This window comes from Malania oleifera, chromosome 9, assembly GCF_029873635.1.
Source record: "Malania oleifera isolate guangnan ecotype guangnan chromosome 9, ASM2987363v1, whole genome shotgun sequence".
Taxonomy (NCBI): domain Eukaryota; kingdom Viridiplantae; phylum Streptophyta; class Magnoliopsida; order Santalales; family Ximeniaceae; genus Malania; species Malania oleifera.
Window position 1 is genome coordinate 93947290 of NC_080425.1, and position 144179 is coordinate 94091468.

General features: G+C 34.2%; 3 protein-coding genes and 1 pseudogene across 7 annotated transcripts; 3 read left to right on the forward strand and 1 right to left on the reverse strand.

Annotated features, from left to right (window-relative positions):
- Window positions 1–7924: 7924 nt before the first annotated feature.
- Window positions 7925–60844, forward strand: LOC131163587 (uncharacterized; annotated as a pseudogene).
- Window positions 60845–82979: 22135 nt separating this feature from the next.
- On the forward strand, window positions 82980–132610 carry LOC131164383 (F-box/WD-40 repeat-containing protein At3g52030). The gene is made up of 9 exons (XM_058121525.1): window positions 82980–83355; window positions 89840–90040; window positions 91116–91170; window positions 93781–93879; window positions 99905–100008; window positions 111101–111190; window positions 130644–130783; window positions 131488–131572; window positions 132024–132610. The coding sequence occupies exons 1-9, from the start codon at window positions 83192–83194 to the stop codon at window positions 132424–132426; spliced, it is 1341 nt and encodes a 446-aa protein (XP_057977508.1). The 5' UTR covers window positions 82980–83191; the 3' UTR covers window positions 132427–132610.
- Window positions 120744–123469, reverse strand: LOC131164385 (uncharacterized). Of its 5 annotated transcripts, none has more exons than XR_009139257.1 (4): window positions 122962–123261; window positions 122175–122300; window positions 122033–122095; window positions 120744–120965 (listed from the first exon to the last, which is right to left on the reverse strand). XR_009139257.1 is itself a non-coding variant. In XM_058121527.1 (4 exons), the coding sequence occupies exons 1-4, from the start codon at window positions 123167–123169 to the stop codon at window positions 120936–120938; spliced, it is 456 nt and encodes a 151-aa protein (XP_057977510.1). In that variant the 5' UTR covers window positions 123170–123226; the 3' UTR covers window positions 120744–120935. The 5 variants fall into 5 exon arrangements, 1 of the variants encoding a protein (XP_057977510.1); XM_058121527.1 differs by having other exon boundaries at window positions 122933–123226; XR_009139259.1 differs by lacking the exon at window positions 122962–123261 and having other exon boundaries at window positions 120744–121433; window positions 122175–122439.
- Window positions 132611–134291: 1681 nt separating the features above from the next.
- LOC131164384 (N-terminal acetyltransferase A complex catalytic subunit NAA10) lies at window positions 134292–135213 on the forward strand. Its single transcript, XM_058121526.1, has one exon. The coding sequence runs from the start codon at window positions 134342–134344 to the stop codon at window positions 134987–134989; it is 648 nt and encodes a 215-aa protein (XP_057977509.1). The 5' UTR covers window positions 134292–134341; the 3' UTR covers window positions 134990–135213.
- The last annotated feature ends 8966 nt before the right edge of the window (window positions 135214–144179 follow it).

Consider the following 144179-nt stretch of genomic DNA (forward strand, 5'->3'; position numbering starts at 1 on the left):
GACCCTCATAAAGTTTTTGAGTGCCCTCACAAAGCAACATTTAATGCCTTACAGGCTTCTACTGCGAAGCAAATAGTGGAAAGCGATGGGGAAGAGGATGATACCCCGAGCATGGGTACAATGCGGCAAGTGAACGCATTGGAAAAGTTGGCAAAAGCACTGAAAGTTACACGAGCAAAAGGGCTGATGTTTGTGGACTTGAGAATCAATGGGAAGAGTACCCACGCTATGGTGGATACTAGGGTTACTCATAATTTTGTTTCACAGCCAAAATCATAGAGACTCAACTTATCCTTGGAGAAGGATACAAGATGCATGAAAGTAGTTAATTTTATAGCCCAGCCTACTCTAGGAGTAACGAAGAAAGTGACTATGAAGTTTGGAAAGTAGGAAGGTCATGCGAATTTTACAACGGTGCCATTGGATGAATTTCTAGTCATTTTGGGAATTAAATTTTTTAGGGGGACGAAGGCAGTGTTGATGCCTTCTTTTGGTTCCCTGTGTCTGATGGGAGATCACCCTTGTTTGGTGCAAGTCTTTGCAATGAAAGGAGATGATGGGAAGTTCCTTTCTGTCATGCAACTCAAGAAGGGATTAAGAAAGGGTGAGCAGAAATATCTAGCCACGGTAGTGGTAGATGAAGAAGTAGGCCAAGAGTTGGTTCCTACGACCATCCAAGCGATGTTGGTTGAGTACAAAAGGAGGTGATGCTGGATAAGCTGCCTCATAGATTGCCTCCATGACTGGGTGTGGAGCATAAGATTGAGTTGTTGCCAGGAGTGAAACCACCTGCTAAGGGACCATATCGGATGGTGCCTCTAGAGCTAACAGAGTTGAGGAAACAACTTGATGAATTGTTGGAAGCGGGATATATATGTTCGCCCTTCCAAAGCACCGTTCAGAGCACTGGTGTTGTTTCAAAAGAAGCATGATGGGAGCATGCGGATGTGTGTAGACTATCGCGCGCTCAACAAGGTGACAGTGCGCAACAAGTATCCTATTCCGTTAATTGTTGATTTGTTGGATCACTTGAGTCATGCCAAGTACTTCACTAAACTTGACTTGAGGTCAAGTTACTATCAGGTAAGGATTGCTAATGGGGATGAGCCGAAGACTACTTGTGTGACGCAATATGGGGCGTATGAATTCTTAGTGATGCCATTCGGATTGACGAATGTGCCAATAACATTATGTACCTTGATGAACCAAGTATTTCGTGGTGTAACTTGACAAGTTTGCACCTACGACATTTTGAAGAATATTCCATCCTATAACATTATCGTTTTTACCCTTGATTGTTATAGGGTTAATGCTCAAGCAGATTTCTTCTTTTTTAAAAGTTGTCACTTTGCAATGTTAGAATTGGTAGAATAGCTGGAGCAGTGGGATAATAGTACAATTTTCAAGAGTTAGGATTATTATTAAAGATTTATGCTTATTATGTTTTCTTTTTTTCTTTTTGAAAACTATAGATCCATTAATGGCGTCAGCTGTAAAATGGAATTTATGTTTGCATATTTGCATTTTGGGCACCCATGTGATGACCCAAAAATATATATATATGATTAAAGTACAATAATAATAAAATAATAAAAATAGTCATTAAGTTAATATCAATACAGAAGTGTTTTTCTGTAGGATCCTTGATTCCATGTTTGATGCCTAAGAAAGACCTTGTCTTAGCGAGTGCTCAAAGACCATTGCGGCTCAGTCGCTCACTGGAGGTCGGCCTGGTCAAAATGGAATTTCATAGGATAAACAGGATAGACACTATTTGTACACGTAAATAAGTATATATACATAAAATAGTGTTTTGACAGACATAATTTGTCGAAATACATAATAAGATAATAATAATATAGGTATCATATGTGGGGCCCACAAGACTATGTGGGGTCCACATGAGTCCCGGAGCCACAAGACACTGTTTATGTACGTAAATAAGTACATAAAATAATGTTTTAACTGATATAATTTGTAGAAATATATGATAAAATAATAATAATATAGGTATCCTATGCGGGGCCCACAAGACTGTGTGGGGCCCACATGAGTCCCGAAGCCGTATGGAGGTTTTCACAAGTCTCAAAGCTATGTAGGATGCATAAAATCGTATAAGAGTTATTCGAGTTACGTAGGATCCATTCGGGTCTCGAAGTTGTGTGGGGCCCAAATGAGTTTTTAAAATTTAAATTTAATTCTTATTCAAAAATAAATAATAAAATAAATAAATACTAAAAGTAGTTTAAAATTAATAACAATGATAATAATAATGATAATAATGATTAGAAAAAAATAATAATAAAATAATAGAATAATTAATTAAGTTATTGATTAATTAATTAGGTAAGTAATTAATTAAAAAAAAATTATTTAGTGGGAATGGTGGCAAGCACTCCCACATGGCCTCCATCCCTATCCCATACTCAACCCATACCTTGCCCATCCCTTGTCCATTCTTTAATTTTTAAAAATTATAATTTCACCCATCTCCCCACACTTTTATAAATTCCATTTCTTCCCCAAAATTTTCCTATAAATAGGGAGCTCTCAACCTTCATTTTTCACAACAATTTTCTAAGGAAAAGAAGGATTAGTGAGTGAAAGAATTTGTGGTGGAGTGAGAATTTTGAGTAAGTTCTCACCCACCCACTCTTTCCGATCTCATATCTTAAAGATAGTTATTGTGTTCGTAGCACACAGTAAAAGAAGAAGGTAAGTAAATTTTGATTATATTAGTTTCTTTTTATTTTAAATTCATACCCGAGCTTATTTTGTACGTAAATTTTAATTATGTTACTTAGTTCCACAAAATTTCCATGAGTTTATTTTTACGCATATTTAATTATACCAGTTCTATCTTTAATATACTTGCATCTATTTTTGGGTTAAGAAATGTTTCAATCCCTTCGGGTAAATTTTCAGCATTTCTTTCTATTCAAAAATAAAATTATATATATTTTTAATATAAAAATTGTGTGGCATGAGTTTATTTCTACGTTACATTTTAAAGATGAGATTTTCACGATATTATTTTAAATTGCATAAATTATAATAAGATGATTTTCAAACCCCTTATGGCAACGAAAGTTCAAAGTTACAGATGCTCGGTACCGCAGCTTAAAGTTTATACGGATCAGAGTGCACCCACACTGTTTACAGAGTGGTTATTTATGTTAGTGGATTTCTCCTGAGTGCACACCTGGTTCCGGACCAGGACTTAATAAGGAAAATCTCACTTAAAGTTTACGTACGTTGATTTAGTTTGGTCGGTCAGCCAGCTAAGTCCAGTCTTCGGACCGCACAACCCAGTCATGGGGGTAAACATGACTTACGGCAAACAGGCCTAAGGGTGGTTTTTACAATATATGTTTATACATATTTAATTACGTGTACAAAGTTACTGATAATTTGAAGGAAAAGTGTAAGTTTACGTGAAAAGGATCATTTTGGTGCTTATATGACGATCTAAGGAAAACGTATAAGGAAAAGTATATGTATGTTTATCATTAAATATTTTTACAGTTTTAAAGTTAAAAGTTTAATTTAGCAGTTATAGTATATGATTTAAAAATTTACTATTGAAATTGATGACAAAAGTTTTATGCAGAAATTGTTAAATTTATGTTTATTCTAAAAGCAATCTTGAAGTTATAGTATTCATTATTGTTTTACGAAATTCTTTAAAAACTCATTTTTGGCCACACACTAATAATAATCTTATTTACTTACTGAGCATCATCTCACCCCAATCATATTTTATTTCAGATAACTCTGAAGGACATGTCGGGAATCAGGCTTAGCAAGCATGCGGGTGGGGATTAGGAAAATAAAGATTGATTAGAAATATTAGTATGGTTTCAGATATTTATATTTGTGTAATTTTCCTTCTTTTGAAATAAATGATTGTAATATGGATAATTAGCGCTCTGGTTTAATAAAAATTGAGTTTATTTGCTTCCGCTGTAAATCAGTAATAAAAAGTTAATATCCCAGGCCCCTCGGGGTCGGGGTGTTACAACCCACATAATAATTAATTTTGCACCAGAGTAACCTAGCTCTAGTAACTATTTTTGCAGAAGTTGGATCATAGACTTTGGGTCTTTTATAACTCTAATCTTGGATTGATAATGCTACTGTACATGTTTATTGAAAGATGTTCAGTTGCTACTCAAAATGGGTAAGTATTTTGATAATGTTTGGCATGATATCATACCCAACAACATTGGCCATCTGTGCGTTAGTTATCTTGAGTTTGATATTTTGAATGCCACTCAGGGTCATGAGAAAACCTATATCTTTCACTATAATGGGAACAAAACTATTTTGAATTGATACATTCAAGAGAAAAAATCTGCAATATTGATCATGTCAAAGTCCTCAATTTGAAGATTGTATAAGCAAGCATGTTACAATCTCACATCGTATATATATTATAGGGAGACTTATAAGAAGAACTTGGGCTCCAACTAAGTGAAGCGCCTTTTATAAGATAAATTTGGGAGGCTAGTGGGCCAAAATGAACAATATCTCATAAGAGTTTGGGCCGAGACCATTACACAAAGGTATGCATATGTCATGGTTTTAAATAAAGGCCGCGACCGTTACGTAATGCTGTTGCGTAACGTCATTTTTTGGGTTACCGATAACTTTACACATTTCGAAATCGGTGGGAAGAAAAATCATGGTTGTAGCGACCGTTACGGACCGCAACCATTGCGTAAAGGCCGCTACATCTGTTACGTAACAACTGTAGAACTGTTACACCAAAAAATTATTTTATTTTTACTTTTTCTTCTCACTTTTTCCCTCTCTTTCATATATCAATATACCAAGTGGCAAGAGGAGGAAAAGATTACAAAGAGGATGACAATGATACAAAATTTCCTATTTCTTTAAATACTCACAATAGATGCATTAACTGACAATTTGAAAATACTAACTTGTTAGGAAAATATTTTATTTTGATAATATTAGTAATGTGATCTTTATGTTCTCTATTTTTAAACTTCAATCTTCTTTCTTTTCTAACAATTTTATATTTATGTTATTCAAATGTTTTATGTGTCTAATAGATTAATGAAGTGTATAATGTATTTTGTTTTATTAATTAAGTTAGCACACATAAGAATTTATCACAAATAAGAACAATGAGAAGTATAAATACGCGCACACATCTATCAGTGGTGGTTTAAAACAAATGTAAACTTGTTACCCTCACCAAATAACTTAGTTACTCGAACTAAATCATCCAGAATACATTAGAACTCTTTCTAATAAGGGCTAAAAGCTTAAAACATGCAAGTGCGCTAATATGGACAAGGTTGTGTGTTTCAAAAAAATTCACAGTCGTTACACCCCCTTCTCGTTATGTAACATCCGCTACTCCCGCATCCCATTACCGTTACGTTACGTTACGCTGTCTGCTACCGCAATTTAAAACCATGACATATGCACTAAGACACCCAAAGTGTCAAGAATATTCTTATTATTAATTTTGTGATTCCTATTGTTTCTTTTTCTTTCTTATTTTATTTTTCGTTTGGTTTATTCTATATTTTCTTAAGGAGATGTCTTATTCTCCTTTCATATATTTTCTAATCTATTGAAGAAATTTCTTCTTTTGTTATAAAAAAGATGGACCCTTATTGGAGGCTGATTTAAAAGAATTTAATGAAGGAATTGTCGGAGTATGATCCATAAGACTTGTTTTTGTTGTTACTGTAATTAGGATTATATTTTATGTACGAGTTTGTTTTTAATTAATGTGTCTTTGGCGTTCTTAATTGATCATTAAGAAATTTGCAAAAATGTCACCTTATTTTTTATTTTTCTAACTTTTGTATAGATAGCAAAAGTGAAAAAAAAAAAACAAAAAAACAATTTTTATTGTTTCAATCTTTTTCATACAATCTCAAAAATTTAAGAAACATGTGACACTTAGCGTATATGAATTTTTGGAAAAGGAAAACATAAAATAATATTTTTTATGAGTGTTATGATTTTAGAGAATGAGGGAAGTTTGTAAAATTAATTAACATAAATATTTTTAGAAAAAAATATCTGTTATTAATAAGAATTGGAATAAGCTTTCCATCAACCTTTTCTTCCTTATTTTTTATAAGTCGTGATATTTCAAATTTTCATAATTCAAAATTGATAAATTATCAATCAACCTTTTTTATTTACCCAATGTATAGGTTGAAGACTAGCCCCTGGACCTCAATACTTTGTTGTTTATTTTTTTCAATTAGTTTCTAAATAAAAAAAATATAATAGTCTAGCAGTCTAAAAATAGTTTGATATTCTATAAGCTGTGTGATTGTGCTTTGAGAGAAACAAACAAGGAATAGCAAGTAGATAATGAATGCCTCTACAAAAGTTGAACTCTAGACCTCCTAGCATCCATTGCTTTAGTTCCATGTTGAACCTCAGCTGGACCTTAAGGTTTAAGCTCGTAGGTTGTGTGATTTAGAATAAGCTTAGGAGGAGGTCATCCTAGGGTGATGGTATTGATCGATACTTCTTTTTTTTAAAAAAGAAAAATAAATTTTGATAGTGTTTGAGAGTATGAATTTCGAACCTTGAATTCAAATTTAGGAGAATTTGAACAAATTTCAATAGAATTTTATACTACATCATATCCAAATCTAATATAACTCCAAATCTAATGTCTCTCAAAACATAGGATTTATGTAATTTAAATTTTGGACTAGCCTATATAGGCCTTCCCCGAAGCCCCCCCACCCTAGTTGAAATTTGCGATCGACTAGTCCCCCGCTTTCCAAGCCTTAGATTGGGCCGAAACTTTACAATGAATAACTTACGCAAATTGGTCAGGAGGGACAAAAGAGAGATTCCCCCCCCCCCCCCCACCCCCCTCCCATGCTCCCATGGTTCGCTTATAGAGGAATAAAAAGGATATGTTATTGTTTCTTTTTATTTATGCATTTATTTACTCAATATAGACGAAATCAGCATTGAAGACTAGTCCCATAGACCTCAATACTTTGTTTATTTTTTCCAATTAGTTCCTAAATTGAACATGTACACATATAATAAATAATAACTAAATAAATAAATAAAAGTCTAGCAGTCTAAAAATACTTCTCAAGGACTGAGCGTGTAGTGCGCCTTAAATCTAGCTATTTGGAATGCTAAACTTAGGTATTTGAAGTCTATGAATTGGAAAAATAAGATATAAAATTATTTTGCTAAAATCGATAGGCATGACCACAATTTTTCAACAATAAGCATGTGCAAAGTAATTGTTTTCTTTTAAATTGAATGCAAGTTTGATTTTCTATTGTGTTGTGGCTTTTTAGGTAATTAAGCTTTTAAATCTTTATAATGTTATATGTCGAACAAATGGGACCTTGTAGCCAACTATTTGGCTTTGGTCAAATTCTGAACAAGACATTTAGGCAATGTTTGATAACATCAAATTTAAACTTTGGATTTGAATTTGTGTGAATTCAAATAAATTTCAACACAATATCATATTAATTGTTTCCAAATACTTAATTTTATAATGAAGAAACATATTATAAAAATGTGTTTGTTTATGTGCCAATTTTTTGTTCCTATTTATAGTCTTCACTTGTTTGCAAAATAATTGAAAATTAGATTTTGTAGTTTTCAATTGTTTTCGCAACATATTAAGAAAATATTTTAATATCCAAAATTAATTTTTTTGATTAAATCATTCATTTTTTTCATATTTTTTAATTGAAATTAAATATAACATTTTTTTTTCATACTCCATGTGCAATTGTCTGTACCAATAGTCTTAATGTTCCTTCTATTAAACAATAATTCTTCTACCCATTTATAAAGCAAATAGCTGAGTGCTTGAGTTGCTTCATTCTCATATCATCATCTTTCTCCTCCTTTTGCCACAACCTAAAGAGAAAGGAAGAAAACCATGAAAAACTTGGCTACTTGTTTAAGTTTTATCTTTTTTCTTTTTGTCTCATGCTCTCTGCCTCAAAGCTATAGCATGAGGCAAGGCGAAGTACTTGGCTATCTTCATAAGGTCAAGTTGCTTAAGAATTCTAGTATCAATACTAGTGATTTTAAGCCAATTAAACGTATCATAAAGAATGTTGAAGATCCTATGCAATTTGAGTTAAAGACAAGTGATAGAATTTTACAGTTGCCCGGACAACCCTCGGTGAATTTTTCTCAATATGGCGGTTATGTTACAGTTAATGCAACGGGCGAGAGCGCACTTTTTTATTATTTTGTTGAAGCAAAGTATTCTAAGAACTCTTCGCCTCTACTTTTGTGGCTCAATGGAGGTAGTTAATTTACTATGAGTTTGATTTTTTTCAATCATAGTTTTTTGTGCATGAGGTATATGTATGTAGAATATAGATCGATGTGAACTCTAATGATTTTGATTAAGGATTTAATATCCTTGAATTTATTAAAAGAAATGGTCCATGATTGCAAAAATTGGCGCATAAGAATTCATATAGCCGACCCCACCTAGTGCGACTAAGGCTTCGTTTTGTTTGTTTGTTTAGTAGTAGACAATGCTCCTCAAATGAGTTGATGTCAATTACAATGAAAATCTCACACTAATCTCTCAAAGTAATAAATCACAACAAAGATTAGAAAGCAAGAGAGATAATGAGCACATAAGATGATGAACTAAAATGCAAAGTGCTTGTAAATAATATTCACTAGATGTAAATACTCAAAATCATGCTAGAACAAGTTAGAAGCCTTGTATTTATAGGCCACCTTGAGTTCTAGCCATTTTATGGCCGTTGAATAAGTTTAACAATTTAATATTTTGAAAACTAGTTGTTTTATATCCGTTGGATTTTGAATCTTGACGCAAACTGTTGACGGTTTCCCCCAAACCGTGGATGATTTGCTTTTGGCTATTTTCCCAATTTTGCTTCTACCTAAAACCATCGATGCACCTATGTCAAATCGGCGACGGTTTGCCCTGTTACTTCAAAAACCTAATGTTCTTGTATCTTTAGATGCACAAGAATGGTTTTAACCCAACTAAGAGCAATTATACTAAGATGTACGATATTTAAACCGTTTAACTTTTGTCCCATATTAAACAAAGTTGAGTATAGGATATTTTCATAAAACTCATTGTTTTGTATTTAAAAAGTCTTGAGTAAAAAACTTATTTTTCATTTGAACAATTAAGTGATATCCTACTTACTCTATGAACTAATATGCGTATGCATTTGTTCAACTCTTGCTCAACAAACTTGCGTGAATTAACACTGCAAGAGTTACAATAGTCCTACTTCAAACACTCCCCATTACATATGGTTTTACATTTTCTCCATCGGATGTGTTTGAGATCTCCCGAGTGTCCACTTTGATATTTTCCTATTGAGTGTCCACTCAATTTTCGTGTCTAAACCTGAATCTGTATGATTTCGCTACTTGTACCTGTCATAGCTTGATATGCAAAGATTAGTTTAACTTAGAACCACTTATGGGTTGTTATCATCAAAATACGATAATTAGGATCAAATTGCCACTAAGGCTAACACATGATTTTTGACTCAGTTAACAAACTCTCCCTTGCTCATAGATATTCAATTTCTACTAACCAAAAAAAAAAAAACATGCAAGATCTTAGCTAGACATAGGCATATAACCAAATTTGCATCACTCATGCAAGTACTATTTTAGCTAATCATGCATTTCAATATTTTAAAATCCATTCTTCTTTGTCAATGCCCAATAAAATCAATACAAACCATTGTAATAATTTCAAGACTATAACTACGCCTCAGCCTGACATTGAACACCACATTCTAATCGCACATTTTTTAAGCTCTTTAGGAACAAGAAATTCGTAAACAACTCAATTTCTACCAAACCCCTTACTTTTAGATCCCATTTTACCATTCACTCGCAACTTTTAAAATGACAAGTTGCATGTGTGTATATGCATAGAGAATTTGCATTCAGGGTATCAACTACATTTTCATATCACAAAGGTTGAAACACTCAGATTACTTGATTTAACCATGTAAAAGACCAACGTAGCCAAAAACTTCACTTGATTCATACCATGTATCGTAAGTCCTAAGAAAAAAAATTAAAATATCCACATCATTAATGCAACTCTATAAGGACAAAAATAATTTTCTATAGAATTCATGAGTAGGCTAGGAGTGACCCCAAAAGTATTAGTGATGAAAGCAAGAGTTTCCCATGTTAAAGTTAATCTAGCTACAATAATCAAGAACCCCAAGATCTCTAAGTAGTCTTAACAATGTGATAAGTAGTCCTCACTTTCTCCCATTGGGGAAAGAAATGAGTAGGCTAGGAGTAGCCCTAAAAGTATCAGTGATGAGAGCAAGAGTTTCTCGTCTTAAAGTTAATCTGAATGCAATAAGTGAGGACCCAAAAGATCTCAAGTAGCCTCAACACTCAAATGACTAGTCCTCATTTACTCCCGTTGGGCAAAGGATTAATTAGGAGAATTGATGATAGTTAAGGGTCTCCCTTTCTCTTAAAAATAAAATCTCTCTTTCAAGAATCCTCTCTTAGGTGGTTGTCTCTGCTCTGTATAAGGGCTTGCCTCCTTTTCTAGGCAAACCTCCTCAAGTCGTTAAAGAATTTGCATTAATCTTCTTTTTCCATTATTGTTATGCTACCAAGTGTCTAGAGAGATGTTATAGGTTATATGCCTACCCTTGTAGGTGAAATTGGATTTGGAAAAATTTAAACCACACATGGAGTGGAATATTGTTGAGCATATGAGGCATTAGATATGAGCTATGAAATTTTGCAAGTGAAGATGGAAAAAAGATGGGCTCTAGAGAGACATGGCTGTTTTTATGGATGAGGGCCTCATTGGGCTTGGTTTTTTTAAAAAAAAAAAAAAACCTCATTAGGGTCAATTTGGGCCTCAATTTGAAAACAAGGGAAAATTAGCCAAATTTTTAGAACATATCCAAATTGGGCCTCAATTTCGCAAACATGGCCCAATCGCGCATTAATTTTGAAAACATGGCCCAATTAGGCACTATTTTGAGATTCATGGTCCAATTGGGCCTCAATTTGAAAATTGTGCACATGTGAAGATGGAAAAAAGATGAAATTGCACCAAAGCTAGATATGTGTCTAAGTTGTGCTTTTGTTATTTCCTTGCTATTTTGAATGTTTGCATGCTTGTTTTGGAGGATGCAATGCGCATGCATAGAGTGAGGTAAAAACAAGAACATAATGGGACGCCTTTCTATTTTGTGGTGCTTGAGAGCCTAGTATGATAGGAGGATGGGGGGACACAAGAGCCCCAAAAGGAGGACCCACACAAGGTCTCTCACCATGCACTAGGAGAAGATCTTAGATGGAAGAATCCCATTAAATAGCCCAAAAAAGAAAATTTTGCCAACCCCTAGTACACTATTTTGAAGATTTTTTTAAAAAAAATCTTAAGACATCTTAAAGTTAGTTTGATTTTGGAAAAAAACTTGAAAACTAAAATGGGTGGCCAAGAACATCAAGTTCTTGCGATGCCCTGTTTATTGTTAGACATCTATGTTAATTGATGAGTGCCTGTATATGCCATTTATCACTATTATATTTTTACAAGAAAATGTCAAATTGAAGTATTGTTAGACATCTAGAATTATATAATGCAATTGTTATTTCCCAGTGGCATTATTTCTTTACGTTTTTACAGGCCCCGGTTGTTCTTCTCTAGGCAATGGAGCTATGATGGAGCTTGGACCATTTCGAGTTCAAAGCAATGGCAATCTTAAATTAAATAAATTTTCTTGGAATAAAGGTTCACACTTTTTTTTTGAAGTAATCGAGAATCCTGTTCTTTAACAAATATGTATTTTTTTAACTATCACAAACCTATTTTTTCAATATATTCTTTGTATTCTCAGCTGCTAATGTCTTGTTTTTGGAGACTCCTGCTGGAGTGGGATTTTCATACTCTAACAAATCATCTGAGTTTGAGGTGGGTGGAGATAGAAAAACAGCAAAAGAAAATTACAGCTTTTTGATAAATTGGCTTGAGAGGTTTCCTGAATACAAGGGTAGAGATTTCTATATCTCTGGTGAGAGTTATGCTGGTCATTTCGTGCCACAATTAGCACAAACAATTATCTACCAAAACAAGATTAGAAAGGCCAATAAAATCATTATTAACCTCAAAGGAATCATTGTAAGTAGAGACTCTCTCTCTTTCTCTCTCTCTCTCTCTCTCTCTCTCTCTCTCTCTCTCTCTCTCTCTCTCTCATATATATATATATATATATATATACTATTTTGGAATTTTAAGATTGCATGATAATAAGCATAATCCACCTTTGTTTCATCTCCCATATTTGAACTTAGGCTCAAGTATAAAACATAGTTCCATTTGTTTTTGTTTTTTTTTAAAAAAAAAAACTATATAAAATCACTAATAGACCTCGAAGGTCAATTAAGCTTTTTTAGTTTTTTGAGATTTAATGCTATTATATATAGTCCACACTCATATAATTAATCAAATGAGATATTTATGGAAAATGATATATAAATTTTTATTTCTCATTCGAAACCCAAAATGTCTTGATAATTAAACAACTATGTAAACTGATATATAAATGTGGATAAATATTCTTCATGATTTGATGACACTTGTCTACTAGAACTATTTTCATTTTCCATTTAAACAACCACTTAGGCCTTTATAGTTTTATCTACTTAGGTATGTAAAAAATTTTGATGGTCTATCTCAATAATGTGATTTGAAATTAGAATCTTTAATTTTATTTTGTTGTCTCATGACCCCTTTATTTTATATTCCATGACTATTTTTTTTTATATGAATGTTGCTGAAACACATGATAATCAGAAAGCTCTAAAAGTAGAATATTAGTTATTATTATTCTTATTATTTTTTTTGTTAGCTCATGATTTTTAAATTTTACCTTACTTCTAGTAGGATAGCATTATTCTAATGATAATAGTGTATGCGTGGTAGACACATACAATTTATTATTTGCATGGAATTAATGGTATATATTTTACATGATGATATGAGTGCAGATTGGAAATGCAGTAATCAATGATGAAACTGACGAGAGAGGACTATTTGAATATTTAGCGACTCATGCTATGATTTCTGATGAAACTAATGATGAAATCCAAACACAATGTGACTTCTCTCCAAATGAGACCCCTCTGTCTCATAGGTGCGAGGCTGCAGTGATTGAAGCGGAGAAGGATTTGGCTGACATTAATATTTACAATATTTATGCCCCGATATGTTTCTCTTCCCATAATGGCACTACCAAACCCAGTAGTAATAATGATTGCGTAAGTGTATACACATAGAATTATAAAAAGTAAATAATTGTCTCTAAATTTACAAAATAAATTTAAGCAACTTTAAGCCCCATCTGATACTACTTATAAATAAGTATTTATATACTTTAATTTAAAATACTTGTATTAAATTAGTAGTGTTTTGCTTGTTATAGTAAAAGTATTTTAACTCAGTATATGAAACTCCAATGCAGCCACGTGCCTATCATTAGAATATATATATATATATATATACATCAATGCCTTAGTATAATAATACAATAATGTCTTAACATATATTATAATATTATCACCTTACTATGGGTTGTTAGGTGATGGACCAATATTTCTTTTTCTTTTTCTTTTTCTTTTTCTTTTTTGGTTTTTTTTTTTAAGAATGTAAGAAGGATATAGGATAGAAAGCCTAAAACAAAAGGAGATCTACGAAAGCCAAAGTTCTGGTTAGCAACCTTTCATGTATTGTACCTTGGAGAAATTATACTGAAAGAACATGTGGTTTCTACATTTAGGGGCTTCCACACATATGGGGCAAAGGTTAAATTCTACCCTTTTCCAAAGATTAAGTCTTATGATCAAGAGTCAAGAGTCCATGCGAATCATAATCAATGTAGTTGAGTACTATCGAATCCGGTCCAACCTTATAAATTGTTGCCACCAAAATGTTAAATTTACATGATACTATATATAAAAAATTCTCAACAATAAAAAATGTGTCTTCTTCTTTTCTTTTTATTTTTATTTTTAAAAAATCTCAATTTATGACTTACTACATTCAAAATATCTATAATTAAGTTTTTAAACATGTGTACATGTACACTTTATTGTGTAATTTAATTTTGTAACATGTATATATGTGTGGTTTATTTTTTAATTTTTTAATATGTTTGCATGGATAATATGAAATTTTATTTTTTTTTTTTTGCTTTAAAAAAAATTATATTAATAGTATTAATATTTTCATCTCATGTGTTTGTGAGTCATGCTTCTACTTTATGATACTATTACTTTTATTTTTCTTGAACTTCATAAACATTTTTTTAATAATTCAAACCTTAATTTATCCAAAATATATTTCTAAATACAATTACATCTACCTTTGGGTTGAATTAAGTTTTTTATTAATAAAAAAAAAACAACAACAACAACAACAATGTCCTGCTTTCTAAATATAAGGGTGCTTCTCCACAAAAATATTGATTTATACTACTTGTGTTTTTGTAAAAATATATATTATTTTTTAAACTAAATGAACTTTATATTTATAATTTTTCTTAATTTTAATTGAATTTATTTTTTTAAAATGCTTTATCTTACTGATAAAGATATTTTCATGTATAAATAATCTTACACATAAAAGTAATAAGTAATAATGTTTTTAAGCTTTCCGTTCTTTGTTTTTCTAAAATGGTCCTAACTCAAATTTGGGCATATTATTATTATTATTATTATTATTATTATTATTATTATTATTATTATTATTTTGCAAACCAAGATTCAAACACTACTAGTACTACTTAATTTGTGACATTATGTTGTACATAGGTGCAATTTGATCCATGCAGCAACAATTATGTGTATGCATATCTAAATAGGCGTGACGTTCAGAAAGCATTCCATGCTAATATTACCAATATGAAATACAATTGGCAAAGTTGCAGGTACATATACCCTCTTCATTAGTTTGTTTTCTTTTAATTGTATAGTTTAAAATTTTAACTAATTGATTCTTCAAAATCAAACATTACAGCGACGTCATAAAAGAATGGACTGATAGCCCATCAACAATTCTTCCCATTATAAAAGAGTTAATAGAAAATACACTTCGAGTGTGGATATATAGGTAATTATAGTACAATCTTGTACTGATCTTGCACTTGGAATCATAGAGTCTAGACATTTACTTTCTTAATATTTCAAAAAATAAACTCAATTACTATGGTTTAATGTTAGATTCTATAATTTTTGTAATGACAAGATTGAAAAGTTTTTAGTACTCTTCGTATATAATACTACCAAATTTGCTAAGTCAATCAATATCTAGTCCAAGGCAGAGATACACAATTCTAATTCCCATATTAAAAACTCAACCCAACAATACTGCTAGAATATAATATGTAGAAAATACGGAACGCACAAGAAAAAACCTTTGCAACCTTTAGCATCCTTGTTGATTGCAATGTGGTGGATATGAGGGAAATTTTGTTTAAAGGGTTATTGAGAGACCCATCAATCACCCCAAATTTTGGTGTTAGTGTATATACTAATTCTAGTCCTAGCGACTTCCTAGAAAGCTTCCAGCATACATTAAATGTCTTTCCATAATGCTTTTCCAAGGGGGAGTGTTGGGTACACAAGATACCAATGAGATTTAGCCATAGACCATTTTTATCAATTTTGAATCACCAAAACTATTTTCCTAAAAGGGCCAAATCCATTATGAACTACCTCTAGAGAAATTGAAGCCAAAGAACAAGTTTTGTTGCACAACCCTTTCTAGCATTAAGCCCAGAGCTTTAACTATTAATGTGAATAAGAATGGGAAAAAAGGACACCCCTAGGGTGTGGTTCAGGTGGTAGTGCGGGCTGCGCAAGTACCTCTCACGAGGTCAGGAGTTCAAACCCTCTTGGGCACGTTTCCGCCCCTAGACTCCTGAATTTACCCCCCCCTTTGGAGTTGTGGGGTCAACTTCAAGGGGCACAGGATTAGTCATGTGGACCGTAAAACGGATATGTGGATATTCAATGCATAATCCCAAAAAAAAAAAAAAAATGGGGAAAAGGGATCCTCCTAATGTAGGCCTCTTATTCTAGGGAAGAAACCCAGTTCACCATTTATCATGATAAAAAAAAAAATGTCTAAATGAAAGACCAAATCCACTTTCTCCATTTGATTCAAAAGCTCATATCTTTCATAATTGCTTAATATTGTTCTAGTTTACATGGTCAAACGACTTCTCTACATCAATATTGCATATAAAGCCTTTTTCCTTCCTCCTCGATAAAGCATCTATGCATTCATTTGTTATTATGGCAACAACCAAATTTTGTCCTTTTCGATTGAGGACATAAAAAAAAATTTCCCTTTGGTTCTCATAAATGATTGAGAACAAAGCAGTACTTAACTCATACTTAACTCAGATACCTCATACACCAACTGTAAATATAAAAAAAAAATAAAAAATAAAAAAAATGTACGATTTATTAAAGGATTGGGGAGGACAAATTCTATACAATCTCATCTTCATACTTTAAGAGACTATATTTGTCATTTGAACTTATCACCTTCAATGTAGGATACAACCATCTAACTCGACCTAATTTGGAGTTGTCAATAGAAATCATAAAGTATATTGGATATGATGTATGCTCGAAATGTGGTGTTATATGTTGCACATAAGATTTGAGAATATTGTAGAACTTAGTCTAGTTAAGGTCTTTTAACCGTCAAAATCATTAGTGTTATGTTTGGTTTGTAAAATGTTTATTTATAGAGGGGAATAAGGTGGGAATGGAATAAAAATTGTATACGGATATAATATTTTGGACAAAAAGAAGTCAGTTCTTCTAAAAATTTGTGTTATGCCATCCAATTTCTAGAATACTATAGGAATAAACAGTATTATATATATATATATATATATATATATATATATATATATATAAGCATCCCGGTTGTTAAAGCTCTAGATTTATATAATGGATGTATTGGGATCAAACTTTAGAAGTGGTGGGAAGGACTAAGGGTTACCTCCTATTTTGTGACCTTTGCTAAATCTATGATAGGAGTGGACATGCACAAATAAAATTAAAGAATAGTTATTTCTCATCTATTTCATGTCATAACTATATGATAAAAAATCATTCATGATTATTTGCTCTACAATGACTACATATCCTTTTTCACAAACTATCAATTTCTTATATTATCAACATTTTGTTTCTAAGAACAAACATTTAATATGAAATATTTTGACGTTAGACCCCCTTTTTTTTTCATACACGAAGTGATAAAAAACAATAGAAAAAAAAAAAAGAATAAATTGAGAGTGGAGGGCATTGATTGTCAAATTGGTACAAGATTACTAGCATAATATTTTCAAGTATTGTTAAATGAAACTTTAAAATCTTTTGTAAATTTGAGAGAATGTGTTTGATGAAATGCAGTGGCGATGTAGATGGAAGGGTACCGGTTACTTCAACTAAAAACTCTATTAAAAAAATGAATCTGACTGTGGAGAATGCATGGAGCCCTTGGTATTACAATAAAGAAGTAACTTCTCTACTATCTTATATTTACATCTTATAGTTGGCTATTATTTATTTATATTTTTGGTGTAGTGTATTGGCCAGACACTTATTCCACTTGATATATTTATAAGTACCCATTTCATTTACGCCAAAAGATAAAAAGGTCAATAATACATTAACTTTATTGTCTTACAGGTTGCTGGGTATGTGGTAAAATACGTTGGACTAACATTTGTCACAGTGAGAGAGGCCGGGCATCTAGTGCCTTCCTACCAGCCTGACAGATCTCTTTCCCTAATCACACACTTCCTTGAGGGCACACCCCTCTCCAATAGTTCAAAATATGACTAATTTACTCAAATCACTTATTCTATCTACTCTTATCATGTTATAAGTTTTCATGTACTTCACAACTTCACAATAAATAATAATTATCAAGTTTCTTTGAATAACAATCAATTGCAAGAATTTGATTTCAAGTTGATTAATCTAACTAATTTTTATTTAATATTTAATAATGATACAATACCTCTTTTTATTGTTTAAATATTAATATAAAGAAATTACATGCTTCTTAGGCAAATAAGACGGACACATTACTAAAATCCTATTGACGGGTGCTTTAGGCTTAAGCCCATAACCTAAATATAGTAATCCCTTGCCATAAACCCATTAGTTTTATACTCTTAAAATTTTCAACATTCATTTAATCTAAATTTTTATAAAATCAATTGTAAAAGCCCACAAAAATTCATACCTCATATACAAATATAGGTAAATAAGTTTTTATACGCGTGTGTGTGTGTAAAATAAATAAAATAAAATTGATTTGTCACAAGTTGTGCCATGAATTGCCGCCCACGTGAGCCCGGGGAAACACTCGGGGGAGGAGATTCGACGATGCGTTCCACAGCAGCCGGCGACGGTAGCAGAGCACAAGGAGGAGGAACAATGAGAGAAGAGCGAGCAGAATCCACGTCCGCGACCACGACATCCTCTGCGTGGTCTTTGCACTCCTCGACCTCTTCGAACTCGTACGCTGCTCGGCCGTCTGCAAATCCTGGTACTTGCCCTCTGGGATTATTTTTTATTTTTTGTTATTTGTTTGGTTTTAAGAACGGGGGAAAAAATGTAATGAACAGCTATAGAAGGCCTTTTTCCATGATAAAAATTTTCCTGTATTTTCTCGCCGCCAATCGAAGTCAAAATGATAGGGCATCTTAGCATGTTTCAAACTATTTTTTTGAATTTCTAACTTATTTTATGTGTGGATTGAAATTAGGGTTGGAAACTTCGTAAGTTGTAAATTTTGTAGAAATTGAGATTGAACGTTACTTGACTTATGAAATCATAACTCTATCACTTATAATAGTGTAACAAATCTGAGCTTGTACCTGTGTTTGTGGTCTGTAATAATAGGGATTTATGACAAATGATGGAATGAAGTAGAAAAGAAATGAAAGGAATGATAGAATTGTGGAATGATTGTGATGAATTTATGCCAAAAGATTGAAACTACAGGAACTGAGAAAGAAAATAATCACAGGGGAAAGGAACCAAGCTCTTTGGAGGGAGCATCCTCCAGACCCAGATTTAGCTTAGCCACTTCTGAATGTCCAGCGAGTTGGTTCAATTCCCTTGATAAAGGGAATAACTTTCTCTCTTCTCTAACTGCTGCAAACACGAAGATTCGTTCTACGTAACTACTAAATGAAATATGGAATATGCATGGGCTAAATTAGGCCAAGGGTTCCAGGTCTGCTTAAAGCATGACCGGCCCAACTGGTCTTTAACAGAGGCCCAAAACAGAAACAAACTAACATGCCTACTTGTGACAATACCCTCCCCTTCAAAACACCTTGCCCACAAGGCAATCACATTCTCATCATTCTCATCATGCTGAACACATAAGAATTAAAGAAAATCATATTTATCTTGCTATTCATTTAAAAACTAAATGTGTCATTAAAACACTAACATTAGTTGATTGATGATGGTGGGGTGGTACAAGCAAGTAATATTCCTGCCTGCAAATATACTCGATAAGGAATTGGGTATCAAATCCATGGTTATTCATACAGAATCATGAGGATCATGAATCCAAACTAACATTTAAAGTTTCAAACATTCACGCATCCATAAAATTAGTTGACAAGACTATGGGTTGCTACTATAAATTGGCAGAAAATGATTCATAGTGCAGTGTTTGATAGTTTGCGGACCATATTGGTCGAAAAGAATGCAAGAACCTTCAATGATTGCATAACCTCCCTGGTTTTGTTATGGGATAGAGCAGTCTTTTTGGCCTTTCTATGGGTCTATTCTTTTGGGTTCTTTAGGGGCTTGCTGCCGCCCGATCTTGTTAGGCATTGGCAGGCTGTGCTTATGTGATTATTTTTGGCTGTATTTCATTTTTTTCCTTGGGAGGACATCTTGTTTGCCCCTCTTGTTGTTAATATAATTCTTTTCTCATGTCAGAAAAAAAATAAAAAATAAAGAAAATGAAGACAAAACTAAATTTAGGTCTTAATACCCAATATTCCAATCTACATCTCATAGGTACCCATCAATCCTCTACATAAGCTTCTCCTAATACTTGATAAGGAAAAATAATTTGGGAAATAATTGCAAATCGATGATAAATGAAACATAATTGCAATTTTCAAATCTTTAAATACTGAAATTTACATCATTAATCCAGTTATCTTAAATTATACCTATATGTATGAGGAATGCAAAGATCTCTGAGTGCCCTAATCTTGCCCATACCTTGATATTCCCCATCATTCTCCCCTAGCTGGGAAAAAAATGACCTTGAATTAGAAACATTTATAGGGTGGCAAGCCAATGAATCACACAAAATTGGAAATGAATGTTATATCCACATATTTAAAAAATAAGTACAAATGCAAGTGGGCAAAGTCACCAAAGACAAATCTATTGGGAATGATAAATTCCACATATGTAGTCTCTCTCATGTCTTCGGCATTGAACTTAACAGACTTACCCTCAATGGATGGCTTAACTTTTGCAATTTCCACCACCTCAAGTTCCTTTGTGGATTCTTTGGGCTTATATGTCAATTTTATAACATCCTTCATGCCTTCAATTTTGTAACATCCTTCATTCCCACTATATCATTTATGAGGCAACTACTTTTTGTTTGAATTTACAAAATCTTTTTGAAGGTTTATTGACTTCTATAAAGATTTCATCTGATTGATAATTTTGATTTTCCAGTTAAATCTGAATTGATACATTTAATAGTGTAAATACTTGGATATTTTCTTTTGTTGTATCATTTAATCAAATGTATTGTTTTTCCACCTATAACTATTTAGATCCTGAAGCTGTTGTTGGATGTGAGGATGGGACAGCTTGTGTGTTTGACATGTACAGCCGGAAATGTTCTTGAATCATAAGGTGTGTACTGCAAGATTTTGTAGTTATTATATTATTATTGTAGACAAATACTTTAAAGATAATGTAGTAGATGTTAAAATAATAGAGGATAAAATCATTAAAATCAAGATAGCTCGAAGCCTGGAAATAGTGAACCTAATTAGTGCATATGCTTGCTCCCCAAATAGGCTTAGCAAAAAATCTTCAAAGACAATTTTGGAAAGATACGGTTAGTAATTTACAAAGGATACCAATGCCTAAAAAGGCATTCATAGGAGCTGATTTGAATGGGCACATTGGAAAGGATAATATAGACTATGAGAGGATACATGGAGGCCATGGATATGGAGATAAAAATGAGGCTGGTGATACAATTTTAGATTTTTCCATATCTTATAATTTGGTTATATTGAATACTTGCTTTATAAAAAGAGAAGAACACCTAATAACTTTCAAGAGTGGGCATAATAAAAGCTAAAGAGGTTTCTTCTTAACTAGGGACGGGGATTGTCTATCTTATAAGGATTATAAAGTTATCCCTAGGTGAAAGTATTGCTATACAACATAGAATCCTAGTATTAGGTATGCATATTAAAAAATGAAGAAAAAGAGTAAAATAAATCAACACAAAAGGATTTGATGTCGGAGCTTGAAAGGAGATAATATAGTAAAATTCAAAGATAAAATGATTAAAGAGTGTGATTGGACTGTAGGGGATAAGGTAGGTACAAATAATGTTTGAAATAAAATTACTAATTCTATCGTAGGGATAACAAAAGATATTTTAGGTGAGTCCAAAAGAAGATACTCGGGTTTTAAAGAAAGTTAGTGGTGGGATCAAGAAGTCCAAAAGGCCATTAATACAAAAAGAATTTGGTATAAAAAATGACAAAATTGTAGAAATATAGAAAATCGTGAAAAAAATATAGAGGTGAAAAAAAAATTGAAAAAAAAATGCAAAAAAAAACTTCTACTGAAGGTAAACATAGAGCTTATGATACTTTATATGCTAGACTAGATACAAAAGAAGGAGAAAAAGACATTTATAGACTTGTTAGAGTTAGAGAAAGAAAATGCAAAAAGTTAGATGATGTAAAATGTATAATGGGCGGGAATGATAATGTCTTAACTAGAGAAGACATGAAAGAGAGGTGGCAAAGATACTTTGACAAGTCGTTTAATGAAAACCATAATGAAAGTTGAACTTGGAAGTGACAAATGAGAAGACTAAAAATAGGCGATTTATTTGCAAAATTAGAGTTCTTGAAGTTAAGTTGACATTAGAAAAGATGAAAAATAGGAAATGTATAGGACCAAATAAAATGCCAATTTAAGTTTGGAAATGTTTAGGGGATAAAGGAAATATTTGGTTAACTAATATGTTCAACATTATTATAAAAATCATGAAAATGCTAGAAGAATGGAGGAAAAATACGTTAGTACCTTTATACAAAAACAAAGGCGATATTCAAAAACTGTAATAATTATTGTGGAATTAAGATTATGAATCATATAATGAAATTATGGGAAAGGGTAATTGAACATAAAATAAGACTAGAAACAAGAATTTCATAAAATCAATTTGGTTTTATGCTTGGGAGATCAACAAGAGAAGCTATTTATTTTTTAAGAAGCTTAATGGAAAAGTTTATGGAAAAGAAAAGGGAGTTGCATATGGTTTTTATTGACCTAGAGGAAACTTATGATAGATTAACTAGGGAAGTTCTTTGGTGGGTCTTAAAAAAGAAGGGGTTTTGCAGTAGATATACTGAGGTCATTAAGAATATGTATGATAGAGTAGTAACCAACTTTTGGACTATAAGAGGGGAATCTAGAGGTTTTTCAATCACAATAGATGTACATCAAGGTTGTATTTTGAGTCCTTATCTTTTTATTATGATTAATGAACTTACTAGGAATATTCAAAATGAGATCCCTTAGTGTATGTTGTTTGCAGATGATATCACATTGATTGATGATAGTAGGGGTGGAGTGGAATCTAAGCTAGAAATTTGGAGAGTCATATTTGAGTCTGAAGGGTTTAAGATAAGTAGGAATAAGACAAAATATATGAAATGTAATTTTATTAATGTAAAGGGTAGTAGTGGAGAGAAGATTAAACTTGATAATCAAGAGATTAATAACACTAATAGATTTAGATATCTTGGGTTCTATTATGCAAGCCGAAGGAGAAATTGAAGAAGATGTAGTACATAGAATTAAAAACAAGTTTGGTAAAATGGAGGAGTGCATTTGGTGTGTTGTGTGGTCGTAGAATACTCTTAAAATTAAAAGAAAAGTTCTATTAGATGGCTATAAGGCCGACTATGCTTTATGGTTCAGAATGTTGAGCAAAAGTAAAAGTTAGTGAATTGCAAATGTTAACGTGGACGAGTGGTATAACATTAAAATATAAAGTAAAAATGAGCATATACGCAATAATTTAGGCATAGTTCCAATCGAAGACAAGATAAGGGAGGGGCAGCCTATGAATGGTTTGAGCATTTGCAACGCAGGCCTAGTAGAGCACCTGTGAGAAGGAGTGAGTTATTGTTTCTGGCATGAAAAGAGGTCGGGATATGCCTAAAATAACTTGGAATGAGGTAGCAAGGAGGATTTAATAGCTCTTAATCTAATGTAGGAAAATGCTCTCGATTGGGTGAATTGGCAAAAAATGATTCATGTAGCTAACCCCACTTAGTGGGACTAAAGGCTGCTTCTTGTTATTGTTGTATATTATTTCCCAATGTGGTTGGATTAACACTGAATTGAGTTGAGTAGTTTTGTTGTTTTAACCTGCCAATGTTGTATTGAAATATCATAGTGAGTAAAGACTATTACCAAAGAATCCAATTGTAGAGGCACATAAGATAGTTTTATGTTTTTGTTTTGATGTACATGCAAGCATTCGCTGACAAAAATTAGTATTGGTAAAATCTTCGAGGGAAGGCAAGCATACGAAGGCATATTTTGCAATGATCATAATTATGGATACATCGTCAAAATAACTTAAGAAATTTATGTTTTACTGTTTGCAGCTTGTTTAAATGGATTTGATGTTCTTTAGATGTATGATTGGACCTACATTTGTGAGTGAAACATTTTTTTGATTGAAAGAGGATAATGATATCAATAAAGAGAGAACGTGTAAGGCTGCAGAATAAGAAATCGGCCTAAAAAAACAAAAGAACAAATTTTAAAATAAACACACGCACACACACATATGCACAATGAGACTGAAGCATAGAATTTTTAGATCAGATTTTGTTTATGCTTGATGGGTGGGGGTTTTTACTTTTTATTTTCATAAATTTCAATTTTAATTAGAAGAACGGGAGCAATGAAGTTTGAGCTCGTGACCTTTTTTCTGATACCATTTCAGAGAAACAATTAACCTAAAATTTTTATTGGAGTTGTTCTTTATTCCTGTTTTGGGAATGTGAAGGTCTGGAATTTGGATGCTTTTGGTGTTTTCTCTTGTAATTCTCTATCCTCATATGACCCTTTTTTTCATGCTTTTTCTCTTGTTAGTTGTTTGTATAGAACTAAGATGCCCTTAAAGTAAAGGCTTTTGTGTGGATTTCCATCCTTAATAAAATTAACACAGACAATTAGAAGACCTTGCAAGGCTCTGTCTCTGGCTGGTGCCGCATGTTGGCGTGAATGAGACATTGTGTACGCTAGTGCTAAGGCTCACACTCATCTTTTTCTTCCTTGTTTTGCAGCTTGGACTTTGTGGAACAAGATTTTGGTTTATTTGGAGAATGTTGAGTGTACCATAGTTTTTTCAAGGCTTTTCTGCTGTTGAATATGCAAGGGGGTGGAAATTATTTGTCGTCTTTCGGATGCTTTTTCTTGAGAGAATTGTCATTTCCTTGAGATTGCACTTTGTCTATTTATTTTCTTTTTTTTTTCTTCATTGTGGCTTTTTCCAGCAGTTGCTTGGCCAGTGTTGTTTCACTGATATTCTGCAAGATTGAATGGCTTTGATAGCTTAGCTATGTTTTCTTTTCCTTGTTATCTGTTCTGTTTAGGAGGATTTCTTATCCTCGCTGCAGATTCCTTCTTCTCTTAAATAATGTTTCTTTTCCTTTAAATTTTTTTTCTCATAAATGTAAAGTATTATAGCCATTGCTTATGGAAAAAGTGAATGTTACACACACACACACACACGGGGTGGGGAGCAAGAGAGAGAGAGAGAGAGAGAGAGAGAGAGAGAGATTAATATACATTGTTTAAAACCAGTTCAAAATAACAAAAGAGAGAGAACTATCTTATGCTCCAAATAAATAATTTTAATATAGTAAGACGGGCATAGTTAGATCACATGATTAACTAAAAGGATCTACTTAGATTTTTGGTAATGCCAAATGCTTCCCTATCATCATAGCTTCATGAAGTTTGGTGACCTTTTTGTAGGGCATGTGAGACCACAAAAAACAAATAATAAATAAATATAAATAAAAAGTGAAAAAATCTCAACTGTTGGACTGAAGTTCATCTCACGAGTCATGCTGAGCTAATTGACCACATTGGCCAAGTCCATTAATTATATAGGATCCAAATTCGATCAGAAATTTAAGAGTAAGATTGAAATATTAGTCATGATCTAAATTATTTTTGGTAGTCTCATATATGGGTCCTACAGGGTAGAAAAAAGGTCTCGCTACACCATTTAGGTGGTAGTGGAGCATGGTTATTTATCGTCAAATTTTGATGTGGGTGGGGACACGGATGTGAAGCCGGAAACAGGTCATTCAATGGATATATCCTCCTTGGAGGCTAATTCCAGAAAACTGGCTCACAGATTTGTTGGCTCTTGAACACATGTTTAATTAATTTGTTAGGCTTATGTCCATGTGGTCATGAATTTTTAAATATGTGTCTTAGTGGAAAAATGACATGGGTGACCTTGCAAGGCTACCCCCTGCACCAATGAACGTAACATCACCTGCTCCTGCACACGATAGTGATTAGCTTGCTTCTCCAGCTGTGTAATTTAGGGATTGCGAGGTAGATTTTGGCTGTGAGGAGCCAAACTGCGTGCACGTGCTATCACGAGCCGAGCCCAATGAGTTTCCATCATGTAAATATTAGTGTAGGTTTATTTTCTAATAGTAGTTTCTTTGTATTCCAAATACGGCAGTATGATTCCTTGATCACTTTGATGTTTTCTAGTATTAAGATGAGATTTGCATATAAAGCTCTTTAGGGAAGGGTGAGTGTTCATCAATCTTGTAAAACTAACTAGCTATTGTCAACGTGTTTAACCTACTTGTCTCCTTCGCCAAACACACAATGTTAACGGAGATGTTGTTAGTGAATTACGTTGCTTCAATGTTTACTGCTTGCTTGCCATTGCTTTCATAATTGTTTACTGCTTCTGTTGATATTTGATTGAATGATAATGAAAGTATTTCTTGGATGAATTGTGGTAAATGATAGGATGACTAGTTAAGTAAGAGTTTTTTAATTAGCACTACACGGTCCTTTCACAAAGGTGTGAAAATAGTCGGCTTGTGACACCTGATATCGAGGCTCGGTGAATTGTTACGTGAATTCAGTTACCTTCGTTGTGAGATTGGGAAGCTTTGGTAAATGACCATGGCACTAACCAATGCTGAGAGAATCAATGTGCTGGAAGCACAGGCTGAGACAACGGCCAACAATGTAGCCACAGAGATGGCCCAATTGAGGTACTTGTTGATGAAGTGATGGAATCACAAAAACATCAACTATAGAAACTTTGCAATCTCGGATAGCTGATCTAGATGCACAGATGAATATGATGGTTCTTGCTATAGAAAACTCTAAAGCTCCGGGGTTTAGCAAGACCAAGATACCAGAACCTAGGACGTATGGGGGTGCCTATGATGACAAGGAGTCGGAGAACTTCTTGTTTAATATGGAGCAGACTTTCGCGTTGTGAGGATGGCCTTAGAACAAGTGAAAGTGGATAAAAGTGGATACTGCGACCATGTACATGGTTGGTGACGCCAAATTGTGGTGTTATTGTTGGATATCAAGGACATGTCGGAAAAGGATAAACTATTTTATTTTCTTGAGGGGTTGAAACCATAGGCAAGAACAGAACTTCATAGGAAAAGAGTTCAAGACTTGTCCACTGCACGAGCTACCACAGAATGCTTGACTGACTATGCTGGTGATAATACTGCTTCGTTCAAAGAATTTGGCGGAGGGGGAAATAATGGAAAGTCTTTCAAGAAGAGCAAACCCAAGAGTGGGGAAGCTGATTATAAGGAATCAACCTCAAAGGAAGCTTCATCGTCTCGAGGGTTCAATACACCCAATGAAAAGGGTAAAATTTCATGCTACTTGTATTGAGACCCTCATAAAGTTTTTGAATGCCCTCACAAAGCAACACTTAATGCCTTACAGGCTTCCACTGCGGAGTAGGTAGTGGAAAGCGATGGGGAAGAGGATGATACCCTGAGGATGGGTGCAATGCGGCAAGTGAACGCATTGGAAAAGTAGGCAAAAGCACTGAAAGTTACATGAGCAAAAGGACTGCTGTTTGTGGACTTTTGGATCAATGGGAAGAGTACCCGCGCTATGGTGGATACCAGGGTTACTCATAATTTTGTTTCGCTGCCAAAAGCATGGAGACTCAACTTATCCTTGGAGAAAGATACAGGACGCATGAAAACAATTAATTCTATAGCCCAGCCTACTCTGGGAGTAACCAAGCAAGTGACTATGAAACTTGGACAGTAGGAAGGTCATGCGAATTTCACAGCGGTGCCATTGGATGAATTTTCAGTCATTTTGGGAATGAAATTCTCAAGGGGAACGAAGGCAATGCTGATGCCTTCTGCTGCTTCCCTGTATCTGATGGAACATCACCCTTACATGGTGCAAGTCGTTGCAACGAAAGGAGAGGATGGTAAGTTCCTTTCAGCCATGCAACTCAAGAAGGGATTAAGAAAGAGTGAGTAGAAATATCTAGCCAGGGTAGTGGTAGATGAAGAAGTAAATTAAGAGCTGGTGCCTACGACCATCCAAGCGATGTTGGATGAGTACAAGGAGGTGATGTTGGATAAGCTGCCTCACAGATTGCCTCCACGACGGGTTGTGGAGCATAAGATCGAGTTGTTGCCAGGAGTGAAACCACCTACTAAGGGACCATATCGGATGGCGCCTCTGGAGCTAGAAGAGTTGAGGAAACAACTTGATGAATTGTTGGAAGCAGGATGTGTTCGCCCTTCCAAAGCACCGTTCGGAGCACTGGTGTTGTTTCAGAAGAAGCATGATGGGAGCATGCGGATGTGTGTAGACTACCACGCGCTCAACAAGGTGATAGTGCGCAACAAGCATCCTATTCCGTCAATTGCTAATTTGTTGGATCACTTGAGTCATGCCAAGTACTTCACTAAACTCGACTTGAGATCAAGCAACTATCAGGTAAGGATTGCTGATGGGAATGAGCCGAAGACTACTTGTGTGACGTGGTATGGGGCATATGAATTATTGGTGATGCCATTCGGGTTGACAAATGCGCCTGCATCATCATGTACCTTGATGAACCAATTATTTCATGGTGTAACTCGATAAGTTTGTGCCTGTGACATTTTGAAGAATATTCCATTGCTAGATATTGATTTTGATTTTGGTGAAAGCAAAGTAGGATGACGATGACAATAAATTCTTAATCTTTAACTTTATTACAGCCTCATTTTTTCCTGCATTCCATTATAAGGTTCAACATATATAAAATTATGTCTCAATTATTAGTGCCCACATTATTCGTGTGTTTATGTAATGATTTGATTTTCATTATATGTTATTGTACCTGTGTTTGTACACTTACTTCCAATCAAATAGCATATCCTTAGTTTCTTCTATTCTTGAGCTTGTTGGAACTCAGTATTGATAGTTGTTCCTTGGGTTAATGATCAGTATACAGTGTTCTGAGATTATTGATAGCTGTTCCTTAGGGTGGAATTATTGGTGGATGTGGATTTAATTTAACATGTCGAAAAAATGATTGATCTTTCTAGAAATTCAGGCCAAACTGTTTATATCGGTACAAACAGTTTATATTTTCTAGACTAGCCATTTTCATTTTGGACATCCCTAGTTCTATTTAAAGATTTTCCTATGTATTGTAGTCTGGCCGTGCTCGTTTTTACCCTTGATTGTTATAGGGTTAATGCTCAAGCAGATTTCTTCTTTTTTAAAAGTTGTGTCACTTTGCAATGTTAGAATTGGTAGAATAGCTGGAGCAGTGGGATAATAGTACAATTTTCAAGAGTTAGGATTATTATAGGTCCATTAATGGCGTATCAGCTGTAAAATAAAATTTATGTCTGCATAATTGCATTCTGGGCACCCACATAATACCGCCTAACCTAGAAATCCACCAGAGTAACCTAGCTCCAGTGAGTAACTATTTTTGCAGAAGTTGGATCATAGACTTTGGGTCTTTTATACATCTAATCTTGGATTGATAATGCTACTGCACATGTTTAATGAAAGATGTTCGGTTGCTACTCAAAATGGATAAGTACTTTGATAATGTTTGGCGTGATATCATACCAAGAACATTGGCATTTGTGCCTTTGTTATCTTGAGTTTCATATTTTGAATGCCACTCGGGGCCATGAGAAAGCCTATATTTTTCACTATAATGGGAACAAAACTATTTTGAATTGATACAACCAAGCAAAAAGAATCTGCAAATATTGATCATGTCAAAGTTCTCAATTTGAAGATTGTATAAGCAAGCATGCTACAGTCTTACATAAGATATATGCGAGGGAGATCTTGAACTTAAAAGAACTTAGGCTCCAACTAAGTGAAGCGCCTTTTATAAGATAAACTTGTGAGATTAGTGGACCAAAGCGAACAATATCTCATAAGAATCGAGGCCAAGACCATTACACAAAGGCATGCATATGTCATGATTTTAAATAAAGGCCGCGACCGTTACGTAATGCTGTTACGTAACGTCGTTTTTTGGGTTATCGATACCATTACATCGCGAAATCAATGGGAAGAAAAATCACAGCTGTAGTGACCGTTACGGACCGCGACGATTTCGCAAAGGCCGCTACAGTCGTTATGTAACCGTCACAGGACTGTTACACTAAAAAAAATTTTTATTTTTTACTTTTTCTTCTCACTTTTTCCCTCTCTTTCATATATTATTATCAATATACCAAGTGGCAAGAGGGGGAAAAGATTACAAAGAGGAAGACAATGATACAAAATTTACTATTTCTTTAAATACTAACAATAGATACATCAATTAATAATTTGAAAATACTAACCTGTTAGGACAACATTTTATTTTGATAATATTAGTAGTGTGATATTTACGTTTTATATTTTTCAACTTCAATCTTCTTTCTTTTCTAACTATTTTATATTCGTATTATTCGAATGTTTTATGTGTCTAATAGATTAATGGAGTGTATAATATATTTTGTTTTATTAATTAAGTTAGTACATATAAGAATTTATTACAAATAAGAACAACGAGAAGTATAAATACACACACACACACACGTAATATTTCTATAAATGGTGGTTTAAAACAAATGTAAACTTGTTGCCCTCACCAAATAACTTAGTTACTCGAACTAAAATATCCAAAATACACTACTAATAAGAGCTAAAAGCTTAAAACATGCAAGTGCGCTAATATGCCCCAGATTGTGTGTTTCAAAAAAATTCAGTCGTTACACCCGCTTCTTGTTATGTAACATCTGCTACTCTTGCTTCCCGTTACGGTTACGTTACGCTGTTTGCTACCTCAATTTAAAACCATGGCATATGCCCTAAGACACCCAAAGTGTCAAGAATATTCTTATTGTTAATTTTGTGATTCCTCTTGTTTCTTTTTCTTTTTTTTCTAATTTTATTTTTCATTTGGTTTGTTCTATATTTTCTCTAAGGAGATGTCTTATTCTCCTTTTCATATATTTTCAAATCTATTGAATAAATTTATTCTTTTGTTATCAAAAGGATGGAGCCTTATTGGAGGCTGATTTAAAAGAATTTAATAAAGGAATTGTTGGGTCCTAAGCCCAGCAGATTTAGGAGTATGATCCTCCTAATGAGACTTAAGACTTGTTTTTGTTGTTATTGTAATTAGGATTTTATTTTATGTACAAGTTTGTTTTTAATTAATGTGTCTTTGGCGTTCTTAATTGATCATTAAAAATTTACAAAAATGGCACCTTATTTTTTTATTTTTCTAACATTTGTATAGAAAGCAAAAGTTAAAAAAAGAAAAAAAAAACCAATTTTTATTGTTTCAATATTTTTCATACAATCTCAAAAATTTAAGAAACATGTGACACTTCGCGTATATGAATTTTTGGAAAAGGAAAACATAAAATAATATTTTTTATGAGTGTTATGATTATAGAGAATGAGGGAAGTTTGTAAAATTAATTAACATGATTTTTTTAGAAAAAAAATATCTATTATTAATAAGAATTGGAATAAGCTTTCAATCAACCTTTTCTCCCATATTTTTTAAAAGTCGTGATATTTCAAATTTTCATAATTCAAAATTAATAAATTATCAATCAACCTTTTTTATTTATGCATTTATTTACCTAGGTGAAATTTGCAGTTGACTATTTCCTCGCTCAGTGCTGCAGATGCAACTCAAAGCCCTAGATTTGGCCAAAACTCTAAAATGAATAACTTGCGCAAATTGGTCAGGAGAGACAAAAGAGAGAGATTTTCTATTAGTCAAAAGCAGATACCGCCCCCCATGCCCCCACGGTCTGCTTATCGAGAAATAAAAAAGGTCTATTATTATTTCTTTTTATTTATGCATTTATTTACTCAATATAGAAAAAATCAACATTGAAGACTAGTCCCGTATACCTCAATACCTTGTTTATTTTTTAATTAGTTCCTAAATTGAACATGTACACATATAATAAATAATAAATAAATAAATAAAAGTCTAGCAGTCTAAAACCACTTCTCAAGTGAGACTGAGCGCGTAGTGCGCCTTAAATTAGGCTATTTGGAATGCTAAATTTAGGTATTTGAAGTCTATGAATTGAAAAAATAAGATATAAAATTATTTTGCTAAAATCGATAGGCATGACCACAAATTTTCAACAATAAGCATGTGTGAAGTAATTTTTCAACAATAAGCATGTGCAAAACAATTGTTTTCTTTTAAATTGGATGCAAGTTTGATTTTCTATTGTGTTGTGCTTTTTTAGGTAATTAAGCTTTAAAATCTTTATAATGTTATATGTCGAACTCATGGGACCTTGAAGCCAACTATTTGGCTATGGTCAAATTCTGAACAAGACATTTAGGCAATGTTTGATAACATCGAATTTAAACTTTGGATTTGAATTTGTGTGAATTCAAATAAATTTCAACACAATATTATATTAATTGTTTCCAAATACTTAATTTTATTGTCCAAAATAGAGGTATGCAATCATATGTGTTGCATCAACTATACTGGTGGCTAATAACAATAATGAATAAACATATTATGAAAATGTGTTTGTTTATGTGCCAATTTTTTTGTTTCTATTAATAGTCTTCACTTGTTTGCAAAATAATTGAAAACTAGATTTTGTAGTTTTCAATTGTTTTCGCAACATATTAAGAAAATATTTTAATATCCAAAATTAACTTTTTCGATTAAATCATTCATTATTTTTTTTCATACTTTTTAATTGAAAGTAAATATAATATTTTTTTTTTTCATACTCCATGTGCAATTGTCTGTACCGATATTCTTAATGTTCCTTCTATTAAACAATAATTCTTCTACCCATTTATAAAGCAACTAGCGGAGTGCTTGAGTTGCTTCATTCTCATATCATCACCCTTCTCCTCCTTTTGCCACAACCTAAATAGAAAGGAAGAAAACCATGAAAAACTTGGCTACTTGTTTAAGTTTTATCTTTTTTCTTTTTGTCTCATGCTCTCTGCCTCAAAGCTATAGCATGAGGCAAGGCGAAGTACTTGGCTATCTTCATAAGGTCAAGTTGCTTAAGAATTCTAGTATCAATACTAGTGATTTTAAGCCAATTAAACATATCATAAAGAATGTTGAAGATCCTATGCAATTTGAATTAAAGACAAGTGATAGGATTTTACACTTGCCTGGACAACCCTTGGTGAAGTTTTCTCAATATGGCGGTTATGTTACAGTTAATGCAACGGGCGAGAGCGCGCTTTTTTATTATTTTGTTGAAGCAGAGTGTTCTAAGAACTCTTCGTCTCTACTTTTGTGGCTCAATGGAGGTAGTTAATTTACTATGAGTTTGATTTTTTTCGATCTTAGTTTTTGTGCATGAGGTATATGTATGTAGAATATAGATCGACGTGAACTCTAATGATTTTGAATTTTTAACAGTTTTCTTATATTATATGGGGAATATATATATATATATATATTAAAATCACAAGATTAATTTTGTTTGATCACATGATTCCTTGTACTATCAACCTCTCTCAATTGGTAGATGCCTCTTTGAATTGGGATGAAGTAATATGTCTTTCAAAAGAAAGAGCTAAGAAGTCGAGGGGTAGAAAAGAAAGAAAAAGGGAAAAAAAAAAAAAATGAATAAAATGAACTAGTTTTTTTTCCTTATATACTAATTTTTGCATGATATATATTATATCTATACTACAATATTAGACAATATTAACATTCCCTAACAGGACTCCAAAATCAAAATATAATTTTCTTTTTTTTTTTTAATTTCTTAAATACTTTACTACTTTCTAATTGGTTAGTGTTTAAAATCTTAAAGTGCTATTAGCTTAAATAATTTCAAAATTTTCATTTTACTAAAAATAAAACAAAAATTTGATCGGTTGAAATTAATTGTCCTTAAATACTATTTACTAATAAGTTTATAATGCGTAAATGAGTTTGCCACTAGCAACAAAGTCTCCCCTGCTATCGTTGTTGTCCGACAAGGTTTGAACGTTGTGGAACCCTATAATCATGCAGTTTCCTCAGGCTCCTTCCATACTCCATCTTCCCCTTCACAATTGAGCCTTTCTCCAACTTTATGTCAGCACTGGGTAACTTATCTCCAACACCCCGATCTTATGGAAATTGTGGAGGATCTCAAGTTTTTTTTTTTTTTTTTTGCCTTTTTGCATAAATTAAATCTTGTTCTTTAGAAAAAATAATTGCATAGATGTGATGTTGAGCGATTTTAGGGGGTGGTGAAGCCATTGGTAATGAAGAAGGGGCGGTAAAAGAGGTAGTGGTAGACTTAAAAATAACTTGAAATGAGATAGTGGTTAAGGATTTAATAACCCTGAATTTGTTAGAGAAAATTGTACATGATCGTCAAAATTGGCATAAATGGATTCATGTAATTGATCCCACCTAATAGGACTTAAGGCGTAGTTTGTTGTTGTACGTTGTATAGTTAAACTAAATATAATCTAAGATTTTTATTTGATATTAATATAGCAATATTTTTACTTTGATATTGTCTTGGTTAAGGACGAAGTCATTAAAGAAAGACGACGAAGTTACTTTAGTAAGTTGTTTAATGAAATCAAATAGAAGGATTAAACTTAGAATTGTCAAATGAGGAAAATACTAAAAATATGAGATTTATGCACAAAATTAGAGTTAACAAAGTTAAATTTCCACTAAAAAAGATGAAAAATTGGAAAGCTATGGAACTAGATAACATCCCCATTTAAGTTTCGAAATGCTTAGGTGAAAATGGAATTATATGATTAAATAATTTATTTAATACAATTGTAAAAACTAAGAAAATGTTAGATGAATGGAGGAAAAGCATTTTAATACCTATATACAAAAATAAAGGAGATATTCAAAATTATAATAACTATTGTGGAATTAAACTTATGAGTCATACGATGAAACTATGGGAAATGGTAGTTGAACAAAGATTAAGGTTAGAAACGAAGGTCTCAGAAAATTAATTTGGTTTTATGCCTGGGAGATCTACCACATAAGCTATTTATCTTTTAAAAAGATTAATGGAAAAGTTTAGGGAAAAGAATAGGGACTTGCATATGATATTTATTGACTTTGAGAAAGCATATGATAGGATACCTAGAGAAGTTCTATGACTGGTTTTAGAAAAAAAGGGTGCATGTAGTAGGTAGACCGATGTCATTAAAGATATGTACGATGGAGTAATGACTAGTGTAAGGACTATAAATAGAGAAACTAGAGAATTTCCAGTCACCATAGTTGTACATCAAGGATCTGTTTTGAGTTCTTATCTTTTTGCTTTAGTGATGGATCAATTGACTTAGAGTATTCAAAAAGAGGTCCAATGGTATATGTTGTTTGCAGATGATATTATATTAATTGACGAAACTAGGGATGGAGTAGAGGCTAAGTTAGAATTATGGAGAGAAGTTTTGGAATCTAAAGGCTTTAGAATAAGTAGAAATAAGACAGAATATATAAAATGTAATTTTAGTAATGATAGGTAGAATATTGGAGACAAAGTTAAACTTGATGATAAATAAATAAATAACACTTGTAGATTTCGATACCTTGAATCTATTATGCAAGCTGAAGGAGAAATCGAAGATGATGTAATGCATAAAGTTAAAGCAGGTTAGGTAAAATGGAGAAGTGCTTCATGTGTGCTCTGTGATTGTAGAATACCCTCAAAATTGAAAGGGAATTTTTATAGGATAGCTATAAGACCAGCTATGTTATATGGATAGGAATGTTGGACAATGAAGAAACATAATATCCAAAAAGTAAAAGTTGCCGAGATGAGAATGCTTAGATAGATGAGTGGTATAACATTGAAAGATAAATTAAGAAATGAACATATTCGTGGTAAGCTAGGTGTAGCTCTTATAGAAGATAAGATAAGGGAATAACGACTAAGATGACATGGACACTTGCAACGTCGGTCACATAGTGCACCTGTGAGGAAGAGTGACTTAGTTATTGTGGGGGGTAGTAGAAGGGGTAGGGTAGACCTAAAATAACTTGGGAAAAATAGTAAGAATTTAATATCCTTGAATCTATCAAAAGAAATGGTTCATGATCACATAAATTGATGGAACTGATTAATATAGCCGACCCCACCTAGTGGGACTAAGGCTTGGTTTTGTTGTTGTTGTTGTTGTAATATTTTTATTTTGATACTAAATGATGAAATGAACATAAATTTTTTGATTTCGTAATGTCCCTACGTTACAATTAAATTTATTGAACGCTTCAATATGAAAGGAGTGATAAATTTTTGCAGTTTATGCTTAATTAACTTCATTGTTGAATTTTGTATTTCTTTGAAAGTTCATGTTGCTTTTGAAATATATAATTAATCTTCTCCTATTATTGAAAAATTACGGTTTATCCAAATTTAGATAGTCTATACTCAGTTGCATGACTTCAACTTCGTAGTTCAACTATAGAAGTACTTTAAATAGCATCAGTCAACTTATGAAAATATTTTAAAATGTTAATTATTAAATTTTGTATTTCATAAATTAATTCAATAACAATTAGTAGACACAAAAATTATTGATTCAATTATTATTAAGGATTACAAATATTAGTTCTAGAACTATTTATAGTTACAAATTTTAAACTTTAAACTTATGAAGAGGTTTCAAATACTAATCATTTTATTGATGAATAGTTTTCAAAATGTTAATCATTTTATTTATTGTCTCATAAATTAATCCATGTACTACCAACAACTGTAAAAATTATTAAAAAAATATTGTTAAATTATTAAATTAATATTAAAAGTAATTAAAAAATTAAATTACAAAAGTAGTTCAATGATTAATGATTACCAAAATTATTAATTCAGTTATTAAAGGAAATTATGAAAAATATTAATTCAATTATAATATTACCAATTTAAGAAACAGATTAAACAATTATAAGGAGCTTTTATAGGATGGTTTTACTAAAGAAGCATAGAGGAGGGTCGTTAAACTAAACCTATTGCATGAAAAACATTTGACTACAATATAAGGATACTCTAACTTTGATGCTAAATTATTTTATGAATTTCATGAAAATTATAAGTTTGTGATATCCCTATATTACAATCAAATTTTGTGATTGAATGCTTGAGATACGAAACAAATGATGTTGAATTTTTGTAGAGAATTTCTAGACAATTTTATTGATGAACTTAGTGTTATTTTGAAAGTTCATGTTGTTTTTTTATGAATTATGTGATTGATGTTAATTCTTATAGCATAAAAAATTATTGAATGTCTCTTAGCAAAATTTTGATAGTCTATACTTAATTACATGTTGGTGTCCATATACTGTGTCAAATATGCAAGGTTTTTGCATCATTCTAGACGTGGGTGGGTAAAGAAATTAGTTCAAGAGACTAAGATTATATTAGCAACTTGGAATATAGGGACACTTACGGGTAAAAGTATGATTAAAAAAAATTATCTAATGTTCTTTTCAATAAACGAATTCGATGAGGGAGAAAGCTAGAGAAATTAAAATATGAGGATTTAAACTTTTGTATACTGGAAAAGAAAAACATAAGAATGAGATAGAAATTATTAATTTAGAAAAAAAAAACTTACAAGATTGTTAGAGGAAAGGGGATAGTCAAAACACAAACACAACACATACAATCACACAGAACACAAACAGATTACGTGGTTTGGCCAAACTCGGCCTACGTCCCCGTGAGAGAGGGAGTCTCACTATATGATCAATGAGAAAATTTACAATAGAGGAGGAGAACACACTCTCACTCAACTCGAGCTCAAACCTCTCTCTGCCTCTCGCACACAGCTCACTGATTCTGCACTTGTAAATTTTCTCACACACTTTCCTTTACAAAGCAGTGTATTTATTTACCAGAGAGGAGCATTGAGATAAAGCAACAATAAAGAAATACGCATGCTCGAGGTTGCGCATGCTCCACGAGGTTGCACCTTCCCAAGCAAAAATAAATGCACCCACATGAGTGGGCTACTAAATCACCCCCTCCAAACATGTGGGGGCAACCAAGTGTCCGTTGCTCTAGTGTGCAACACTGTGTCCTTGCCCTAGTCTTTAGGCGTCCACACCCCCTCGCGAGAGTGTCTGCACCCCCTTGCTGAGGTGTTTATGCAATGATCATCTTCTGGATGATTTCATAGATCTAGGAGACCCACTAAATCTGAACATAGCTCCAATTTCTCTTTAGTCACTGTCTTTGTCAACATGTCTGCTGGGTTTTGGCTACCAAGTATCTTCTCAACTGCTAATACCCCTTCGTCTAGAAGAGATATGATGAAGTGATAGCGGAGTCCAATGTGCTTGGTCTTTAAGTAGAATGCTGAATTCTTCGCCAAATGTGTGGTGCTCTGATTGTCACTATGCAGAACACTCTTCACCTGCTTGAAACCCAACTCTGTCAACAAACCCTGTAACTAAATCATATCTTTGCTAGCTTCTATCATGGCTACATACTATGCCTCTATAGTGGATAGTGCAACAGTTTTCTGTATCTGTGATACCCAATTAACGGCAGTAGCACCTACTGTGAATACATATTCAGTAGTGTTTCTTCTATGATCGATATCTCTAGCAAATTCTACATCTACGTATCCCTGCAATGTCATATCACTTTTGCCTTATTAATTGTACCTTGGAGATATCGTATTATCCATTTTACCGTTTCCCAATGGATTTTTCCTAGATTCGACATGAATCTGCTGACGGTTCCCACTGCATGACTGAGATCTGGTCTCGTGCAAACATGGTGTACATTAAGCTTCCTACAACTGAAGCATATGAGATTTTTTCCATTTCTGTCTTCTTTTCCTCTAACTCCAGAGATTGAGTCTTTGATAACTTGAAATAACCGGCTAATGGTGTGCTTATTGTCTTAGCACCACTCATGTTGAACCTTCTGAGAATCCGCCTAATGTACTCGGCTTGAGACAACTGCAAGGTTCCCTCCTTCTATCTCTAGTGATTCTCATCCCAAGCATTTGTTTTGTTGGACCTAAGTCTTTCATTTCAAATTCAGTGGACAACTGCCTTTTCAATTTTCTAATCTCGTCCATGTCTGATCCTGTAGTTAGCATGTCATTAATATAAAGCAAAAGAATTATGTAACTTGATTTATACCTATTGAAATAGCAACAATGATCAGCATTGCATTTGCAGTAGTCATTCTTTTGTATGAAGCCGTCAAATTTCTTATACCACTGCCTTGGAGCCTGTTTCAAACTATACAAACTCTTATTCAACATGCAAACAAGGTTTTTTTTTTTTGCCTTTCTCTGCAAAACCTTCAGATTGGTGCATGTATATCTCCTCCTCTAGATCACCATAGAGGAAAGCAGTTTTTACATCTAACTGCTTGAGGTGTAAATTCTTTGCTGCAACAATGCTCAAAACTGACCGAATGGTCGTGTGTTTTACAATTGATGAGAAGATTTCTGAGTAGTCAATACCTTCTATTTGTTGGAAGCCTTTGACCACGAGTCTTGTTATGTTTCTTCTCGAACCATCATGCTCTTCTTTTATGCGGTACACCCATTTGTTTTGAAGAGCTTCTTTCCCTTTGGGTAATCTAGCTAGCTCTCAAATCCTGTTCCCATTTGCTAGCCTCATCCACCTGATATGCTTCATCATAGCACTCTGGTTCACCTGCATCAGTTAGTAACAAGTAATCCAAATATCTCATATTTGGTATATGCGGTCGGGAAGACCTCCTTAATACCGGAGTTGGAGTTTGTGATGCTTCAATGCACTCTATGATAGATTCCTCTATCTAGGAATTATTAATAGTATGTTGTGCCACATTTCTGTTAGTGTAATCATCCAACTCTATAATATCGGGGTTATTTAGTATGGGATTACTTGATAATGTTGCGTCTTTGTACATAACCTTTTCACTGAAAACAACATCTCAACTCCTGATTATTTTCTTGTTTTGGTCATCCCAGATGTGGTAACCAAACTCATCTTCACCATATCCAAGGAGTGTGCATTTTTTAGATTTTGGATCAATCTTACACCTAGCCTGATCACTAATATGTACACAAGCAACGCAACAAAAAACTTTTAAATGTGAAAGTTTTACCTCCTTTTTGCTTCATACCTCCTCTGGTAATTGGAACTGCAATGGTACTGATAGACTTCAGCTGATTAGATAAGCAGCTATATTGATTGCTTCTACCAAAAACTACTTTGTTAAACCTGCTTGTTATCGCATACTTCTAGCTCTCTTAGTCAAGGTTTTGTTCATTCATTCTGCTACGCCGTTGTGTTGGGGTGTACCTGGTACAGTTCTTTCAAGTTTGATCCCATGCTCGTAGAAAAACATTTTGAATTATCTATCTTAATATTCACCACCATTGTCTGATCTCAGTTTTTTGATTTTGAAGTCTGTTTCATTTTCCACCATGGCCTTCCATTTCCTAAAAATATCATACACGTCGGATTTTTGTCTTAAGAAATAAACTCATACCTTCCTCGAATGGTCATCAATAAAGGTGACGAAATAGGATTTCTCGCCAATGGATGAAATTGGGCTCGGTCCCCAAACATTGGTGTGCACTGGCTCCAATTTTTCTTTCTTTGGAGTTCTGCCGAATGTCTGAAAGTTGACTCCTTTCTATTTGCCGAGGATGCAACTCTCGCATTGGTCAATATTAGCAGACTAGAGACCTGGTATCTTTCCCTTTGAGTTCATGATTTTCAAACCTTTTTTCACTCATGTGACTAAGTCTCTAGTGCCATAGGTTTGAATCTTCATTCCCTGCAAAAACTAAAATAGACATGCAAGCATTTATGGTCATATAAAGAGTATCAGTTTTCTTACCGCACAAGTATGTCATTGCACCTTTGGAAATTTTCCAACTATCGCCACAAAAGGTTGTAGTGTAACATTCACTTGCAAGCTGTCCAACAGATATTAAATTTTTCTTAAGATGAGGGATGAATCTGACATCAGTCAAACTCTAGGTGGTACCTATCAAATTTATTTTTGCTTCTCCTTTTCCTGCAATTTCACAAGGTTTGTCATCACCAAGATAAACATTGCTAAGATTTTCGGGTATATACCTGTTAAGCATTTCTTTGTTGCCTGTTGCGTGAAACGAGGCTCCAGAGTCTAATGCCCAAGACTCTCCATTCCTTTCCAAAGAGCATAGCAGTGCATCTCCTTCTCTTGAAGAAGAGGCAATATTTGCTTTGGTCTTATTTTCTGGCTCCTTCTTCTGGGATTAACATTGATTTTTGCTTGAGCATCGACCTGGGAAAAATAAAATTTAGGCTTATTGATAATCCATGATCAACTTCCTTTCGTAGTACAATACCCCCAGGGGAAGTTGAAGCCCCGCTGCCTCCTTGAAAGAGAGATGTTTGGCCAATCTTGCCACAATTCCAACACTCGATCTACTTTTTGTTCTTAGTGTTGTTGGAATTTCCTAGAGCTTTTGATTTGGACTGCCTGCTTCTCAATCTTTCACGATTTTGATTTCTACCCTTGGTATGTTTCTCACCTTGTGTGACCAAGGCACGCCCTTGGAGGTTAACGGTTGGCTTTCTCATGGTGTCAGTATCCTGTAGTGATGCCATCACTTCTTCCCAATTCAAGGTTTCCTTACCAACAAGCAATGTTGTGACAAGACTATCATAAGAAGGTGGTAAAGATGCTAGGAGAAGAAGCGATTTATCTTCTTCTTCTTCAACTTTTACACCAAGACTCATTAACTCAGTCATGATCTTGTTGTAATCATTTATGTGGTAAAAAATATTTACCCCTTCCTCCATTTTTAGCTGATAGAGTTTCGTCTTCAGAAATAACTTGTTAGTTAGAGATTTTGACATGTATCTCTATTCTAATTTTTCCCATAGCTCAACAGGTGATGATTCATCTAACACAGAATATTTAACTTCATTTGACAAGCATAAATAAATGGTACTAACCATTTTCATTTCCATCTCTACCCAATCATCATCTTTGATATTATCTAGATTCTTCCCATTTAGTGGCTTGATCAAGTCACCTTGAATCAAGATATCCTTGACTGTACTCTACCATAAACTGAAATTGTTTCGGCCTTCAAATTTCTCCATGCCAAACTTGAATAAATTATCATTCATTATAAAATAACAACTTAGAGGCCGATTTTAGCAAAATCGAGCACACCAATGCATCCAAAACGGCCAAAATAGCTAGGATTGGATTTGAACCGATATGTGGGTCCACTGATGATGTGGTAAGTGGGCCCCACTGGTGACGTGGCAGATAGGCCCACTAGTGATGTGGACAAATAGGATCTCTGGATGTGGCGTGTCAGCAAGCACTTCCTCCTGCACACTTCTCCCACTTGTAATTATTTGTGCAGGTGGATCCCCTCCTTTCTTTTTTTCTTTTTTTTTTTTTGGATATCGTCCGGGTATCCCCAGCCGGCATCTACCAGATTACCCTGTGATGCATCACAGCCGAGACTAATCCCCACGCCCCACAAAACCCACCCCAAGACTCTGTAGGAAGGTAAATCGAGATTTGCTCAAGGCAGCAAGAATCGATCCCGAGCAGCTAACCTAGGTCACAGCCTCAGCCAGGTCGCCCTTGCCACCCGAGCCAGCGCCCAGGGGTAATCCCCTCCTTTTTTTGTTTAATAAAGGAGTGGTAAGAAGTGATGTGTGCTTTTGATTTCTTTTTATTTAATAAAAAACCATGATGTGACCCATTAAATGTGAATGGTGTGGGAAGACTCAATTGTCTTCTTCCTTCACCTTATGCTTTGTCTCATCTTCACAAGACCTCACCAGACACTACAATAACTCGCGATGGAGAGCTCCGACACCATCAACACGATCAGTAGTTGTGCATAATCTTCGTGTGAAAGCAACGAGGAGCTGGTAGAGCATCGCATGAAGATGTCGTTCACGCCTCTGCGACGTGGTTCGCTGTCCCAACTTTGTCTCATCGTCGCTGACCCGATGGTAAGATTAAATTTTCAATCACGCTCCTCACCCTCTCCAAGTGCTCTGATACCAGTTGTTAGGGAAAAAAGGATAGTCAAAATACAATCACAACACATACAATCACATAGAACACAAACGCATTACGTGGTTTGGCCAAACTCGGTCTACGTCCACGAGAAAGAGGGAGTCTCACTATATGATCAATGAGAAAAATTACAATAGAGGAGGAGTACACACTCTCACTCAACTCAAGCTCAAACCTCTCTGCCTCTCCCACACAGCTCACTGATTCTGCACTTGTAAATTTTCTCACACACTTTCCTTTACACAGCAGTGTATTTATTTACCAAAGAGGAGCATTAAAATAGAGCAGCAATAAAGAAATAGGCATGCTTGAGGCTACGCATGCACCAGGAGGTTGCACCTTCCCAAGCAGAAATAAATGCACCCACATGAATGGGCTAACAAAGATAACATTGTAGGTGTCAAAAGAGTAGAGGATAAAATTATAAAAATCAAGATAGTCTTAGACCAAGAGATAATAAATGTCATTAGTATTTATGTTGTTCAAGTAGACTTAGTAGAAAATATTAAGAGACAATTTTGGGAAGATATGGATAATATTATACAAGACATACCAAAGACTGCAAAAATTATTCGTAAGAGTTCATTTCAATGGACACGTTGAAAATGATAGTAAAAGTTATGAGTAGATAAAGGGAGGGTGTGGATATGGAGATAAAAATGAGTTTAGGGAGATGATCTTAGATTTCGTCATGTCATATGATTTTATTACAATTAATACTTATTTTAAGAAAAGAGAAGAACGCTCAATAACCTTAAAAAATGGATAAAATAAAAGTCTAATAGATTTTTTCTTAACTAAGAGATTAGATTGTTTATCATATAAGGATTGTAAAGTTATCCCAAACGAAAGTTTAACAACATAACATAAAATTTAACAACATAACATAAAATTTTAGTATTAGATATATGTATTAAGAAATAGAAGAGAAGGGATAAAATAAACCAGTATAAGGGAACTAGGTGGTGGAACCTAAAGGGAGAAAATTAATAAAATTTAAATATAAAATGATCAAAATAACAATTAATTATAAAGGATAGTGTAGACATAAACACTCTTTGGAGTAAAATAGTTAGCTCTGTTAAAAAATAGAAAAAAAAAATTTAGGTGAATCAAGAGGATAATTTTTGAATAGCAAATAAAGTTGATGGTGGGATCAAGATGTCCAAAAAGTTGTAAACAAAAAAAAAAAAAATTTTGGTATAAAACATGACAAAAATGTAGAAACATGGAAAACTTTGAAAAGTTAAAAAAGGTGAGAAAATGTGCAAAAAAATGACGTTAGTGAAACTAAATATAGATCATTTAATAATTTGTATACTAGATTAGATACAAAAAAAAAAAAAAAGGAGAACGAGACATATCTAAACTTGTTATAACTAGAGAAAGAAAGAGTAAGGACTTGGTAATGGAAAGTGTATAAGTGAAGATGATATTATCTTCGTAAAAAGAAAAAAAAAAGATGGTGAAATTACTTTAGTAAGATATTTGATGAAAACCAACTAAAAGGTTTAATTTTACAATTGACAAATAAGGAAAAGACTAAAAATATGGTATTTATTCATAAAATTGTAGTTAACGAAGTTAAGTTTGTTAATAAAAAAGATGAAAAATGGAAAAGTTGTTGGACCTAATAACATTCAAATTGAAATTTGGAAATGCTTAGGTGATAAAGGAATTATATAGTTAACTAATTTGTTTAACACAATTATAAAAACTAAAAAAATGTCAAATGAATGGAGGAAAAACGCTTTAGTAGCTATATACAAAAATAAAGGAGATATACAAAACTATATACAATGAAACTGTGGGAAATGATAGTTGAACAGAGATTAAGGTTAGAAACAAACATCTTAAAAAATTATTTAGTTTTATACCTGGGAAGTCTACTATAAAGTTATATATCTTTTAAGAAGATTAATGGAAATGTTTAGGAAAAAGAAGAGGTACTTGCATATGACATTTATTGACTTAGAGAAAGTGTATGATAGGTACCTAGGGAAGTTATGTGGTGGGTTTAAAAAAAGAAAAAGAAAAGGTGTATGTAGTGGGTATACTAATATCATTAATGATATGTATGATACACTAATGACTAGTGTTAGGACTATAAGTGAAGAGACTAGGGAAGTTCCCATCACAATAGGTGTACATCAAGGATTAGCTTTGAGTTCTTATCTTTTTTACTTTAGTGATGGATAAACTGACTAGAAGTATTCAAAATGTGGTCCCATGATGCATGTTGTTTGTAGATGATATTGTCTTAATTGATGAAACTAGGGGTGGAGTGGAATTTAAGTTAGAATTATGGAGAGAAACTTTAGAATCTTGAGGTTTTAGGATAAGTAGAAATAAGACAGAATATATGAAATGAAATTTCAGCAATAGTAGAAGAAATATTGAAAACAAAGTTAAACTTGATGATGAAGAAATCAACAACATTAACAAATTTCGATATCTTAGATTTATTATGCAAGCTGAAGGAGAAATTGAAAAAATATGTAATTTATAAAGTTAAAATTGGTAGAGTAAAATGGAGAAGTGCTTCGAGTGTGCTTTGTAATCGTAAAATATACTTAAAATTAAAAGGAAAATTTTATAGGATGATTGTAAGACCAGTGATGCTATATGGATTAGAATGTTGGGCAACTAAGTAACATCATATTCAGAAAGAAGTTGTCGAGATGAGAATGCTTAGATGGATGAGTGGTATAATGTTAAAAGATAAATTAAGAAATTAACATATTCATGATAAGTTAGGTATACCTCTTGTAGAAGATAAGATAAGCGAGGGGCAACTCAAATGTTTTGGGCACTTGCAACATAGGCCAGGTAGTGCATCAATGAGGAAGAACGAATTAGTTACTGTAAGGGGCAGTGCAAGAGGTAGGGATAAGAGTAGACCTAAAATAACTTAGAATGAGATAGTGAGTAAGGATTTAATTAATACCCTTGAATTTATTGAAGGAAATTGTCCAAGATCATATAAATTGGCAGAAAATTATTCATGTAATCGACCCCACCTAGTGGGACTTAAGAAACAGCATGTTCAAAAAATAAAAGTTGTTGAGATGATAATGCTTAGATAGATTAATGGTATAGCATTAAAATATAAATTAAAAAATAAACATATTCGTGATAAATTAGGTGTAGCTCCTACAGAAGACAAGATAAGGGAGGGAGACTTGGATGTTTTGGGCTCTTGCAATGTAGGCCACATAATGCGCTAGTGAGGAAGAGTGAAATAGTTATTGTGAGAGGCAATAGAAGGGGTAGGGCTAGGGGTAACCTAAAATAAAATGAGATAGTGAGTAAGGATTTAATAGTTCTAAATTTTTTAGAGGAAATTGACCAAATTTTTTTTTTTTTTTTTTTTTTAAGGAAGGGCGGTACCTCCATTTATTTATTGATAAACCCTCACTTTTGGCGGAGAAATACCGTGGTTACAAGACAATCAATGAGAGATAATAAAAGACAAACGTTAAAAATCTCCCAAAGAACAACACCAACATCCAGCCAAAACCGGGTTACAAGTCCAAACAAAACAAAACAAATTAGGACCTACAAAACAAAACTCACACAACATAACAAAACAAAAGAAAAAACAGCAAAAAGCATGAGCAAAAACCAAAAGATATCAGCTAAACATACCTCATATAAGCCATACCCATCTTCTCCAATTTATACAAACCATTGCTAACTTTAGGGAGTTGACTACTATTTGTAAACACACTATTCCTCCCCATAGCACCTTGTCGAGCCAAGGCATTTGCTACTTTATTCCCTTCTCTATACGAATGATTTATCGAAAAATCCACTCCCTCCAATAAACCAATAAGCTGCTCCCAAAAATCCCACAAATACCACAATGAGCACTTCCTGACTCTAATCCAATTAACTACAATATTCGAATCACATTCAATATCGATACAGGTATGACCCAACTGTTTGCAAATCTTTATTCCTTCCAACACAGTTCTCAATTCAGCTTCATTATTTGAACAAGAACCAAAATATTTTGAAAAACCAAATACAAAAGAACCTGTATGGTCTCTAAGGATGCCACCACCACCCGCCGGCCCTGGGTTCCCCAGGCTGCTCCCATCCAAATTTAGTTTCAACCTCCCTTGCCTCGGTTTTAGCCATCTTACACTTTGCATAGTTTTAATTCTTTTATTCACAATTTGCACTTCCAGATTCTGCAAAATCCGAAAATCAGCATCCTTTAACTGAACCATTTCTGTCATGTTCCTACTCAAAACCCCGACCCAATACTTAATGGAGAGCCACACATCAGTACTACTCTCTAATTTTCCTCCCATTCTAGCCACACATCTCCTTCTCCACAGCCTCCAAACTACTAAACAAGGAATCAAACCCATCAATGAACCCAATTGAGAGAACCTAGAAGCCCTATTAAACCACATTTGAACTCTTTCTTTCCAACTTTGTTGCCTAAGGAAAGGAACACCTACCTCCACCGAAACCTTCCTCCAAACCTCAGAAGCAAGGTCTCCCTTATTTAACACATGCTCCAAATCTTCTGATTGCCTCATCTCATAACAATTACATGCCGAAACCAGAGAAACCCCCACCCTTCTCACCTTTTCATCACACTTAGGCACTCAAAAGCAGCCTTCCACATACAAATAGAGGAAAATAATTGACCATGATCACATAAATTGTTAGAAAATAATTCATGTAACTGACCCACCTAGTGGGACTAAAGGCTTGATTTGTTGTTGTTTGTTGCATTAAGCTCCATCCTGTGCATAGTATGAATCTCTATTAGTGATATATTTTATTATAATATATGTATGTATAAAAATATACTTATGTGAATATTTAAGCATGTCCATATGGTTTTGTGTGTGTATGTATGCAATGAATTTATTATACATATGTATATGGATATAGCATATCTTGTATATATATGTATATGTACATGCATACATGATGGATGTTTGTCTTTTGTATAGGTGCATATGTGTTTATGCATCCTTTCAAAAGTTTGCTTATTAAACTGAGCTAAAGAAAAAAGGAAATCTTTGAAGAAATAAGTTAGCCAGTTTAAAATGAAATTTTAAAAGTGGCCCATATGCCAAAAAAGAGATAAATTTATCCCCCTTTTTTTTACGTCCTCATATCATCATATGGGAGAGACGCGGGGATTGAAAAAATGGGATCCTATCAACTTGTTTAAACCTAGGATAATAAACTCACGAGCTTGTTTTCATTTCATCGTCAAGAGACGATAGAAGATTTCCATCACCAAGTTTAAATCAAATGCAACTTGTTTCATTTTTGGGGTGAAACAATATCAAATTAAAATACCCAACAAGCATTTGCTCTCCTTAAGAAGAAGATGTCCAGCTGCACCTTCTAGCATAACTTCCTTGATACAACTCCACTCTAGTCACCAGCCCTACCTTCGACATCCCCCTCCTTGCTATTATTCTAACGACTTCGAGGAGCTAACATATACCTACACTTAAGGTTGCATTTTGTGTTGGAGGAGAGAGTATAGGGACTTTACAACCAAAAAAAAAAAAAGTCATTTTTGGACTAGGATATTAAGCATACTTTCAGAATTGATGCTTACGAATTACAACAAGTTAAGTAGTTGCAAGATGCATTCATGCTTAACCCACTTGGATTTATTGAGAAGGTAATGTTTCAAAAAAATTATGTTTTGTGTCACGGCCTCACACCGAGCATGTACTAAGACGATCATAGTTGTATAAAGATGGTTTGGGCTTCAATACCTTTAATGACACAAAGTCATAAGGCTTGCAAACTAAAGCAAATAATAACTTACTAGAGTTAGGCCAAGACTGTTACACTTTGCTCCATTATGATTACCTCTCTAATACTTCAACTTCTTTGTTGACTGTTATGTTATGAAAGTGAGGGTAGATTTTTAGGGTAGATCTATCCAAGGGTGTATGAGGCCCATTTGTCATCCTAAAATTTTAATGTTTGACTATTTGAGTGTCGAAGATATCCCAATTATTGTCTTTTCATTTTAGGGGACACACACTCACATGCATATGCAAAAGGAAAGAAAGCAAGGAAAAGTACTTAAAACACTTAGAAAGAGATCTTACAAAGTTATTAGTCTTTCTAGAGATTTTCTAAATTTTTCTAATTTTCTTTAACTTTTCAAATTTTGTTGATTTTTTTTTTTTTTTTTGGATTTTCTACAATTTCCTAAATTTATGATGTACATTTTCAAGGATGGTAAAGATCTTTTGAAATTTAAAAAAAAAAAAAAAAATGAGAATATTTTATTTTTAAATTCTTTGTTGCATTTTTATTCATTTTTAGAAAAAAAAAATTGAAATAAAAAAGGGATAAGGATACCTAAAAGTGATCAGTGGAACTAATGTTAAGTAGTTTGATCGGTCTCTTCTAACCATTACTCTCCCTCACCTTTCTCTTCCATATAACCACCAAAGTTCCTTTACGCACACAATGTCATTACACAACATCCCAAACTACGTTGACCTCAACCGTTAGGTCAACCTACACAATCATTATCGCTAGCTCCTCCAAGCACCAAGTCATCAATCCTACACACGCATTTCTGCTTGCGACTCAACATATGCCACCATTTGCAGCTTACGGTGGAGTTCCAAGTTCTTTGTGTCGTACAAGCAAAGTTAGGGGGCTTTCATTGTTTCTTTGAGTGCTATTCCTAAATCTCTCTCTCTCTCTCTCTCTCTCTTCCATTTTTTTATTTTTAAATTCTTTGTTGCATTTTTATTCATTTTTATTAAAAATTAAAATAAAAAGGGGTTAAGGATACCTAAAAGTGATCAGTGGAACTGATGTTAAGTATTTTGATCGGCCTCTTCTAACCTTTACTCTCCCTCACTTTTCTATTCCATATAGCTACAAAAGTTCCTTTATGCACACAATGCCATTACACGGCATGCCAAACTACGTTGACCTCAACCGTTACGTCAACCCACATAATCACTATCTCTAGCTCCTCCAAGTACGAGGTCATCATTCCAACACACACAATTCTGCTTGCGACTCAACATATGCCACCATTTTCAGCTTATGGTGGAGTTCCAAGTTCTTTGTGTCGTACAAGCAAAGTTTGGGGGCTTTCATTGTTTCTTTAAGTACTACTCCTAAATCTCTCCTCTCTCTCTCTCTCTCTCTCTCAAGAGTTTCAATCACAGGATTCCCTATGTTTAGGTTGAGACTCCTGACTTTGACTATGGTGCATAGGTGTGTACATCCCAGACTCCCATTTTCTTTTATTTTCCTCTCTTTTCTTTTTCTCCCCAACAAATGAGTTCTTCTTGGGTGAGGATGTGTAAAACAATATGAATAATGAGTACAATCAAGTTCAAATAGCTAAATTTGTTTTTCAATTAGGTCTATGAATAGGGTCAAATTGTGGGTAGATGGATCCTAGGTCTAGCCTACTATTTGGGCGAACCTATTCTCAAATAGTTCTCTCATTCAATTTGGGTCGATCTTGGCCAAGATTTACTTAGGATCAACTTAAATGAAAAAGAATCATTGAAAACAAGTCAAGTTATTTGAAATTTAAATCCATGATTTTTGGCTCAGTTAACAAACTCTCCCTTGTTCACAGATATTCAAATCCTGCGACCAAAAAAAACATGCAAGATCTTAGCTAGACATAGGCCTATAATCAAATTTCCATGAAATTCCATCACTCACCTATGCAAATACAATTTTAGCTAATCATGCATTTCGATATTTTAAAATCTATTCTTCTTTGTCAATACCCAAAAAAAAAAATCGACACAAGCCATTGCAATAATTTCAAAACTAGTAACTATGCCCAAGCTTGACACATTCTTAGCTCTTTAGGAACAAGAAATTTGTAAACAACTCAATTTATATCAAAATCTCTCACTTTTAGATCCCATTTTACCCTTCAATGGCAACTTTTAAACTAACAAGTTGTGCTGTGTAAGATACCATATGACTAGATTAAACTATGTAAGATACCAACTTAGCCAAAAACTTCACTTGATTCATACAATATATCATAAGTCCTAAGAAAAAAAATCAAAATATCCTCATGATTAATGCAACTAAGGATTAAAATATTTTTTCTACAAAATCCATGGGTAGGCTAGGAGTGACCCTAAAAGTATTAGTGATGAAAGCAAGAGTTTCCTATCTTAAAGTTAATCTAGGTGCAATAATCAAGAACCCCAAGATCTCTAAGTAGCCTTAACAATGTGATGAGTAGTCCTCACTTTCTCCCATTGGGCAAAGGAATGAGTAGGCAAAAGTGACCCTAAGAGTATAAGTGATAAAAGCAAAAGTTTAGATGCAATAACTGAGAGCTCATAAGGCCTCTAAGTAGCCTTAACACTCTAATGACTAGTCCTCATTTACTCCCATTAGGCAAATGAATTGAATGAGGAGAATTGATGATAGCTAAGGGTCTCCCTTTCTCTTAAAAATAAAATCTCTCCTTCAAGAATCCTCTCCTGTTTGGGTGGTTGTTTGTGCTTTGTATAAGAGCTTGCCTCCTTTTCTAGGCAACCCTCCTCCAGTTGTTAAAGATAAAGAATTTGCATTTATCTTCTTTTTCCATTCTTGTTATGCTACCAAGTGTCTTGAGGGATGTTACAATTAATTAATATTGTAACACCCCGACCCTCTAGGTGACCCCGGAGTGTTACTAAACACACATAACATACATACCTTCCGATACCTTACATATACAACCCACCCAAACAAGGGAAAAACAGGTGTTTCATACTAATCTGTATAAACATACATAGCGGAAATACAACATCATCTAATACTTACCAGAGTTTCTAACTGTTTCTCATATACATCCATACATATTTAAAACATAATATGTTACTACAATCCCCAAAAGACAGAGATTGACTAACATCTCACCAGCTCTAAGAAGGACTGTCTACTATCTAACTCAGCCCAGAAGAACGCTAGGCTCGATCCCTTGGAGGACCTGAAATACATTTATATACTAGGGTGAGACACCTCTTAGTAAGATGAATTACATTATTATCAGTGTGTGGCTAACATGAGATTTTGTGTTTACATAATACTGCTAACATTAATTTTTTAACTGGCATTTAAAACTGTACTCAAATGTATATCTAAAAATACATGCTTTCATAATAACATACTGCTGGCTCAATATAGCCTTTTCTATAGTAAATGTTCCCATATACGCCTAGAAGATATAGCCTGGTCTATAAGACTAGCGTCGTCACGCCATCACATACACGTGCGACATGCTTCCCCCCATAACGGGTTGTGTGGCCAGAAAGCTGGACCTAGCAATTAGCCGGCCGACTAATGCTAAGTCAAATATAAAGTAGTACGATGGTGCCTACTCAATATGTACCCGAAGGCCACCCGAAGGCCACCCGAAGGCTGAGTCATCCGGAATTACTACATTGAATAGAGCCTCTGAAAACCTTTGGGGAGTACTTTACGTAGGTCACCAATTGCCTTTCCCATCCACACTCTTGGTGTGTGGATTGCAGCTCTACACATATTTAGCTACGGTACCAAGTTTCAACATGAGAACATAAAAACAGGGCTCTAGCATCATATATAGCAATTTACATCATATAAAACTGTAATTATAATTCATTTCATAAAACTGTACATATCTATGCTGCATATTTGCTGGATAATGACTCGGTAAAAATCGGCATATCATAGCATATTATATCTCATATCTCAAATCTCATCTCTCGTATCTCGACATATAGCCGTTACATTTCAGTATGTCACAAAACCTGCTCATTTAATGCCAATTAAAAACTATACTCATTTCACACAATATTTTTCATCAGTTAATTCATAAATAAATTATCTGCCTGATAAAGTAATTTCTGCTGCTAAAACTGGGGTATGAATATCTCCAGGTTGTTACTTTATCAAATATAGATATATAGCTAAATCCAGGAAAAATGGAGAGAATCAATCCAACCGTCTTTGGTTAATTTTAAAATAAGCTTATGGTTTGAAATAACGATTTCCCAACCGGTGAAAGCGTTCATAAAGATCAATACTACCCTTTAAAAATATCATACATAAATTTAAACTATTGGTTTTGAAAATAAAGTCGGTTAACCGAACACTAGGCCCGAAAACCTTAGAAAAGTCGTAACTAAATATATAAAAATCATTTTAACATTCCATTCGATTAAAACTCTTAAATATAGCTGATATAATATAATCCCCTTACCTGATTCCTAGAAATGACTCGAGATGCTCGAAAACCAAACCCGAACTTTTCCCCGAGTTCTAGAATCTACTCTGCTAAACTCATAGAGATTTGTCCCATGATCCTCGTGGTATCTTTCGATCATCAAAACGGGCGAAAAATGGCTAATGATTGAAGAGAGAGAGAGTGTGGGTGTGGGTTCTAGAGAGAGAGAGAGATTTTTAGATTTATTAATGAAGAGGCAAACAAAAATCCTATTTATAGCCCCTTGACCCGGTCAAATTCGTTGACAAAATGACGCCTTCATCAACAAACCACAAAAGGCTATTCGTCGACAAAAGAAGGGCTTCGTCAATGAACCCTAAACTTGATATTTTCAGACGTTCTGAATCTCTTCGTCGATGAGGCACTGAATTTCGGTGACGAAGCACAGAAGGGCCTTCGTCGATGAGAACATTGGCTTCGTCGACGAAGCCTGCTATTCCATGTTGAAATTTTCCTTTCTTTCTTTCTTTCTCATTTGATTCTCGGGTTCGAGTCTCTACAAATATGCCTAGCCTTGCAGGTGAAATTTGATTTGGAAGAATTTAAATCACACATGGAGTGGAATATTGTTGAGCATATGAAACATTATGTGTGAGCTGTGAATTTTCAACATAAAGTGGGATTGGGGATTAAATGGGCTCTGGAGAGACATGGATTGCTTTTATGGATGAGGGTTTTGTCGCAATGTCCCAGAGAAGGGTCTGGAATGGTAAGGTATAGATATTGAAATTTGAAAGGAGTCGTTACTAACCTATTATTTACCTTGGTGCGGTTAGAACACCTATTTACTACTCATTGATTGGTCTCTATACTATTCTTAGGCCAAGGAACTAGTAGTCTCCATCTGCTTTACCAGAGTCAGGATCGTGAGTTCGGTTATGCGAGGGTAAGGTATCAGCAGCCCTTACACACTCATTTTACGAAACGGTACCTAATTAATTATGAATTATCACTGAATTGAATTTTGATGGTCTTTAATTAACTCCTTTAAAGTAAATGAAATAAATAAATAAATAAAAGTAAAAAATAAATTAATTAATTAATAAATTAAAAATAAAAATGAAAAAATCATAGTGTGATTAGGAATGTCTAATAAGACTTCCAAATGAAAGGATCTTTTTAGATAAACCTCCCTTAGAGCTAATACAGATGAGGTTTGAAATATTTCTTTACCTTTTTTGAAATCATTGGGATGCACTCACACAAAAACAAGTAAAATCATAAAAAAGTATCTTTGAAAATATTCTCAAATTTTTCAAAATCTTTGTAAATTTTTTCTAAAATTTTCTAGGATTTTTAAAGATTTTTTTTCTCTTTTTTTCTTTTTTTGCTTTTTTTATTTTCCATTTTTTTTATTCTGAGTCAAAATAGCTCAAAATATTTTTCCTAAATTCAAAAATAATTTTTTTTCCAAATTCTTCCGAATTTTTTCTTTTCTATTTTTTTTAATGATTTTTCATTATTTTTCTCCAATTTTAAAAAAATAAATTAGAAATTAAATAATGAAAATCTCATCAAACACAATAGGAAAAAAAACTCGAATGAGAAATAGTGTATTTATCAATTGGGTTTTCTTCAATTTGTCCATAAAACTATAGGCTTCTTCATGGATTTCAATACTTGAAGCTGTTGTTGCAATTGAGCTGCTCTTCGAGGCACGAAACCAATGATGAAAAACTTCAAATGAAAATCTGACGGTACAAAATAAATGAGGATGAGTAGTGCACAACTTAGCAAAATTTCAGTACAATCAGATCAGAAATCATCATCCGATCCTATAGATCAAATTTACTGCACATGCACCTCCAAACCTGAAGCTACTGTTGTAATGGGACTGCTTTTCCAAACCATGAAACTGAAATTTCCAAGCTCCAAATAATACTGTGACTGTCAAGAATGAAAAGAGATGAGTCATGAACAATTGGTCAAAATTTCAAGTTGATCGGACAAGAAATTACCATCTGATCGTCTAGATCAAGCTGATATGCGTAGGCACCTCTAATCCTGAAGTTGTTGCTACAATGGGGCTGATGTCCACGACACAAAACCAAAGTTGCGAAACTCTAAATGACAATCCTATTGTTCAAAATGAAGAAGGATGAGTCATAAACCACCTATCAAAATTTCATATCAATCAGACGACAAATCACAATTCGATTATTTAGGTCAATCTGACTGCACAGACACCTCTAATTTTGAATTTTCAGAAAAAAAAAAAAAAAAAAATTTTTCCTCCCTCACTCTTTCTTAGCACGAAACTTAACAACTTTAAATTTGATTTGATCAATCAATTTCTATTTGATCAATCAAACTTAACGCAAATTGATAATTTGACCAATCATGTCAATCAATTTTATTTTTTATTTTTACACATTTCACACATGTTTATTTTGTTGATTTTTCCTTGTAGGTTTAAATTGGAAGCTTTTTGTTTTTTGTTATATAGGATCCCGTACAATTTGGGGTGCCTATAGGTCTCATTGGACTTGGTTTCAAAAAAATAATAATAAGGCCTCATTAGGGTGGATTCTAAAATTTTGAAAACATATCCAAATTGGGCCTTAATTTTGCAAACATGGCCCAATAAGGTTTTGAGATTCATGGCCCAATTGGGCCTCAATTTCAAAATTATGCCCAATGGGGAATATGGACAAAAGATAAAATTGCACCAAAGCTAGATATGTGTCTATGTTATGCTTCTTTTTTCTTTTTTCTTTTTCTCCTTGCTATTTTGAGTGTTTGCATGCTTTTTTTGGAGGTGGTAAGGTGGAGGATGCAATGTGCATGCATAGAATGTACCAAAGGAAAGGGAATTGAAAGCAAGAGGAAATACACCCGTAGAAAATCCCTACTAAAGACCACCTTGTGTGGTGCTCGAGAGCCTAGTACGATATGAGGATAAGGGACACAAGAGCCCCAAAAAGAGGACGCACATAAGGTCTTAAGATATCTTTAAGTTTGTTTGATTTCAAAAAAACTTGAAAACTAAAATGGGTGGCCGAGCATTAAGTTCTTTCTATATGATATGGCCAATCTATTGTAATTACCATGTTTATCTCTAGGAACAAAATAGCGCACACTTTTCTATGAAAGCAAATTCATTTACATTTATGCTAATTGATGAGTGTCTGTACATGTCATTTATCACTATTATATTTTTATAAGAAAAAGTCAAATTGAAGTATTATTGGATATCTAGAATTATATAATTCAGTTGTTATTTACCAGTGGCATTATTTCTTTAATTTTACAGGGCCCGGTTGTTCTTCTTTAGGCTATGGTGCTATGCAAGAGCTTGGGCCATTTCGAGTTCAAAGTAATGGCAAACTTAGCTTAAATGAGTTTGCTTGGAATAAAGGTTTACAGTTCTTTCCAAAGTTATCATGAATCTTGTCATTTAACAAATATGTATTTTTTTTAACTATCGCGAGCCTATTTTTTAATATATTCTTTGTATTCTCAGTTGCTAATGTCTTGTTTTTGGAGACTCCTATTGGAGTGGGATTTTCATACTCTAACAAATCATCTGAGTTTAAGGCGGGTGGAGATAGGAAAACAGCAGAAGAAAATTACAATTTTTTGATAAATTGGTTGAGAGGTTTCCTGAATACAAGGCTACAGATTTTTATATCTCTGGAGAGAGTTATGCTGGTCATTACGCACCACAGTTAGCACAAACAATTATCTATCAAAACAAGATTAGAAATGCCAATAAAACAATTATTAACCTCAGAGGAATCATTGTAAGTAGAGACTCTCTCTTTCTCTCTCTCTCTCTCTCATATATATATATATATATACCAGAAAGTTTGGAATTTTAAGATTCCATTTGTTTTTTTTAAAAAAAAAAAAACTATATAAAAACACTAATAGACTTAGAAGCCTAGACTCATAAGCTTTTAAAGTTTTTGAAATTTAATGCTATTGTACCAAGTCCACACTTAAATAATTAATCAAATGAGATATTTATGGAAAATGATATATATGTTTATGAATATTTTCATTTGAAATCCAAAATGTCTTGATAATGAAACAAATGTGGATAATTATTCTCCATGATTTGATGACACTAGCCTACTAGAATTATTTCGTTTTCCATTTAAGTTTGTCATTTAGTTCTATTTCGCCATTATCATTTCTAACATCTCCCTATTATCATTTAATTTTATTCTTTATTTTACTCTATATTTACTCTCTCTCCTCTTGTTTTTGGTTTTTCATTGACACTAAAGTTATGCTTCAATATTAATTTACTTATCTACCAAATAAACTCATTAATAAAATAGATTTTTCTATCTTCTAAACGAATTTTGCTCAAGTGCTATCCAATTTAACCAAAGACATGGTACACAAAACCAACCACTTAGGCCTTTATAGTTTTAATTGACACTTATCCGCTTAAGTAGTTAAAAAAATTTATCATCTGTCTCAAAAATGTAATTTGAAATTAGAATCTTTAATTTTATTTTGTTGTCCCATACCCCCTATTATTTTATGTTTCATGACTATTTTTTTATATGAATGTATCTAAAACACATGATAATTAGAACGATTTAAAAGTAGAATATTAGTTATTATTATTCTTTTTTTTTTTGTTAGCTCATGATTTTTCAGTTTTACCTTACTTCTTCTCACATGTGGAGGTTTGACAATTGATAAACACATATTTGATTTTATGAAACTTTTAGTTATAAATGTTGAGATTATTGTTTGGCTACGTAGTGCAACGTCACGTTCTAAAAGAATGGAATGGAATTGACCTTTAAAATTTTATAAATTTGTCAGATAATTTTTCATCCCATTTCACTCTTAATCCATTCCATTATAGTGTACCAAATATACTAAAATGATTTCTAGTGAGATAGCATTATTCTAATGATAATAGTGTATGTGTCTCAAACAAATACAATTTATTATTTGCATGGAATTAATTGTACATATTTTATGTGATGATATGGGTGCAGATCGGAAATGCATTAATCAATGATGAAACTGACTTTAGAGGAATGTATGAATATTTAGCAAGTCATGCTATCATTTCTGATGAAACTAATGATGAAATCCAAACACAATGTGACTTCTCTCCAAATGCGACCCCTGAGTCTCATAAGTGCGAAGCTGCCGGAATTGAAGTGGAAAAGGATTTGGCTAACATTGATATCTACAATATTTATGCCCCGTTATGTTCCTCTTCCAGTAATCGCACTGCCATACCCAATAGAAATACTGATTGCGTAAGTGTATATACATAGAATTATAAAAATTAAATAATTGTCACTAAATTTACAAAATAACAATGTATTATAATATAAACACATACTATTTACATGATACTATATATATATATATAAAAAACTCTCAAAAATAAAAGCTGGATTATCACACATTCAAATGATATAAGAGAGGTCCATAATTATGTTTTTTTTTTCTTTTTTGCAATATATATTATCTAATATTTATGATATTGTTACTTTTATTTTTCTTCAACTTCATAAACATTTTAAAAAAAATTCAAACCTTAATTTACGTAAAATAAATTTATAAATACAATTACTTCTATTTTTTGGTTGAATTAGTTTTTTATTAAAAGAAAAAAATAAAATAAAAAATAAAAACTCTGTCTTGTGTTCTAAATGTAAGAATACTTTTCCACAAAAATATTGATATATACTATTTGTGTTTTTGTAAAAAATATATATTTACTTTTTTAACTAAATGAATTTTCTATATATAATTTTGTTTAATTTTAATTAAATTGAATTTATTTTAAAATGCTTTACCTTACTTTTAAAAGATAAAGATATTTTCATGTTAAATAATCTTACACATAAAAGTAATAAGTAACAATGTTTTTGAGCTTTCCTTTCTTTGTTTTTCTAAAATGGTCCTGACTAAATTTGGGCATATTTTGCAAACCAAGATTCAAACACTACTAGTGCTACATGCATTGAGCTAATTAATTTGTGACATTATGTTGCACATAGGAGCAATTGGATCCATGCAGCGAAAATTATGTGTATACATACCTAAATAGGCGCGACTTTCAAAAAGCATTCCATGCTAATATTACCAATATTAAATACAACTGGGAAGGTTGCAGGTATATATACCCTTTGCATTAGTTTGTTTTCTTTTAATTGTATAGTTTAACATTTTAACTAATTGATTCTTTGAAATCAAACATTGCAGCCCTGTCATAGAAGAATGGACTGATAGCCCATCAACAATTCTTCCCATTATACAAGAATTAATAGAAAATAAAGTTCAAGTGTGGATCTATAGGTAACTATAGTACGGTCTTGATATTGATTATATATAGGATAAATTGCATATCTTGAGTCTTTTAATAATTACACTTATCTTGCGCTTGGAAGCATGGAGTTTAGACATTTACTTTCTTAAGATTTCAAAAAATGAACTTAATTACCATGGTTTAATGTTAGATTCTATAATTATTGAAATGACAAGATTGAAAAGGTGTCTAGATGAAAAACCAAATCCACTTTCTCCATTTGATTCTAGAGCTCGTATCTTTCATAATTGCTTAATATTATTCTAGTTTACATGGTCAAACAACTTCTCTACATCAATCTAGCATATAAAGTCTTTTTCCTTCCTCCTTAATAAAGCATCTATGTCTATTAAAGCAACAACCAAAAATTGTCCTTTTCAATTGAGGACATCAAAAAAAAAATTTCCCTTTGATTCTCAAAGATGATTGAGGACAAGACAATACTTAACCCATACTTAAGTCAAATAGCTCATACACCAACAGTAAACATTAAAAAAAATGTACAACTTATTGAAGGATTGGGGAGGACAAATTCTATGCAATCTCGTTTTCATACTTTAAGAGACTATGTCTGTGATTTGAACTTATCACCTTCAATGTAGGACACAACCACCAAACCTGACCTAATTTCATCCAATTTATGGAATACTATAGGAATAAACACTATCATACACACACACACAAAAATATTTTGACGTTAGGCCCCTTTTTTGTCATACACGAAGTGATAAAAAAGAATAGAAAAGAAAAAGCAAATAAATTGAGAGTGGATGGCATTTAATGTCAAACTAGTACTAGATTACTAGCATAATATTTTCAAGTATTGTTAAATGAAACTTTAAAATATTTTGTGGATTTGAGAGAATGTGTTTGATGAAATGCAGTGGCGATGTAGATGGAAGGTTACCAGTTACTTCAACTAAAAATTCTATTAAAAAAATGAATCTGACTATCAACAGTGCATGGCGCCCTTGGTATTACAATGAAGAAGTAAATTCTCTACTATTTCATATTTCTTGTTTATATTATTGTTTCTTACATATTATAGTTGGCTATTATTTATTTATATTTTTGGTGTATCGTATTGACCAGACACTTATTCCACTTGATGTATTCATAAGTACCCATTTCCTTTACACCAAAAGATAAAAAGATCAATAATACAATAATTTTACTATCTTACAGGTTGCTGGGTACACAGTGAAATACGATGGGCTAACATTTGCCACAGTGAGACAGGCTGGGCATCAAGTGCCTACCTACCAGCCTGGCAGATCTCTTTCCTTAATCACACACTTCCTTGAGGGCACGCCCCTCTACAATAATTCAAAATACAACTAATTTACTTAGATCACTAATCCTATCTACTCTTATTATGTTATAAATTTCATGTACTTCACAACTTCACAATGAATAATAATCATCAAGTTTCTTAGAATAACAATCAATTGCAAGAGTTTGATTCCAAGTTGATTAATCTAATTGCTTTTTTAGTTAGTGTATATATCCCAATTTGTCCAAGGGTCTTATATTATAAAAACAAGGGGAAAAGGAATTTTTTTATTCATTCATACAAAAAAATAAATAAAAAATAAAAAATATAGGAAAGATGTACAGAAATACAAAGATACTAGAAAATATATTGGAAAAAAATAATAAAAATAGAGGAAATATAAATGGGAGGTGGGCTAGTAGTCTTCAATCCACATCTAACCTACGAGAAAGGAAAAACATGTGCTCAAGTTTAGAGTTAAACGGGACAGTTCAAATTAGATTATTGATCAATGAAATTGATGAAATTGAAAGCTAATTTAACAAATCAAAATTAATCAAAACCAATCACAAGTTAATTCGACTTCCTCAAAAGCTTATAAATAGTGAACATTTTAGATAGTGAAGGCACAAAACATTCACATAACAAAGGATACAGACATAATATGTCAATTATAATGAGAAATTCATAGTGTGAGAATTACAGTAAGAAATTCGCAGAGCCCAACATTCATATAGTAAAGGTTTTCACACAAGAATTTCACATACTGTAAGTTGTGCAGTGAAATTCACATTGAGATTGGCAAAGACATTCAAAGAAAGAAAGAGAAGCATTCAGAGATATATTTAGACAGTTTTGACCTTATAAGTCATATCTTATTTTGATAATGACAAATATCTTGGTATCTTACCTATGCCATGCGTTTGTGTGTAGGACCATTCTTAGCAAGAAATGACGAAGATTCAGATAAGACCATAAAGAACTCAATGCTCACATCATATGGTGGCGTTTGGAGAAGCAAAGGAAATGAAGACCAAATATTTTCATTTGTGTTTGTTGTTTAATTCATTTGGGTCTGTAAAATGGTCTGTAATTAATGCATTGCATGCATAATAGGTTTAATAAGCTCAATGATCATAGATTGACTTTAGGTCCCTATAAACACTTCATGGAAAATCCCTTTTGACTCAAAAGTTATAACTGTGCGAATAGGGATGAATTCTAATAAAAAATCATGACCTAAATTGAGCTTTGAAAGGGCTTCGGCCAACCGAACATAGGGCGTTAAAAATGCCTCAGTCGACAGAATAATAAAAAGTCAATACGTTGACTTGGCTCGGGCGACTAGCCTAGATTTGAACTAATCTTTCACGCTCGACCGAACTTTATAATGATACTTTTTACCAGCCTCGGCCGCCCAAAATTTTAATTCAAAATCTCCCCGGGTGACCAAATTATGAGGTTTGGCAATCCGAACCACTCACCAGGCGACCGAAAGCACGAACAATTGAGAAATCTCCTTGGCTTCAACCGATTGGCCTTTGGCCATGGTCAACCGAATGGGAAAAATAGCTATAAGCTTATGTGAGGGTTCGGGCGACCGACCTTGGTGTTGGGCAACTGAAACTCTCGAGTTGTCAAAAATAACCACGATAATTGGGGTTAAAACTCAATTAAACATTTTTAAAAATACCAAATGAGTCCCCAACGGTTATATTTTTGTGAAAAGATATATATACCCTTTCATTTGGAAAAATTAGAAACAGATTAAAACCTTGAATAACGAAAAAATTTCAAAAATTTCTTGAGCCATTTTTTCCCATACAAGCTTAAAAACTCCACTCTTACACATTCCTTTTGCAAAAATTCCTTTGGTGAGGGTATCTTGAGATCATTCATACTGCTACTATAAGTTTACACTGTAATGTCCCGAACCTGCCAAGTGGGGCCCGAAGGTTACTATTGGAATTGGTGTGATCCCAAGAAGGGGGTGAATTGGGTTTTAAAAACTTTTCGACTAATTAAAAATTTATGCCGATTCACCATGTATCATATCCCATTCAACATATACACATGTATGTAAAATGATTTTAACACTGAAAGCAAACTTATACGTGTGCAATATCTTATTTAAATCAAATGTGTGTATGCAAATAATTTTGACATTAAATAAACATTGTATCATATCCCATTCAACATATACACATGTATGTAAAATGATTTTAACACTGAAAGCAAACTTATACGTGTGCAATATCTTATTTAAATCAAATGTGTGTATGCAAATAATTTTGACATTAAATAAATATTCATACATATGCTGAAATTAAAGTACGGGAATTTAAATAAGATAGAGAGAACGACATCAGATTTATTATCGAGGTTCGGCCAAACTAGCCTACATCCTCGCCTTGGGCATACCCCCCAAGGATTCCACTATACCTGTTCACTTAATCGGGCGAAGTAGAAGCCTTTTACATCCTCTCCTTACGGGGCGAAGAAAATCCCAGTTCAATTTTTGGGCTGAACCCAATCGACCTCACTTACGGGGCTGAGACTCCCCAATTCAATTCCGGGCTGAACCGAACCAGTCTCATTTACGGGGCTAAGACTTTTCAGTTCAATTAACGGGATGAACCCAACCATACAATAAAATATTTTTGTACATATAATAATGCTTCTGAAATACAAGCAGAAATGTACACAATAAAGCTCCAAAATGTTTGCACTCTCTTATGATATGATTTGAACTCAGTAGAATAAAGTGTGTGTTTCTAAATAATCAATGCACAAATATATATATATATATATATATATATATATATATATATGAAAATATGAGTATTTTGTTCTCCTATAAATATTTTTACAAATGAAAAACATTTGGAGAATCTAGGAATTTAAACTCAATAAAATATTTGTGCTGTAAATAATTTCTCCCAAAATATTTATCAAATAAATAATCGGGAGAAATGCAAGCAATACTCTCAAAATTGATTTTCAAAAGATAAATAACAAGTCAGAGTATATGCATGTAAATATAAATAAAATGCCCAAAATAAAATACTCTCTTTTAAAAATGATTTTGAGATAAAACAAGTGAAAGAACGTTTGAGAGATTTGTTTAAAAAAATTTGCCCCAAAAGAATGATTTAAACAATAAAAAATATTTTAGGGGAACTTTGATTAACAATGGATTAGAGAGAAGATTTGATTTAATCAAAGTTACTAATCTGGAGTTATAAGGGGGTATTAATAGATTTTCTAAAAATTTTGACCGTTGGGGACACGCTCGGTATTTTGAAAAAGATTAATTAAATTTTAATGACGTTTTAAAGCTTTTAAAAAATTCCAACCCGAGATCTCTAGTTGACCACTTTTGTGGTTCGGTCGATTGTGGAGCCAAGTTCGGTCGACCAAGAAATTTTTGAACTATAGGTTCAGTCGACTAGACTTAAGGTGATTTCCAAACTCGCGCGGGTCGGTCAACCGGGTCAATTTGAACTACGAGGTTCGGTCGACTGGACGGTTGGCGATTCCCACATGAGGGTTTGGTCGACCAAGGCGTTGCCCATATATTTTTTGTCGGTCGACCGGGAGGTCAACTTGTTGACCAGAGGAGGTTCGGTCGACTAGGTCTGCCTATATATATCTCATCGGTTGACTGAGAGGTCAACCTGTTGACCAAGTGAGAGTTCGGTCGACCGAAGATCTCAGTATAACTGAGTTCGATCGACTGAACATGTCAATTTAGGCATTTTCGGTTCTTTTTCTTAATAAAATTTTTCCTATTTATATGATGATTAATGTTAAGACTATAGGGGACATTTTTATGCAATATTTAGGATCCTAAGGTCAGTCTAAAGCCTTTGAGAAATTACCCTAAAAATTCAGCATCGGTCGACCGAAGGGTGCCCTAAGGTCATTCGGTCCCTATGGTCATTCTATGGTCATCTGAGCATTTAAAACATATCATGCAAGATGTATGCATTATTACAGACCAAATATAAAAATAAATGCATATACAAGTAAAAACAAATGTCGTCTTTATCTTCTTTGCTCTTAAATCTTCATGGAAAATATCAGGAGAGTGTGAGCTTTATGTTCTTACTGACATCCATTTTTGATATCTTATGTTTATACTGAAATGAAAACCTGTTCACACACTAAATGCACACATAAGATACTGGTGCTTTGTCAGCATCAAAATAGGGATCAAACTCAAAAAGTCAACAGTTACGTGTTTCATTCATCTGTTTCTAATACCGTAAACAACAATCATACAGCGGAAATAAATAAACAATCTCTATTTAAATACCAAAGTATATCTAAAAATCCCAAAAAAAATAACAGCTTCCATCTTATTATACTACATTCCAGTATTTAAAACATAAGTTATACATAAACTGTTCTTACAGTCACCCCAAAACTTACCAAAAATACTACCCTGCCCGGAATGAACCTGAAAATATAATCATTTACTAGGGTGAGACACATCTCAGTAAGGAAAAATAAATTATAACAATATGTGGTAGAGAGTTTAATAAATACAAAATATATTCATTTTCTATTCATCATCAGTAAAGGAAGCACATACAAATTACACTCACACACACCGTTGACCTTATTGATCATATCCCGTTTTGATTATGACAAATACTATGATATTTAATGGTTGATGAGTTTTTGTGCAGGACAAATCGAAAGTATCATATGGTGCATGCACATGGGCTTGAATAAGATAAAGACTCAGATCTTTTATTTGTTGTAATATCAGTGGGTCTGTAATAATTTATCATTTTGGGTCTGTAATAGTAACATAGAAACATGGTCTGTAATAATTAATGCCTTACCTGCATGGTAGGATGGATAAGCTCAAAGCCATAGATGGACCTTAAGGAACACCCTTTGGTCGACCGACGCCGAATTTTTTTGGTATCCTCAAAAAGACCTAGAATGACCCTAGGACACACACGCACATACATACATACATATATATATATATATATATATGGTCATATGAAAAGGGTGATTACATACGTGAAAAGAATTGAAATGCACTTAAAATGCATGTTCGGTCAACCGAACTTCCATAGTGTAAACCGGTTGGTCGACCGAATCAGTGCCGGATCAACAGTTTGACCACTTCCCGATCGAACGAGCTTTGCCCAGTTCATTATACCCGGTCGACCGAACTTCCCCCAAGTCAACCATTTAACCATACGGTCGACCGTGCCCAAATCTTAAGCCAACCACCTGGTTGACCAAGTTCACATGTGTGAGAACACAACGCTCCAGTCGACCAAACCACTTAGTTCAAAAGCTCCTAGTCGACCGAACTGCACGGAAAAGGAAAAATCGCCTTGGAACCTTATTGCCTGGTTGACCGAACGTCCAGTTCAAAATTTACCCAGTCGACTGAACTTGGACACTTAGTCAACTGAACTTGCCTTCGGTCGACCGGTGCTCTTGGGTTGCCCCAATATTTTTACCACGATTAAATTTTTTAAAATAGGGTTAATTGTGATAAATTGTTTTTAAACTTTTCTAGTAATACCCTACATATCCTAAACGGTTATATTTTTTGGGCACTTATATATACCCTGTAACAACCCGAAGAATAATGGTATTTAAATAATAAAAAGAAAAGGAAATGGAAACCGGAAACAGAAGGAGGCAGTCGCGTTCGTCGACGACATTGCATTTTGGAAAGGATAAATCCTAGGAATCTTTCAGCTCCTCTTCAATGAATACAAGGATTCGTCGACGAAGAAATACCGAGGATATGATTTTGGGGTTTTTGAATTTCGCAGACAAAGGGGAGAGTTCGTCGACAAATTTTGTTTTGACCTCGTCGACGAGGTGATGTGGCTCATCGACGAAGGTCACAATTTAAATAGGCCTAAAGTTCATTTTTGGACGAAATTTTCTACACAGAGTTTCTCTCTCTTCTACCCTTCGGTCCCTCCTCCTTCTCTCTTAGATTTCGGGATGGATTTCCACTAGTTCGAGGATCTAAAGCCACCCCGACGCTCTTGGAAAAGTTCTTTGCAAGTCTGACGGTGCGGATCGACGGTGGGGCGGAGTTGGAAACCATCCCAAATCCAGGGTAAGACTTTCTACTTAGTATTTGGTTATTTGATAGTTATAGAAAGTGATATACGCGTAGAAATACTAAAATTTAGTACTGGGTATTTTCATTTCCAAGGTGTTGAACGAGGAACCCTGCAGGTGCGGGACAGATTTTCTTAGGGGCTTTTCAGGAATCAGGTAAGGAGATAAATTAAGCTAGTTCTTTTTGAGAAAATGTATGTATATATAGCATTTGATTTTAGGAAAGTAAATATGTTCATATATATATGATTTATATATGATAAAATACTGTTTAAAATGATGGTATGTTGAATATATGAAAAAATCTGTTGGTGTGGCATGAGTATAAAATGTTATGAAATACTGTTTTCTAAAAATGTGATTATGATACAGATTTTTATAATGAAAAATCGGCATATCGGCCGAGATTTTTATATGTTTTGCCGGCGTACGGGCCGTGCTATGTCTATGATTTGCCAGCATACGGGTTGAGCTATGGATATATTTTGCCGGCATACAGGTCATGTTATGGATGTGATATGTCATCGTACGGGTTGAGCTATGTATATGATTTGCCGGTATATGGGCCGAGCTATGGATGTGATTTGCTAGCGTACGAGTTGTGCTATGACTTACAGGCTTACGGGTCGAGCTATGGTAAAATGTGTAATACCGACGTACGGGCTGATGATTTTCATGATATACGTATATATGCAAAATGATATGATTGATTTGATAATTAATGATATGAAATATCCATGTATCACAGTTTCAGTAGGCTTGGTCTAGGCTAGCACTTGCACGATATCATTGCTATGTGTTCATGGTTTTCATGATCATGATATTTGTGTTAACGCCCCTGCACAGAGTGGCGTGAGATTGAATGGTCGATGTGGTTTATAAGAAGTGTGTGAGTGCCCTTGGTGTACGGATCAGGTCTGGCAGACCCATCAGACTTACAGACTGTATTATTGACTTGGTAGTGGTTGGCCAACCATTGTCAGGTCCCGCCTTCGGGCCACACAACCCAGTCATGTGGGGGTAATACATGACAATAACCAGCTAACCTATCAGGAATGTTTTGTATTATTATGATATGAGATGAAATATGTTTATGAAAATACAGTATGTTCTGCCATATTTTGATGATATATATGTTCTCTCAGATTTAATATAATAATTACTGATTATGTTCTATATGGTATATGTATAACACAAAATACTCATATTGCCACACACTGGTACTAAATTATTTTCCTTACTGAGAGGTGTCTCACCCCAAAATTTTATAAACTTTTCAGAAGCCCCTAATAAGAGAGCTGGAAAAGCCCCGCTGATCTAGAGCAGTAGATCTGCCCTTCTAGAAGGGTAAGTATTTTGATAGGGTCCGATGTATTTTGTGGAAATGTACCTAAGACATCTTTTTGGATTGAGTATTGTATATATACAGTGATTGTAGTAGCTCTGGTATTGTGATGTATGGTATAATGAGATGTATATGATTGAGTATTTCCTGCTGCTTAGGCTGCTGCTATATATTCTGATATATCCCTGGTACCCACGGGTCCAAGTGGATTATGATCTACTAAGATTTATGCTGTTGATTTTTTTTTTTAAATGTGGAAATTAAGCAGGTTGTCACATACCCCCTCATTTGCAAAAATTAAAAATAGATTAGCAAAAACAATTAGCAAATTTTCACTAATTTTTAAAAGCTCTATTTCTCACATTCAAGCTTCATTTCTTCATTCTTACTCATCCTCATTGCAAACCTTACTAAGTAAGAGTGTTATTGTGAGTTTGTAGTTAAGCTTACGCTCTCGTTAGTTCCAGTTGATTAAGATATATATTTATGCGAGAGTAAGCTTGAGTTTTTCTAGGAGACTTTATTAATAAGTCTTCCATAAGAAAACTTCATAAAGTTTGTGAGTTTTGCATCATCATTGCAATACTCAAGAGTTCGTATTATTATTATTTTTTTTGTGAAATAATTTTTTACGAACCGTTTTCAAATATCTCGTGTGCTTAGTTTTGAGAAAAATACTTTTGGGATATTTGCTTGTGAAGATCTTTGTTATTGTACATTTTGATTGATAATATCATCTTGACACAAAGATCAAATAATTTTTACAAACCGATTTCAAATATCTTGTGGGGTTTATTTTGAGAAAAATATTTGTTGAGGATATTTGAAGCGTGCTTGAGATCTTTGTTTGTGCATTGCGATTGAAATCATCATTTTGACACAAAGATCATATCATTTACACTCTCATGCACTTATTGCAATATTTGCATAGATATTTGAGAGTAGACACTTAAACTACACTGAACTTATCAAATCCTATCTCTTGGTAGTGTATTTATCATACTGTGCGTATTGTAGTACATATCTACTTAGTTAAGAAGCACATTTTTTGTACACAAATTTTATTGAGAAATCTGTTGTATTCCAGGCGTGGCCTGAGGGGGCAGTAATCCAGCCTGGAAGGATTGTGTAGGTTGAAGCAGCCCTGTGTTAATTGACTTGGTTGTAAAGGTAGAGGTCAGCCCTGTGCTAATTGACCTGGTTGTTTAGGTGCCGCTCCACCCGTTAAGTGAGCCTATAGTGGTAATCCTTGTACTTGTTAGTCAAGGCGGGGACGTAGGTAATTTGGCCAAACCTCGATAACATATTGAGCGTATTGTTTACTTTTTCGCACTTTACCTTTACTACACGTGTATGTTTATTTGTTAATTGCATAGACTGACCCTAGGTTGTGTAATATTGCTGTTAAATCGATTGACCTAGGTGATAATTTTTAATTTCCCAATTCACCCCCCTCTTGGAGTTGCACCAAAACTAACACACACATAATTATTTTTTTATTGATAGTTCTTGAGAATAGAAAAGATTATTCTCTCATACAAGTAGCTTCCCTCTGCTCTAATACGAATATTAGGACACTCACCTTACTTAGTAAGCCCTCGGGTTATGTATATAGGCAATGTCTCTGAGAATAGGGAAGATTACCTGTAACAACCAGTCTATTTTCCACATATTAGCCTACCAATAATCATAACTACCACATACATAATGCACCCAGACCCGTGGGTGCTGGGAAATAAACCTGTCATATAAACCTGACACCATAGCAGCGGAAGGCTACAACATATACATATCAAATAGTCCAACAAACACAATACCAAAATTATACAAAAATCTATCATATTCAAATACACACATCCCAACATGAACATAAAGTTCCCTAGGATCACTACCCCAAAATTCATCTGACCCTAGTGGAACAACTTGCCTTTCTGGCAAGGTAAATCAGACGACCACTATCGCTGCAGAGCTCTATTTGCTCCCCTACCTAGATTCCTTGAAAATATTTTAAAACTAGGGCGAGACACCTCTCAGTAAAGGAAACAAACTAATATCAATGTGTGGCAACATTGGTATTTCACGTGTCATAAGTATATACTGTACATAAATCATATTTGAGAAATCTGTCTGATAAATACTAAATAAACATATTTGAAAGTAGCATACATGTCATGTTATATATTTGTACATGTAAAACATCTTATATCACTGTATAATACGTGAAATAAATCTCAGGATCGATAACTAGTTAATGTCATGTATTACCCCCACATGATTGGGTTATGCGGCCCGAAGGCAGGACCTAGCACTAGCTGGCCGACCATGCTAGATCAATATAATTTTGTAAGTACGATGGACCCGTCCCACCCTGATCCGAACTATCAGGGGGATGTCTACAAGTCTACACTGAAGCCACATTAACTGCCAATCTCCCACAGCCCTTTGCGGCATGTGGTAGCATTAACATAATTTGAATACATATATAGCTACGGTACTGTGCTCTTGAAAACTGAACTAAACTAAGTCATCCGGGTACTGATATCATATATTATATTTCATATGTTGAATATAACCATTTCACCATAATATCTAACATAATAATATTTTCATAAAAATAACATATCTTTCATTACGGCCCTTGCGCCGACATTTCATATCATATCATATAAATTAATGGTCCTTGCGTCATTTCATATAAATTACGGCCCTTGTGCCGTTTCACATAAATTACGAAAAATATAATTCTTGTACTGTTTAACCATTTCCCGAAAACAATAATAGCATGAAGGTTCTGAAAACATAACATTTTATCATCGCATAAATCATAAGATTTTATACCCAAGTCACACAAATTAAATCATTTTCCCTGATAACAACAGTAATTTTTCCAAACATAATTTTATATCATACATAATTTCTGAAATAAAATGTTGTAGAATAATAAGTATTTCCATGTAAATTCTGACTTAATTTATTATCTTACCTGGTTTCTTGAACTACACCAACTCCCAAACTGATGCCTGCGGCGCTCACCCGAACCCTAAATCAAAAATCCTAATTCTATTAAATCAACCCTAAATAAAATATTATTTTAATATTTTTTAGGCTCATAAATTTCAAATAAATAATTATACTTTCAAATATAACCAATTTACTTAATTCCCAAATTTTACTCTCGCTTTGGAATTGTGCCTAGGAAACCCAAATTGAAAATTTACTCCAGCCAAAATGACGACGATCGCGACTAGGATCTCGTAGTGGTGTCTGATCGTCGATTTGGCTGAAGATCTAAGGAGAAATTGAGAAAATAGAGAAAGATTACCTTACCCCAGAAAATGGTGTCTACGCCGCTCCTATGACAAATCCGCTCTGGAAGAAATGTTGGTGGCGGAATTAGGAATCCAACGGTATTTTCAGTTTTCCGATCGACCGAATATTTGCTGAGAAATTGAGGAGAGAAGGAGAGGAGACAAGGAGAGGGAGAGAGTGCGTGAAAAGCCAGGAAACTTCAGGTTTACCTTTTAATATATATATATATAACTTTAACTTTTACAATATCATGTACTTATATATATAGGTATGTATATATATCATTTTAATTATTTAATAAATTGAATTCAACAATGTTTAATTAATTAATCCAATTTAATAATAATTAATTAATTAATAGTTAATAATTAATATATTATTATTTTTATTTTTATTATTTTTATTTTTATTTTTATTTCCATATTTCTATGCATATAATTTTCTGGGGCGTTACACTATCATCTCCTTATAAAAATTTCATCCTTGAAATTTGTTGAATACAACTTCAAGTAAAATCTATCATTAACCCAATAAGTTTTGAGTTAATCTTTTAAACAAGTCCATTAGAACTAATAACTAACATAAATTGATGGATTACACATCCTGTTCTAATGCATCTTACTTCAGTACTAACACTCAACAACTTTAATTTTCATCTCTAGTCTTCCTAAGATCTAACACCAACTTAACCTTAGAAGAATCAATAGATAACTGATGTTCTCATAATGTTTGTAAAATTAATCATAAATGTCGTTCATGCTCTTTTAAGTCTTCGAATACCCAAAAATCGTCCATAAAAATTACAATACACCGATCCAAGTATGGTTGAATGACTTGATTCATTATATCTATGAAAATGTAAGGTGCATTGATAACCCTCAATTGCAAATCATTCTTCAAAAATTTTGGAGTTTTACCAATTAATCCATTAATCCCCCAATCCTTGGAAGTTGATACCAATACCTACTATAACGTGATTCAATTTCCAATGATTAATGCATAACCTCAAGGCCCCATTATGTCTCTTAGTAAATAACACAGGTGCAACCTATAATGATATACTAGATTGAATAGATTCCTTGTTAAGGAAATCTTCTAGTTGCACCTTAAGTTGTCTTAGTTCAGTTGATGTCATTCTATAGGAAGCAATCAACATAGGCTCCACTCTTAGCACCAAATTAATATTAAATTCAATTTCCTCTTGAAGGTAGCCCCAATAAGTCATCTGGAAAGAATATCTAAAAATTCATCACCTATGGATAAAGAAGTTTGGGATTCTTTAACTTGAATATTTCTTTCATTACTACTACAAACCCCAAACATGTGCCAAAATTCTATCCTTCCCTAAGCACTCAAGACGTCAAATATGAAAACTTATTAGTTAGAAAGAAAACTCTCACTCCATTTGGATTTTTAAATACTATTTTCTTTTAAAAACAAACAACTACGGGTATGATCAATAGATGACCACCAATGGTTAGCCTCATCTTTAACTAGAGAACTTGCAATAATGACTCATACTCATCAAGGATCATACCTGTTGGAACATCTCAGACTAGGATGCATAATCATTTGTCTGTCAGATCAAATGTATAAAAGTACTTTAAAACTTTCATCATAATTTTGTAATTCGTTTGAGTAAAAATTATATGAACTCCCAAACATCCTTTGGAATTCTAATCATCCAATTTCTTTTCAATGTCAAACTAATGCACAGACTTACACTTTTAATAAAGGTAAGCATCATTTTCCTACCAAATTGGTTTCTAGAGCTTTAAACAATTTAAGGCTCAACTTCTAACCTATGGTAGCACACATTGAATATCAAAACATAGTTGGAAAATACCCTCAATGAAGAACACAGATTGCAATTATGGCAAGTATAAGTCTTGGTATACAGACTCAAGCCAACCCTAATCTTACTCTAGTGGCTAGACAAATATGCAATACACATGTGTCTTGATTGTTGGTATGAAATACAATACTAATGAAGTTGTTTAGTTAGCTATGATTAGTGATCAGACATTATCTGGTAGAATGAATCTTATGTAAAATGAATCAGGAAGAAAATGGTGATATTCATTTGTACTAGAGAGTTGCTAATGGTAGAAGGATTAGATTTGAAGATAACTTCCAAAGCGACAATCAACTGCAGATCACCATGGAAGATTTCATATTAAGTTGTATACGAATCAAATCCCAATCGAATCGATGCCTAAGCGGTTAAACTAGTGTCCCATTGCCAAGTAAGATTCACATAGGATAAAGCAAAAAGATAAAGCTTCAGGTCCTAGCATATATGATTTTCCTTCTAGATGGTAGATTGCTAAGGTCCAATTATAATTATGATTTTTATTTTAGGTAAGTTGCTAAAGATGATTCGGTTAGGTGTAATTTGATTCACAAGATCCTTCAGGTTACTTGGCAATGTGATGCCCATGACATTTTATTCTCAGGTTTGTTTTCAGGTTATGGTGATAACATCACTACCAGGGAATAAAGAATTTCCACAGAACATAGAAGTCAAACTGTTGCCCACTTAGTATCTTACATTCTTATGGCATTTTAATTTCAGGATTAAACTGTTTCCACTATTTTGGCCGACTTATGGAAATATGAAATTATGTAGCCGATGCACATTCTCATCGACCCTTTTTTTTTTTTCACGACCAATATCGGCGCTTCCCAGGGTAGCACACTGGGCCTGATAAACCTCTTATCCAAAAGTTCCTGTAACTGTTCTTTTAACTCTTTTAACTTTACCGGTGCCATTTTATATGGCGCCTTCGAAATCAGTGTTGTCCCCGAAATTAGATCAATAGCAAATTTTACCTCACGTTCAGGAGGTAGTCCCGACAAATCCTTGAAAAATACATAAGGAAAATCCCTTATTACCGGGATATCCTCTAATCTCAACGCCCCTTCTGGTGCCTCCTTCACACAATGCACAAATCCTTAACAACCCTCCAACAACAACCTCCTCACCTGAATGGCGGATAACAACTATGGTGGGGCACGCACACATGGCCCCACAAATCTATACTCCTGTCCTCTTAGAGCTTTGAACACTACCTCTTCCTAATAATAGCTAATACTGGCCTAACTGACAGCTAGCCAGTCCATTGGCAAGATCAAAATAAATCAGTGCCTATAAAGCACTACAAGACCAGCAGACAATATCCTTCCCTGAATATCTGCTGGACCATCCTTAAACACCCTTCTACATTTTACCATTGTTCCTATTGGTGTGGCTACAAATAGTTTGATGTCTAATAATTAAGTTCCCATTTTACACAATCTGATATATTCCCAAGAAATAAAGGAACACATTGCTTCTAAATCACATAAAATAATAACTTTAACTGAAATTATAACTTTACTACCTGTCACCATGTCTTTTGCCGCCTCAGTATCTCTCGGTGTCAGTGTATAAACTTGCACTAAAGCATTATTCATTTGTTGTCCGCATCGAGATGCCTGATAGCCTCCTCTATATGGTTGAGGAGCAACCTCTATTGCTGGAGGTGCCTGACAATTTCTTAAAATATGTCTAGGCTGATAGCACCGATAACAGACAACCTCCTTAACTTGGCACTCTCTCGGGTGTCTCCTGTAGCATTTGGGACAAAGAGGGGGCATCGGTTTATCTTGTACCGCTCGACCTCCCATCCCTTGTCTCTAACCTCCTCTGCTATCTTACCTTCTCCATAGCCCCTGACTGAACCCTACCTAAAAATCTGGAGGCGCGGGCTTCTGACTTTGTGTTGTAGCACCTCTTTATAGGTCACTCTCAATTACTGTAGCTCTATCAACTATCTCTGAAAAGTCTGGGCCTGGAAACCTACAACCTGCTCATAAAATCTTGAATTAGGCCCTTCCCAAACTTTCTTGCCTTCTTTCCTTATCTGACACTAAGTGTGGGGCAAACCGAAACAAGCTCGATAAATCTAGTTGCACGCTGATGTACCATCATATGCCCCTGCGTCAAATACAAAACTTTACCACCTTCGCATTTCTAACAATAGTGGGGAAGTATTGCTCAAAGAACAATTCCCTGAAGCGGCTCCGAGTCACCATTATAGGCTCAGGTCTCTGTTCCTCTACTAGTCTCGCTGATCTCTACTAGCATTTGCTTCCTTAGTTAATTTGAATGCAACAAAGGACACTTTCTGCTCCTCAATACAAGGAAGCCCTGCCAACATGTCCTCCATATCCTGAACCCAATTCTCAACCACTAATGGGTCGGCCCCTCCAAAAAATGATGGGGCTTTATACGCGTGAACTGCTCATTCATGCAGCTCTGTTCCCCTAAACTCTTAGTCATTTCTGTCATCACTTGTTGAGTAATGCTACGTAATACCACTAATACACTTAACGCACTAAGATTCAAAAATAATCTTCCATGACCATTCGTTTTATCATCCTCAATCCCAATTTAGGATTCAATCCTACCACTCAGAAATAAGAACCAACGATAGTATCCATGGTTTTCCTGAAATAGTCACCCTAGTCGGATCCAAAAATAATCTTCTATAACCATTCGTTTTATCATCCTCAATCCCAATTTAGGATTAAATCCTACCACTCAGAAACAAGAACCCGACGATAGTATCCATGGTTTTCCTGAAATAGTCGCCCCAGGAAAAACACAAAAACAACCACGGAACTGTTGCCTCAAGGCCGCAAGATAGAACCCCAAATTTCCAATCTCATCCTCTAAAAATAACTTACTTATATTTCAATCTACCCATCTCCTACTCTCATCAAAATCCATTCCCATTACTATATTTTCCACATATTAGCCTCCTAATAATCATGAGTACTACCACATACATAATCCGCCCAGACCCGTAGGTGCTGGGAAATAAACCTGTCATATAAACCTGACACCCTAGTAGCGGAAGGCTACAACATATACATATCAAATAGTCCAACAAACACAATACCAGAGTTATACAAAAATTTATCATATTCAAATACACACATCCCAACATGAACATAAAGTTTCCTAGGATCACTACCCCAAAATCCATCTGACCCTAATGGAACGACTTACCCTTCTGGCAGGGTAGATCAGGCGACCACTATCGCTGTATAGCTTTATTCGCTCCCCTACCTAGATTCCTTGAAATATTTTAAAACTGGGGTGAGACACCTCTCAGTAAGGGAAATAAATTAATATCAGTGTGTGGCAACATAGGTATTTCACGTGTCATAAGCATATACTGTACATAAATCATATTTGAGAAATCTATTTGATAAATGTTGAATAAACATATTTGAAAGTAGCATACATGTTATGCTATATATTTGTACATGTAAAACATCTTATATCACTATATAATACATGAAAGAAATCTCAGAATGGATAACTAGCTGATGTCATGTATTACCCCCACATGACTGGGTTGTGCAGCCTGAAGGCGGGACCTAGCACTGGCTGGCTGACCATGTTAGATAAATATAAATCTGTAAGTACAATGGACCCGCCCCACCCTGGTTCGGACTGCTAGGGGGACGTCCACAACTCTACACTGAAGTCACATCGACTGCCAATCTCCCACAGCCCCTTGCGGTATGTGGTAGCACTAACATAATCAGAATGCATATATAGCTATGGTACCATGCTCCTGAAAACTGAACTAAACTAAGTCATCCGGGTACTGATATCATATACTGTATTTCATATGCTGAATATAACCGTTTCACCATAATATCTAACATAATAATATTTTCATAAAAATAACATATCTTTCATTACGGCCCTAGCGCCGACATTTCATATCATATCATATAAATTAATGGCTTTTACGTCATTTTATATAAACTATGACCTTTATGCCATTTCACATAAATTACTGCCCTTGTGTCGTTTCATAAATTACGGCCCTTGCGTTGTTTTTTATTAATTATGGCCCTAGCGCCGTTTCACATAAATTATGGCCCTTGCGCTGTTTCATAAATTACGGCTCTTGCACCGTTTTTTATAAATTACGGCCCTTATGCCGTTTCACATAAATTATGAAAAATATAATTCCTGTACTATTTTAACCATTTCCCGAAAACAATAATAGCATGAAGGTTTTGAAAACATAACATTTTGTCATCACATAACTCATAAGATTTTATACCAATGCCACACAAATTAAACCATTTTCCCTGATAATATATATATATATATATATATATATATATATATATATATATAAACATTCCCTATAAAAAACAATAAATTTTCCAAACATAATTTTATATCATACATAATTTCTAAAATAAAATGCTATAGAATAATAAGTATTTTCATGAAAATTTAGACTTTATTTATTCCCTCACTTGGTTTCTTGAACTAACCTAACAGGAATCTCAAACTGATGCCTGGGGCGCTCACCCGAACATTGAATCAAAAATCTAAATTCTATTAAATCAACCCTAAAAAATTATTTATTATTTTAATATTTTTTAGGCCCATAAATTCCAAATAAATAATTATATCCTCAAATATAACCACAACAACAAAACCAAGCCTTAGTCCCATTAAGTAGGGTTGGCTATATGAATCCTTTTTCGTCAATTTAAACAATCATGGACCATTTCTTTTGATAGATTCAAGAATATTAAATCCTTACTCACTATATCCTCCCAAGTTATTTTAGGTCTACCCCTACCCCTTTTATTGTCCCCCACAATAACTAAGTCACTCTTTCTCACAGGTGCACTATAAGGCCTACGTTGCAAGTGTCCATACCATCTTAGTCGTCCCTCCCTTATCTTATCTTTTATAGGAGTTACACCTAACTTTCCACGACTATGTCCATTTCTTAATTTATCTTTCAATGTTATACCACTCATCCATCTAAGCATTCTTGTCTCGACAACTTTTACTTTTTGGATATTATGTTTTTTCGTCGCCCAACATTCCAATCCATATAGCATAGCTGGTCTTATAGCTGTCCTATAAAACTTTCCTTTCAATTTTAAGCGTATTATACGATCACATAGCACACTTGAAGCACTTCTCTTTTTTACCCAACCTGCTTTAACTATATGCATGACATCATCTTCAATTTTTCATTTAGCTTGCATAATAGATCCAAGGTATCGAAATCTGCAAGTGCTATTTATTTCTTCATCATCAAGTTTAACTTTGTCCCCAATATTCCTCTTATCATTACTAAAATTACATTTCATATATTCTGTCTTATTTCTACTTATCCTAAAGCCTCTAGATTCCAAAGCTTTTCTCTATAATTCTAACTCAGCCTCTACTCCGTCCCTAGTTTCCTCAATTAATATAATATTATCTGCAAACAACATGCACCATGGAACCTCTTTTTGAATACTCTTAGTCAATTGGTCCATCACTAAAGTAAAAAAGATAAAGACTTAAAGCAAATCCTTGATGCACACCTATGTTGGTTGGAAATTCTCTAGTTTCTCCATCTATAGTCCTTACACTAGTCATTATTCCATCGTACATATCCTTAATGACATCGGTATACCTACAACATACGTCCTTTTTTTCTAAAACCCACCATAGAACTTCCTTATGTATCATATCATATGCTTTCACAAGGTCAATAAATATCATATGCAAGCCCCTATTCTTTTCCCTAAACTTTTCTATTAATCTTCGTAAAAGATAAATAACATATGTGGTAGATCTCTCAAGCATAAAACCAAATTGATTTTCTGAGATCTTCGTTTCTAACCTTAATCTTTGTTCAATTACCCTTTCTCATAGTTTTATTGTATGACTCATAAGTTTAATTCCACGATAGTTATTACAATTTTTGAATATACCCTCAAATATAACCAATTTACTTAATTCCCCATATCCCACTCTCGCTTTAGAATGGTGCCTAGGAAACCTAAATTGAAAATTTACCCCAGCCAAAATGACGACGATCGCGACTATGACCCCGTGGTGGTGCCTAATCGTCAATTTAGCTGAAGATATAAAGAGAAATTGAGAAAATGTCGGTGCCTACGCCGCTTCTATAACAAATTCGCTCTGGTAGAAATGTCGGTGGCGGAATTAGGAATCCAATGGTATTTTCGATTTTTCGATCAACCGAATATTTGCTGAGAAATTGAGGAGAGAGGTAGAGGAGACGAGGAGAGGGAGAGAGTGCATGAGAAGCCAGGAAGCATTCTGCTTCCTTCTTCCTGAAGGAAATTCCTTCAGGTTTACCTTTTAATATAAATATATATATAACTTTAATTATTACAATATCATATACTTATATATAGATATGTATGTATATCATTTTAATTATTTAATAAATTGAATTCAATAATGTTTAATTAATTAATCCAATTTAACAATAATTAATTAATTAATAATTAATACATTATTATTATTATTATTTTCAAACTTCTATGCATATAATTTTCCAGGGCGTTATATTACCCGCTCATACAAGTAGTTTCCCTATACTCTGGTACCAGACTAAAAATTATCAGGACACTCGCCTTTCTCAGCAAGCTCTCGGGTGAAGAATTTTATTTTACCATAAATATACATACAATTAAATTCACATACTATATATCCTATCAGAACACATTTCACGTCAATTATCCACACAGGAAAATACAGTCCACACAGGAAATACCGTCCACACAAGACTCATATCCACACAGGAATTACCGTCCACACATGATTTTGCATAAATTCTTCCCCACCAACCATCACTGTCATACCTCCACAATGACCTATCCATAGTATATCAATAGAACAACCTCCTCAAACCTGCCAATGTTCTACCCCAATATATAATGACAATATAAAGAACTCCTTAGGTCTGCCAACGTTACATTGTGATTACATCTAGGCAATATAACGAACTCCTCAAGTTTGCCAACTTTATATTGTGATACACATGAATAACCACACAAAATGACCCATTCACACACATCAAACTATTCACCACACAGTAACAACAAGTAGCTAGTATTCGCAATCAATCTATGTTCACAAATAAACTGTATTAATAACTAGCCAATATTCACAAGCAGTCAGTTTTTATCACCAATCAGCATTCACAACAGCCAGTATTAGCAACGAGTTAAATTATGAAAGTTATATTCTTGCCGCACAATTTTTCCCACATATAATATATATCAAAATTCATTATTTTTCAATTGCCTAATATGTTCATAAAATCATACCTAAAATTATAAATATGTATAATTAAATTTAACTGGTTAAAACTTAGTAAAACCTGCTATAATTAATTCCCCTTACCTGTTTCTCAAATTTTTTCCCAAATCGAATAGAAAACGAGACCCTGTATTCCAAAAATCCTAACTTAATTAGTTTAACCCTACAAATGTTAGATTTATCATTTAGCATCTCTTAGGTCCACACACTGCAAATACTTAATTTAATATTAAAAATTATCCTACTTACCCTGGTTTTGGAGTGGTGCCCAAGAACCCCAAATTAAAAATCTGTTCCACCTAAGTTGTAGAAAATCTTCCCAAGAACCTCGTGGTGGTTCCTGATCATCAATCCGGGCTTTAACGGAGCCGGAATCGAAGAGAGAAAGTAAGGACACCGTAGGGTAGAGAGAGAGAGAGAGAGAGAGAGAGAGAGAGAGAGAGAAAACATCACTTAAAATTATAGCAATCTTATTTATAGGTAGGGCTTCGTCGACGAGACATGTGGATTCGTCAATGATCCCAAGAAGAACTTTTGTCAATGAAGCCGTGAGTTCGTCAACGAATCTCAGTAATATCTGAAACCTCTCTGGGTAAATCTTCATCAACGAGACATGACTCGTTCTGAGTTGTGCTTCCAAGTGCAGAAGTGTCAAATTGTATAAAAGATGAGTCTAGGACCGTATTCCACAGGGACCACTGCGTATCAAAGTATTTGTGAGAGTTTAGTGAAATCCTATTGTTGTAAAATGGGGTTTGAAAATCTTTTTGATCTTTTATGATTTTGAAAACAGTAAACAAAGTGGGAGGTATTTGAGAAAAAAAAAATGCTAAAATGTGACTAAACTTTTATCGAATTTCGAAAAATATAAACGTACTAACGCAACCAAACAAAACGGATTAACTGAAACAATTGACCAAACACTCAGTTTACGGGTTCAACATCTGTTTCCTTCCAACGTTTACTAATTCCCTAGGCCTTACTTCTCTTTTTGTTAATCCAATCAAGACATTAATAAAATAAAATTTTATTACTAAACCTCGAGTAAATTTGCCACATCCAAATGGAAGAAAATAAAAACTCTCATTAAGCATAAATTGAATTTCATGTAAAAATTAGTTGATGAAAATCCTAGATTAAATAAAGGTTTTGACGTGCCTAATGTCAACAACAAAACAAGAAATAAGAGCCAATGATTTATCAACGATGCCTTCAATTTTTGATTTTTTTGAAAAAAAAAAATGTCTTTAAAAACATTCAAAGATTTTTGTAGAATTTTTTTTGAAATTTTCAATATTTTTCTAAAATTTTATGGTATTTTAAAAGATTTTTCCTCATTTTTTAATATTTTATGTTTCCATATTTTTAAAATTTCAAATCAAAATAACTCAAAATATTTTTCCTGTCTTCAAAAATAGTTTTCAAAATTTTCCCCATTTCCTCTATTTTTTATGATTTTTTGTTATTTTTCTCTAATTGCTAAAATTAAAAAAGCTAATTAAAAAATTTAAATAAAATAAATAAAAAAATAATAAAAAGTTCAGGTTTGAACTGGGTCGGACATTTTGACCTAGTGGGTACCACGTGTCCACCCACAATGGCAACACGTGACATCCTCTCTATTTTTTCTTTATTTTAAATAGGAAGCTCAATCATGCTATTGCCTATAAAATTGACTTCATGAATCTCACGCAAAAAACCAAATAAGAGTGACCACAATCAAAGTTGACAAGGTTGATCCATGCCTCATATACAAATATAGATAAATAAGTTTATGTATATATAGGTTAAAAGACATTAATTTTTTATTTTTTAGATTTGACAAAAGATGCAGATATTTTTTTAAAGATTTCAAAAGAATCACAATCTTCTCCTAAGATTTTAAATATTTTTAGTCATATTACAACATTTTTACCAAATGTTCAAAATAAAAATTTTCTTTTTAATAGCTTCTTTTTACAAGAAGACCATATATTTTTAAAATTAATATTAATAAATTTATTTTCATTTGTTACTTTTTAAAAAAAAAATCCTTTTAAAAAGCAATGGGGTGAATATTCTTTTAAGGGTGAATTTGCCCTACTCCTCCCCCCTCTCTCCCAACATTTTTTCATCTCAAAATTTTCTCTTAAAGATAAACAAAATTTTTTAATTTAAAAAAAGTCTAAAAACTTTTAAAAGTTATGAATTTAAAGGAATTAAATATTTTTTTACAATCATCTTTAATCATTTTAAATTTATATAGCCGATCCCTTACCCGATCAAAGGCTTGATTTTGTGGACTAAACCAAATTTTGGTTCATTCATGACACGGTGACAAATAAGGAGAGTGTGAAAGAGAGAGAATGTCTTTGGTGAACCATGAATTCGATCCAACTAATAAAATTGAAACAAAATGGATTAACAATAAAATAACACAAGCTCTCGTCTTTTCCACTTCGCCGCCCACGTGAGCCTGTGGAAATACTCCTCCGAGGATATTCGACGATGCGTTCCGCAGCCGCCGGCGACGGGTCGCCGAGCACGAGGAGGAGGAGCAAAGAGAGAAGAGCGAGCAGAATCCAGGTCCTCGACCACGACATCCTCTGCATGGTCTTTGCACTCCTCGACCTCTTCGACCTCGTACGCTGCTCCGCCGTCTGCAAATCCTGGTACTTGCTCTCTTGTTTTATTTTTTTTGCTTTTGTTATTTGTTCGGTTTTGAGAACGGGGGAAAAATCTAATGAACAGTTATAGAAGGCCTTTTTTCATGATAAAAGTTTTCCTACATTTTCTCGCCGCCAATCGAAGTCAAAATGATAGGGCATTTTAGCATGATTCAAGCTATTTTTTTAAATTTTCTAACTTATTTTACGTTTGGATTGAAATTAGGGTTGGAAATTTCGTAAGTTGCAAATTTTGTAGAAATTGAGATTGAACGGTACTTGACTTATGAAATCATAGCTCTATCACTTATAATAGGCTAGGTATTTTTCACCGTGTTTTTACAAAAAATTGCAAAACATGCCACATCTTTTTCTTGTTTTCCAATATTTCTTATGAAGAACTTAGTATATATATATATATATATATTCCAAGTTTTTATATAAATATTAGTAAGTTAGAAGATAAGATGATATTTTATAGTTAGGGCAAAAGACATGTCAATGTCCTTTGATGTTTGACAACAAGACTATGACGGCCTTGAGGTTTAAAAAATTCTAGGACCTTCTGATTTCAAGAATTCTAGAGACCTGTGCCAAAAAGATACAAACCTCTTCTTGTATTTTACACCAAAAAAAAAAAAAAAAAACAAAAGAAAAAAGACAATTCTTTTGAGAGCTGTAAATGTTCCAAAAATAGATGTTAGGAGATTATGAGACTATGACGTTCCTGAGGTTTCAAGAATTCTAGGGTCCTTTCTTGAAGTTTGTCAAAAAGATACAAACCTCTTCTTATATTTTGCAAAAAAGAAAGAAAGAAGAAGATAAGTCTTTTGAGGGGTGTAAATGTTCCAAAAATCAAATGTCAGGAGAGGTCTGTGACACTTTTGAAATCTTAGGGGAGGTCCCTGTCTTTTTGCCGAACCTTAAGGAAGGTCAATGTCTTTTGCCCTTATAATTTATTTAAAAAATTGAAAATTAAAAATAAAGACTATGTTTCACAGCTGCATAGACTTATTGTTGGAGTCTTTCTCAATTCCTTTTGGAAAATTAAGAGTTAAAAATTAGGATTACTTTCCAAACACACTTGGGTGAATGCTTAATGATACCCACAGGCCCTGAAAATAAACTGACCCTTATTGTTGGGATGACTTTTTTTTTTTTTTTTTTCTCTATTGAAAATCAATTCTTTCGAAAAATTTAGACTTAAAAATTAGGATTTTTTTCTAAGCACACTAGGGCCAATACTTGAAAATACCCACCAACCCCAAATTAAATATGGCAAGTGATTGGAACCATAAAAAGGGCCATTATCTCTAACTTATTAGATTTATATTTATTTATATGAAAATTTTTATTGAAGAAAACAGAACAAAAATTACAAAACAAGACATCCTCCATCGATCAACATGTAGCTATCTAATCCCTTTGGAAGTCATTCAACTAAATGTCCCAAAAATACCCAAAGAACGTGCCCAAAAAGGAACGAGAAAAACTACTCTATCTCATAACAAGTGAGAAGATGTTGTTTTTGCATTGAAAAATGTCATTTTTTGCTCTTGCCATGAAGTCTAAAGAATATCATGCACGTCACAAGTGCATAAAGTCATTCCGCTTTAACTCCCCTGAACCCCTTATAATTGAATTTATATAATAGGAACTTTATTAGCGTCAGTCACCACTTCTAGGTAATTAGAATTGTTAGAATATCACTTTATTTAAGAGTTTAAGTTATTAGGTTGTGGGCCAACAATGGATATCAAGCTTTAACACTACTCCGCATGAGCAACCCGATAGTGCGTGAAGAGATAAATACGCGATAGATAGCACCCATTACAGGGAATACAATAGTTTTTTAAACTCCACATAATAAACTCAGACAACGAGATTAGAACCCATTACCTCTTGGTAACTAGATCTAATACCATGTTAGAATACCGCCTTACCTAAAAGGTTAAACTATTAAGTTGTGTGCCAACAATGTATATCGAATCATGTAGTTGAAACCCTTAGTCATGGGCCACTACCTTTAACAATCATACACTAAGGTGACAAGAATTCTATTTAGCTAGATGGAATTGTCTTACTATTATCATTATTATGATAATAAGTAGAGAGAGTGTAATTTACATTTTTGTCTGTGCATACTTGGGATATTGATTGTTAATTTAAAAATCGAGAAAGTCAATTAACTTCGAAAAAATCAGCACCTAAATTTCCCATTTGATCTTCTTTATGGAAAGTTGGTAGTTTTAATTACTTGAAAATAAAAAATAAAATATCTAAAACAATTTAGGCAGTTGGCAATTTATTCAATCAAACCAGCGGCTTTTTGCCGCTGAAATTAGCTGGAATTGCCACCTTGATATTCCTGAAAAGAAAGTAGTAATACCTTAGAGGACCTGGGGTGTACTCAGAGAGATCTCTCTAATGCTTGAATCAGGTATTGAAGAAGGAAGAATAAATAGCAACAATGTCAAGATGTGTGTGTGTGTGTGTGTGTTTTCCTTACTTTGCCTAGGAATCCCTTTTATAGGTGAGGCACCCAGGCATTCAATGTCAGGGGCCTTTAATTTGTAGGAGTTCTAAGTCCATGAAGGGTCATCCCCCCCCCCCCCCTTTCATTTTTCCTTTGTTTTGGAGTTATGATCTTTTCATCTCCCAGATTTAATTACGTTAAGTTACACCCTTTATGCCAAGGGTACCCGTTCACCATCCAGGTTGTAGGTATTATTTTATCTTGTCCTTCACTCCCAAGCCTCAGAAGACACCTTCAAGTTTGGGAGTATTTAGTTTTTCACATTATTTTTTGCTCTATTGTTGATTATGAATAGCTATCTATCAATTATGACCTGGGCTTATTTGTACATGAGCACATCTATCAATTATAAGTAAAGCTCATCTATAATTGAAAGCCCTGTTTTATCATTTACAAGCAGGGCTCATCTATGATTGCCTAGCTCATTTGTTCCTTAAATAGTTATATGAGAAAAATTCATATGTTGATGATAAGCAGAGTTTTGTTAATCATGAGCAATGCTTATATGCCAATTTATGAACAATGCTCATTTGTAAAATTTACGAGCAATGCTTAGTTATCATTTATGAGCAGTGCTCATTTGTCAATTATGAGCAGGAGTCGTGTGTCGATTATGAGGAGAGCTCGTCTCTCAATTATGAGCAAAACTCATCTGTCAATTATAAGCAAAGTTCATATGCTAATTTATCAGTTGGGCTCATCTTCCATTGTGCAGTTCTCATTTGTCATATGAGCAGGGATCATCAAATCAATTGTATATCGTTGAGATACAAAAATAAAGAGAAAAGAGCATAGTAATTTTACGTTGTTGAGTAATATACCTATTCTTCATGAAACCTCTGAAAAATCATTTTATAAATAATTTTTTTAACATTTAATGCTCTACCAGTGAAGTAGTCTTACATACTTCAATTGAATAACTTCATAAATTTTGATACTATTTAAATAATTCAACACATGAATAAATAAACAAATGGTCAAGTGTAATTTGTCTGTGCAAATGAAAATTGGCCTTAGTCATTTTGATTAATTTTTTGATTTTTTCCAACTAGTTAATTTCGATTGGAATAAAAAGATACATGTGATAAATAATATTTTGATTTTCTGACAGCAACTAACTTTTGAAAAGAAAAGGAAGTTCATGAATCTTGCCCATTTTTGGGTATTTAATTAGATATAAGTTTAGTATAATAAGTAATTGAATATAGTTTGGTCAATGTTGGGGAAAATTTTCAAATGAAGAGGACCTTAGCTTTTTGAAAGAAGAGTCCCAATTGTCAGTTGGATTGAAAATAACCCTGCAATTAAACCAAAAGAATATATATATATATATATATATGTATGTTTATATATTGTCCATTTATTTGCTAGAATTTTCATTCTCTAAAAAATTCTTAAATTGATATGATATGGCCAAATGAACCAAGCATTTAGTCTTGTGATTCATGACCTTGGTGATCACTGCTGTTGGTGGATTTCTTGCGTTGTTTTTTTTTTTTTTTTTTAAGTTTCATCAGGCCTTAGATTCAAGGAATCCCTTAGGGGCCAATTGAGGTGGCCCCCACTTACTTTTCCCCCCCCCCCTTTCTAGTTACAAGGATCATCAGGAGGGAAGCAAACTTCTCCTTCGTGGCGTGCCGATAAATTGTGGGGCAACCAATTATGTCCTTGTGTTAGCAATGAATTGTTGGGCAACCAATTATGTCCTTAGTGCCAAGACATTCCTTAAGACCTTGATGCCAAAAATCAATCAACAACCTTTGAGTGACTAGAACCAGAATCAATCGAGGTTGCCTTGAGCTTGTGTCAGCAATACTTCTTTTGGTCCCACAGTGGGCACCAAACTGTTGCCATTGAAATTAGCTGGACCAATTTGCAACCTCAATTTTTTAAAAAGAAAGTAGGAAAAGCTTGAAGGACCCAGGATGTACTTTGTGGATCCCTCTAATGCTTAAGTTAGGGACCAAAGAAGTAAAACTGAATATAGCGACATTATGTGTTTTTTTTTACCCCTTACCTTCCTTAGGAATCCCTTTTATAGGTAAGGTATACTTCTTGCATCAATTGTAGGGGCCTTTTATTTGTAGGAGTTATAAGCCGTTAGATTTGGGATGAAATGCCAAGTTGCCTACATAAGAGGGAATCAAACACTAAGTGGTTGGTCTCAAGCCAGCACTCTCATCATCACACAAAGCAATCACATTCTCATCATTCTTATCATGCTGAACACATAAGAATTAAATAAAATCATATTTATCTCGCTATTCATTTAAAAACTAAATGTGTCACTAAAACACTAACATTAGTTGATTGATGATGGTGGGATGGTACCAGCAAGTAATATTCCTGCCTGCATATATACTCCATAAGGAATTGGGTATCAAATCCATGGTTATTCATACAAAATCATGGGGATCATGAATCCAAACTAACATTTAAAGTTTCAAACATTCAAGCATCCATAAAATTAATTGATAAGTCTCTATGGGATGCTACTATAAATTGGCAGAAAAGGATTCATGTAACTGAACCCACCTAGTGTGACTTAATGCTTGGTTGTTGTTCTCGTCTATTGGATGCTACAAATCGTGCTAGATTGATTTAATTTGTAATTAAAGATGTTGAATTTAAACTCTTGTTATCATAAAAATCATAATAATAAATACTTAAACATTCTCCTACCCATCATGCTATGAGTAATGAAAACAAATCCCAAATTCCACACCTCAAGTTAGAGCGAAACAACCCTTGGATCCTTAAGAGGGAACCTCCCTTTATTCTTAGTGTTCCAATGTCTTAGACTCTCAAATAGGCACTCTATTTATGGGCAAATTGGTGTATTACTGTATTAGAGCACACTGTTTGTGGGGAGCCATCAAAAGAGAGAAAAACACAAAAAAACTGTGTGAAAGAAGGAGAGTCAGCACCTGTCCTGAGGCATTGTCCAGAGCTTAGGCGCAGTGCAACATGGAGCTATTTGGGCATTGCTAAGCCGCTCAAGATGAAGTCCTGCAAGTTTTGCAATTCACAATTTTCCATCGTAGACATTGTATTTATGCTCAAATCTCATAGTCCAAATTGTCCTCATATGATTTTGTTGTGAAATCACGCCTTAAAGTTTTAGACACACACAGAGCAAATATGAAAAATAAATAAAATCAAGAGAGAAAAGAAAAACAATGAATTTACATGGTTTGGCAATGTGCCTACGTTAACAAAGCCCTTGCGCAATTTCGACTATCATCAAAAGAAAAGCTACAGTAGAGTTTCAACCTTTGGCTACAATATGTATATATAGCCTCATATGAAAATCCCAAAATACCCTTATATGATAATATAATTACACTATGAGCTGGCTCAAACATATTGTATTGTACCCACACTCCCCCAATGCACTCCTACTAGGCTTTGTTTAAGTAGACAGGGAGGTTTCGCGCATGGAGGGCTTAGACCCTGAAACCTTCTGCATGAAATATCTCCATTTGTAACAGGCTTCAATTAGATAACCCCTCTGAATACGAGCCGTAACTCGAAAGATTGAATTAATTCCAAAGAGGGTTCTTACTAGTTTACTAAAACAGGTTGACGATTGGGCTTAGGAACTTGAAAATTGATTATGGGCTTTAAATTTTGCAGATAAGAGTCCTTGTGGATTTGAAAATTGAGATCAGAATGAATATGGGTCCAAAAAATGTGGACCAAAACAGGAGGTGTCTACATCTTTAGACCCATTGTAGTTTTTAACATAAATGATCCTAATTACCAGTTCCATGAATTCAAAATGAAACCTAGACCTCTGTCTGTAATACATTTTATGGATTATTGATGGTTGCGTCAATAGTAGGGGAAATTGAATTGTTTGTTGAAGTTGTTACATTTTATGTCCCACACTTATCTTTTATTTTAATATTTTCCTGTTTGTCCTTTTTTTTCCTCCTTTCTTTTTCTATGAAGGAATACAATCATCAACAGATCTAAGATGTTGCAAATGATATTTTGCGAGCAAAACCGGGGTTCTACAGCCCGTTTCAATCTGTCTAATTGTTCAGAAGAGTCATTCAAAATATATATTGAGGAGCTGGCCATGCAACATCATAAGTTGTCTCTTGAAGAAGGAGTCATAAATGTTGATCAATGGAAAGGTCATTCCACTGGGTAAATTATTCTGTTCCTTTCCATTCGCTTTTTTTTTTTCCTATTGTTTTCAATTGGCAAGTGCCTCAGATAGCATTATGAAGTAATATCTATTATACAGTGTTTCCTTTGCAATGATAATATCTTAAAGTTTAAAGCAATCCATGTTGCATGGACTCAAGGCCTCTGATACAGTCTAAACTTCACTGTTAGGGGATGGGATGCATCTAAATTCTATTCTCTGGAGTAATATTTTTACTTGAGATGCATGTTGGTGTCTTGTATGAGGAAACTTAAATCAGTTGGAAATATGAATATAATATGGAAATATTCTCTCCTCTCCACCTATAAGCTAAGCCTGTGAACATTATCTTTCCCAAACTCTTCAGTGGTGGGAGCTTCAAATGCATGGACTGCCTCTTTCTTTCCTTTTTATCTCCCACCAGTCCCTTTGTATTTTAAGAAAGCCAAAATGGAAATTTTCAATTTTTTGTTGCAGTCAACAGCTCCATTAGGAAGTGATTTTATTTAATCTTAGGAAATATATTTTTTTCTTGGATGGGGTTATCAGGTTATGTTTTATCAAATTTCTATTTATTTTTATTTATTTATTGAGGAAAAGGGGAGGGGAAGGTAGTATTTATAATGACAAGAAACCAGAGCTTTTCATTGATGGGCTGTGTAGGTTGTGCTTTAAAGTACATATTGGGCCATTTTATGTTTGAACTCCCCATGCAAGAGGTTGTGTGTATGCTGTGTTAGGGTGTGCATTTGCCTATACAAAAAAGTGTAGTTAAAGATTTATGGTTTGAAGTACTTCAAAAACTAAGTAAATAAATAACCAAGCTCTGTCCTATATTTGCAGATATGCCATGCTATTGTCCAGAAAATGTGAATTTGCAACAAAATGCTAGCGTGTGTTGGACAAGGTTCAGGCCTTGTAAATTTATGACAACAAAACTTGTGTGTTGATTATGGTAAAATCTTAATAAATACTATGATAATCTCCTGAAAAGAGATTGTAAACAGCATTCAAATTATATGTAGAACTGGTGTATGTTTTTGAATCATTTTTTAAAATTTTGCTTTCTGTTAGGGTTGATCAGTGCCGGATGAAGATGGGCTTGATTCTTACTGGTGTTGGTGATCAGGTATGGTCCTCTGATTTTGGTTGTCTTCAGATTAGTGAATTGGAAGTTAAACTCTATTCTTAATGGATATAAATTACAATTGAATGGCTTGTTATAAGTTTCCTTTGCTTATTTTTCAGATCCAGGGGTTAAATGACAAAAAGTTAAAAATACCTTCCAAGGGGAAAAAAAGAAAGAAAATTAAAAAAGTAAAGAACTAAGAACCCCAGTTAGAAGGAAATTTATGGCTTTTGTTCTTCTTATATGTGTTAATAATGTATTCTATTTTTTGGATTGTAATTCATTTTTTATATTACCACAAAGGTGACCTCTAACTGGAATCCTTTTTCTTTTGCCTCTTTCTTTTGCTTTTTGATGGGATAAAATTTATTGTCATATCAAAATTCCCATTGAAGTAGATTGCTTTTCTTCAGAAGAATCTTTCAAAATATTTTTTTCATTAGTCATCACTTCATTGTTTGAATTGTAAATGCTGCATGTTTCCTAATTCACAAGATGCCCTGTAGAGCCCCGGAAAGATAAATTCCTTCTTTTTTGTGTACCCTGGTTCTCGTGGGTTCCGTATTCTGCCTCATGTTTTTGGGTCAACCTGTTTTTTTTTTTTTTTTTTGCATTCAGTTTGCTGGTCAGGATAAGTTATCTCCTCGCACTGTCAAATGTGTCTTTGTTGTGTATTCTAGAATTAAAAAGGGGGTTCCTGTTGTGATCCTTAGAACATATAAACTGTATGTCAGTTACGACCTGACCGCCTTTGAGGACATACTCTATTATTCTCATGCTGGATATTCTTTAGATGACTCCTGCAGGATCTTTGTTGCAGTTCCAGCTGAAACTTCTTCCCCTGCTCCAAAAATCATTTGAAACTTGAAAGTATTGGAATATCATAAGATGCAAATGATACAAATATTGCTATTTAGCCGCCTCTTCAGTTCTTTACTGGCTCCTGGTCCTAGAGATTAGACTTGGAGTTGCTTATTGCTTTTCGAATGTGTACCAGATCTTTTTCTCAGAAATGATCACCTGTCCTGTTGCTAATTATGTTTTTGCAACTCGTCTCCTCCTACCATTCATTCTTTTGTTCCGTCAATATTCTCAGTTTATATCCCATCTTCTCATGTTCAGGCACTTGCAAATCCCGGGAGCCTTCACTTCTCGAGGGACCATGGGAATTGGTGACCTTCCTCCTGATAAGGAATTGGTTAGTGTTGGTGGGTTTATACCATTAAATATCATCTTAATGGCATTGTTGAAAAACCAAACGCCCAGGGGTTATCATTGTGTTGATTACTTCCAGATATTCTCTTTGCGTGGAGTAGACACCTTAGTATGTTGATCAGGGGGAGGGTGGCGAGGCTTGAAAGTTGCGTGGTGCTATTTATAGTCTTAAGCAATCTCCTACATTCTAGTTTGACAACTTTGACAAGTTCACCAAAATATCTCAAAGTTTGGATTTGCGTAGTGCTATCCTAATCACCTTATCTTTGTCATGTGGAGGGAGACATGTAGTACTAGTGGTTTATGTTGATAACATTATTGCAGGCAGTGATATTGGAGGGATTGCAAATACTAACTACCCCCGACCCCCTGATTGGTCCACTGAATCAAAGGCTGGAATGAAAAATGGAAGTTTTGATCTTGACTCCTAGTCCATGTTTGGTTTGCACATTTTAGCTAGAATATTTATTCCCCCATTTAAGGGAACGGTGATGTAGGAATTACAATTCCGTTCTTCACTCTTTTTTGAAAGACAAAATTATGACTGTCTCTCAACCATCTCATGCATAATAATAATTAAATATTATAGGAATAATAATTATTGTAAAAATAATAAAATAATTGCCATTGTAAATTAAAAAATAATATAACACCAGAAACAACAAATAACAATTATAACATAAAGCAATTCCCATGTGTCAACTGTCAAGATTTCACTCAATTTCTTAAAATTTTTTTTAATTGAATTCCGTAACGATAAGATTTAAAATCCCAGAACAGAATTCTTTATGCCTTTTTTTCGGTTTGTAAACAAACAAGTTATTAAGAGAGAGAATAGAGAGTACAAATATAATAAGAAGGACAAGATATCCTCCTTTAAAGAAATCAAAGTAATTAAAAGTCTAGTAGGAGAAGCAAAATACAATTGAAGCAATGGTACCCTTTGAACCTGCCAAAGGAAGAACATCAAGATAAAGTCAGCGAACTTACTCTACCAAGAGCATTTTGGCCTTTAAAGATCCTAGCTTTTGCCCTAACCAAATACTACAAACTACTGCAAAAATACCATACCAATGAATTTCTCTGGACTTTCTTAAATTCTTTATGCTTTTAAATCTCTAACTTTCTTTTTTGAGATCAACTTCCTTCTATGTGAATCAAACACCTGAATACTTCTGTAATAGTCATTCAAGAAATTTGCAAAAACATTTTTTTAAAAGGTAAAATTTGCAAAAACATTAGTTCAATTATTTTGATATCATCAAAACCACTTTAAACCTTGAATTCTGACAAGATTCCCCTACACTTATATTGCCTTTTTGTTGTTTTTACACTGCTTCACCTTTAACTGCATGTACTATATTCTACCGACATTTTGGATAATTGTGGTGCCAGGTTATGCGTCTTTGGTCATTAGAAAGCTACAAATGTTTGGAAGAATATTCCATGCGAGATATGGCCCCTCTAGTTGATTTTGATTTTGACGAAAGCAAAGTAAGATGAAGATGGCAATGAATTCTCAATCTTTAACTTTATTGCAGAATCATTTTTTCCTGCATTCAATTATATGGTTCAACATATATCAAATTATGCCTCAGTTATAAGTGCCCACACTGTTGGTGTTTTTATGTAACCATTTGATTTTTATTCTATGTTATTGTAGCTGTGTTTTGCCATGCTTACCTTGCAATCAAATAGCATATCCTTAGATTCTTCTGTTCTCTAGCTTGATGGAACTCAATATTGATAGTTGTTCCTTGGGTTAATGATCAACATACAGTGTTCTGAGATTATTGATAGTTGTTCCAGTGCTAAATATGGCAAGTTTTTTTTTTTTTTTTTTTTTTTAAATTTTAAATTTTATTTTTTTATATATAGATTTTTCAGCTAAAATTGCAAGTTTATAATAAAACTTTCCAAAAACAGACTTGTCAATATTTAGTGGAATATGCCAGTTACAATGTGGTTAAGTGGATTAGGGAAAGTATTGGTGGATGTGGATTTAATGTAACATGATGAAAAAGGTGATTGATCTTTCTGGAAGTTTGTTCCAAGCTTTTTATGTTGGTACAAACAGTTTATATTGCTAGACTAGCCATTTCCATTTTGGACATCTATAAAAAAAGTAACTGGTTCTATGTGTGTTTTGTAATCTGTCCATGCTTGCTTTTACCTTTGATTGTTATAGGGATAATGCTCAGGCAGATTTCTTCTTTTTGTAATGATTGTCACTTTGCAATGTTTATTATTAAAGATTTATGCTTATGATGTATTTTTTTTCTTTTTGGAAATGAAAAACTAAATTTATGTTTGCATATTTGAATTCTGGGTGCCCACTATTATTGTGACGCTCCAATTTTCGTACCAATTTTTTCTATATATCATCAATAAACATTAAATCATACACATCACATCGGCCACGTCAACACCTCTGATACCACTCACATGACTCGACCCGCATTGGGCACCGGGTAAACAAGCATTTCATTTATATTAACCTAACAGCGGAAGTCATAAAATACAAACTATTCAAAATACAATACCCAGAGTATCATTATACATAAACGTATACATTTCTATCATAACCAAAACACCACAACCCTAGGAGAATTACACCTCCCTAGTTCAACACTCACCTTGTATATCAGGGTATCCACTCCACACTATCTCGGAGCCCTATCACCTGGTTTGTCTCTGTTCCCTGAAAAGTTTAGATAATTTGGGTGAGACACATCTCAGTAAGACGGAATAAATTATTTACAGTGTGTGGTAATATAAGTTCAGTTATATCAAAATACTCATTAAAATGATTTCCATCTGAGAAAGTATACAAGTTCATTTTCATACTCGTATAGATATGCATCACAAGCTTTTAAAAGCTTTTAATTTTGTTTCCAAAATCATTCGTACATAACTCATGTTTACCAGCGAGGCTCCCGAGAATAGGGAAGCTTACCCACCCATACATGCAGCTTCCCTCTGCCCTCATATCGTTTGCAACCTTACCCGATTACTCGGGTTCAGCTGCAGTTGATAATTATCAGGTTACTCACCTTACTCAGTAAGCCCTCAGGCGGAGAGTTTTACGTCACCTCATTTATTTATATTATTAACTCACACTATTTCTTCCCTCATTTTCTTTCATTGCATTTCCATTTTCATCTAGCTCATGAGTGTCCTTGATAGCCAATACACTCATTTCTGTAACTCATGGCTGCTCTGAGGATATTCACTATGCCATGCTTCCTTCTATGGTCAAGGTTGTGCGACCCAAAGGCTGGATCCAACCACAGTTGGCCGACTCGAATATATTAAAATATCATAACACATATCCCGTATCTGTAGTATGACTGGTCGGCCTATAGCCCTGATCCGGACTCAGGGAGCACAACAATTCTACTATACAGTTCAGTTGACTGTCACACCACACGCTCCACGAGTCCATGTGGTTGCACTAAGACCACTAGCAATGGTACCGTGCTCAATATCACAACCCATCATTAGAGTTTCCATATCCATCCATTTGGGTTATTATCATCACATACCCGCAATCATTATGTGATATTGACATTTCATCAATTATATTTCAATGATCCCATTGCAGCTTTCGCACTTTGCAATGTTCACATTTCCCCATTATTCACGTTCAGTATTCTCATTTCAATCATCACATTTCAATTTCCATATTGCAATTCATATTTCCCATATTCACATTCCAGTATACACATTTCAAAATTCACGTTTTCATTTTCACTTTTCAATATTTTCATATCAATATACACAATTAATCTCATATCAGTATATCTCAATTCATCTCAATAAAAATGCCCTCATAATTTTCTATGCACATTTCATCACCTCATAATAGTATATATCATGTTTCACGTATTTCAACATTTCTCAAAATACTCATATCAGTAATTCACACATTCTCATTTTCATAGAAATCATTTCTATTCACATATAAATACCACATTTCATCATTTTCCACTAACATATCAATAATTCTCATTTCATTATTTTCTCAGAAATTACCCATCAGTATATTTTACATTTTTTAGTATACGTCATATGTCACATAGTTTTCATCTAATATTCATAATATATTAATTTCATAGGGAAAAATACCATAGCTTTATATTCCACATATTTCATTCAATCAATAATATCAAAATACTGCTATAATTTATTCCCCTTACCTGATTTACTGAGAGTCTCGTTAAAACCCAGATCCTACGCCCCCGGCGCCCGAAACTCAAATCCTGCAATTCACGTTTTCCCCAAATTAATTAACTCATTTCCCAACATATAACCTTCCCTAGACTCCATATACTCCAAATTAACATTTAAACTAATATTTAACACCCTTACTTGGTTTCCTGAATTATACTTGCAGGGTTTCGAAATTACACCCGCGACGCTTACCCGAACCCTGAATTCAATAACCCTAGTTCAACTTCAGAATGCCCAATATTCTAGCATTTCTAAATCTACACTAATTAAATAATAATTAGCCCCTTAATAACCCTCTTATCCTAATTTTGGGGTTATGCCTACAACGATCCTACGAGAAATCCGCTCCGCTAGACTTGTAGAGAATTATCCCTAGATTCTCGTGGTGGTGTCTGATCGTCTATTAGACTTAAGATTTACGAGAAATTGAGATAAGAGTGAAAATTTAGCTTACCCCAGGAGATATGCCTACACCGCTCCTATGACAAATACACTCTGATAGAAATGTCGGTGGCGGAAAATGAAGTCCAGCGGTATTTCCTGATTTTCGATCGGTGCTCGTTAGGCCGAATCAAAGAGAGAGAGACGCAGGCGGAGACGAACGAGTTGAGTGCAGGCAGGGGCGTCTCTGTTTCTGCAATTCCACTTCCAATTCCTGAAGCTTCTGAGGTTAGATTTCTTTATATATATAAATAATATAATAATAATAATAACCTATAACCTTTAAATTTTATATATATATATATATATATAAAATAGTAATAACCTTTAACATATATATATATATATTATATTACTCAATTCATAATTCTTATTACTTAATTAATTAATTATTTAATTTAATTAATTATTATTATTATTATTATTTATATATATATATATATTTGAAATCACTCCACTAATCTTGTCTAACCATTTTTTGGGGTTATTACAATTACCACCTTACCTAGTAATCCATCAAAGTAACATAACTATAGTGAGTCACTATTTTTGCAGAAGTTGGATCATAGATACCTGGACTTAGGGTCTTTTATACATTTAATCTTTGTTTACTTGTTTAAGTGTATTTTAGGCTATATTTTTGAAATTATAATAATCATGCAAAAAGCAGAACAAGAAGCCAGACAAGTGATGGACCCTCAATGGAGGCTTATTCGAAAGAATTGGATTAAGAAATTACTGGTCCTGAACCCAATGGATTTAGGAGTAATTAATTAGGATTACATTTATGTATGGATTTGTTTTTGATTTATGTGTTTTAGGTGTTCTTGATTAATTAGCTAGGGGTTTACTTGTAAGCTTATTGATTTTAGCTTTTTAACATGTACTAGTAGGTTGAATTGTTGTAGACCGCATTCAATGAATTTGATATCTGAGAAGTTGCATGTTTTGCCTCCTTCTTCTTCTTCTCTCTTATCTCTCTTCTTTCTCCCCTCTTGATGGTATCATTTGGAATCAGAGCCAGATCACAATATTCATTCTTCTGTTTCTGAGCCTCATTTTCCCCTCTCATTCTCCCTCTTCCTCTATTCTCTTAATTTCCAGCCTTTTTCCCCTCTAAAGTAATTTTTTTTTTTTTGCAAACACTTTTGTTCCCACCTTCATCTTTGATCTTCTCAATTCGTCACTCTTTCTTCGTCAATCTCCCATTTCCCATCTCCATCCATGAATAGTAAGTCCCAGTTCCCAAAGAAAAAAATAAAATAAAAATCTACATCTCTTATCCACAACTGCCCCAAATTCATTTCATCACCTCACATCCTCCGTCACAGACATCTGGACCACCATTGAGAACAGAAACCTCTAGTCAGCTCTTCACTGAAATCTCCACTTTGTTGCTCATCCTACCAGAGTTTTCAGGGTATACCACCAGCATCATTGGAATTCCCAACTAGTTATCTCCAAAGAAAAGGGGAATGAGTAGAAAATATCCTCTTCAAGAACTTGTGGGTACAAATGTGGAAGTGACGTGCATAGGAACAACAGAAGATCCAAAGTTTTCTTTTAAGATGATACTATTACACACTTCATTTTTATTCTTATAAAAAACCAGAAGTTTCTGTAAGTCTTTTATTTGACATATCTTTAGTTTCTTGTCAAATAATAGTACAAATTTGGAATACTGATTTTGATCTTTAACTTGCATGATATATCCAAGGTACCGAAATCAAATAATACCCAAGAATTTCTTGACTATCAATTATATTTTCTCCATTATTCCTTCTCAAATTACTAAAATTGCATTTCATGTGCTCTGTCTTATGTCCAATTGTCTTGAAACCTCTAGATTCTAAAGTTTTGCTCCATGATTCCAACTTAGATTCTACTGCACCACTAGTTTAATCAATAAGACACTGTCTTGTGCGAACAAGGTATACTGTGGAACCTCATTTTAGCTATGCCTGATAAGTTTGTACAAGTAATTCTTCATGTACACCTATTTTTTTTGGAAATCCTGTAGAATCTCCGCCTATAGTCTGAAACTAGTCATTACCTTATCATACACATCATTGACTGTGTCTATATGCTTACTACTTTTTTTCTTTCTCAAACCTACTATAGAAGTTGAACTTCCATGGGTACGTATAGGTTTTCTTCTCTAGGTGTGCAAATACCTCTTCTTTTTCCTGAACTTCTTTGTTTGTTTTAAATATATATAGCTTTAATTGATCTCCTAAGCATAAGGCCAAATTGTTTTTCTCTAACCTTGACCTTTGTTCAGTTACCCTTTCCCAAAGTTCCTTAAATGTTCAATTCCACAATAGGTGTTATAATTTTGAATATCTCCTTTAACTTTCTATGAAGTGTTTTTCCTATTTTCATTTGGCATTTTCCTAATCCTTGTAATTTTGTTAAATAAACTAGTTAGCCATATTACTCCTTTTTTCTTCTTCTTTAATGCATATTGCATGCTTAACTTAACTTTATTGACACTAGTGTTGTTGACAAACCTCAAATTTTAATTTTTTTTAAAAAAGTTGTAAATTTTTAGTTTAAGCCTTGTGCTTGGATAGCTTATGAAAATAAGTTTGCGATATTTGTTTTTTATCTTCTTGTTTAAGTAAACCACTATCATCCTTAATTTTTATATACATTTTATATTACTGAGGTTTCTTCTTTCTTTATTCAGCCAATTATTGGCTTGTCTTTAATTTCATAAGCCAATTACTGTTGTTGCTTGACAACTAAATTGTAATAGTTTTATTAATGAGGAGTCACATGAGTTATTTCAATGATCTGTGATTTCTAACTTCTAATATTTTTTTTTTCAAATTTTTTACCACAGATTGTTAGTTTGGTTGGCACTAATATATGCATATGGAGACGCAATGGGAAACGAAGTGTGTTTCCCTCACGTGAAGGCACATTTACAAAAGGTTTATGTATGCGGTGAGTGAACAAATGTTCTTTTAGTCTTGATTGACTGCACTTCATTGCCAATTCTTCTGAATTTATTGAATATTGCTCAGTTACCAATTGACCTAGAGGCTTAAGATGTTAGGTTGTGGCAATAGTTTCTGCCAAGGCCACCTTAACGCTCCCAATGCATAAGCTGCCTGATTGTGGTTTGAGAGAAACAAACAAGGAATAGCAAATAGACAATGATTGCAGCAACAAAACTTAAACTCAAGACCTCCTAGCAATGATCGCTCTAGTTCCATGTTGAATCTTGACTGGACCTTAAGGTTTAAGTTGTTAGGTCATGTGATTCAGGATAAGCTTAGGAGGAGGTCATCCAGGGGAGATGGAACTGATTGAGCTCATGGAATAGTTCAACGTGATCAAGGCTTGTGTTGATTAGAAGGGACAAACATACAACCCAAGTTCAATTTTAATTCCACACTGAATAAAACTAATACAGAGCCGCCTTAGTATGGGGTTACAATTTACAGTGCTTGGAGAATATTGAAAATGACTAAGAATCTAAAATAGATTAAAATGTTGCTTTCCTAAATAGTAATTGTAGACACCCCAATTTTAACCATGCCGTTCTGGGAAGATCCTTTTGAAATATCCAATCGAGTCCTGAGCTTTCATTTGAAGTCCCAGTTTTAAATTGAGTCCCGATTATTTCTAACCGAGTCCCAGTAATTTTAAATCGAGTCCCAGTGTTTTAATTGAGTCCTGGTATTTTTAAATCGAGTCCCAATGTTTTAATTGAGTTCCAGTATTTTTAAACTAAGTCCCAGTGTTTTAATTGAGTCCTGGGTATTTTAAATTGAATACCGACATTTTTAGATTTAAGTCTTCTATTTTTAGATTGTGTCTTTTATTTTAGAATAAAGTCCCGATGCCCTTTTTTTATTCCCGGATATTTTTAGATTGAGTCTTTCAAAATTTTAATCGAGTCCCAAAATTATTATTATTTTTTTAGATCGAGTCTTTATTCTTATTTTTTTATTTGGGCTTTACATAAAAAAATAAATAAATGGCCCGTGCGTGCAAGCTCAATTGAAAGGGGGTGGGGCGGCAACCCTAAGCCTGTTTTTTTTTTTCTCTCCCTCTCCCTTCTATAAAAACAACCTCATGCACACACTATTGGGACACCTAAGAACTGCTGCAGCATCCCTATCCCTCTCACGGAAGCTCTCTCTTTCCTCAACCCTATCTCTTCCTTCTTCTCTTCCCCGCCGTTCGGCTTCTCAAAGTCCTCCCAATTCCACAATACCACAACACCAGCATACCCACGGTCTGTTCACAGCCGTGAGTTAACCCCACAACTGTAGCCTTCTTCTCATCATCTCCGGCACATCCACGGCCTCAACTCCGGTCACCTTGCAACCGTAGCCCAACAACATGACAAGCCGGCCACCTCTAAGCAGCCACGACCACGGCCTTGATCTGTTCTTCTGGCAACAAACCTCCCAGCATGACCTCGAACTGTGCTGTCACCGTCGCCGTCGCACAAGCCCGCCCACGAGCGTCGCAGCAGAACCATACTTCCGACTGTCGTCACCCCAGCACCGTCGTCGTCACCCGAGTACCGTCGCCGTCACTCTCCACCACACACCGCACAACCGGCAGCCCTCGCCCTCACCAGCTCCGGCGGCACCCCATCATGAGTTCCCTGTATGTGAACACACACACCAAACACAAATACACACACACACACACACGCCATACACACACAGAAAACACACACACAGTAAACAAACAAACACACACTGCATGCCCACACACACATTGCACGTATATGTTTTTTTTGTTTTGTCTTGTTTTAATGTTTAAAGCTTAAGGTTTTTTTGGTTATATTGTGTATATTAAATAATTAATAATGTTTTTGTAGGATTTTGAATGTCATAATATTTGTTTTTATAGTCAATATTCATATTTATATTTTTTGTTATATTATTATTGTAAAGTTTTTATTATAGGAATTTGTTTTAAAGTTCAGATTTTTGTTACATATATAATATTGTTGTAGGATTTTGAATGTTATAATATTTGTTTTAATATCTAATATCCATGTTTATAACCTTTTTTATTGTTGTATATTATTGTTAATGCTTTTTATTATTTATTGTATTTATTTATTAAAAATTTTAGATTTTTGTTGTATTATTTAAGCTCTTATTGTCATTATATTATTCATTGTTATTGTATATTATTGTTAAAGTTTTTTTTTTTTCCTTATTGTCATGTATTTATTGTTATTGTATTGGTAATACTTATTGATTATATATTTAGGGTTTTTCCACCATGTTGGTTATCTATATAGCATTTAGGGTTTTTGATTATTATTGTTATTATTTAGGATTGTAATTATGTTATGTTATTATTTACGCATGTTTAGGATTTTGATTGGTTTCCATGTTTAGGGTTTAATTGCTTTCATATAGCTTGTGTATTAATTTTAGGATTGATACGTTTCCATATTACTATCACATGTTTCCATATTAATTGCACATTGATTTATTTTAGGCTTTGAATTGCTTCCATATTATTGTATATTATTTTTTTTTAGGTTGGATTGACATTGTATATTTAGGGTTTGTCTTGTTTCAATTCTATAATTATGTCTTACTTATTTTCGTGTTTGTCCATATTACACTTAAATTTTAGGGTTTGATTTGTCGCCATGTTTTTAGAAGTTTCCTTTATTGTTAATATTATGATTTTATTTTTGAAGGTTTGATTATTTATTGTTAAGGTTTTTTTTATATATTATATATGTATTATTATTCTAGTAGTATTATTATTAGTACTTACGTGTTATGATATGTATATTGTTATTATTATTATAGTAGTGTTATAATATAGTATTAGTATCCTATTATTTTCCTTACTTATTTTTTCTTATTATATTAGCTATTTGAAATTTCGGGAAAATATAGAAAAATCATAAAAAAGAGAAAATTAGGAGAAAATTCTAAAAATATTTTTGACTTGACTTTCACTATTTTCTTTAATTGTCTTTTCGTTATTTAAAATTCGAGAGATATGGAAAAATTACCAAAAAAAAAACCTTAGAAAAAATTAAAAAAGTTGGTAAAAATATTTTTGAGACATGAAATCCATTTTTGGTAACTTTTCATCTCGAATAAGATCTAAAACCTCTCGAAATAGTATTTTCACACTTAGAAAAACTCTATGAAATTTCAAAATGTCGGGAGTGTATTTTGTAACATATTTTCTCGATTTTCCGATCCCTATGATTGCAACAAAGGGGTATGAGTTTTTCAAGCTCCGTGAAACCCAGATTCTGAGGGAATATATATATTATGTACGTATTTATGTGATTCATTTATTTGCATTTTGTTCATTGTTTGCATTTTGTAAATTCACAAAGGGAGTAAAGTAAATAAAGACTATTAAGTTTGATTTGGGATAATTCTCGATTAATTAGGTACCGTTCATAAGAACAGGTGTGTAGGGGGTGCTCATACCTTCCCCTCGCATAACCGAACTCTCGATCCTTGCTTTGGTAACGCAGACCAATTCTATCCTTAATTGGGTAGTAATCAAATGTTCTAACCACACTAAAAGGTTAGTAGCGACTCTATCACACCATTTTTCACGAAAATCAAATCATACAATTTTTCAATCGCCGGGGCACCCTCGTGCCCGGGACGTTGCGACAGTAATGCTTACTGACCAACCAACAACCAAGCTTTAAGTCCCACTAGGTGCTGTTGGGTACGTCCGTACGTGAATAATCTTCTGCCATTCTACATCTACCCATCCCCTTCTTACGGCCACCGACACTAATGCAATGGAGATTGTGATGCTGCTGGAAATGAGAAACAGAATCAGCAGAAGATTGCCAATGCCGACCTGACAGCAAAGAATCTCCAGCCCTCTTTCTTTGAGAATATGTGGTTAAAAGTTTTAAGATTTTAAAGATCTTGTCAATGACTAGTGGAAGGACTTTAAAGTTGAAAGTTTTTCTTTCTTCATTGTGGTCACCAAGTTGGTGTCTGAGAACATTGTTTTGATGGGTAAATGATTATGGTAGTTTCCCTAGAGTTGAACTCCACTGGCACAAAGTGATAAAAAGTAAATTTGGTTCGCATGAGAATGGATGGGAATGTAGGATGCTAATACGGTAAAAAGTATTTGTCAGAGCCCCTGGAGGTTTATTTCATAGAACTATTAATTGTTCTTTCCTTTCATTATGTATAAACAGAGGGATGGCTCTCCTATTTGCCTTTGGGAGTATGTTTTTTGGGGGGGGGGGGGGGGGGTGATGTTTCTTTTTCTATTCTTTTCACTCATCTCTTTCGTCTTTCCATAGTTCATAATACCCATATTTATTCTTTTGCGATAATTGCTCATGACAATTTTTGAGATTTTCAAGTTATTGTTAATGGCAGTGGAAAGGGATAGGATCAGAACTGAAATAACTTGGAATGAGATATTAAGGATTTAACAAGCCTTAAATCGTCGGACGAAATTGTCCAAGATCATATAAATTGGTGGAAAAGGATTCATGTAGCTGACCTCCCTGCACTTAAGGCTTGGTTTGTTGTTGTTATTATTGTTGTTGTTGTCCTTCATTTTTGAAGTGATCAGGAGGTTGATGAGTTTCATCATTGCCTTCTTTGTTGGATGTTTGTCACCTTTCTAATAGGAGGGATGTTCAGGTGTGAGTTCTGGGTGCCTTGGGGAGGTCTTCTTGTAAGTATTTTTTTGATCATTTGGTTTGTTCTTCAAGGTGTTTCTCTCTTCATTGTAGTATTTGGATGGCAAAATTTCTAAGATAAAAGTTTTCATTTGGTTGGCATTTCTTAATGGGATTAACACTAACAGTTTGTTACAGAGGAGGTCCTGTAAGTCTTTATCCCTAAGTGTATGTGTGTGTGCGCGTTGTGCTGTGAGAGTTCTGAGACTTCTTTGTTTGCATTGTCTTGTTGCATGGGGAATGTGGACTAGATTGTTTGGTTTCTTTGGAGACAGTTGCGTTTGTCCAGAATTGGTGGAAGGGTTTCTGCTTAATTTTTTCAAAGGTTTTGGTAGGACTAAGGATTGTAGCAAACTGTGGAATGTGCAGCTTCACTATTTTTTTTTTTAATAAACAAAGAATTTTAATAGAAGGGACAAGAATGTACCACAGAAAAAAAGAGAAGAAAAAATAAAGAACAGGGAGGGTAAGAAATGCTCCCTTTACATCAATGGCAATTAGTTGCAAAAATACAAGATAAACCAAAAGCCAACTCAATGAAGCAGAGCAACCAATCCCGCTACAGATTTCCAGAGAAACATGACAAAAAATCCATTTGCCAACAACCACTGGGATGCTAGATAAACCACCCTACTCCAAAGCAGGTTATTAGCAGTAGCCACACCCTTGAAAATTCTAGTGTTCATTTACAACCTGACGCAACAAATAATAGTCATAACAGTGCATTGCCACAAGGGTTTCCTATCATTTCCTTTTCCAAAACCCCTAAGGTTATAGTAAAAAAGGCCTTCAAAGTGGAAGGATAAACCTAATTTTGCCAAATATACCAAATAATTTATTCCACAGGGCCAAAATGGAAAGGCTGTGAAGAAAGTGAGCAAGTCTCTGCACTCCTCAAACAAAGCACACAATCAGGCAGGACCTTATTAGGCCTTCTCTTCTGAAGCAAATCATTGGTGTTGATTCATTCAAGTATGGCAGCCCATATTAAAACTTTATTTTTTGGGTAGCTTTAGCTTTTCAGATCAAAAAATGCAAACCAAAAGGATCCACATTAGAGTCACAAACCAAGTGGGAGAGAGAAAGGATTTACTATAGAATTCCCCAGAAGGATCCAAGCTCCAAACCCTTTTATCACTCCCCAAATGAACATGAAAAGAGTCAATCAAATTGGTTAAAAGAGCCAAATCATTAATCTCTCTTTAAGATTTCTCCTCAAATGAAATTTCGAATAAAGACTATTCCCTTGAAAAGAAAAAAAAATAAATCAGAAATAGGGGTATCATGAAGATAAGATAGTTGAAAAAGAGGTGGAAAAGTAATAGTCATAGGCATCTCCCCCACCCAATGGTCCTCAAAATGAATTCGCTCCTCATTACCCACCATATATAGGAAATTTGGAAGGAAATAATCAAAAATCTGAGAGACAAACTTCTAAGGACACGATTCAGTAATGTTAGCCCCCCACTTTTGCATCCCACCCATTTGTTAGTAGACCAAATTTGCAGTGAACTACCTTATGCCAAAGAGAGTTAGGTTCTAAAGGATGCACCATGTTCATTTTCCCACCAAAAAAATTATTTTGGACACTGTATTATGAAGACCAAAGCCTCCCTCCCTTTTTAGACTACACAATCTCCCAACCTAGTGTGGCTTCATTATTTTGTCCAGACTTTGGCTGGAAAGGGGTGTGCTGGTTCTTAGCATCTTTTGAGCTTTCTGGAGTTACCCTCTGCTTTATATATTATTTTCTCCCTTAATGAAATTTATTTTTTCTTTTTCTACAAAAATATATAAACTAATTTTATGTAATTAAAGAAATATATTAACCCAATGTTTGGTGCACAAGAATGGATTGAAATGGAATAGAATTGGTCTTTACATTTTTACATATTTGCCATATAGTTTTTTATTCTATTCCACTCTCAATCCATTTTGTTCTTATAAAAAAGGAAAACAACAAACGAAAAAACTAAACCACCCAAAAAATCCCTTTTTAAACACCTTAACATCATAATTAATTCACTTCAAATTACTTAGCTCCTGCTGAGCTTTTGATGTAGGACCTATTTGCACAATAGAATGATGCAGGAAAATAAGAGAAAACAATTGGAAGATGAAGGAAAGAGAGTTAAAATGAAGATGAGAAGGTGCCTCAGCTTGACCAATCTTCTGTTGTGTTCAATGATGGCCCGGAGAGTGGTTTAGAGCTTCTCAAGGGTTTAGGCTAAGGAACCGACCACTGTCTCCATATTTCTTTAGGTTCTTACATGCACAGGACCTAGGGTTGATTTGAGGGACTATCTGTATGCAAGGAGGAGGTGTCTCATCTCCAATTTGCTGATCATAATTATCTTCAAAAGGATTTCATGGCTGAAGATCATCTTGTCAAAGAATAGAATAGAGGTCATCAATGTGGGATTGCAGGGTTTTGGAGGGGTTTAAGGCCATGGCAGGTTGTACTATTGTGGATTGGCCTTGAGGAAGTGGTATTTTTTCTTATGCTACCCCCTGGAACTTCATGCCTCAGTTTACTAGTCTTTTCTTTCCATTCACCCATTTCAAAGTGGACAATGGCAACAGGGTTTGTTTCTGGGAGGATCCTTGGGTGGGTAGGAAAGGGTTCACTGGGGTCACTGGTGAGTTGCTTGTTTAGATTTTCTTCCCCTCCACAATGCACCTATTTGCACCCTTTTTCTTCTAAGAGGAGCTTTCCTTCTTGGGATATCCGCTTTTTTAGTAATTTCGACGAAAGACAGGTTGTTAAGGTGACCACTTTACTCATTACCTTGAATAAGTTTGTTCCATCCAAGAGGAGAGACAATAGAGTAAGGAGGGCGATTCCTCAAGACTTTTTAATGACCTTTTTCCACCAAATCCTTTTTTCTACATCTTCTCCAATCTCCTACACCCAATATTTTCACTTGGAGCCACATCATTTGGAAGTCTAGAGTTCCATTCAAGATTCAGACCTTTAGCTCTCAGGATTAATGCACATGATTTGCTTTGGATCAGAAGGCCTTGCAAGACTCTTAATCCTAGTCTATGTACGATGTGCCACAAGTCCAATTAAATGAGTGCTCATCTAAATCTTTTACTATATTGCAGGGTTGCTACCCTTCTCTGAGTGCACTTTTTCTTGTTCTGGTGAAGCCTGGGCGTTGCCTCAAGTTGTGTGTGATTTTTTTCTCATTTGATACTCGGGTTTTAGAAAGAGTAGAAAGGAAGAATTGTTGTGGCGTAGTGCGTGTTTGCTAGTTTGCGGACCATATCGGTTGAAAATAATGCAAGAACCTTCAATGATTGCATAACCTCCCTGGTTTTTTTATGGGATAGAACAGTCTTTTTGACCTCTTTATGGGTCTATTCTTCCGGGTTCTTTAGGGGCTTGCTGCTGCCCGATCTTGTTAGGGATTGACAGGCTGTGCTTATGTGATTATTTTTGGCTGTATTTCATTTTTTTTTTCCTTGGGAGGACATTTGTTCTCTCCCTTTGTTGTTAATATAATTCTTTTCTCATGTCAGAAAAAATAAAATAAAATAAAATAAATGAAGACAAAACTAAAATTAGGTCTTAATACCCAATATTCCAATCTACATCTCGTAGGTACACATCAATCCTCTATATAGGCTTCTCCTAATACTTGATAAGGAAAAATAATTTGGGAAATAATAGCAAATTGCTGATAAATGAAACATAATTGCTATTTGCAGATCTTTAAATACTGAAAATTACATCATTAATCCAGTTATCCTAAATTATACCTACATGTATGGTGAATGCAAAGATCTCCAATTGCCCTAATCTTGCCCTTACCTTGATATTCCCCATCATTCTCCCCTGGCTGGGAAAAAAAATTGACCTTGAATTAGAAACATTTGAAGGATCGCAAGCCAATGAATCTCACAAAATTGGAAATGAATGTTATATCCACATCTTTCAAAAATAAGTACGAATGCAAGTGGAAAAGTCACCAAAGACAAATCTATTGGGAATGATAAATTCCACTTATGCAATCTCTCTCATGGCTTCAGCCTTGAACTTAACGAACTTACGCTCCATGGTTGGCTTAACGTTTGCAATTTCCACCACCTCAAGTTCTTCTGTGGATTCTTTGGGCTTGTATGTCAATTTTGTAACGTACTTCATGCCTTCAGATCTTGTTGCTAATACAGTGGGTTGCAGCTTTGGTTTGAAATGGGCTCACTAAGCATCTTCCCATACTTCACCTTTTCTTTTTCAATAAAAAATTCTTTTTGGTCAAACATGTTGTGAGCTTTTACAATATCAGGTTCTTTGCTTTGCTCAGTAAGTGTTGGATTGGTTCGCTCTGTCATAACTATGGCCGCTTTTATCCACGTCATCAATACGGGCCATTACTTTTGTCTGTTCATTGTTCATGTCTGCTATTTCCTTCTTGTAATATTGTAGAACCAGATTTCTTCATTCTATAAGAATGTGGATATCCATCTAGATCTTCAATTCAAGTCTCTGAACAGGCTCAAATTGGTCCTTGGTCACCATATTTGTTGGCAAGGATTGTGTATGTTTGGTAACAGTAGGAAAGCGAGAGTTGTGGTGGGTTGGCAAAGACAGCATCAATGATCGAATTTTGGCTGTGGGCTATGGATTTGGGAAGTTCTTATGTTCAATGGCACATGCAGGCTGAAGATGGCAGAGCCACAAATCTGCTATGGTGGAGATGCAATGCAGGAGGCAGGAGCTTGCAGTGGTGTGGCTATTGCTGGTGAAGCTTCACAGATACTGGTACTCTGGTTGTGGCTTGTGATTGAAAGGAAAGAACATTCTGGTGATAATTTGACACTCAGAAAGGAAAATATGTTGTTGGGCTTCCCCCTCAAGGGCGAAGATGGTGGTGACACAACAGCTGTTAGCAGCAGCAGTTTTTTTCTCCCTGCTAACTCTGCTCACAGAGGCCAACAGAAACAAAATTTTTTTTTTTGAAACCACTTTCTGGCTTCTTCTATCTTCCAATAATGCTGCAAATGAATGGGTTCTCTGTATGCGATAGACTGTTTGGTGATTGGTGATTGGTGATTCAGTGTGGTTGTTTGAGAAAGAGGAATCAGGGTTTCGATGTGTAACCTGGTGATGCTTAGGGTCAGCTTGGGTTTGGGAAGGGATATTGGTTTATGAATGATGGATGGGAAGGGATTCGTGTTGCTGGTGCTAGGATAGTGACCGTATGAGAAGAAATGTATTGATGACTGCAAAGAATGATGGCAGCAGGGCTGAGACGCTGGAAAGCTGAGGGTGGCTGGTGACTGTGAATAGTGGCTGTGGGCACACTGTGATGGGAGATTGAGATGAGGCTCTGATACCAAATTGATGTAGGACCAATTGGAACAAGAGAAGGATGCAAGAGAATAGGAGAAAACAATAGGAAATTAAAACAGAGAATGGAAATGAAGACAAAATTCAATTAGGGTTTAATGCTCAATATTTCAATTTGCATCTTACAGTTACACAATCAAGCCTTTATACTAACTTTGTTCCAATACTAAATAAGGAAAAGGTAATTTTGGAAATAATAGAAAATCCCTAAATAAAAAAGCATAATTTGGGAAATAATTGTGAATCCCTAATAAATGAAACATAATTGAACCCAATTATCCTAAATTATGGCTACACAAGGTAAACACAAAGATCTCCAAATGCCTTAATCTTGTTCATATGTGACCTTTTAACCTTCCCCACCACCTTTATGAAAATCAATAAATAAATGGCATGTTGCATCACTATGGACCAATAATGTATATCAAACCTTAACAATTATACTGAAATATTTCATAGAATCTTGGCCTTTTTTTTTCTTTTTTCGCAGCCGAATTCTAATGTAATAGTGTGTAAATCTTTGGAGATATGTATGTTTTTTGTTGGCATTGCTCTTGCATGCTTTGATGTGGACCAATAATGTATCAAACCTTAACCAATATATTGATATATTTTGTGTTATCTTGATTGAATCCTCTTTGCTGTCAACTTTTAACGTAACAGTATGATATCCTTTGGAGATATGCATGCTTTTATTGAAACTGCTGTTTTATTAAAGAGAGAACTATAGATAAAATTGCAAAATATTCAGATAGAGCCTTAGCATTTAGCAATTTATGATTGCTTTCCATTTAGTTTCCCACTGTATCACTTATGAGGCAACTACTTTTTGTTTGAATATACAAAATCTTTTTGAAAGTATATTGATTCAGTTTAAAGATTTCATCTGATTGATAATTTTGATTTTCCAGTTAAATCTGAACTGATACACTTAATAGTGTAAATACTTGGATATTTTCTTTTGTTATATCTGATAATCAAATGTATTGTTTTGCCACTTACAGCTATTTAGATCCTGAGGCTGTTGTTGGATGTGAGGATGGGACAGCTCGTGTGTTCGACATGTACAGCAGGAAATGTTCTCGAATCATAAGGTATGGACTGCAAGATTTTGTAGTTATTATTGTAGACAAAGGCCTAAAAGATAATGTAGTATATGTTAAAAGAATAGGGGATAGGATCATTAAAATCAAGATAGCTCTAATCCTGGAAATAGAACTAGTGCATATGCTCCCCAAATAGGCTTAGCAGAAAATCTTAAAAGACAGTTTTGGGAAGATACGGATAGTAATTTACAAGGGATACCAACACTTGAAAAGACATTCACAGGAGCTGATTTGAATGGGCACATTGGAGAGGATAACATAAGCTATGAGAGGATACATGAAAGCCATGGATATGGAGATAAAAATGAGGCCAGTGATACAATTTTATATTTTCCCGTGTCTTATAATTTGGTTATATTGAATACTTGCTTCATAAAAAGAGAAGAACACTTAATAACTTTCAAGAGTGAGCATAATAAAAGCCAAAGAGATTTCTTCTTAACTAGGAATGAATATTTTCTATCTTGTAAGGATTATAAAGTTATCCCGGCCTCCCAGGTGAAAGTTTGTCTATACAACATAGAATCCTGGTATTAGGTATGCATATTAAAAAATGGAAGAAAAGGAGTAACATAAATCAATACAAAAGGATTAGATGTTGGAGCTTGAAGGGAGATAAGGGTAGCTCGGTGAACAAAGCTCCTGCTTATGCAAGTTTTGGGGAAGGGGCGGAGCACAATGGGTCTATAGTACGCAGCCTTACCTTGCATTTGCAAGGGGCTGTTTCCACGCCTTGAACCTGTGATCTCCAAGTCACACGGCGACAACCTTACCGCGACCTTCATGTCACATGGTAAGCTCCCCTTACCGTTGAAGGGAGATAATATAGTAAAATTCAAAGATAAAATGATTAAAGAGTATGATTGGACTGTTGGGGATAAGGTAGATGCAAATACTTTTTGGAATAAAATCGCTAATTCTATCGTAAGGATAACAGAAGAGGTTTTATGTGAGTCCAAAGGAAGATACTTAGGTAGTAAAGAAAGTTAGTGGTGGGATCAAGAAGTATAAAAAGCCATTAAGGCATACAAATTTTGGTGTAAAATATGCCAAAATTGTAGAAATATAGAAAATCTTGAAAAATATAAAGAGGTGAGAAAAGATGCAAAAAAAACTTTGACTAAAGCTAAACATCGAGCTTATGATACTTTATATACTAGACTAGATACAAAAGAAGGAGAAAAAGACATTTATCGACTTGTTAGAGCTAGAGAAAGAAAATGCAAAAAGTTAGATGATGTAAAATGTATATAGGACGAGAATGAAAATGTCTTAACTAGAGAAGAAGACATAAAAGAGAGGTGGCAAAGATACTTTGATAAGTCGTTTAATAAAAACAAAATGAAAGATTGAACTTGGAAGTGACAAATGAGAAGACTAAAAATAGGTGATTTATTTGCAAAATTAGAGTTTTTGAAGTTAAGATGACATTGAAAAAGATGAAAAATAGGAAATTTATAGGACCAAATAAAATACCAATTGAAGTCTGGAAATGTTTAGGGGATAAGGAAATCTTTGGTTAACTAATCTATTCAACATTATTATAAAAACCAAAAAAAAATGCTAGAAGAATGGAGGAAAAATACGTGAGTACCTTTATACAAAAATAAAGCGATATTCAAAGTTGTAATAATTATCGTGGAATTAAGATTATGAACCAACAACAACAACAACAACAAAATCAAGCCTTAGTCCCACTAGGTGGGGTCAACTATATGAATCCTTTTCCGCTAATTTATGAAATCATGGATCATTTCTTTTGATAAATTCAATGATATTAAATCCTTACTCACTATCTCCTCTCAAGTTATTTTAGGTCTGCCCCTATCCCAACCCCTTCTATTGCACCCCACAATAACTAAGTCACTCTTTCTCACAGGTACACTATGTGGCCTACGTTACAAGTTTCCGTACCATCTGAGTCGTCCCTCCCTTATCTTATCTTCTATAGGAGTTACACCTAACTTATCACGATTATGTTAATTCCTTAATTTATCTTTCAATGTTATACCACTCATCCATCTTAGCATTCTCATCTCGGCAACTTTTATTTTTTGGATATTATGTTTCTTCGTCGCCCAATATTTCGATCCATATAGCATTGCTGGTCTTATAGCTGTCCTATAAAACTTCTCTTTCAATTTTAAGGGTATTCTATGATCACAGAGCACACTTGAAGCCCTTCTCCATTTTACCCAACCTGCTTTAACTCTATGCATTATATCATCTTCAATTTCTCCTTCAGCATGCATAATAGATCCAAGGTATCGAAATCTACAAGTGCTATTTATTTCTTCATCATCAAGTTTAACTTTGTCCCCAATATTCCTCCTATCATTACTAAAATTACATTTCATATATTCTGTCTCATTTCTACTTATCCTAAAGCCTCTAGATTCCAAAGCTTCTCTCTATAATTCTAACTCAGCCTCTACTCTGTCCCTAGTTTCATTAATTAATATAATATCATCTGCAAACAACATGCACCATGGAACCTCTTTTTGAATACTCTTAGTTAATTGGTCCATCACTAAAGCAAAAAGATAAGGACTCAAAGCAGATCCTTGATGCACACCTATGTTGATTGGAAATTTTCTAGTTTCTCCATCTATAGTCCTTACACTAGTCATTACTCCATCGTATATATCCTTAATGACATCGATATACCTACTACATACACCCTTTTTACCTAAAACCCATCATAGAACTTCCCTAGGTATTCTATCATATGTTTTCTCAAGGTCAATAAAAATCATACACAAGTCTCTCTTCTTTTCCTTAAACTTTTCCATTAATCTTCTTAAAAGATAAATAGTTTCCGTGGTAGATCTCCCAGGCATAAAACCAAATTGATTTTCTGAGACCTTTGTTTCTAACTTTAATCTTTGTTCAACTACCCTTTCCCATAGTTTCATCGTATGACTCATAAGTTTAATTCCACGATAGTTATTATAATTTTGAATATCTCCTTTATGTTTGTATATAGGTATTAAAGTGTTTTTCCTCCATTCATCTGACATTTTCTTAGTTTTTACAATTGTATTAAATAAATTAGCTAACCATATAATTAGTTTTCCCTAATCTTTTCCATTAATCTTCTTAAAAGATAAATAGTTGCTGTGGTAGATCTCCCAGGCATAAAACCAAATTGATTTTCTGAGACCTTTGTTTCTAACTTTAATCTTTGTTCAACTACCCTTTCCCATAGTTTCATCGTATGACTCATAAATTTAATTCCACGATAATTATTACAATTTTGAATATCTCCTTTATTTTTGTATATAGGTATTAAAGTGTTTTTCCTCCATTCATCTGACATTTTCTTAGTTTTTACAATTGTATTAAATAAATTAGTTAACCATATAATTCTATTATCGCCTAAGCATTTCCAAACTTCAATTGGCATGTTATCTGGTCCCATAGCTTTCCCATTTTTCATCTTTTTTAGTGCGAACTTAACTTCGTTAACTCTAATTTTGCGAATAAATCTCATATTTTTAGTCTTTTCCTTATTTGAAGATTCTAAGTTTAAGCCTTTTATTTGGTTTTCATTAAACAACTTACTAAAGTAACTTCGTTATCTTTCTTTAATGTCTTCGTCCTTAACCAAGACAATGTCATCCTCACTTTTTATACATTTTACATCTCCTAAGTCCTTACTCTTCCTTTCTCTAACTTTAACAAGTTTAAATATATCTCTTTCCCCTTCTTTTGTACCTAATCTATCATACAAACTATTAAATGATCTATATTTAGCTTCACTAACGGTCTTTTTTGCATCTTTTCTTGCCTTCTTATATTTTTCAAAGTTATCTCTGTTTCTACATTTTTGCCACGTTTTATACCAAATTCTTTGTCTTTATGATTTTTTGTACATCTAATTAAGATTATGAACCATACGATTAAGTTATGGGAAAGGGTAATTGAACATAAAATAAGACTAGAAGCAAGAATTTTAGAAAATTAATTTGGTTTTATGCTTGGGAGATCAACAAGAGAAGTTATTTATCTTTTAAGAAGCTTAATGGAAAAGTTTAAAGAAAAGAAAGGAGACTTGCATATGGTTTTTATTGACCTAGAGAAAGCTTGTGATAGATTAACTAGAGAAGTTCTTTGGTGGATCTTAAAAAATTAAGGGGGTTTGCAGTAGATATACTGAGGTCATTAAGGATATGTATGATAGAGTAGTAACTAGCCTTAGGACTATAAGAGGGGAATCTAGAGATTTTTCAATCACAATAGGTGTATATTAAGGTTCTACTTTGAGTCCTTATCTTTTTATTAGTGATTGATGAAGTTACTAAGAATATTCAAAATGAGATCCTTTAGTGTATGTTGTTTGCAGATGATATCATGTTGATTGGTAGGGCTGGAGTGGAATCTAAGCTAGAACTTTGGAGAGTCACATTAAAGTCTAAAGAATTTAGGATAAGTAGGAATAAGACAATATATAAAATGTAATTTCAATAATGTAAAGAGTAGTAGTGGAGAGAAGATTAAACTTGATAATCAAAAGATTAATAGCGCTAATAGATTTAGATATCTTGGATCTATTATGCAAGAGGAAGGGGAAATTGAAGAAGATGTAGTACATAGAATTAAAAACAAGTTTGGTAAAATGAAGGAGTGCATCAGGTGTGTTGTGTGTGTTGTGTGGTCGTAGAGTACTCTTAAAATTAAAAGAGAAGTTTTATAAGATAGCTATAAGGCCAGCTATGCTTTATGGTTTAGAATGTTGGGCAACTAAGAAACAACAGATACAAAAAGTAAAAGTAATTGAAATGCGAATGTTAAGATGGATGAGTGGTATAACATTAAAAGATAAAGTAAAAATGAGCATACACGCAATAATTCAGGCATAGCAACGATCGAAGACAAGTTAAGGGAGGGGCGGCTTATAGATGGTTTGAGCATTTGAAATGCAGGCCTAGTAGAGCACTTGTGAGAAGGAGTGAGTTATTGTTTTTAGCATGAAAAGAGGTAGGGGTGCGCCTAAAATAACTTGGAATGAGGTAGCGAGGAGCATTTAATAACCCTTAATCTAATGGAGGAAAATGCTCTTGATCGGGTGAATTGGCGCAAAAGGATTCATGGAGCCGACCCCACCTAGTGGGACTAAAGGCTTGTTGTTGTTGCCGTTGTATATTATTTCCCAATGTGGTTGGATTAATGCTGAATTGAGTTGATTAGTTTTGTTGTTTTAACCTGCCAATGTTGTACTGATATTATAGTGAGTAAAGACTATCACCAAAAATCCAATTGCAGAGGCACATAATATAGGTCTATATTTTTGTTTTGATGTACATGCAAGCATGCGCTGACAAAAATTAGTATTGTTAAAATCTTCAAGGGAAGGCAAGCATATGAAAGCATATTTTGCAATGATCATAATTATGGATACATCGTGAAAATAAGTTAAGAAATTTATGTTTTACTGTTTGCAGCTTGTTTAAATAGATTTAATGTTCATTAGATGTATGATTGGGCCTACATTTGTGAGTGAAACATTTTTTTGATTGAAAGAGGAGAATGATATTAATAAAGAAAGAACATATAAGGCTGTAGAATAAGAAATCGGCCTAAAAAAACAAAGGAACAATTTTTTTTTTTAAAAAGACACAAACACACACATACGCACAATGAGACTGAAGCATAAATTTTTTAGATCGGATTTCATTTAGGTTAGATGGGCAGGGGCTTTTACTTTTTATTTTTATAAATTTTAATTTTAATTAGAAGAACGGGAGCAATGAAGTTTGAGTTCGTGACCTTTTTTCTGATGGTACCATTTCAAAGAACCAATTAACCTAAAATTTTATTGGAGTTCTTTCTTTATTCCTGTTTTGGGGATGTGAAGGTCTGGAATTTGAATGCTTTTGGTGTTTTCTCTTGTAATTCTCTATCCTCATATAACCCCTTTTTTTCATGCTTTTTTTGTTGTTAATTGATTGTATAGAACTAAGATACCCTTAAAGTTAAGGCTTTTGTGTGGATTGCCATCCTTAATAAAGTTAACACCAACAATTAGAAGACCTTGTAAGGCTCTGTCTCTGGCCGGTGGCGCATGTTAGTGTGAACGAGACATTGTGTATGCTGGTGCTAAGGCTCACACTCATTATTTTCTTCCTTGTTTTGCGGCTTGGACTTTGTGGAACAAGCTTTTGGTTTATTTGGAGAATGTTGAGTATGCCATAGTTTTTTCAAGGCTTTTCTGATGTTGAATATGCAAGGAGGTGGGAGGATGTGAGGCCATACGATGGCATGTAGTATTTGCTGTCTTTTGGATGCTTTTTCTTGAGCGAATGACAGTTTTTCTTGAGATTGCACTTTGTCAATTTTTTTTCTTCATTGTGGCTTTTTCCAGCAGTTGCTTTGCCAGTGTTGTTTCACTGATATTTAGCAAGACTGAATGGCTTTGATAGCCTAACTAGGTTTTCTTTTTCTTGTATGTATTTTATTTTTCTTTTGTGTTTTTCTGTTCTGTTTAGGTGGATTTCTTATCCTTGTTGCAGATTCCTTCTTCTCTTAAATAATGTTTCTTTTCCTATTATTTTTTTTTCATAAATGTAAAGTATTATAGTCATTGCTTAGGGAAAAAGTGAAGGGTACACACACACACACACACAGAGGGGGGGGTGGGGAGAGAGAGAGAGATTAATATACATTGTTTAAAACCAGTTCAAAATGACAAAAGAGGGAGAACTATCTCATGCTCCAAATTAATAATTTTAATATAGTTAGATGGGTGTAGTTAGATCACATGATTAACTAAAAGGATCTACTTGATTTTTGGTAATGCCAAATGCTTCCCTACCATCAAAGTGTCATGAAGTTTGGTGACTTTTTTGTAGGGCATGTGAGACCACAAAAAAGAATTGATAAATAAGTAAAAAAAAATAAAAATAAAAATAAAATTCTACTGTTAGACTGAAGTTCGTCTCACGAGTCATGCCTAGCTAATTGAATTTAGGTCCCTTCTGATATTAAATAGGGTTCAAACAGTGTTTTAAGAATTTCAAAAATGTCAAAGAGAAGTAAAATTTTGACCACATTGGCCAAGTCCACCGATTATATAGGACCCAAATTCAGTCAGAAATTTAAGAAAAAGATTGAACTTTTAGTCATGATCTAAATCATTTTTGGTAATCTCATATATGGGTGCTAGTGTGCTACAGAGTAAAAAAAAGGCATCAATACACCACTTATGCAGCTACGATTATCTTGCTCTTTATATAGCTGTCAAAACATGGATAGGATAACTATCCTATAGTCCAATACTATTATGTCTAGTCTAGTCTTTCAAAACATTAGCTTGTGAAACAAATGCACCCTAGGGAGTAGTTGTAATTGTTTTTGTTCTTTCTCTTTTTTGTTACTATGTCACTCAGCTTGATCCTCCTTTGCCTTCCTTTACAATCCTTCTTCCATTCTTGACATTTCTTTCTCGTATGTTTTCCAAATAAATTTCCCTCTTCCTTTCATCATGGCACTGCCATCAAACATAAAGACCCATCTTTCCTCATCGCAATATTTAATTCCTTTTGTTTCTTTTAATCTCTCATTTCCATCCTCCCTCTTATCACTATAACCAGCATTAAGGCTCCTGTTTAGGAAGAAAGTTGTTTGAAAATTTCTTTTGCTCACTACCACTGCGTATAGACATGCCATTTTGGCTTACATTGTTCTTGGATTTATTTTCATATTAAACTTTTAATATGCAGAGCATATAAGCTTGTACAAGTGGATAATTTCTTAAGTTTGCACTCAATTTGCATGATTTTAGTCCCAAAATCACTAAATATTTTTTTCCCTTTTATAATTAATTTGACAGCACAAGGATATTTAGGACACAATTTTTTTTTTTTTTGTGGCTTTTTATGCAAAATTCTCTCTAGCCTCCTCAAAATGAGGTATCGATTTTAGGGATATTTTGGACCTTTGGATGGCCTCCTTAGCCTCCTAGATGAAACTGTAACCCTAGGGTACATGTTTGCCTGTAATAGAACCCTAGGGTGCCTCCGAGAGGGGAGACAAGGAAATAGAGTGCTTCTGTGAGGAATGCAAGGATCAAAGTGATGAAATTATCATGGAATCGCACTGTAAATGAGAAGGTATAGCTCGTACTAGAGTTTATGAATCTCTCGAGCTTAATCTTAAAAGCGGTATATAGATGGCTTTGGGATTTAATTCTTATCCTATGCTGGGTAGGAGTAGGCCTAGGACTTGTTTTGATGATTACTGTGATTTGTGATTTAAGCATGAGATTTTTTTTTTTTTTTTAATGCCAATGTTAAATGGATGAGATGATTGATAATGACTTCAGAATGTGTGTGTTGTGGTATGTGCTGGATGGTTTTTGGGGAAATTTGGTGTTGTTGGGTCCGTCAATGTATCTTTACCCCTTCATTCTTAGAGCTTGTCAATGGCTGCCCTATAGAATTTTTGAGATCATCTCGTGGTCTGAGACAAGGAGACCCCTTCTCTCCCCTTTTGTTTATCATGGTGATGAAAGTGTTGAGCCTTATGATAATCAATGCCAATGAAGGGGCCAGCTCAAGGTGCTTAGCATTGGAAGGAACAATGAAATTTTGCTAGTCTCCCTCTCCTTTTTGCAAATGACCCTATCCTCTTTTACAGGGATGAGCGGGCAAATCCTTAATGTTAGACATATCCTCCTCAATTTTGAAGCAAATCTCAGGCTTAAAACTGAACTTGCGCAAAAATCAAATTATTCCAATGGGGACTCATGATTGTGGGCCTTTACTTACGAGTCTTTTAGGCTGCAAGCTTGGAGCCTTTCCCATTACCTGTCTTTGTCTCCCCTTGGGAGACAATTTCAAAGATAAGGGAGTTTAGGACCCCATAGTTGGTAGATTTGAAAGAAATCTTACTGGTTGGAAAAGAACTTCATTGTCAAAAGGTGGTAGACTCATGCTCATTAGAAATACTTTATCCAACCTCCTGTTTATTTTATGTTCCTTTTCCTCATCCCCAGTGCCATAACCAAGAGATTGGAAGGTATTCAAAGAAGATTCCTATTGGGGAACATGAGTGAGGAATTTAAATATCTTGTTAGACGGGGGTAGTTAAACAACCCATGCAAAAGGGACGTTTAGGCTTTGGATCCCTTCTCATATTCAATAAGGTCTTTTTTGGAGAAGTGGCTTTGGAGATTCATGATAGAGAAGAATCATTCTGGAAGGAAATCATTGCTACCAAATATGGCCTCCATCTTAACGATTGGGCCTTTAAAGAGTTGAATGAAGCCCATGGTACAGGTGTTTGGAGATACATTAAGAGAGGATGGGAGAAATTCTTCTCTCTTTTTTTTGTGGGGAATGGGGAGGATGTGTTCTTTTGGCATGATATCTGGTGCAGCAAGTCCCAGTTCGGCACTAGATATGTAACGACCCGGCCCTTTACACGGACTCAGGTGTCACTCACATACATCAAATACCTATACCTGTTCAAGATATGGAAACAACCCGCCCTAAACAGGGACATACGGGTGTAAAACATACATAATCATGATGTAAATGTCTTGGAAAAACATAAACATCCATTGGGATTACTACTAGCCTTATACCAGAGTTCACTAATACATCCATAATTTACATACATTCGGACTTAGAGTAATCGTCATATTACAACCCTCCAAAAAGGACTTTCATCAAGTTTAGTACAAAAATTTAGATGCTTACGTAAGCTAACCAAAATAACCTCCCTAGTCCTTTTATCTACTAGGACCGACGCACGGATGGACCTGAAAACAAAGGTTGTAAGATAGGGTGAGACACCTCTCAGTAAGGAAGAAGGAGTTACAACAGTGTGTGACTGCATACATGCATATTTTCATTCAACATCTGGAATATAAATCAAATATTTTCAATACAGTAATGCATCAGGTATATCATTATTCATATTACAAAATTCCCACATCTGTCTTTTGACCATTTAATGATTTATCAGATGACCAACAGCAAAATATCCCTATAACCAGTTTTACCCCGTGGCTCGGGTTGTGCACTGGTACTCGTCCAATGCCCTGTTCGTGCAGACACTGTCGAGTACCTACATACGATCCGACTGCCTCCATTGGCCCAATATCAGCCAATGGTTTCACCCTGCTAGCCGACCATCTTGGTACCCACATCGTTTAGTACGTGTGGTTGCACGTGTACATCTAGCTACGATATCGTGCTGTATCATATAACAGTGGTTTCATTTCACCCTGCAAAGAAAGTATTTTTCAACCCTCCCGGGACTCTCAAGCTGTGGTTCTGTGTATCATAAATTCAATTTATACAAATATGATTTTATCTCCCATAAACTATATCAATAGTATAGAAATAATTCCAGCGGGTAAAAACCGGCGACTATCCACCAGGTTAACCCCTCTTTGTTTACTGATGCGGCTCGGTGTATCACCAGCCTCTGTTTATCACATTGTCAGTATAACAAATTGGAATTTCATTCCCATATTCTATATTAGTAGTATAGAAAATACATTCATTTCCATTTCAACATATATCACACAAGTTTAATACAAAAACCCGCTAAATGATAGAAATTCAATATACATAGTTTAACTAAATAAATAAAGGAATCGAGCCTCTCCTACTATAGTATAAATACAAATAAAGATGTTTGTAAAATTTGGAGATCATACGTCGAAATCCTCGTTTTTACCAAAAATCGTAAAATCGTCAAACCGGCATTTCTACTCGGTAGAATTTCACAAATAAGCAGTTAAATCATACATAATAACATAAACTAGCTTTTTAGCGGTTTAGTTTTCCAAAATAACTGTTGTAATCAAATTCCCCTTACCTTATATTCGAAATAAATTTCGTACGAAAACGGTCCAAAACGACAACTCGAGATCCTGAAAACCTAAAACCACAGAACATAACCTTACTATGTTTTCTACTGCTATCCAAATATCTAATCAAAATTAGGATCAGATTCCTACCTCGATTCTTGGGAAAACCCGAAACTCTCCGAAACGACGATCCGATCCACTAAAAGTGTAGAGTTTCCTCTTCTGATCCACGCAGTACCCTCCGTTTTTGGAAACGGATGATGAACGGCGAAGGATCTTAGAGAGAGAGAGAGAAAAAATGAGAGAGAGAGAGAGAGAGAGAGAGAGAGAATGAAAGAGAATAAGAGAATTTATAGAATAAATCCTTGAGAGAGGGAGAGAGAGAGAGAGAGAGAGAGAATGAGAGAGGATAAGAGAATTTATAGAATAAATCTTTACTTAGCCCTTAAGTAATCTAAATAAATATCTCCTCCAAGATATTTATATATAAATATCTCAAAATATCTTCTCCAAAATATCTTTTTTTTTTTTTTTTTTTGTCGGGTTACTACAAGATACCCTTTTACCCTTTTATCTTCAGGCTAGCTTGTGACAAAGAGGCCCTCCTTTGCCAGCACCTGGAGTTCACTAATCAGGGGATGCTCTGGAATATTCCCTTGATTAGGAATGCTTTTGATTGGGAAATTGATAGTATGAACGATTTCTACAGCAGTCTTTACAAACTCCAGTGCCAGGCCACCCAATGGAATTTGAACAAAGATAGATTCATGTTCAGATCATACTATGAACATATTATCTCCTTGGTGGAGTGCAGCAGCAATTTCCCTTGGAAACTCATTCAGAAAACTGCAGCCCCCACCAAAGGTCGCTTTTTTCACGGGGGAAACAACTCTTGGGAGGATACTTACCATTGTCAAACTCCAGAACGATGACTTACCTCTCGTTGATGGGTGCTTTTTATGCCTGGTGCAGGCAGAAATGGTAGAGCACATCCTTCTACACTGTTTCTGGACCACAAACCTCTGGAACTTGGCAATCTCCATGGTCAAGCAGAAGTGGATCACTGCTGCTACAGTGGAGGGCGAGTTATTGGCTTGGAAAGGAATCTGCTCTAACAAGGATGAAAGAAAGTCTCTTTCCCTCATCTCTCCCCCCCCCCCACCCTTGCTATTTTTGGTGTGGGAGGGAAAGGAACAAGAGAGCTTTTGAGGGAACAGTTTCACCCCTTCAGGTTGTCAAGGACTGTTGGATAACCATGATTTCTAATTGGCAGTGCGCTGGTTGGGAGGGACACTTTTGTAATCCTTGATTTCCTTGACACCTTACAATAAGGTTTGTGATGTTTTTTGTTTCCATAGTAATTGAGTGACATCCCCTTGATGTCTTTATCCTGCAAATAATAATATTTCTCTTTGCTGATTTAAAAAAAAAATAAAAAAAAGTTGCGCTGGTTGAATGATGTATTATCAAGGTAGGGTTTTTACATATTTAGTAAATTAGGATCTTAAGCTTGGTGTTTTATTGATATTATATGTAAATTAATAATTTTAGTTATATGTATATCACATATTAGCATATTGGTAAATATTACATATTTAGCATTTTTGTATTTTTTTTTAATATTATATATTTAGTGATTTAGGGTTTAATGGATATTATATATTTAGTAAATTAGCATTTTAATCACATGTTTAGCATCAATTATTTTTTAGTATATTAATATAGTTAGTATTAATTATTAGTATCTTAGTATATTTAGTATTAACTATTTTTAGTATATTAATATATTTAGTATCTTAATATATTGAGTAGTAATTATTCTTAGTATATTAATATATCTAGTGCTACCTATTTCTAGTGTCTAAATATATTTAACATTAACTATCTTTAATATATTAATAAACTTAGTATCTTAACATATGTAGTATCAACTATTTTTAGTATATTAATATATCTAGTATAATTATTCATTTTTAAATGTTAAGTATTACGTATATTTAGTATATTAATATTTCATTACTTACTATAGTGTTTTTCAGTATATATATAGACTCATAGAGTCATGTATTCTATTATTAATTTTTTTTTTTTTAGTATTTTAGCCTTACTTATTAGAGTATTAATATTTATTATTATTTTTATCGTGATTATTATTTTTGTTTATATCATATATTGTGTTATTTTTACTATTATATATTTGTATTAATTTAATATTTTTTATTTTTATTATTTATTTTCCTAACTTTATGATTTTTTATCCCTATGATTTTAATGCTAGGGTATTAGCCTTCGGGTTTCACGTACCTTAAGCTCTGAGCTATCGCGACGTCCTGGAGCGCGTGTGCCCCGGGCGGCAAAATTAAAATCAATTTTAATTTTCATGGAAAAATAGGGAATGTCGGAGTCGCCACTAACCTTTTAGTGTGGTTAGAACACATGATTACTACTCCGTTAGGGGCAGAATGGGCCTACGTTACCAGAGTTGGGGTCGGGAGTTCGGTTACGCGAGGGGAAGGTACGAGCACCCCCTACACGCCCGTTCTTACGAACGGTACCTAATTAATTTAAAATTATCTCTAAGTTAATTTAAAAAGTCTTTAAGTTACTCCTTTTATGAGTTTATAAATACACATGAAAAATAAATAAATAAATAAATGTAACATATACATACATATTCCCTCAGAGCTTAAGGTACGTGAAGCCCAAAAGCTCATACTCTAGCATTAAAATCATAGGGATAATAATTAAGAAAATACTTAAGAAAATACACTCCCAAATTTTGAAATTGTATATAACATTTTTATAGGAAAATACTAGTATGGGAGGTTTTAATATTTATTAATAAGATAATAAATTAAGAAATTAAATTACCATAATACATGTAATAATAATAGGGATACATATATGTTAAAATATTACAAATATCAAAGTAAGTAATGAAATACCATGATACTATATGTATTAAGATACTAAAGATACTAAAAAAATAAATAAATAAATAATAATTAATACTAAATATATCGAGATACTAAAAGTAATTAATACTAAATATATTAAGATACCAAAAATAATTAACACAAATATATTAAGATACTAAAAAATAATTAATACTAAATATATTAAGATGCTGAAAATAATTAATACTAAACATATTAAGATACCAAAAATAATTAATATTAAATGTATTAAGATATTAAAAATAATTAATACTAAATATTTTAAGATAAAAATATATATATATCACAATACATAACTATAATACCATAATAACTACATGTAATAAAGGAAACCCCAAAAATACCTAAAACAATATAAACTGATCAAAACCCTAAAATATATATACATGGAAACACGTATAGCCCTAAAATTAATATGTAAATATACAATATTACATATGGAAACAAACCAATCCTAAAATTAATATGCAAAACCACTAATGAAATTGGGAAACAATCCAATCCTACAATTAATGTGCAAGCTATACAATATGGAGACAAATCAATTCTAAAATTAGTACACAAGCCATATGGAAACAATTGAGCCCTAAACATGGAAACTAATAAAAATCTTAAAACATGCTTAAATAATAACATAACATAATTACAATCATAAATGATGATAATCAATAAGTATTACAATAATAATACATGACAATAAGGAGAAACAAACTTTATCAACAATGTACAATATTAAATACTACTCACACATATACTAGAAAAACTTAAGCTTTAAATATTAGAACCCACATATAAATATTTTAATAATAATACAAGATAAATATATAATAAAAATAGAAATTCTATAAGGAAGACGACATGAACATAATATTGATAAATGTATATAATAGCAATAATAATAACCATTTACAAAACCACATACCATAGACACCTACCCTTAAATATTAACTTCTAAACAAAATAAAAAAAAAATATGTATATCTATATATGCCTGCAAAAATAAGCAACCATTTCAGCCTCTCAAAATATGCCAAAATAAACAAAGATGTAAAAATAAATAAATAAAAAAAATGCATGTGTGTGCTGTGTGTGTGTGCAGTGTGTGTGCTGTGTGTGGGTATTGCTGTGTGTGTGTGCAGTGTGTATTTTGTGCGTGTGCAGTTTGTGTTTTGCAGTGTGTGCTGTGCGTGTGTTGCTGTGTGTGCTGTGTGTGTGTTTTTGTGTGTGCTGTGTGTGTGCGGTGTGTATTTTGTGTGTGTGCAGTGTGTGCGTGTTGCTGTGTGTGCGCGTGCGTGTGTGGGTGTGTCTATATATATATATATATATTTATAAGTATAAATATATATGTATAAGCAAAGGGACTTACAGAGGGGGGTGCCGCCGAAGTTGCCGTGGAGACGCCGGAGAAGTGCACGACGGTTGCTAACGGCGGCGTCAAAGGGACTGGCGTCGGAGGTTGGTGATTGCAGAGGCTGGAGCAGGGAAGCTGGAGCTGCTGCCGCTGCTGCTGGGCGTCAGGGGCGTGACTGAGCAGAGGGAGATGGTGGTCTCGGTTGTGAGTGGGCTCGGGGTTGCTTGGGATTTGAGAGCCGTGAGGTGGCTGGAGGTCGCGGCTGTTGCAGAGGAGGTGTCGTAGGTCTCTGCTACTGGTGGTTGTTGCCGGCGGGGATAGGAGGTGGAGCAGGGGAAGAGGAAGAAGAAGAAGACAATGAAGGAGAAGCAATTTTTTTTATTTTTTTTTTCTGCTTTGGCTCTGGCTGTGTTTGGCCTCCGCTGCCAGCGCTGGACTGCGCCCCCCCCAGTTCTTGTGTGTTTGCTAGCCTTTTATAGGCTTTAATCCACCCCCAAACCCTAATAATAATAATAATAATAGTAAATATGATGATAGTAAAATGGTAATAAAATAATAATAATGAAATTTAAAAATAAAAAAGATAATAATAATAAAAATGATAATAATAATAGTAATATAATAATAATAACAATAGCAAGATAATAAAGTGATAATAATAATATTTAAAAATAATAATAACAATAATAATAAAAATAATAATAATAGCAAGACAATAATAATAATAATAATAATAATAATAGTAAAAATAATAATGATAATAAAGAAATAATAATATTTAAAAATAATAATTTTATTAATAATAATAGTAATAATAATAAAAATAATAATAATAGTAATCAATAATAATAATAATAGTAAATATAATAATAATTCTACTAATAATAATAATAATAGTAAAAATAATAATGATAATAAAGTAATAATAATATTTAAAAATAATAATTTTATTAATAATAATAGTAATAATAGTAAAAAAAATAATAACAAAGTAATAATAATAATAATAATAATAATAATAATAATAAAATAAAGATAATAAAAATACTAATAATAATAATAATAATATTGGGCCTGGGTAAAAATGGGGTGTCTACAGATGTGTTCCCTTCCCTTTTCTATTGATTGTGGCCCCCTCTAAGTAAAAGCATTTGAGCTCGTAAGGGTATGATTCCCCATTCAAAAATAGAGTGCAGGGTAGGGGTGTTGGTTCCTATTTCTAGTTTGCCAATGATACTTTTCTGTTTTGGAAGACAGGTTAGTGAGACCAATGCTCATCTTTTAGACTTTGTCCTTATGTTTGTAGGTTGTGGAATTTTCATTTTTAGCATTGATGGGGAGTGTTGGGTGTGCCAAGTACTATTGAGGAGTTGTTTCTCATGACATTTTGGGGTTTCAAGTGAAGGCAAGGTTGTAGGATTTTGTCGATTATTGATTTACTAGCTATATTGTGGTTTGTAATGCGTTTGGCTAGAAAGGAACTCAAGAGACAAGCTCTCCCTTTTTCTTTGCTTTAGGATATCTTCTATGCCTTGCTTTGGGCTGCAGTGGTGTTTTCCAAAAGTTTCTTCTTGTCATATTCAGAGTAAATGGACATATTTGCTACATTAATTGTCCATTATGTTATTTGTCTTTTGTTTTTTTTGTTTTAGTCAGTTATAAGTGGACTTCTTGTCTTTTGTATTGTATATTATCTTCTAATTTCTTAATTTAATTTTCCTTTCTTATAAATTGTTGAATAATTGGGCAAAATGGAAGACCTAACTTCAATGATAAGTCTCTCCCTCTGTCAAGTACACTATCAATGTCCATAATACCCTCACGAACTCACCCTTGCTAACTTAAACTCTTAACACATAATAATAATGCTAAATAACTAAATAACCATTAACACTCCCCCTCAAGTAGGAGCATATATATCATATGCTCCTAGCTTGTTACAAATGAATTTCACATGAGCACCTCCCAAGGCTTTAGTGGGCAAATCAACAAGCTTAAACTTAGACTTCACATGAGTGGTTGTAATGAGGTTCTGCACAAGTTTCTCTCGAATAAATTGGCAATCAACTTCAATGTGCTTTGTCCACTAATGGAAGACTATGTTGGAGGCACTATGAATAGCAACTCTATTATCACACATCAACTTCATAGGCTGAGAATGTGGGAAACCTAGTTCTTTCAACACGTTCTTCAGCCAAGCAAGTTCACATGTAGTGTGCACCATAGTTTTATACTCTGATTTAGCACTTGACCTGGCTACCACAATTTGTTTCTTACTTTTCCATGACATGAAATTACCACCAACAAAGATACAATACTCGGTTGTGGATCTTCAGTCGAAAGGGGACCTGGCTCAATCAGCATCTATGTATCCTTGAATATAATTGTGACCTCGATCCTGATATAACAGACCTTTCCCTACTACACCTTTGAGATATCTCAAAATGGGAAATATTGCATCCCAGTGACTTGTTCTCGGGGAATCTTTGGTTGGGGAATGTTGTTTTGTATGCTTACTAGCTGACATGGGATTGAAAGGAGATTTAGGAATGTATAAAAAAAAAAAGAAAAAAAAAAAGAAAGAGAGATGAAAGGAGTAGGATTTACTGTTCCTATCCCCTTAACAGCAATAGTGGACCCATCAGCAAAGGTAACTTAAGGTAGATTTTTAGGATATTAGAGGGTAGAAAAGAAGTTGGTTGCACCTGTTACATGGTTGGTAGCAGCAGAATCAATAACCCAAGGATTAGTGGGAAATATTCTAGATGACATACATATTGTAGGATTACCTTTCTAGGCAAAAGATGCAATGTGAGAAGATGCTTGTTGAGACATTGGTACTGTAGAAACCTTGAATACTCCTCTAATATAGTCACAGTACTCAGTTGACTCAAACAAGTGACTAATGAGGGAACCATACTTTTGGAATTTGCAATCTCTACCTCAATACACAAACTTAGACCAATGATGACAAGATTAATTGTTGGAACAATTGGAACAGCCATGAACACGGTGACCCACCATGAACGAGTCACAAATAAATCAGTACAAGGCTGCCACATCACCAATAAATTCAGATACAGCCACCAAGAAACCAACACATGGTACTGGAACAATTCGAGAGGTGAACCACCAAAACTACCATGGACAAATCACTAACAAACTTATATAACACTGTCACAGCCTCACAAAAACTGCTTATGGACACTACCACTGCTCCAGGAGACTCACCAATGGCCTTTACTAACACGAAACAACATCTAACGGATTACCACGGGTGCATGGTCAAAACAAAGATTGGGTCTTTGAGCAAAACACATGCCCGCAGCTTGATATTTTGGTCTATGGAAGGAATTAGAACATTGACTAAAAACCACAACAAACCCCACTGTTTTAGACCCAATAAAGTCAATAACCATTGACAAACAATAAGCTCAATAACCATTGACAAACAGCTTCACGAAACATCAAACAACCATTCCTTGGGTGCCACACATGAGCAATTAAAAAAAGTGAGATCTTTGGACCAAAAAATCACGAAAAATTCCTTTAATATGTTTATAGAGGGATTCAAGCACTGCTGGATAAACTCAGGCTAAAAACATGCAGAAAGTGGCTTCACGCGTTGGCACATGGTGTCGGCCCTGGCAGCCTTCGACTGGTGTGTGGGTGACTATGGTGTTGTTTTTGCAAAATCTATATTAGATTTTGTGTTCCTGAGCTGGCAGTGTCCCCCAGGAAATTTCCAGCAACTGGTCTGACTTCCGGCAGCTGCTGGCTGTTTTCTAGGGCTATAGTGTTGCGTGAAATTCTTCTATGATGGTAGAAATGCAGTGGGTTTAGGGTTTTAGGCTTCAGTTTTGACGGTGGTTGTAACAATTAAGGTTTAGGTTTCAGAATCACGCTCTGATTCCATGTTAAATAATTGGGTAAAATGGAAGACCTAACTTCAATGGTATGTCTCTCCCTCTATTTATAATATATGTCAGTTCCAATGACCATATTATCCTTACTTAAAAATGCTAAATGACTAAATTACTATTATTATATTTTGGGTTCTTAAATGGTTGCATATAAGAGGAACAAGAAGGAACTTTATTGACAGTATATATTGGATGGATCACGTAGATTGGAACCTTTCTTATTTGCCACTGTTGGATAACAGGAATCTGTTCTATGTGGTGCTTACACAAAATTTTCAAGTTTCATGCAGTACTTCCGAATATAATTTCCTAGTAGAAGCTAAATGCTTTTCTTCATCACTTCTCAGTATTTGTCTTATAGACAGTAATTTTGATCTCTTCTTTGCAGGATGCATGCTGGGCCCATAACTTGCTTATCTCTGAACGACGACCAATTGATTCTTAGTGGTTCTTCTCTTGGAAGTATCACAATTTCAGGTCTCTCATCTGATCAGCGAGTAGCTACCTTAAGGTCAACTAATTCCACAGGTTGTGTAGTATGGATTTTTGGGAAATACTTTCAATCATTATTGCCTTTCTTGCATTGCTTATATTTTGACCTGTGCCTTCTATTTTTTACTTCTGTTCCGATTGATGATATCATGCCAAGCATTTGCTAGATAGTTGGAGTATTTAAGTAATGTGTGAGATATCATTATTTTTTATTTTGTGTTTTTTATTATAAAGGTTTGGTCTAAGAGAAAGAAGTTGGGTTTTTTTATTTATACTAAAGCCTGTCTTCTGGTAGATAGTTCTTCACCAAGTGACTTGGTTTAAAAGCATTTTTGTTCTTTCTCTTTATGTGGATGAAGAAGTTGTGGGAACTGCAAAAGCAATTTCAGTTTTCCCCAGATTGAATTTATCTTTTTCCTTAGTTTAGGACATGTTGATTTTTTACCAACATAATAAAGTGGGGGATTGCCTTTTATCCCGGGCCTCAAATAGGGATGGCCAACATGCAATCTTGAGTTAGGATCATGCAGATATCATAGTCTTATGGCCATGTTTCTATGAAGTTATGGCCGACTGTGATCTCATTTTTTTGTGGATGTCCAATACCAGTCATGGCTGTGGATTACTATTGCTACAGTTCTGGTGGAATATTTATTTGTTTTCATCTTGCTCTGTTTAATATGTGTGCCATTTTACTTGGCAATTGACTGCATAAATTTGATTTCTACTTCTTTTCTCAGGCATAAGGACCTTGTATTTCAACCACAGTTCTCATTTAGTGTTTTCTGGATCAACTGCTGGATATGCTGCTTGTTGGGACCTTAGGTAAACTAGAATCATACTTTGCATCTTTTGCATTCATATTTGATGGACTGTAACTCTTTCAAAGGTATTCCTATGTCATATGTAGAACACTAGAATGCTATCTGTTGAGAGAAGTTTGTACGAGCTTAAAATGCTTGACCTTAAAGCACTTAATAAATGCTTGGCTTGCTACGATTGAAATGTCAATACCTTAGAAATGGGAAATGAGTGAATTTTCAGGGGATGAGCCCTCTGGGTATGGCCATCAAAGCCTGCAACTTGCCATGGTGCATTTGCAAATTATGATGTGTAATATAACAAAAAAAAAACCATAAATGCATCTGCAGGCTGCTTTTAATGCAGACCACCATCCTTCTTGTCCAACTGTATTGGAGTTCCATGATTGACCTGTCCTGAATTGTTGTAAATCAATCAAAAATGTGTAAAGGCTCCACTCTGATTTATCTTGCAGGACAATGCGAAGTCTATGGGAGAGACGAGTGAGTCCAAACATCATTTATTCTATGCAAACCCTCCAAAACGATGTGGCAACATTAGTTGTTGGGGGAATTGATGGCGTGCTGCGTATTTTAGATCAGAACACAGGTTCAGTACTTTCTAGTTGTGTCATGGAGGATAGATTGTTACCAAGTTCTTCTAGGAACACACCAGTATTACCAAGTTATTCTAAAAGCACAGATGGAATCATTGAGAGAAGGAAAGGAAGAAGGCTTTCAGAAGACACCTGCATAAGTAGGGTTCCAAGGAGCACTAGACCTCCCATCACATGCTTAGCTGTTGGAATGAAGAAGGTTGTCACCACACACAACGGCAAGCATATAAGATTGTGGAAATTCAACAAGCAGAGCTCATAGGACAGCTTGAGTTTAGAACCATCAAAAGGGGAATCCTAGTTAGTGATTAACCTTTTTCCTATTTAACTGTACCCAAGTTTGGGTAATTGAGCTATCGAGCTTGGGTATTTTGAAATGTAATGATTAAATAATAGAAGTATAATTAAATTTAATGACATAATTAGGCTACCTTTTGTTTACGAAATGTCTATTTGTGAAAATAGAATCGTATTAGACTATAATGGAATAAAAATTGAATTTGAATAGAATAATTTATAAATAAAAAAAGCAATTTATGTAAAAATTTGTGTTGTTTTATGTAATGTGAAATAGGATATAAGAATAGATATTCATATGGTAAAACTTGAAAATAATTGTGTAGTCTACTTTACGTCATGAATTAATAAAACTTTATTTTTTTGTCATTTGTTTTATCTAGAGAATGTAGTTTCTTTTGTAAGTTATTAAATTTTTATATCATGACCATTCTTAACTATATGAAAAATATCAATACAACGAGTCATCCTACTAGGAAAGCATGTTTACACCTTACCAAATTTTTGATTATTTATTCTTACGTTCCTCAATAGTATTATCATTAAACCATTCAAGGTTTACTTCGATAATGTAGATTTGAGTTGTTTCTTTTGTTTACACCAGTTTTATTTATGGGAAGACTCTCGAAAGAAATTAAGGGATTGTATCATTTTGAAAAATATTTTTTTATTTTTAAAATAAAAAAAAATTCAGTTTATTTCTTGTTTTTTCAGTATTTATATAGAAATGCTACATCGTAATAAATTTAACATTGTTCACTTGCGGAAAATAATTTTATTTATTGTTCTATTTTTTAAGTAATTACAAAAATGTTACTTTTTTTTATTCAGTTTTTTAATTCGTATTAATATTTTGGAAAACATATTTTCATTATTTTTATATATTTAATTTCTTGTTTAAATTTTTAAAAGTTGGAAAAGAAAGTGACACTTATTTTAAATATTTAGAAATCTATAACAAAAACTGAAAATTATTTTTTGCAGCTCATTAAATCTTTTTATTTTGCAGTTTCTTAAATAAAAATTTTAAAATTTGGAAAACAAATTAGTATTTTTGTAATTCATTAGAAAATTAAAAATGAAAAATAAAACCATGGTTCCCAAGTGCACATGCCTAAGGATATATGATAATTACTCCAAAAATGTAGTATTTTTTGTATTAATTGAAAATAAAAAATAAAATTATTTTTTGCAAGTGAAGAAGTCCAAAGGCTTTTGCGACACAACTACTCACTCAAATAAATAATGTATGTGGTGAAGTTCTCTAACATTGGTCAAAACCTAGCTAATTGAATGAGTATATTGAATTATCAAAAACATTGTACACAGAAAAAACTCTTACAATAATTATTTTGTTTCAATTTGTACATTTGCATAAAAAAATATGGAAATTAAATATTTCACGTGAAATTTCTTGAATAGAGAAGTCAAGAAAAAATACTATTTTTTTTTTAATTTGATTTTAAACGAAAGGCAGTAGTCTTTCTTTACGTTTGAAAAAAAATAAATGTAAGCTTTCTTCGATATTTTAAATTTTTTGTGAATCCCTTTTAAGATTAGACACAAAGATTTGATTTTTTTCTAAAATTTTCAAAACTCATCAAGCGGTTCTATACAGTTAATTTTTTGGACACTTATATTTCTCGCTTGACGTAATAATAAATTAAAAAATGATGAGTGTTTAAAGAGTTCTATAAAAATTTTCAAAAGACTCATGAGGTTCAGATATTTTTTATTTAGACCTTGCAAAGTTAAGTGAGTTTTACTCTTTTACCCTTCAAAATTTTAAGATACCAACAATAAAGTGGGGCGGGTGTTGGATTGAGTCGGGTCGGGTCGGGTCGGAATGCCGGGCTCGGCCTTTTTGACGAGGCTTACGGATGCGGTTCTGTTCTTATCTTGCTCGTCCAGCTACCTTCCCGTCCCGGACACTAGAAGAGAACCCCCAATCAGAAACCCTAACCCTAGAATCCACAATGGTTTGCATACGCAAGGCCACAATAGACGACCTGCTCGCTATGCAGGCCTGCAACCTGCTCTGCCTGCCGGAGAACTACCAGATGAAGTATTACTTCTACCACATCCTCTCGTGGCCGCAGCTCCTCTACGTCGCCGAGGACTACAACGGCCGCATCGTCGGCTACGTCCTCGCCAAGATGGAAGAGGAGAGCTCTGAGTGCCACGGGCACATCACCTCCCTCGCCGTCCTCCGCACCCACCGCAAACTTGGGCTCGCCACCAAGCTCATGACGGCGGCGCAGAACGCCATGGAACAGGTGTTCGGCGCCGAATATGTGTCGCTCCATGTGCGGAAGAGTAACCGTGCGGCGTTTAATTTGTATGCGGAGACGCTGGGGTACAAGATTCACGATGTGGAGGCCAAGTATTATGCGGACGGAGAGGACGCCTACGATATGCGGAAGCAGCTTAAGGGTAAGCAGAATCATCACCATCATCACCATCACCATCACCATCATCATCAGCATGGAGGTGGGTGTTGTTCGGGTGAGTCGAGGAATGATTCTTGAGGTAAATTTAGGTTGGGGGAGTTTGACGGGTTGTGTTTCTTTCAGTGTTGTTACTGTTGTTTCTGTGCTTTTTGCTTTATTTGTAAGGATAAATGACAAACTGAGAATTGGGGATCTTATCATGGGGAATTTTTATGTTTTGTGGCATGCCTTGATAGTTTGTACTGAATTATTTTGTTGGATGCACTTGCGCAGTTGCATGTGTTGGTTTTGTTTCTTGTAAATTGGGTCATTGTTCCATATTTCCTCCTCATCTATACTGTTAGAACTTAGAAAACGACAACTGGTTTTGTCTTTGAAGTTCTAGTCTCTGTAACGCCTCTTTTTCTCCACTTCAAAAAGAGAAACCAACGAGGTGCAATAGTAAAAATAAGGATTCAGTTATCTTTGAAACTTTAGAAATAATAATAATATAATTTTTTTTAAAAAAAAATAGGGCGTTTGGGAGCTGTCTAGTTGAGGGGAAGGTGAAAGGGATGTTGTTGGTTGGTTTGCTCTACTTGTTTAGGAAACCACATTATGTGCTGAAGTTAAATAGTTGGATGACTAGTTGAAAATATTACATTGTAGAACACTCATATTGCAGTAGGAGTGCTCTTTTTATGTCTTATTGTGATACTAAAACTTTGGCCTGATTTTCATTTTTGGGGACTGAACTTTTGCTTACATGAAATTTCAGTAGGTCTCCGTTAGTTGTGTGACAGCAATCCCAGGATTGTACAAAACTCTTTACTAGTTTAATCCCTCCAATAGGGAAATTAAAATAATAGGAATGGATAAAAGCTTGCCTTCCCTTACTGTAATTTATCCTTGGAAAATCAAAGTGTAAAAAGAAAGGAAGAAAAAACACATAGAAAATAGTAAGAGTTGCATTTGTGAAGTTGTTGTATTTTGGATGGAATATTGAAATCAATTTCTCTTAAAGAGGCTAGGAATTTCTGTGGAATCATAGTGGAGAAACCCGTTTTCATTTATTTATTTTTTTGTGTGGAGGTAGATGGCTGTTGTTTTATATATATTGAGTTGCCCAAGACTTTAGTATCACAGTTGTTCACATCATGGGACCAATTGAGGGAACACTACCATTGGTGGACAATCAAATAGTAGTGCATGATACTGTGCCTAGCATGGCTCATTTTGTATTTGTTAAGAAAAGCAGATTATGTGCAAAGCAAAATAATTGGATGACAAATTGCTTCACCCGGGTGTACCAAATACTTATTGATTAACTATTTAGATTATTTTTTTTTTTTTGGGGTGCTACTCTTGTGACACTTAGTGTCGCAAGACAGCAGAATTTTGAGGGCACAAGGAATCACCCTTGCTTTAATCTCCCTAAATTGTGACAGAGTCATGCTTGTGCAGTGACTAGACTACATCTAGTCCTGTCCACTCTTTTTATTGGTTTAATCCCTCTGTTAGGGAAAATAAAATATTAGGAATGGATAAAGCTTGCCTCCTTTTGTTGTAATTTATCCGTAGAAAATCATAGTATTAAAAGAAAGGAATAAAAAACACATTGCAATTAGTAAGAGTTGCGTTTGTGAAGTTGTTGTATTTTGGATGGGATATTGAAATCATTTGTCTTAGAGAGGCGAGGAATTTCCATGGAATCACAGTGGTGAAGTCCGTCTTAATTTACTTATTTATTTTTTCCTATGTGGCGGTGGGTGGTCTATGTTTTCTGTATATTATGTATTGAGTCATGCTGCACAAGACTTTACGATCACAGTTGTTCACATCATGGGACCAATTGTGGGGGCACTACCATTGATGGACACAATCAAACATTAGTGCATGGCACTTTGCCTAGCATGGCTCATTTTGTATTTGTAAAGAAAAGCAACTGATGTGCAAAGAAAAATGATTGGACGACAAATTCCTTCACCTTGGTGTACCAAGTACATATTGCTGAAAATTTTTGGTGTCACTCTTGTGACACTTAGTGCCACAGGGCAGCAGAATTCCAGGAAAAAGCAATCACCCTTTCCTTAATTTTCCTAAAATGTGACAAAGTCATGCCTGTGCAGGGAATAGACTAGATCTAGTCCTATCCAATAGTACTCCTCATCTATGGAAACACTCCAATGTCCAATTCGGTGGTTAAGTCCCACGGCACAACAAACGTTGTCCCAACTAAGATTGTGATTGAGGAATCATAATGCAAATAGCAAGGGTGTTAAACTCACATTCCACCAACACAATGTAATGCTCATCCTTGTAGCACAATTCTCATGTAAGAGCACTTACCACTTACTACCTACTAGCCAAAGCTAAGGGAAGTGGCCATACACTACTCAAGTTTGACGTACAAAGGATGAACACCCTTGATAGTTTATTGGGCATGAGATGACTCTGCCCAAAAGCATACCCAAGGGCCAACACGAGTGTGAAGCTGAGAGTGATTTTGCAACATCATTTTCCCATGAGTCCTCTGTGGCACTCCCTATCCTACGCAGAAGCCTAGGGCACCCTTCAAGGACATCTAAAGCTCGTTTGAGGGTGCTCACTTAATAACAAGAGGATCTCAAAGGAAGCATGCAACTCATCTAGTGTTCTCCTAGGAATAATCTCTCCAATGCATTCTTATTCACATATGAGTTGCTAATCGTGTGTCTAATGGCATACATCACAACTTGAGAATGCCAACAATTATTCGGATCCACCACAATGTTGAGTAACATTTAGAACATGTCTTATGACATCTACATAATCAACTCCATGTTAACTGGAGTCCCTTCGACAACACAGCTGACATGAACATCATAACCATCCAAGATTTCCAAGGGAGCCATTTAACATGTGTCGTGCTTACAAGAATGTAAGACCGTGGCATCTTCTTGACTCCATCTTATCAACATCCTTGTTGACTAAAACCCATCTAGCTTCTAGTGAAGCTTCCACAAGCCCCAATCAAGAGCATTTTGAACAACCAAGCTTCAACAGCTCATCTCCTAATGGCACATCAATTGTCTCCATTACCCACATTAGACCTAAAGCCAGTTCTTATCCAAAGACCCTGTTGGCGTACATTCATGAACAGAATGTTTTCCTTCCCAATTCAGACCTAAACTAATATTTTTCAGCTTCCTTTAAGAACCACATTCTAAATTTTGGTACCTCAATGAAATCACCTTGTCCAAGAGCATTGTTCAACCTCTCTTACCTTCACCCAACCTTAATATTTCGTTCTCGTCTCTTAGAAACCCAAACTTCCTACTTAGAGTGTAGAAGATTTGTCAACTGATTCCTAAAGGCGAACTCCATCCCAAAGTTGACCTCTCTATTTAAATTAGCTGAGAACCACACCCGCTCAACCCAAGGGGTTCACACCTTGCAATGCCATTTTGGCTGTGATTCGACTTCTCAATTCACTTTTGACACACTGATTTGAAACCATCACTTGGAGGTTAATGCAACTTCCTTTCTTCTACAGAGAGTTCCATTCTGAAACCCTCATTCATCCAATATTATACCAAAGGCTTCACTGTTTTCTTTTCCATGTTTTTCTCACTTGTAGATAAGGTTCCCACACTTAAATGCATCATCAGGGCTCATTCTCGACATTATACTTCAAAGGTAATTCCACATCCTAAAGAGACTCCAAATCTAACAACCTCACAACTATGTGGCTATCACACCAACTATGGCATCAAAGCTCATTTCCAACATTCACTCCAAAGATGAGTCCCACCCTAGAGTCCTAAAATCTCTTTTCCAACATTCCACTCCAATGATGAGTCCACACCCTAGGATTTTTTAATATTTGACCAATCTTATAAGTTAGGGGGTCTAGATCCTAAACTTCTCAAAGCATACCCGGTATTCTCACAAATTGCCCAATTCAAATATTGGAAATTTGGTCTATACAACCATCAAATATATGCTCAAATTCTCTCTTAGAATCCCCAAGACTCAATAGTATAGTTCGCACCTTGGGTTCCAACTGTTATTAGCATTTTCAGTCTTCCATGTCCTCTAACAAACTATTTTAGCCACCGTCTATTGTGGCTAAAATTCTGATATCACTGTCCTCTAGTTTTCCATACTTGAACTCAATTCTTTTCATCTGAGCAAATTGCCCTCTAGCTACAATGGCTAATGTGCCCTCTGGAAAACCACATCCCAATGCCCTTTTGTACTTATAAGGATGAGGCCTATAGGGTGTCTAAAGCCCCACTTGAGCGCTACCCAGGACAATACCTGGAGAATTAGGTCGCTCACTTGGTGTTCCTCTAAGAATAATCTCTTTGATGCATTCTCACTCATATACGAGTAACTAACTACAGGTCTAATGATCATACATCACAGCCCAAGAACGCCACCATCGCAACTGTTTAAATCCACCACAATGTCACATTGACATTCAAAATAATCCATGCTAACCGAACTTCCTTTCATAACCCATCCAACATGAACATTGTAACCATTCAAGATTGTCCATTGAGTCATTTGTTGTGTGTCACGGTTACAAAAATGTAGGACCATGACACTTTGCATACCTGATTGCAATTTCTCTATAGATGCATTAGGTCCCTATTTCCTTAATGCAACCTGATGGTAATATAGTGAATCACCTTGAAATTGCATGTTAATCTATTATGCAAGCTGAAGGAGAAATTGAAGATGATGTAATTCATAGAGTTAAAGCAGGTTAGGTAAAATGGAGAAGTGCTTCAAGTGTGCTATGTGATCGTAGAATACCCTTAAAATTGAAAGGAAAGTTTTATAAGATAGTTATAAGACCAGCTATGTTATATGAATTGGAATGTTGGGCGACGAAGAAACATAATATCCAAAAAGTAAAAGTTGCCGAGATGAGGATACTTAGATGGATGAGTGGTATAACATTGAAAGATAAATTAAGGAATGAACATATTTGTGGTAAGTTAGGTGTAGCCCCTATAGAAGATAAGATAAGGGAGGGACGACTCAGATGGTATGGACACTTGCAACGTAGGCCTTATAGTGCACCTGTGAGGAAGAGTGACTTAGTTACTATGGGGTGCAGTAGAAGGGGTAGGGGTAGACCTAAAATAATTTGGGAGGAGACAGTGAGTAAGGATTTAATATCCTTAAATCTATCAAAAGAAATGATCCATGATCGCATAAATTGGCGGAAAAGAATTCATATAGCCGACCCCACTTAGTGGGACTAAGGCTTAGTTTTGTTGTTCTTGTACCTCGAAACTGCATGTTAACCAATTAGCCCATGCAAGTAGATGAAGCATCTTATATTTTGTATTCTTATTGTATTCTTGTGAAAGTAGGGTAGATCATTTATCATGCAAGGATTGTAAAGTTATTCCAGGTAAAAGCCTAACCACACTGTAGAGTCTTAGTGTTAGATATATGTGTTAAAAAATGGAAGAAAAAGGATAAAATAAACCAGTGTAAAAGAACTAGATGGTGGAACCTAAAAGGAGAAAATATAATAAAATTTAAAGATAAAATGATCAAAGAAGGATATTGGACCTTAGAGGATGGGATAGATACAAATACTCTTTGGAATAGATTAGCTAGCTTTATTAAAAAGATAGCAAAATAGATTTTAGGTGAATCAAAGGGAAGATTCTCGAATAGCAAAGAAAGTTGGTGGTGGGATAACGATGTACAAAAAATCATAAAGACAAAAAGAATTTGGTATGAAACATGGTAAAAATGTTGAAACAGAGATAACTTTGAAAAATATGAGGCAAGAAAAGATGCAAAAAGGGTTGTTAGTAAAGCTAAATATAGATCATTTAATAGTTTGTATGATAGATTAGGTACAAAAGAAGGGGAAAGAGATATATTTAAAATTGCTAAAGTTAGAGAAAGGAAGAGTAAGAACTTAGGAAATGTAAAATGTATAAAAAGTGAGGATGATATTGTCTTGGTTAAGGACGAAGATATTAAAGAAAGATGGCGAAGTTATTTTAGTAAGTTGTTTAACGAAAACCAAATAGAATGCTTAAACTTAGAATTGTCAAATGAGGAAAAGACTAAAAATGTAAGATTTATTCGCCAAATTAGAGTTAACGAAGTTAAGTTTGCACTAAAAAAGATGAAGAATGGGAAAGCTATGGGACCAAATAATATCCCAATTGAAGTTTGGAAATGCTTGGGTGATAACGGAATTATATGGTTAACTAATTTATTTAATACAATTGTAAAAATTAAGAAAATGTCAGATGAATGGAGGAAAAACAGTTTAATACTTATATACAAAAATAAAGGAGATATTCAAAATTGTAATAATTATCGTGGAATTAAACTTATGAGTCATACGATGAAACTATGAGAAGGAGTAGTTGAACAAAGATTAAGGTTAGAAATGAAGATCTCAGAAAATCAATTTGGTTTTATGTCTGGGAGATCTATCACAGAAGCTATTTATCTTTTAAGAATATTAATGGAAAAATTTAGGGAAAAGAAGAGGGACTTGCAATTGATATTTATTGACCTTGAGAAAGCATATGATAGGATACCTTCTATGGTGGGTTTTAGAAAAAAATGGTGTATGTTGTAGGTATACCGATGTCATTAAGGATATGTACGATGGAATAATGACAAGTGTAAGGACTATAGATGGAGAAACTAGAGAATTTCCAATTACCATAGGCATACATTAAGGATCTGTTTTGAGTTCTTATCTTTTTGCTTTAGTAATAGACCAATTGACTAAGAGTATTCAAAGAAAGGTTCCATGGTGTATGTTGTTTGCAGATGATATTGTATTAATTGACAAAACTAGGGACAGAGTAGAGGCTGAGTTAGAATTGTGGAGAGAAGCTTTGGAATTTAGAGGCTTTAGAATAAGTAAAACTAAAACAGAATATATGAAATGTAATTTTAGTAATGATAGGAGGAATATTGGAGACAAAGTTAAACTTGATGATGAAAAAATAAATAGCACTTGTAGATTTCGATACCTTGGATCTATTATGCAAGCTGAAGAAGAAATTGAAGATGATGTAATGCATAGAGTTAAAGTAGGTTGGGTAAAATAGAGAAGTGCTTCAAGTGTGCTATGTGATCGTAAAATACCCTTAAAATTGAAAGGGAAGTTTTATAGGACAGTTATAAGACTAGTTATGTTATATGGATCAGAATGTGGGCGACGAGGCGACGAAGAAACATATTATCCAAAAAGTAAAAGTTGCCGAGATGAGAATGCTTAGATGGATGAGTGGTATAACATTGAAAGATAAATTAAGGAATGAACATATTCGTGGTAAGTTAGGTGTAGCTCCTATAGAAGATAAGATAAGGGAGGGATGGCTCAAATGGTATGGACACTTGCAACGTAGGCCTTATAGTGCACCTGTGAGGAAGAGTGACTTAGTTACTGTGGGGGGCAGTAGAAGGGGTAGGGGTAGACCTAAAATAACTTGGGAGGAGATAGTGAGTAAGGATTTAATATCCTTAAATCTATCAAAAGAAATGGTCCATGATCGCATAAATTGGCGGAAAATGATTCATATAGCCGACCCCATTTAGTGGGACTAAGGTTTGGTTTTATTGTTGTTGTTATTGTATTCTTGTGGAAAAAAAATCTTGATGGTCTAATTCTAAGTGATATAGACTTGCTGTATTTTTAATTACAAGATACTTCTTTATTGGATGATGCTTCTGTTTTGGAGCCTTGATTCAAGGCTTTCTACGTGTAACCTTGATGGAACATCATTCCAATCATGATGACATGCACAAAAATCTAATTCCAGTCATTATAATCATCCCTTCCATTAGGTTTAAATTTTTATTATTTTAGATCAAATAGAGAAGGAATTACATATAATCTTGGAACTTCTTAAGCATTGTTAAATTAAAATACTCTTTTTTATATAATTGTGATAGTTTATGTGTCAACAGTAAGTGATATTTATTTCAAAAATATTATATGATAGTTTGGGTCAGGGCTTACCCTTTTTCAGACTCCTGATATGGTGTGGGAGCTTGTGCTGGGTGTTGCATCTTCAGTTTGTAATTATAGTTCTATACATATTCGTGTCAATATTGTATATAATTTACAGAGAAGCTTCTTGGATGTTTCTAACCCTAGAATACCTCGTGGGAAAATCCCACAGGTTAACCATCAATGCACAACTTTGCGAGTGGAGCAAGTTTCCTGGAATTCTGACAAATGAAGTTTTTAGTCCGCAATTTTCTTGGCAGAGTGGGTGTTCTGTATATGTTTTCAGAAGCTTGGAATATGGAACGTATTTGAATTCAAGCTTGGAACATTCAATAGAGGGATGCTCATTGCCATTGAACTATATAAGGTAACTAGTTAGGCAGCATGTGTTAAATATGTGTAACATTTTGCAAGCACTATGAACTATATCCTGTTTTCAAAATGGCCAGTCTCCTGCTTGGCTGCTCCTACTCCCTTTTTTGGTATCCTAGTTCTAATCCATGCTTCCTCACTCTACATACACCTTGTTTAACTACGTGCCAAACTGGATGGTATGCATGACATTTCGGAGACTCTGAACTATGTCATATTTTCAAAATGGCCACTCTCCTGCACCTACCCCTGCTTTAGGTATCCTAGCTCTAATGCTTCTCTTTTACATCTCCCTGCTTCCCCACATCCGCAATGTTTTATGTGCTACCATGTGTGGCACCGGCTGATGTTCTAGCACTTAATTTTCTTGACTATGATTTGAGCTGTGGTTTCTTGTCCGGTATGAAGTTGAATTGCTGATCATACTTGCTTTGGTCCATTTGTCTCACCCAATCCTTAATCTTTACTATGCTAAAGGACCCCATGCAGAACGTTGGTCAGAAAAGTTAGTCTATAATTATACTACATTTTGTATCAAGTTATTTTCTGAGTAGCATTTGCTGAATTGCATATATATTGTTTGGATGTTCTATGGACTCCTATATGGGTAAAAAAATGGTTGTTTTTGCATCAAATCCATGTGTACTTTATAATGTAGTTGTAGTTGTGCAAGTGGTGTGTGTGTGTGGCGAAAAATGTTCTTTAAAGCTATTTACATTCAACAATAGTTTGTTCGGGGTTTTACCAGCATGTAATTTTATATAATGTAGGACAGTAGGGAACCATTAAGAAGAGAAATACAGAATAGAGTTTTCTGCCATTATATGGTTCAGTAGACCTGTAGCTCTAGGTTGACTCCCGCGTTTGGTCTGCCTCGTGCATAGTTGGTTCTGCACTTCAAATGCAGCTATCTATATATAA

What these genes read in the sequence shown, in the direction of transcription:
- LOC131164383 (XM_058121525.1), top strand. Translation starts at nt 83,192, where the DNA reads ATGCGTTCCGCAGCCGCCGGCGACGGGTCGCCGAGCACGAGGAGGAGG. An exon ending in TCCGCCGTCTGCAAATCCTG is followed by an intron (nt 83,356 to 89,839) that starts GTACTTGCTCTC and finishes TTTTCTATGAAG; the next exon opens with GAATACAATCATCAACAGAT. An exon ending in GCTGCTTGTTGGGACCTTAG is followed by an intron (nt 131,573 to 132,023) that starts GTAAACTAGAAT and finishes TTTATCTTGCAG; the next exon opens with GACAATGCGAAGTCTATGGG.
- LOC131164385 (XM_058121527.1), bottom strand. Translation starts at nt 123,169, where the DNA reads ATGAGGGAAAGAGACTTTCTTTCATCCTTGTTAGAGCAGATTCCTTTC. An exon ending in GGGTTTTCCCAAGAATCGAG is followed by an intron (nt 122,096 to 122,174) that starts GTAGGAATCTGA and finishes CTGTGGTTTTAG; the next exon opens with GTTTTCAGGATCTCGAGTTG. An exon ending in AAATTTATTTCGAATATAAG is followed by an intron (nt 120,966 to 122,032) that starts GTAAGGGGAATT and finishes CTTTGTTTTCAG; the next exon opens with GTCCATCCGTGCGTCGGTCC.
- LOC131164384 (XM_058121526.1), top strand. Translation starts at nt 134,342, where the DNA reads ATGCGGTTCTGTTCTTATCTTGCTCGTCCAGCTACCTTCCCGTCCCGG.